Source organism: Mastigoproctus giganteus, chromosome 2 (genome assembly GCF_048544385.1).
Source record: "Mastigoproctus giganteus isolate SK-2022 chromosome 2, ASM4854438v1, whole genome shotgun sequence".
Lineage (NCBI taxonomy): Eukaryota > Metazoa > Arthropoda > Arachnida > Uropygi > Thelyphonidae > Mastigoproctus > Mastigoproctus giganteus.
The window spans coordinates 11,063,120-11,207,298 of NC_143576.1; the positions used below are offsets into that span (position 1 = coordinate 11,063,120).

Here is a 144,179-nt window from a genome sequence, read left to right on the forward strand (position 1 = left end):
GTATTAAGGAAAGGAATACTAGTTTAAGAAGGGAAGGAGGTACCCAGGCAGAGGCTCGGGCGAGTATTCCTGCTAGTGACGAAGTCTTCTTTCGTAAGGTGATCATTTGTTTATCCCAACTCAGCTTGTCATCTAGCCAGATTCCTAGAAACTTGGTATCATTCACCCTTTCGAGTTGTTTCCTTTGTATGTTATTTCGAAATCAATATTTAATGGTTTATTTTTCGTCCTAAATACCATATATTTGGATTTTTCTGGGTTCAGTATTAGCTGATTCTTTTGAAGCCAACTATGCATTTCAGAGAGCAGGGCAGAGATCTTGCATTGAAGCCGGTTAGGATCTTTATCAGTGATTAGAATGGAAATGTCATCTGAATACGCTACTAGGTGGGAAGATGGAAGAAGAGAGAGAAATTCATTAATGTAAAGAACAAACAGGACAGGTCCGAGAAGTGAGCCTTAAGGTACTCCTCTGGAGAAATAAGAAATGTCTGAAAAAGACTGGTTTGTTTTAACAACAAATGGCCTATCAGTTGTTGTTGTTGTTTTGGATTTTAGGAGCATTAGCAACTAAGGCCATATTGCTCCGGGATATGCGGTGGTCATTCCCTGACCTTTCCGCATTTTTGGTGGTGACGGGCTCGAACCCCGGTCTAATCAAGAAGCGTGTGCTACGCACTGCTGCTCCTTCCCACCTGGCTACGGAGGCGCCAAAAGCCTATCAGTAAGGTAGTCTTCAAGGATATGGTTAATTTTTCCTTTCAAGCCAAGACTGTTGAGCTTGTTGAGTAGGATTTTATGACTTATGCAGTCAAAAGCTTTGGATAGGTCTAGAAACAGTGCTATTGCATAGTGACCCTTTTCAAGACAACCCGTAATCCTAGAACAGAAGTCAACAATTGCCAGGTCAGTGGATCTTTTCGAACGATAAGCGTACTGTTGTTGATGGATAAGTTGATTGATTTCCAGGAAGCCCATGAGTCTGCCAAGAAGAATTTTTTCAAATAATTTTGCAAAAACTGAGAGTAGAGCTATTGGACGAAAATTGTTGATAGAGTTGCAGTGTTTCCCCTTAGTAACAGGAACAATGACTGCTTTTTGAATTGAGACGGGAATTTACCAGATTGAAAGGAAAGATCGTAAATATACTTCAGTGGTGTTAGAATTGAGTTAAGGACCTTCTTCAGCAGAGCAGGAGATATTTCATCAAAGCCAGGAGTTCCCTTTACTTTTAATTGACGTCCTGCTCCTAAAATCCCTTGATCTGAGAGCAGAGTGAGAAAAAAAGAGCTCCTCATTGAGTGCTTGACAGATTCTCTCGTTGCATTATCTCTAGAGTCAAATTCGTCTTTAAAAGGGTTATTCACGCTTGAGATAAAGTGATTACAGGAGGTTGCGGCTTTTTCCTGGTCATCTGAAATTTCATCCGTTTTCAACTACATCTGCAATGTATCTCTGTGATTTCGTTTTCCTTCCAGGTAGTAGTGTGTCCAAGATTATCCACTTTTCCTTGCTTGTAATGACGCCTTTAAGTTGGGAACTATAATATTTGCTTTTCTCCAACCGAATACTGTCTGTGACTTTGTTTCTGTACGTTGTATGTGTTTTTATCTGCCTCCTTTCGTGCTGCTCTAGCAATTCTTGCAAGTCTGTCCCTTTTCTTTAGCATGTTACAAATTTTGTTTGAGATAAATGTGCATAATTTCCGTCTTGGCCTAGTGGCCTTTTTATTCCCTGAGCTCCTGATGTATGATGCGTATTTTTCGTAACTGTTTAGGACATGCTCAAAGAAGAAGTTCATCGCAATTTCAGGATCATCTGTAGCAAGCACCCAATCCCACGAAGACTGATGGAGGTCATAACAGAACTGATTGAGGGATCCTGGAGTGACAGATCTGTAGGTGTGCTTAATCTCTTCCGCAATTTCTTCATTTTCAATTACCATTAAGATGGGGGCGATGATCAGAAATAGTTGCATCCAGTACTGCATAGGTTAGTGAGCATTCCCCAATTGCGAAGTGAAGAAGGGAATTGTGGGACTCTCCCATTCTAGTCGGGATAATTCCGACAATCACAAGAGAGAAACTATTGGAAGAAATGACATCTAGGAGGTCTTGCACTTGAGAGGAAGAGCTTTGAAGTAGGTTAATATTGAAGTCTCCCATCAGCAGAAGACTAAGGGATTTGCTTGTGAAGTAGGATAGAATATTGTCAAGAGTTACAAAGAAGCTGTTGACTGAAGCTGAGGGAGGTTGGTATAGGCACCCAATCACCAGACAGGCAATGCGGATAAAAGTGATTTCACAGGCAGATTTGTGATAGGAAAGGCAGAGAATCGCAGATGATTGTGAACGTAAATAGCAGCTCCACCCCCTTTAGAATCACATCTGCAACTGTGAAAGAGAGCATAGTCTTGAAATCGGATTGAAACTTCTGGAGAGAACCAGGTCTCAGTAAAAACCATCAGGTCTGGATCAAGATTCCATGATGTCAGTTAAGCAAGGATTTTATCATTATGTTTTACAAGACTGCGAGCATTTATATAGAATGCAGTAATTGCATCTTTCGATGCTGTAGTAAAGCATAAGTTAATTGTTGGCAAGTGACATGGCAGAAAGGTGTTTTCACAAGAGTTAGAGTCGTTCAAATTCTGGTAGGATGAAGAGATAGATGAATCATTTATAGAGGTTCTTCCCAGTTGGGATTCCAGAATATCTGAAAAATGCACGAATTGTCATTCCCGTTGCCTAGTTTCGATAGCTAAGTCACTGGCTGATGACCTTGTACTGGGAAGAGGGGGGACATCCATAGAATGGCCGAATAATGGCTCCCTCAGGCAACAGTGATAAATAAATAAATATAACCTTGATTGTGTACAAAAGTACTGAATATAGAAAGAGCTGTACGAATCGTGTTTGGAATTCATTTTTATTACTTTTACTTCTATCTGCAGTTGAGTTTTGATCTGCTGCTCTACTTCTGTACCGCAGAGTTGGGGTTCGAGTCGCGAGACGAAAATACCCCTGGTTGAACTTTTAGTTCTGGGGACTGCTCGGATTGATGAGTTGGTAGCTGTTCCCACAACAGCAGGGGGGTGTCGATGTCTTCCTGTCTGATTAGAGCCAGATTGATTCAGTTGTCCTCCAATGTGATCTGTTTGCCTCCTGGAGAAAATGATATCTTCTAGGAGTGGATTGACAGATCGATTGCAATGTTTACATGCTTTCTGGGATTGACTAGTAACCGACACATATAACATGGAGTTTTGAATAAGATCTGTTAAGTCCAAAATTTTCTGTAGTAAAATATAATTTATTTCGCGAAGTTGGGCGCTTTCTGACCTGATTTTTTTAGTTTCGTCAAGAAAAGAGCCCATCATGGATTTTTCAGTGTCCAGGATTTGAAAAATCATTTTCGTGGTCATCTCATTTGGGTTTTCGACTTGTGAGCGCAATGTTGACCGCTATATACTCCTACAGGCCAAGAGGGACCGACACCAGGATCCATTGCAAACCAGCTGCACAGGACACAAAATATCGTGGTTTACTGTGTGACCAGATGACTCCACAAAGGTGGACTGTTTGCCAGATGGCCAGTATGCTGTGTCCCTTTAACACCTGCCCATCGGAGACACCGTTTCAGTGGTGCATCGAACACAAGGACTGGACAACAATAGTAATACCAGTAGGTATGAACGAAATTCGCGGGCACAGGTCCCAACAGTATGAACCGATTTTGCGGGGACAGAGGCGGGCTCTGATTTGGCGGGAAATAAAAAGGTTTGTTTTCCTCTCGATAGATAGCGTTAGTAGTAATTTCAGAATTTAATTTTTTATTTATTATTTGGGTGTCTGCGCGCGTAACACAGTGGTATCGTCACCTCACCACACTGGATGGAAAAGGCCCAGGTTCAAATCCAGTCAGCCGATGACATGAGGAACTTTAATGGGCTTTTTTTCACTCCGTACCTGATTTAGTAGGTCTCGGACGTAGATAGCAAGATTTTTTCACCAGAAACTTGGGGTTTTTTTTCGTCCAGAGAACACATAAATTAAAGACAAAATACATATATGGGCATATATTAGAAATAATGGGTGGCCCTAAAATAATAATTTGATTGACTATTATTTGGGTTTCAGGTGCGAACGGGGTTGTTATGCGTGGTGAACGGTGATCTTATCCCATGACTGTGTGGTTCCCCTGATGAGTGTGAAAACACGCTCATTTATATCAGAACAAACGCAAAGGTCTATTTTAACTATTCACACGTTTTTGCAGTCTACCGAGAAACAGATAGTAATCACATATACATCTTAACTCCACACGCAAATAGAGAAATACGGCTTTTAAAACCCATATAACGCTCGCACATTCCCAGAACTAGTTCTCGAAGCTGTGACTTTGGCACTGATTTTTGTCGAAATTCGGAAATAACTACTATCACGAATCACACTGCAACTATCGCTCTGGAAATTATGAAAATCACTAATTTTTAATGGATAAATTTTCGTTGCTGACGGTTTCGTTTTAGTCTGTGTAATGAATAGACAGTGTCTCATCGTTTGTAACTATGGCGGTTAGGAAAGTTCAGTCCCGAACTGAACTTTGAACATGAACACTGATTGGTCAGTTTTTAAAAACAAATCAAACACTGTGATTGGTTTACATCTTTTTTTTCCATTGGGCTGAAGGGTCAGGAAAAAAAAAAAGGATTTTGGGGGAACATATGAGCATTAACTTTTAAAATTTACATTTCATGTACAGTTTTCTCACACTGTATACTTCCAAACATCAAGTTTATTTAAAACTCGAATAATGCCTCTCGTTTCCAAAAATAGAAAACAGTGTTTTTTCAAACTTTGGAAATTTTTAAGCTTCAGAAATCATACTTATTTCTTGATATACATTTTATTCTTGGGTATGATTTGTGCATGTCAGGCCACCACTACCACCGCCACTATCCTAAATATAAGTGCAGAAGGCACTTATATTTAGGAATCACGCGGACAGACAGAAATTTACAAAAATTCAAACAGGCCAATCACATTGCATTTTTTTTTTTTTTTTTTTTTTTTTTTTTCAGATCAGCTTTACACATCTGATAGTGACATGTTTGTTTCGAAATTAAACTTCCTGTTTTTGGCTGTTAAGTTCAAAGACATAAGAGCTAACCACTGTTGAAATTTTACTTAGACAGACTTTCGTACTTTGCTGTCCTAATTTAAAGGAATTAATTCACTTTTTGTCTGTAGCTTAATTCTAAATGAACAACACTCACACAGTACATTGAAATGGGCCAATCGACACGCTCGTATTTAATTCTATTTAACGTGTATGCAAGTAGTCGATAAAGCTTTTGTAAATTTTGTGTGTTTTTTTTTTTTTTTATTATTTTTATTATTTTTCAGGATAAGAAGCGTTGACAGAATAAAACGTTTAAAAAAAACTGCTAAAGAAGATAAACTTGACTGTTGTTATCCGACCTTTGATGGAGACATCCCATCGTGCCTGCAACGCTTGCAGCAAGTGGGATTCACAAGGTAAACTTAGTTTGATTTGTCAAACTTTGGAAATTTTAAATTTCAGAAAACACTGTGACAATATGAACTTGCATTCTGTCGACTGCTCTTGTGTACAAGCGTTGTATGCTTCCTGCTCGCATATCCGCACCAATGAAATCAGAGAAAAATGACAAAATGTGTTTCTTCTTACTATGAAAGAAATTCTTTGTGACATTATGAAATCACATTACAATCAAAACACATAGGTGGACAGTTCGAGCCTTCTGGTTCTCTCTCTCTGATTTTGTGGTTTTAGTTGTTAACACAAGATGTTAAAGCAAAAATTACCAGTGTTAAGTTACACAATTTGGTTCTCACCACAAGAATAAAAGTTAGAATTGCACATTCACAGGTTAGAGGACGTGTCTTGGACTCTTAATCTCTATAATCGGGAAGGAGTTGGGGATTGCCAATATCTGTGCAAACGTTTTCCTCTTTTTGATTTTGGTTTAATGCTTGTTGTTTAAACTGAAAAAAAACACTCAAAATTGAAACGTAAAATTCGATCTTTGTTAGTTTTCTCTGCTTTTGAAAGCTGCTATGTTTCTTAACAATAGATTGTATGCAATGCAATCTGCTGAACGACATCAGTTTGAAAAAATTCAAACGGCAGCAAACAGTAGTTCAAAGTACAGGATATGTGTCGGAACATCAAAGGTTGACTTCTTACACACTCCGTATTATTTTCAACTTGAACTTGCTACTACCACAGAAAAAAAAGTCTAAAGTCACACACGTTTGGTAATTTTCATCTCACTTTCCTTCTTGTGTTAACATTAGCGAAGAATTGTTACCATTCGGTTTTAAGGATAAGAAGCATTACAGAATAAATTTTAAAATTAACTGCTAAACTTAACTAGTTTGGAGAGGTTCACAAAATAAACTTAGCCTGACTCTAGTTTCAGCTTATAGATATAACAGTTTGCACAGTGAATCTGTGAACGTCATTGCAAACGTATGGTAGCATTCATTTACATGGTTTTCTTTAAATTTACATCTCTTAAAACTACAATGTCCACACCCGTCATGGTAAATTGCAGAAAAATAATGTTACTGCCTTTTTAAAACTAACACTAAAAAGCAACGTAACATTAACGATGTACCCTGACCAAACAGCCACAGTACAAGTCTGAAGTCAGGTATGTAAAGCTGAAAAATAGACTTGAACGTTCAAAAAGAGCCGCAGGTATGGATCACAACAGAATGGGCACAATTTACAAATCTTTGTACTGTTTTATGGCCTATGTATTTTTACTGAAAGAAAACTAAGACAACGGACTTGCTGCAACCATTGAATTTGTGTGAAGTTAATGTAAATTACCCTTAGAAACATGCTAACCCTTTAAAGATGCTTGTACAATTTCAAAAAAAAAAAAAAAAAAAAACAAAAGTTAATATTGTGAATTAAACTAACGCTTGAAAATGTTAATTTCAGAATAATCATCCTAGAACGTGCTTGATGGCTTATTAACAATTCCTTGGAATGTGGACTTTCATTTGAGACTAATACGAAGGCATCAGTCGTCCGTCTGATCCACAGACTGTGCTTAAAGTTACTGCTTTGTTGTTTGGGATGAAAAACTTATCGACATTATGCGGATGAAAAATCTTAACTTAGATAGAATTTTCTTCTTGACCAAGTTCCTTGCTGCTGTTACTAAAAGTGCTAGCTCCTTTCATCCAAAAGTTTGCGAGTTTGACAAAAGCTAAATTGTAATGGCCAGAAAACTGGGTCAGATCATATCCAAAATAATGGCCGTGATTATTACCTACCGAAAATGATCTGAGGGGAACCCATGAACCAGCGGGGAGGTGTTGGACGACCATGGCTCATCGATGCTCGAAGTGAGCAAAGGCTCTCCTGGATGGTACGTGGCATCATCGTGGCAACAGAAGAGCAACTCGCCGGTGATTGGAATTCTGGTGAGGGGAGTAACGTGTTACAACACAGTCATCGAACACTGCTGAAAATGGGGTTGCACAGCCAAAGATGCTCCAAGTGCCTATGTTAACCATGGGTCACCAGTAACAGCACCTGCAATGGATTGTGCCTGGATGCACCGAGGGACAAAATCAAGACAGTGGCAGCGGTCATGCTTCGGGCGATGTTCTGCTGGGATAACCTAGGGCCAGTTATCCATGTGCCATGCACTCTGAAGTCTACCACTTACCTAAACATCATGGCTAATGGGGGGAACTCCTCCGGGCTCTACTCAGGCAACCCAACACACCTAAACATCATTACTGACCAGGTACATCCTTTCATGGCAAGTCTTCCCCTCTGGTGGTGCCATCTTTCAGTAGGATAATGCGCCATGCCACACTGCCCAGATTGCTCGAGACTGGTTCGTGGAACATGAGTAAAACTTCCAAGTATTGTCCTGGCCTCCAAATTCCCCAGACATCAATCCCATTGAGCATGTCGTCGCATCTCAACCGACCTTACAGGAGTTAAAGGATCTGCTGGTTGTTGTGTTGGTACCATATACCACAAGACACATTTAGAAATTTTAGTGTCCATGCCTCGCCGGGTACGAGCTGTTTTGCCCACACGTGGACCAACATCGCATTAGGTAGGTGGTCATAATGTTTTGGCTCATCGGAGTATTCTGCTCTACAAAAATATCTGAACAAACGTCGGTTTCATTGACATCACTGCCGCTCATTTCAGTCTGCACAGATACTATACTGTCACTGTTCTTCCCACACCGGGTGGAAGAGGCCCGAGTTCGAATCCCGTTGATGACGGTAGGAACTTGAATGGGCTTTTTTCACTCCATGGCTCAGTCGCTCTCAGGCATAGATAGCAAGGTTTTTTTTTTTGCAGAAACTGGGATTTTTTTCGTCCAACAAAACAGGTAAATCGATCAGAGAACACACGCAATTTATGGACATAATACATGTTATGAGCATATATAAGAAATCATGGGTGGCCCCAATACTGTATAAGAATTTTGCCGCCCACTTCACGAATCAAACTTTGTCCATGTTCTCTCCGAACGGTCCAATCTTCATCAGCTGATTCTTGAAGCAAAAACTGCACCTTGATGCTGAAGGATAGTCTAAATGTCTACTGTCCTCAATTATGCACTACTAGAGCCATTCTTTGGAATGCTAACCATCGCTCTGCTAAATATTATGATACTGTCCTTGATGAAAACCAAGCTTTCCTCTCTCACCTGAAGTACACCAGAGAAAAAGTTACAGTATATTGCCATGGTCTAAAGAAGCACCAGGCTGGGGGCTTAATCCCTAAAACTCACATACATCGTCATCTTCGTACTCATTGTGGCTTTTAGCAGTTCTATGGTTCCAAATTTTGTAATCTTTTCAAATCTCGCTCAGCCAGATTCGACAAGATCGCACTGATTAATCAGCTGGCACATATTCAGTAACTCGTACTCCTTCAACTAAGTACTACTACTACCGAAGCAATCCAAGTCATCACTGGAAAGCTCCTATTGGAGCTCCATGTGGCCTTCTTCGGTTTTTCAAATTTTATCAGGAAAAACCAGATAGTGGACCATTTAGGAATAAACACTATAACCAACTCTGACATCTCCCAAGATAAGCAAGATATTTGGGATCTCTCCTGGTGAAAGATGGGCCAACAATTTCTGACAAAGGCAAAACCTTTAGATTTTCTCCAAACCTGCCCTGCCAACCTTTCTCCTTACAGACCATTGGTCTTTCAATGAGAAATTTCAGGACCTGAGTATTCAGGAAAATGGCCTCTATAGCAGTGGCAAAATCGAAGATTCGAATCACATCGTGAATGAGCGTTGCCTCATGGGCCACACTCACTTCAACCAGAACACTGCCTTATCCCTATCAAAGATCCCTTCGGTAGAGATACCAGCAAAATTGTCAGCGACCTTTATCATTGACAATGTAAATTCCAGAACAGCACCCAACTGATTACCACATCACTCCAACCAGCTACTCTCTAGGCAAAGGGCAATGCTAGAGGGAAATACAGACGTGGGATATACTCCTCTTTGAGGGTACATTCTTCAAATTCTTTATTTATTCATCTCCAATAGCCTGCCTGGGTTTGTCAGGCAGGTGGGATCTCTTGCTGCAAAAAAAAAAAAAAAAAAAAAACACCTGCCAATGTTACAACTTCTTTCACCTCATGACCCATGCCTACTCCCAGATGCTGACCTGAGTTTTGAGTGCCTCGGGATAAATTGGTGTTTGTGATTTCATTTCTTAAGGAATTGGTCCTTCTTCCAGCTCTTTCCAGTTGCAGCTTAGTGCCTATCCTCAAACGAGTTCTGCTCTATGTGCTTCGTCTTCTCTTGGATGCTTCCATGTAGCAATCCCCTTAATTCTGCAAGAACTGTCCTCTTCTAAAGACTTTGGAATCTTCGCCCAGGTGGGAACTACGGCATAGACAATGGCACAGCCCAATGACAGATGTCCCTTCCTTTTCTAAAGGGGCATTCCTCCTGCTACCTCAACTTGCTGACTCCTGGAGCTAATTAGAAGAGGGATGTCTTCTACCTCCTCTTTTATCCACTCTCTGCTATTGACTTACTTTTCTTTTCACAAAGGTTTCCCTACACTGTCGCCACAAGCGCATACAGCTGTTGTTAAACAGCAGAATCCGAAGGGCTTATCGTTATCAGCCACATTGTATTGCCCATTAAAGCTGCTCACGTTATCAACGGGATTCGAACTCGTACCTTTTCCATCCGGTGTGCAGAGGACGGTGACGATACCACTGTGCTACCGCGCCGACTGTGAAAATGACCCATAAAAATTCGTTTCATTGACGGAATTTAAGTCTCTTCTGATGTGGATAAATGAATATCAACTGTGCTGTTCGCAAGGGTACACGTTTTGTACATACCGATTAAAAAGTTATTGGAGTTAATTTGCTAAACAACTGACAACAGAAAGAGTCAACCATTTTACAGATAACTGAAATAACTTGGATGAAAAATGCGTTTTCTTATCAATTTCCTGTTTTAATGGGATCGACTGCTCTCATTCACATGACATTGTCATTCGTTGAATAATATTCACTCTAGATTCAAATTTACATTGGAAAGGGAAGGTACAGATGTAGTCATCAAATTTTCTAAATTTCACTTACTCCGGACTCGAATGAACTCCAATTTGACATCTATCGTAAACGTACAAACACCGGTACGCTTCTACATTATAACAGCTGTCACCTGTTCACCTACAAGAGATCTATTATCTTTAATCAAGTTCTACAGCCTATATTCAATGACGGAATCTGCTTTGCACTCGAAATAGAAATATTAACCAGCAGATTCTTAAAACAGAGGTTATCCTTTTTACTAGCCTAGCCTTACTGACCACAGTGCAAGGAAGCCTCAGGCTTATAGCCAAAAAAATAAATTTCCGTTTCACCCTCAGAGAGTCAGAATTATAAGAGAATCCCCAAGAAAGAGAATGATATCCAGCTCAGGACCCTGGGTGTGCCAACCCCATGCTCACCAGATAGATGTGAGCTCCTTGCTACAATAAACCGAATTAGGGTACAAGCTAGGGATAGGATGCAAAATACATCAACCAACAATCTTAATGTTAAAAAATATTTTTGTCCCAAATGTTGAACCGTGACACAAACAGCTTAAGCCAGGCCAATACAGAAACTACACTATTGAAAAATCGGTCCTTTCCTCGTTCGCAACAGAAATATTTCTTGCAGGGATTGCAACTCGTCGTACCAAGGTTGTGCGTGTTTCCTCTGAATTTTCGTTTAAATCAACACGCGGCCTCAGTTGGTTCTCGTTCAGAAGCCTTTCATGCCGTTATTTTTTTTTTAACATAGCCAAAAAAAAAACTGTCCGACGTAATCATACCAGACTAATTGCAGTAACTCGAAATTAAATTACATGAGAATTCTGATGTTCGCCGGCAATTTCTAATCTCCGATTTGTGGGCTTTTAGGCGCATGCGCGAATACAATCCCTTTTAAGTTTCATGCTCACCCCTACTCGGTAACTTTCGTTCCTGTGATCACCACATAGTCGAAAGGCGTTGTCAGCTCCCAGAAGAAAAATAAGTTTTGGATTTTGTTCGTTAATTTCTTTTTGGGTATGTGTCCAACAGATTTTTATTTTTCATTGTAATGTAAGATTTTCGATTTTTTTCGTTTTAATTGCTATCATACGGAAGTGTTCTACGTATTATACTGAGGTAATTTCTCTTACTTTACAATTAGATATTAAGGCAATGGAAATGTAGTTCAAATCAATGAGGAATCCTAGCGGTTAGGATTCCTCATTGATTTGAACTACATTTCCATTACCTAATAAAGGTTAAGTAATCATATCACTTAACATCTACCACCATCTCCAGTGCCTCCATCTGGCACTGAAATTTATAACTATTAATATTTGTGTCACTCTTTCACCATCCCCAATACCCAAAATCAAGTTAAGTGATACAAATTCAGAGATTAAGTTGGGCATTTAAACCAGTGGTTTTCAACCGGGTGGCGCAGAATTTTAGGGTGCTGCATTCCAGGGGTGCTACGTAATTTGCGTTAAATTTAAACTTTTTTTTAAAAAATTATGTATGCATTTCATAATGAAATGGTTGTTTCCATTGTACGCTATGGTTTTAATTTGGTGATCTGTAATTGTTTATTTAGTGCCTCTATATAAAGAATAAAATTATAATTATACATAAATTGTATTGTGAATTTTAATTTGTTTATAGTTATAATATAACAATCATATAACATTGTTTAATATTACATCGAGAGAGAATCGGACCGAAGAGGCAGTAAATTGAGTAGGGGTGCCACAAAGATAAATTACTTAACGGTGCCGTAATCAGAAAAAGGTTGAAAACCACTTATTTAAACAGTCATTTGAAAATATTTGGCTATTGCTCTCAGGAAAGAGCAATGGCTGTTTCTAATTAAATTTAATGTGTAATATTTCAAATAAATCAAAAATCATATTTTTTTCAGTCTACACATTTTTTTTTTCCACCTAATTGTGAACATCACTATATGGTAGCTATACCTAGGCATGAGCAAAGCATTTTTTATGGATGTTAAGGTCTGCAGTTGAAAAAAAAAAAAACCAACACTACATGAAAGTCAGAAGATGCATCTAATTATTAGGTTTTTCGTATAACTGCACTCTTCTGTTCTGAGTTAGCTGGAAGGTTCACAGGTATAAAAAAGTAATTTTGAAAATGTGACAGCAAATTTTTATCACTAAAAACTACTCAATTTTCAACGTTAATGCACACCTTAATGGTCATACCACCTTATCCTATCTCATAATCAAATCTCCCATATATAGCAATTCATTATATTCCAGCTATGCTTAGCTAAATGCACAAATTCTGAAACCCACCTCCTAAAAATTTTGTTCTAGAATCAATGTTTCATCTCAGAGCCAGTCTTACTACGCTCCAACATCAAGTTTTGGGGCATGGGACTGTTTTGTAAGATAAGAGACTAAATGATAGGCGAGTGGATTACTCACAGATTGAGTTTGCTTTCAATAAATACATTCATTGTTTAATGAATCTTCTTTACAATTGTCAATTTTTTGTAAGATAAGAGACTAAATGATAGCATTAGCATTAGTAGAGGCATATGATGCAAGAAAGCAAGCTTATTCAGCATCAGCCAAAAAAAAAAAAAAAAAAACAACCACTACTCCCATTTCACCCCTCAATTCGTTCGAAATACCTGTCCAGCTGAGCCTTAAATTTGTTTAGGCTATCAACTTCAACAACAAGATAGGCGAGTGGATTACTCACAGATGAGTTTGCTTTCAATAAATACATTCGTTGTTTAATGAATCATTGTTTAATGACTCTTCTTTACGATTGTCAATTTTACATCAGCACTGCAACTTTCATGTGTATTTGTCCATGTGCCACTTAAAAGAAAATTAAATAGCTCAGAGGATGCAAATATGCCTTTTAAAAAGCACACAGGAAATTATTGCAGAAAAGGTGTGCGCTGTCAAAGATAGTGGAATTTTGGCACTAGATAAATAAAATAAATTTCTGTTTATACGCCAGGATGACTAAACAGTCAAGGAGTTCCCAAGATAGAGAGAATACAAGAAATAGTGCCATATTTAGCAGTCACTGGCTTGTACCCCGGTCACACAAAGCACATGTACATCCACCCACACTCTTGACCACTTGGCTACATATTTTGCTTTTTTTCCTCCAAAATATTGTGCACAATATTCAACATTTTGAACGTTGCAAGTACCGAATATTAATTTTTTTGTACTGTACATCACCTTTGGAAGAAAAACAAGACAAAAAAAAAAAAAAAATCGTACTGTACTATGCATGTATAGTACTGGTTTATTTTACAAAAAAAAATTTGCAATATTTTTTGCAACTTTTTTATGCAAACTGAAATTCAGAAAGACCAAGTCTCCTAACATGGGAGATTTCTACATCACTTAAAAGAAAGACAAAAAAAAAAAAAAAAAAAACTGCTGTATACATGCATAGTACTGGTTTATTTTTACAAAAAAGTTGCAATATAGAAATGCATTTATTTCTTGCAACTTTTTTATGAGTATTATGACAAACTGAAATCCAGAAAATTCCAAGGTCCAGCAAGACAGGTCTCCTGACATGGGAGATTTGTGAAGTTCAACTATACAGAAATAAATGAAGAAACTTTACATTGATAATCCGAAGTCAAAATACTTCACTCATAAGTAGTTGTTAATATTTCTAGATATTTTAACTGGAAAAAAATGTTAGCATTGATAAAAATTTAGACTAATTTTAATTGACCTACAAGTTAGTGTAAATGCATTATTTCATAACACAGCAAACAACACTGCAAAGACAGAATTCATGGGATACCTGGTTCCTGGGCAATGCAATGCTGTCACCCCTCCACTAATGGACGACCCACCATTTGGTAGGGATACAGGTACACTGCATTCACGTAGACGGTAATTCAACATGTGGACAAAGGTCATGAGTTAACAGACTTTGAAAGAGATGACAGTGGGTGCCCGACGCATGGGTCACTATTGCAGGTGGTACAGAAGTTGCACTACCCCCATTCAACAGTATTAATATCTCATCATGGACGCCACTGTGCGTGGAAAGTGGTGGATGAATGTGGCTATCAGTGCCCTGCACTGTTCCAGCCAACCAGAAAGCAACAGTGACATAAATCGCCGCCAACTTCAATAAGAGAGGTGCCAGAAACATCTTCACCAAGACTAGCGCAATCATTAGCCACAATAGGTTATGGGAGCCATGGATCCACCAGAGTCCCACTGCTAACACCACAACGCAGAACCCTAAACCGCAACTCGGCGAAAGAACATTGGCACTGGAAGTCAAATGATTAGTGACAGATCTCCTGGTCCATTGAGTCCCACTTCTAGCGCACAGGACAGTTTGTATATCTGGCGGAAAATTCTAAGCCAAGCACCTGTCATGTCAATGTTCAGGCAAGTGGGCGGTTGCTAACGGTATGGGGCATATTCAACTAGCACGTGACCCCTGGTACATCTAGACTCATCTCTGAACAGTTCAGGTTATGTATCCATTCCTTTCAGACTATCTGCATCCCTTCGTGAACCCACAGGGCAATGAACTCTCCCCACAGTCGTGGTGGCGAGAACATGGTTTGAAGAGCATTCTGCAGATTTTACCACCATGGAATAGCCTCCCCCATTCATCGGACATGAACCCTGTGGAGAATCTTTGGGATGCTGTGGAAATGTCCATTTGAGCTTCGGGCTCTCCACCCGGGAATGTGATGGAATTATGGACAGCAGTGCAGCAAGTACCTACAAAACACTTTCGCATTCTAGTGACCTCAATGCCTCACTGTGTGACTGCCCTTATCCGGGCAAAAGGTGAGCCTACCCTAAGCAGTATGCCATGATCTCTGTCCACTGTGTACAAAGTAATTAAGTTGTCATCATTTAAGGTTTCTAGACTAATTTTAATTAGTTTAGAATAGTTTTTTTAGACTTAATTCAACAGATTATACATGGCACTGACATGTTTTCCATATCATACCCCGAAATTTAGTTATCACCACCAACCACCTTACAGGTCTGTAAAAAGATTACTGCGGTAGAAGCAGCATACACTGTTCATTTGGTGGGGGGTGCAAAGTGAATGACTTACACTTGAGGAATGCTGAAATTAATGCCTATTTAATTTTTGGTGCGTAAGATGACTCCAGAGCGTGACTGCCAGACAATTTAACCTGGTGGTGGTATCATCTCCATCTCTCCCTCAACAGGCTAGGCAGTAAAATATTTAATCGTAGTGACTCACTGGCTGGTGATTAGTAGACTATTTCTAAGCCTTGCTAATAAGTATCTGTTGTCTTGTATTTGATGCCCTTTTTTTTTTTTTTTTTTGTCCATTTACATTGTTTTTCACTTTATGAAAGCTGAATGACCCTGCGAGGCAAGCTATAGTTTGTGCTACTCCATGCCTGGCTAAGTACACTTTAAGAGCTCGAAATTCACTCAAACTAAATGGATAGATTTAGTTTGAGTGAATTCCTGGAAGCATAAATTCTGCTTCACTGCATTCCAAATCCACATTTTTCATAAAACCTGAGTGTACAGTTGAACAAATAACAAAAACACATTACCACGTTCCGTCCATTACCAATTCTTAAATCGAACAATTGTGTTCTAATTAAACTTCAATGGCAACAATGGGCAAATTGTCCATTAAATTACTAAATGGTCAGCACACTGAAGACTAGATCTTACAGCTGTACCCACAGAGATTCTATAAATGAATTGAATAACTTAGCAAATGCTTTTCTGGGACTTCTCAACTGAATTCTGGAGGTGTCTATAAAGTGCAGAGGTTGCTAAGGTCAGGAAGTATTTCTGATTTTTTTTTTTTTTTTTTTTGAGTGCTTTATATAGTTGGTTAGCCTGTTTGCAGGATGAAACACTAGCCAGTTGACACAGCATGGTTCCATAAAGTCCCAACAGCCATGATGGAAACCAAGTACATGCTTAAATGTCTCAAATGTGAGAGGAAATAGTAGTGTCTATAAATTATACATTCTGTGGTTATATGTCCATAAAAGGTTTAACAAGAATGAAACCCAAAGCTTATCTAATGGTGCGGAAGGATAGAATGTAGTTCACGATTGTATTCTATCCTTTATATTCTTATAAGAAAAATCAGTCTTTCATTAAAACATGTTATAAGAAATTCACAAATTTCTTTAATTTTATGCCTTGTCAATATTAACCGTATTTTTTTTTTAAATATTGTAATCTAAGTCGCAAACAATTAGAGTTATATACAAAAAAATTTAAATTTTTATTTGCAATAAATTCACTACGCAAATTGTTTAATGTGCAATGTTGATCAACCTACTTGTGAAATTGAATAGACTGAAAAAAACATAGGTGTTAAATGTTTATTTCAATTCTGAAAAATACAAAAGTTATGATAGCACACCTTAAAACAACACTGTTTTTACTAAACAGCTTTTAAAACTTTACAGTAATGGAAATAAAAATTAACACAGGACCTACTGTCTGAAATCTCAATGAAGAAAATGAGTACAATAGTATTCTTATACCCAGTTCTATAATGCAAAAGTTTTGGCAGACAATTTTACCTGGAGTGGACAGACAAATCACAGTATCAGGAAACAATGCATAAGTGCAGCAAGTATACAGTCTCTTATCAATTACATGATCACAGGCAGAAAACCTGTTAACATGCAACAATACTACCAAATACCATTTGATGGTTGCACAGCAGTATCAAACAAGGTATTTAACTTTCCATCCCCCCACCCCCCTTAATAGCATAGAAGCTTTACAAGTGCAGACACCAGGATGAAGACATGAATTACAGCTCCAACTACAAAGGCAATGAACAAAATGAGCAAGATGATTTTATGCAAGCTTTATAAAGTTCTCTTCTCTGAAACATACAGTGATCTACGTCCATAAAAGGCTGTACACCTTGTTATGTATTACATTACACAATATTCAACAGACTGTACATCTTCCCTGAATAACATACATCACCTTCTCTAATGGCACAACCCCAATTTTTTTTAGAATAATCTACAATGAACTAAGCATAATATCAACATCACTGAAATACCATTAGCCCATGTCTGATTAAATAGATAAAGTGTAACCAAATTAACTAAATCAAGGTCATTAAACCCCCTGGAACAACTTCAAGTGCCACTAGCAAGGAGGTGATGATTTAAAAAGTGACATGTCTAAGTCTTTAAAGACCTAAAACACAAAGAGGCAACAACACTGACACCACTGCATGTTGCAGAAAAGTTGAGACTGTCAAATATCGCACGTGTGACTAACACGTGTATTGCTACAATGCACATGTCTAAGTACAAATAAACAGTATGTGATGAAACCAATGTATGAATGAATGGATGAGTGGATGAATGAATGAACAATGACATGATGCACAGATAACACACCTACTCCAATAACCCCTACATGAAGAACTATAAACAGGGTTCTAAGACAGCAGGTAATTTAGATCGATTCCCTGTGTTTACAAACAGGTGAGCTGATAACATTACTCATCGTCATCTTCCTCCTCCTCTTCCTCCTCATTATCTTCATTTTCTTCAACCTCTTCTTCCTCCTCCTCCTCCCCAGATTCCTCATCCTCTGATTCGTCCTTTTTCTTAGCTCCTCCAGCTTTAGAGGGTGATGGTCCTTTAGCTTTTTTGCCTTTATATGCTTTTACCTCCTAAAAAAAATTAGAACTGAAAATCAGTAACATGATTTGTGTCGTTATCCAAATGTGAACTGTTAATCATAAGATTTCTTATACAGTGATCGGCAAGTAATCTTGAGGATATGTTTTGTAATGTAACATAATGGTAGCTTTTATTCCCTGCTCTATACATGCATTAATATCAGCCACTTAGTGCAAGGAAGCTATTGGCTTTTGCTGAATTGCCCAAAAAAATTAATTAAAAAAAAAAAAAACTAGATTCTTTCCTCCTAAATTAAGTCACTATCCATCTAAACTTACTGCCTTACACTAACAGCCAACTACCCCAAAGGTAACTAACTCTGGGGTAGGAGAAGACTTGGGCCTCCAATGTCACCTAATTCCAACTTTTTTTTTTTTTTTTAAATCTTTGTGGGTATCTCAAAGAGATTAGAATCCACAAACTATTCCCTCACTGAATAAAGCACAAATGAAGGTGGAATTTTTTTCAATGTTGGAATACTGAAATTTTTTTTTTGTGTGCAAATTTAATAAATCCAAATGAATGCAAAAGTAATTATAGCAGCAACCAAGTCTACAAACAATTGTCTAACACATAAAAGCTAATAAATATGAATAAAAAGAATAAATCAGAACTCCAGCTAAAAGTAACACATTTTTAGCCCCTTGATGAAATTAGCTGATTAATCTTATGTCAATAATGACGTGTTATACATTTTTCCCTAAACCTTATTTAAATCCCCATCCCACTCAATTCTGCATAATATTTTGCATTTATTGTTAATCTATTTTGTTGCTTCACTGTATTGTTTACAGCACTGTACTTTTATTCCATATGCTTATTAACATTACACCTATGAAGTTTTACACCTATCCTACCAACAAAAAATAATCTACTTATGTCTGGCATTGTCCACTGCAGTAATTTGCATTCAAAATGCAGTAGTGTTCACTACTGTTGTGTCTGGAGGCCATCTGATAAGATTGGATAAAACAGTTGTCTATTTGTTTGCTGCTTTATATTTCCTATATCGTGTTTCTTTTGTGGTTAGTTTATCTTATCATACTTGTTTTGCACTTTTACACTTTTTTGGCACCAGCAGTCAGGTGGCACAGTCTAAATTTATTTATTGGCTTAACTTTTGCTATATTTTCCTTATATTTAATATTTTCAATTTTTTTTTTTTTAAATTCATGTCCCTTCCGCTCCTTTTCTACTTCTATCCTCATTTTTTTATTTATTCATTTCTTTGCTCTTTTTCTGCAGTTTCCATATTGCCTCAATATTACTTATTGTGTATATATATAGAAATAAAGAAAAATAGATAAAGGTAAATAGTAATAATTGTATCCATATGGCATATGGAGAGAAATATATGACACAAATGACAAATGTCCAAATAACAAAGAGCCACCAGTGCCTTTTAGCTAAAACAACCTGCATGTTTTTTTTTTTTTTTCTTAAACTGTTACTTTTTTTTTTTCTTTTTTTGAAAGGTAATCACCCCTACACCTATTTATATACCACACTGTTCAATTCCATAACATTTCAATCTGAATTTCAAATAATTTTTAATTCTTTTGTTTCATTGTTTTCAGATTTTCAGCTTTCAGCATAAATCTGACAACAATGGCTGAAAAATCTCTTTTGAATTTAAAAATTATTTTCATGCTGACATTTATTGAAAAGGTAGTGGGAGGGGGGAATAGCAGCATGGAGATTAATAGAAAATTGTATACAAACAGACAATATTTGAAAAACTTCAGCAGAGTAATCTCAAGAGTGCCAAAACACTGATTGCATATTCTGTCTGGAGACAATGTGCTGGTGGAATCGAGACATTCGGCAAGTTTGTTATTTGGTTATTAGGAGCATTAGCAACTAAGGCCATATTGCTCCGGGGATATCTGGTGGTCATTCCCTGACCTTTCCGCATCCTCCAATATTTGGTCACTGGTTCAAACCCCGGTCTAATCAAGGAGTGTGTGCTACGCACTGCTGCTCCTGCCCACCTGCCTACAGAGGCACAATTCATTCAGCAAGTCGGAGGTGGACAACAGCCTATGGTATGGTCTGAAGATGGGTTCTGTTTCCAAAACAATGTATAATGATTTAGTTAACTATCTGAATAGTTCGATTATTGTTCAATAATATATCATCTGGATCTAGATTTCTATAATGCCTACTTACTCTTATACCATCTGAATATTAAGAGGTTATAAGAGTAAGTAGTCATCATAGAAATCTAGATCCAAATGATATTTTCGATCCTGGTGAGACAGATATACTTCATAATATACTGCCAAACCAAATACTTACCTTTCAGGTAGAGTGTTGTAATGGAGGAAATTTAAGCAAACAAAGAATTACAATTCTGTTATGTTACAGTGCAGATAGCAGTATAAAACTGCATTTAATTGTAGTTAGTAAATTTTCCAAGCAAAGATGTTTTAAAGGAGTTATTAAAACAACTTCTGTACGATTATGAGGTTCAGCTTACAGTCACTCTTAAGCATTGGTTGAGACTGGCTGGGGGAAGGGGGGGACACAAATTAATTCTAGATTTTATGGCCAAGGCACTAGGTTGAATACATGGCTGTTGTTTTACCTCCCATTACCACAAGTTTCATGCAGCCACTAGATCAAGGCATTATTTACAACCTCGAGAGCATAGAGCCCACCTATAAGGAACTTGATCCACAACAAAGGAGCAAATCAACTGCAGCTGAAATGGAACATCTTGGATGCTATCTGAAATATTGCTGCTCAAGACACTATTAAGTGTAACAACGTAACTGTTTCAAGAAAGTGGCTTTGCAGAGAACAGCATTGAAAAATAGTCCAGAAAATGAACATGACAGACAGTGTTTAAGAATGGGGGGGGGAGACCTGGAATGAGCATACGGATTGTTTTTGACAGTTTGGGGAGTTTTTTTGGTGAATGGTGAAGTTGCTACGACACCAACACACCAACCTAAAAAAACTATTGATAACAACAGGCATTTTTGTTAGCCATGACAAAAGTGTTCGAAAAAAGATGTCCAAAATGCACTAAACATAAGAGAGAATGTGATTTCTTGCATTAACATTAATAAACACCTACTCCATAAAAAACTGTGACAAATAAATTAGATTTAGATTAAAGTAGTAACTGATTTATATGTTTCCTTTAATATTAAGACATTCTTTTTGTTATTAGTTTGTGAACCTAATTAGTATGAACCTACATACTATTAGAATTTTATTCCAATTATATTGTTTCAATTCTCTTATTTTATCTTATAAAAAAAATATCTAAACAAAATATGTATTATTATGGGGAGGGCATTTATTGTTTTTATCTTTCCTATTGTTTTGTTATTATTTATTAATATTGTTAAATATATGTACAAAAAAAAAATGACACTTTCAGCAGACCTCATTACTACAAACCTTGTTATTACAAAAATAAGCCCTTGAACTGCATATTAATGAGATTCTACTGTATATGCATTACTTCACCAAATAGTTTAAATCGATGTGTCTAATGCACGTGGCATACAATGAGAAAAATTAACAAAAAGGTGTGCTGTACTGTATGCACACCTAGATGGAAAATTGTATTCACAATAATCTATTACTTACGTGCCCATTCTCTCAACTTCTGATTGGTACAAATACAATGCTTCTACCAGTCTCAATTAAAAATAGGGCCAACTGTTACAACAAACCAATAGTTAAAGTTACAGGAATATACAAGCACCGGCATATTTCTAGGTCTCATGGAAATGAATTTGTAAACTATTAAAAATCAGCACTTAGCATAAACAGGAAAGTATGTTTATGCTAATTATGGATGCCTTGACACGAGATTTGAAATTTGAGTTCCTCTCGTGATTTTTATGCAATATCAAGGCTGACTGATCTCTAAAGACAAGCAAATTTCGAAATTCAAAATGTTTAATTAGTATTGTGTTGATTATAGCCCAAAATACACATTACTTATTAAGCAGATCAATGAAATAGGGTAACAAAATCAAGGCTTTGTAACTTCCAACACTATAGGATTTCATATTAGCAATCAATCTATTCATGCTGTTGCACAAAACTGTAACATCCTAGATCATGGCAGCTGCTTTTCACAAATGTCATGGTGTTTCTACAGCTCTGAAATGCTAATACAGACCTTAACTGATAAGAAGGCAAGGAGCACTCAGAAGATCCTATCAGTCCTCAATGAATACAATGAACTAGGAGCTTAGGAAGGCCACTGGAAGTGATAATAGTACAAAAACAAATTCTTAATTTATTGCCTGTGATAAATTGAACAAATTACCTGTTCAATTCAACTTCCATCTTTTCACAATTGGAGATGTTATATAATGTATTAGGAAAACTGTACAAGCAATAAACAATACTAATGTACAGGCTAGTAAACAAAGTTGATATCGCAATACATCCAGTATAGCAACATATCTGCATAAAATAAGGAAATGAACCACAAACAGGTCGCAGTAATAACTTTAATTGAAGAATAATTTAACAAGAAATGCATAGGGCAAGATTGCCACAATACAGTAGACTGGATTATCAAGGGCAGATTAGTAAACAGTACTACTGTAAAATCCATAAAATGGAAGAAAAAAAAAGTTGACATGGCAACACATCCAGTACAGAAACTGTGTCTGCATAAAAGAAGGAAAGGAACAACAAACAAGTCACAGTAGCAGCTTAATTGCTTTATGTAGACAGAAATATTTTCATTAACAATACATAACCATCATGTGGAATCAACTACAGTTAATTCATGTACTATTGCACTTTCCCGATGATCACTTGGCTATGCGTAATACTCACTGACCCTTTCAGACTTCATCAATTTTATATTTTATCATGAATCAACACTACAAAATAAAACATATCCGGGGTTGTAATGACCTTCAGGGGTTTTGCATAATATGCATAAAAATCTTTTCACGTCCTAGGGGCATTCATATAGAAAATCTTACAATAAACTTATTACTGATTTTTTAATCTTAATAATTCAAATAACATGAAATAGTTATAAATGCATACCTTTTCATATCGAGCCTTATCTTTAGCAGCCAATGCCTCATACTTTTGCTTTACATCATCAGACACTTCATTCCATCTTCTACCTAATTCTTTTGCAACATCTCCAACAGTAGCATCTTGCATTGTTTCTTTCACCTTCGGTCTCTCATCATTGCAAAACCAAAAGAAAGCAGATCTAGAAGGAAAATTAAAACATAAAAATGACCAGGTACATGTTTGGCTGCATACACCCACAGCAGAAACCAAAAGTGATTAGTCTGTTAATTTCCTAGATCCTTTAGTTTCTTGCTTTTGCACCCCTCTGGGTGGCAGTGTAAAAAACAAAAATATATGCACATGGTATGTTTACTTTCAATCAGGGATTTGGGGGGGGGGGGGGGGGGGTTCAGAAAGAGGTGAGAAATTGTTTTAAAAAATGGGAAGCTTGAAAAATGCATTCTTAAATTCTGATATAACACTGTATTTAGTATACAGTATCAAAATTAATAATAAGATTGAAAATTTTTTGAAATATTATAAAAACCCAATAAAGTATACAGCCTAAATAAATAAGAAATAATAATAATAATAAAAAAAAAGCCCCATGCTAAATTTCCACAGCAATAGTGGTTTTTTATATATATATATATATATATATATATATATATATATATATATGATGCCAAAAAATTTTTACTACTAAAATTTATCCCAATTAAAAAATAATTAATGGTGGAAATCAAGTGACTACCATATTGGAGAAATACTCAAGTTCACACTTAGGTGATTCTAATAGTTATTTAAATTCATAGCTTTTATTTTGTTAGTTTGGTATCAAATATGCCACAGTACCACCAATTGATCAAATGTCACAGTTAATATTAGTCACACGGTACTAGAAAGATTAGGCTTTTGCTGCACACGCAAAAAACCCTCAGTTCAACTTAAATTTACCGAAGCAATTTACTTCAACTGTTCATGCAGGCAATTTGTTCTAATACCTAACACACTGGCAAAAACTCTACAAGTCTACTGAATCTTAATTCTTGGTTCCTAGTTCTGGCAACATTCATTATCATTAATATTTCATTTCATTTATCTTACCATCTCCTCTGAGATTTATAGATCTTAAACAGATACACTAAGACAACTGGTGGCCAGGCTCTGTAGCTCACATTCAGTCCATTACATAAATATCCTTTTATATACCTCAATATGCCCATCTGCGGACCACTTCAAGATGCTCAATTTTTTTTGTTGCTTCAGCAACATGTGTAGGTAATATAAATAAATTAAAAAGGAATGAGACACCTTCCTTTAAAAACATAAGCAAGATTGAACTCATTTATTTCCAGTTCAAAATTATTTGAAAAAAAAATAAGTTTACCTCAATATGACACATGGAACTGACAATGCTTTGACTGTATGTTGTGATCACAGGAATGAAAATAAATTCTGTTTATACTCCGGCACGACAACCAAGTCAGTAGAGTTTACAATAAATCGTCAATACAAATATTTATTGTATTTAGTAGTCACGGGCTTGAACCTCGGTGCGCTCAAGGAACGCGTGCTATGCACTCTCACTCCTGACCACTGGGCTATGTCAGGCCTATAGGGGCGAGCATGAAACTTAAATAGGGATTATGTCTTCGTGCACACATATAAAAGACCACAAATTGCAGATTAGATAGGGCCGACAAACATTAACAAAATCCGCATGTAATTTAATTTCGATGGTTTATGCAGTTAGTCTCATATAATTACATTGAGACAGCAAGTCTCAATGTAATGGCCTCGTTAAATAAAAAAAAGTATGTTTTTCGTTAACGTAATGAAAAGCTAATTCTGCCGCTGATGAGCGAGAAGCAAAAAACTGAGGCAACATGAAAATTAAAAGGAAACTGCATAAAACTTTGATAGCGAGTTGCAATCACCAGAAGAAATGTTGTATACCAAGTCATGTTTTTGTGTTGTGAATAAGGAAAGGACTGAATGGTTGTTTAGTGTAGCGTGCAATTTCCGTATTGGCCTTTCAAAAATTTTAAATTCGGTATCTATGTTTGCCGGCCATTACAAATCTCTGATTCGCAGTCTTTTACACGCATGCACAAAGACAAAATCCATATCTAAGTTTCATGCTCACCCCTATTCGGCAATTTCCATTCCTGTGATCACAACATATGATCGAAAAGCAGTCAGCTTTAGGAAGGAAAATCGTTTTTTTGTTTTTTTTTTGTTAAATCCTTTTAATTAATTTTTTACCTGATTTTTAATTGTGTTAAATTGATTTATTTTTTTTTACTGTAATGTAAGATTTGATTTTTTTCGTTTTAATTTCTGGAGAGTATCATATGAAGGTGTTCTACATGTCATATTGAGGTAAACTTCTATTCTTTTACAAATATTGATACCAACATAGAACGTATTGAGCATTACAGATCCAATTCATACTATCAAGATCAAAATTATATATAGATAGAAATTTAGTAAGGTGACTACCACTTCAGTGACTGCAAGAACAGCAGATAAATGAGGAAAGCAGTTTAATTGCCAGAAGTTATAATAAATTATTAAAAGTTAGAATATGAAGCTAAAATTATTTGGTTAAGGTTAGAATTTAATAAAAATCTGGTACAGATTTTCAGTAAATTCAGGATTAAATTTAACTACAGAAAACATTATATAGGAGCAAAATGGCCAGAGGTTTGACATACATAGATACCCACAATCTGTTACTGTTTTTTCAATAACATATTTTTTTTAATTACAGGTCCAAGTCAACAAAAGCAATTTAAAGTGGAAATAAGAAACAACGGAGGGAGAGCTTGGAATATACCCCACACTGAGGAAGACATTCAATGTCCATCATTCCAAAAGTTGTTGGCAGTTAGCATGATCTGATAAAATGCCAGCATCCTGGGCATCTTACCTGAGAACATGTGTACCACATAAGAGATTCTCACTATTAAAAAGATGACAGTATGGTGGGTTCGATGTTGTTGCCTGCAGATTAAAAATGTACAAGGTTTGTAAAGTCAAGTGAACATTTGCATTGTTTTCAAGCAGATCCAGCAAATTTATTTGCAAGTTTTGTGACCATTGATGGGACGTGAGTTTCACTTTCAGGCAGAGACAAAAGAGCAGTCCAAGCGGTGGAAATACAGCTCCTCTTCCCCCATGGAAAAAAAATTCAACTCCTTTTGCTGGCATGGCATGTTTTTTTTTTTTTTTTTTTTTTGTGATGCTGAATTACCTTCAGAAAGGCCAGACAGTCAGTGGCATATTATGCAGACCTTGTGAGGCAGTACATGAAATCAAAGACAAATACAAAGGAAAACTCAAAGTAGTCTTGTTCACTGCATCATTGCTGCAGTTAATAATTTCCTGGAGGCCCAAGAGGAGGAAAAAAAAAAAAAAAAAAAAAAAAACTTACTTTGTAGCTGTAATCAACACATTGTAGGCAAAAGTATATTGACTACAAAGGGCACCATGATACTATTTTGAAAAGTAACATTTATTATCAAGATTTCTCAAATAAACCCCCTCATGCTCAATGCCATAATCTCTAAATTGTTAGAGGGGATGGACAGGTGAAATGAGAAATGTTTTTTTTTATTTTTAACTGATGTACAGTTTCTTGCATTATTTGCCACTACTAAAACTAATAACAATTAACAATAATAATAAAAATGTGACAAGAGAAGAAAAATTTCATGAACAGTTTGTATAATGTGATTTCTGGTGAAATTGCATAAAAGAAAGCAGAATTTGATCATATATAAATATTTAAATTGTAGTTCATAAAACAACAAATGCATTCATAATCCAGCAAACATACATTCATTTATACAGGGCCACAGGACAAGTATGATTTGTATTCTAAATGATAACAGAATAAGATATCCAAATCAAACAAAACATGAATTTTTAAAACATAAGTTTGTCTTAAACATTACTAACCATAAATTTATTCAGATGTAGACAAAGTTCCTTACTTTAAACATTTGGGCAAATGAAATGTTACATAGTTAAACCCCTACCCTGCCAAGCAGGATATGAATAGCTATATGTACTCATACAAAAAGAAGCTCCAGTTCAAATACTGATAAATGGCACATGAAAGTAAATGATTTTTTTCATGTGCCATTTCCATTTTAGACCAAAATATGAATAAACCAGCCAAAGTTTACATTTTGCTGTTCTTGTTGTTCACTGGTGTATGTGGGGGGTGGGGGGCACACGTGTGTTTTCCCTTCACAAAAACAGTGGCACACAAGGAACTTCCACAGGTGACATACTATTATTAGCTTATATAATATACAGCTTATTTAGTACAAGATGCAAAATGTAGCACAACATTAATTCTGTGCATTTCAAAGAACCCGGATCAATATCAAATGACTAGTAGTAATGATTGTAGCCATTTTAAAGTTGAATACGAATGTGATAAATCCTATAAGCTGATACAATTAAGTGAACAGAGAGCAACCCCAAGCCACAATTTAGTTGTAAACATACATAAAATTCAGCGTGCGCGCGTGTGTGTAGTGTGGCTGGGTGAGTGGAGGGGATTTGAATTTAACCTTTTAACACTCTTACATTTAAAATAATGGTACTATTAAAAACAATCAAACATTTGCAGTACATGTTCAGTCTAATGAAGATGACATGTTCGTTTGCAATGTGAACAAACTTTCTCAGACGAGAAACACTAACCATTATAATACTACCATATTATTTTAAAAATCAATAATAATACACTTACAATGCTCTCTTTGGTGCATTGGGATCCTTGCTGCGCTTTCGCTTCTTCCCCTTTTCACCCTTGGGAGGTTTGTAGTTTGCCATTTCAGATTCATACCTCTTTTTGTCCTTTTCTGCCATTTGATGAAAGCGTTGTTTTTCCTTATCAGACATTGTCTAAAAGAGAAAAAAAGAAATGCAAAAAAAAAGGCGAATTTATCTTCTTTTCTGTTAACAAAGAAATAAACAAAACTAAACCTTCACAGTATCTGGAATAAAAATGGATATCAATACTTAGCACCTTTGCCCGTGGGGGGGGGGGGAGAGAGAGTTCAATGTGTTACATTGGCTGTTTACCATTCAAGTATATCATGCAGTTCCAGTTCCCTATGGATTGGTTTCACATATGGTCAGCATATCCACATAAAAAGCCAAGCAGTCAAAGTTCAACAGGATCAAAATTATGCAAAGAAAAAATTCCATATGGTTTTAATAGGGCACTGTGCCATTAAATCGATGGAAGAATGCAACAAATTTATTTCTTTTCATTATACTAAATTCACATATGAAGTCGGTGCTAGGGCATCCAGACCAGGAGAAGTGGATATGGAGATACTTAGATCTGCCACATTGAAACAAAACAGTCAGCACTAATTGTAAGCACCAAATTTTAAGGTGGTAGATGACTTTCATCAACCGGTGAAATACCACCACTTTTGCTTATTGGAGGCTTGAAGTGGTGAAACCCATGTTTAGTCTCTAGAGCAAAGTTTCCGGCAACCCCCACCCATACTTCTCCTTCAACCCATGCACAGTACTAAGTACTATAGGTTTTGATACCTTTCGTGTTGGGGGTTTTCATAAAGAAAAAAAAAAAAAAAAAAAAACACCAGTCATCAATACACAGCAAATTTGAAAACAGACTGATTCTATAAAAAAAAAAAAAAAAAAAATAATGATACCATGTATGAATAAGCTAACCTTGATTTATTCAAAGTAATTCCTCCCCCACATCCACACACTGCATGCAATGATCACAAACCGACTGGAATGACTGGTGGAAATGACCATACTGTTCAATATTCTCGCCACAGCTCTTTGAATGGCGTCAACATCATCAAAATAACATCCTCTTGGTAGTGTCTTCAATGTTGGGAACAAAGTTTGCATGGGGCTAAGTCTGGTGAATAACATGGGTGTGGTAGTACAGACTTTTATTGTTAGCCAAAAACTGAACAATGAGCTTTGTGGCTTGGTATGGTGTACAAGATGAACAACTGCCCCCTTCTCCATAATTAGGCCGCAACAAACGTTTCAAAAACATCCAGATAGTAGGTAGCAGAGAATCTGTCTCAGTATGGAGAAGATAGCAGTTGGCAAGAACTCTGTGGCACAATTTCCTTGCTATCATAGATAGATGAGCTTGGTTTGATTCTGACCTTTACAAACTTATTTGGCTTTGGGAGAGAGTTTACAGACTTCCACTCTGCACTGTCACTTCGTTACGAGGTTGTACTGAAAACACCATGTCTCTTCACCCATAACAATCTAATTCAAGAATTTTAGTTTACTTTCAATGGCCCCAATGAGTTGTCTGCAGTTTAACTCAAAGCTGTTGGCCATCTGTTAATGAATGAGGAACAAACCATGCACAGACCTTAGTTTTCTTAAAATTCTGGGTTATTTGTCAAATCGTTTCCTTATTAAAGCAGAGATTTTCTGAAATCATTCGGAACATAGCACATTGGTCATTGTTAATAATTTCCTACACCTTTTCAAGCAACTCTGACATTCGAACCAATTTTGCTGAGCCCAGTGCACAAGACAGACAATTCTCTCCATACACTTGCTTCATCATTTGGCACTCCTATCCATTCCATGGCACTTTGCCAAGTCAAACACAAAACTTAATGTTTGCTCTTTGTTCCATTGTCCCTCCATAACACAGAAGGGATGTACATTTCAGCTCAATGTTCTGAAATGTGGGCAATTTCGAATGACCTGGAATGCAGCACTCAAGGAACTTTACGGTAGATGGCAGCACTAGCACTCATCTCATAACAAACATCAGTCTTGTTTTCCATTTGCCATGCTATTTAATCTGATCTGTGTGTGTGTGTGTGTGTGTAAATCTTGCAAGATAATAAATAAAGAGGTAAACTGTACTAAATACCTAACAGATAAGTATGTAAAATAGCGGCCTAATATTGCTAAAATATAAATATAAAGAAAAAGTAGTAATACTAATAACTGTTGTTTAACAATGGAAATAACTTAAAATAGAGCAACAGAAACCACAAAACAATAAAATTGTAAATGTGCAAAAGGAATAAAAGCCAAAAATATTTTAATGCTTGCAGAGATAAATTTAAGAGCCAGTGAAAACATCAATACAATATTCCTTTAACAATAACAAACTATACACTAAGTATGCAAATCCAAAGCAGCAGGAATAGATATGGGGAAAAGCAAGCCATGGAAAGAAGAATAGAGAAAAATATGCATGTGACCAAAATTTGTATTTGCTATGTTCCAATTACCACTGCTTTGGATTCCTTCACTTTTCTGCATATTGTTTCAATGTAAGAATTTGTGATCTCTCTCTCTCTCTCTCAGATCTTCAGCTAGTCTCTTAAAAGTGGATTCTAAATTTATCCTTAAGCTTTAAAATTATTTTTTCCTTTTACATTTAAAATTATTATTTCACAGCTTAAGGGGGGAACAGGCATTCTGTGTGTTATCACACAGTCTAAAACACTGATAGATTCAATATCTTTCTATTTCAGAAGATTTAGAAGTCCGGTTGGCCAGCCTCCCTAAAATCCACACCTTCTCAGTGGTAAGCCCTGTTACATCACTTAGGTGGCAACGAACGTGTAGAGTGGTTCTCTTCAAGACACCTGGTCAGCGTGAAGAGGAAAATACCAAACCCTCCAGCACATGACAGCACAATAAAACAAATGGCCCTCACAGTACCCAGTGGCTTTCACTCCCCCTCTTAGAGCAGCAAGAGGATCAGAGTGGAAGCAGAGGGTGCTAAGAATATCTGAGTACAATCAGGCTGCCATGAACGGAAACTGAACTTGGCCTGTAACAACGTAAGATCGCTCACCGGTGAAGCCAGGATACTAGAGCTGGAAAAGGAATTAGAAAATGTAAGTTGGAATATCATCAGTTTGGCTGAAACAACAAGAAGAAATGACTCACTTCTAAGTTTATCAAGTGGAAATCTACTGTACACCAATGGAAACAGTGAAAGGAGTGAAGATGGAGTTGGCTTTCTGGTCCATAAAGAAAAAAAAACAACATTTTGGAATTCAAAAGGTACATCACCAAGGGTGTCAAGACTACTACTCAGGATTTCTAATTCCATTATAAGCTATAAAGGTTATAATGATTTAGCACCAACATCAAGCCATGAAGAGGTTGAAGAAATGTACACCGAAACTGAGTCTTCTAGATGAACAGAAAACTCACTACACTATCATTATGGGGGACTTCAATATTAAGGTTGGAAAGAGACAAAACAGCACAAAAAGGGGAACTATAGGAAATTTTGGAATTGGTGAAATAAATGGAATTTCGTGAAAGACTTGAGGAATTTGCAGAATCTAGAGGAATGTCAGTAATGAACACTTTTTCAAGAAAAGGGTGAACAGAAATTGGACATGGAAGAGCCAAAATGGATTAACTAATGAAAAAGACTATCCTCACTAACATAAGATATATCCTGAATGATGTTACTGTCCTGAACAAAGTAAATGTTGGTAGTGATCACAGAATGGTAAGATGCACACTTGATATGGGTGTAAGAAAAGAAAGGAAAAAACTGACTTGAATAAATTATACAAAGATCTTTGAGATAACAGAATAGAAAGAGTATGTACTGGAACTTAAGAACAAGTTTGAGCTTCTGCAGAGTGTTTAGGAACAAGCTATCAATGAGGAATATTACAAGTTTCTGAAAGTGATAAACCCCAAGAAACCTATAGGGAAAAAGAAATCCAAAGAAGAAAAAATTCAGTCAAGAATCACCTGTCATGATGAAATGAAGACAACAAATGAAGAGCAAGAAAAACGCTGACAGAGAGAAAATTTAGTATACTGAGTTATGCAAAGCCATATTGGAAGGAGACTGAGAAGACATAAGAAAATTTTAACAAGAAAAGTAGACCAAGCATTAAGGGAAAACAAAAGGATTTAAATCAGCAGTCATGAGCAGTAATACAGAAAGACAAATTATACTGAAACTGAAGAATAGTGATGGTATACTTATGAATAGCATAGAAGGCATGATTCAAATAACAGAAGACTACTATATAAAGAGTTATACAAGGAGCGAGGGAATGATGCCAGCAGTGGAGAAGATGGATTGCAAATTAGTAACACATACAACATACCTGATATCCTTCCTGATGAGATAGAACGTGTTGAAGAAAATGAAGAATCAGAAAGCTCCAGGAGAAGATGTTACTGTAGAGTTGTTAAAACTGGGAGGAAGAAACACGGCACAAAAACCAGCAAGACTTCACAAAATGCATTAGAAAAGGTGTGATGCCTAAGGAGTGGAATAATGCAATCATAGTTTTGGTGCATAAGGCAATGTTTTGGGCACTGTCAAGACAAGGCATAGATACCCCATATATTATGATTTTAAGAATGCTACCTCCTTTATTAGACTAGACAAAGAGAGTAATAAATTTAAAATTGAGAAAGGAGTTCGGCAAAGAGAGACAATATCTTCTAAGTTGTTTACTACTGCCCTGAGGAAGCTTCAAGAAGGTTAAACTGGTTGCAGAGAGGAGTCAATGTGAATGGAGAGTACCTAAACCATTTACGATTTGCAGATTACATTGTGGTCATAAGCCACAATCCCAAAGAATTAGAGGAAAATCTTATATCAGTTATGCAGAGTTAGTAAGGATGAACAAGTATGCCACAGAAAGGGAAATAATGATTGAAGGAGCAGCAATTGAAAAGGTGGAGTCATACTTATCTGGGACAAGTCATTAGCTGTAATAATGGTAAATGGATGGAAGTCAAGAGAAGAATAAATTTTGGATGGATAGCATTCAGGAAATATGGTCACATACTCAGGAGCAATATCCCAATTTGTCTGAAACGTAAAATAATGAACCAATGTATACTTCCCACTATAACTTAGGGAAGTGAAACTTGGCCATTCACCAAAAGAATGGAAGAGAGAAGAGACACAGCAAAGAATGGAATGAATTATATTGTGAATCAGATTGTTAAATAAGAAGAGAAACACATGGATTAGGCAGCAAACTCAAGTAAAGGACATTCTTATCAAAACTAAAGAACTAAAGTGGTCTTGGGCAGGACACAGCTTGAAGACATGATGATGGGCTAAGAAAATAACAGGATAGTACCCAAGAGGAGCTAAGAGAAAACCTGGAAGACAACAAAGGAGATGGACAGATAAAATTCACAGAACGAACTGGAAAGTTGCTGGAGAGGCCTTCATCCAGCAGCAGATTGAAAATGGCTGATGATGATATCTCACAGCTTCTATACTTCCACTATTATATTACTTCCACATTACAGTTATTGATTATAATATTCCTTTATGTTTACACTGGATGCACACAACTAGCAAGGCAGGTGATGTGTTTAAATAAAATTGATCATTAATTTAGAATAACAAACTAATCATACTTTTTAAAAAATGGACAAAAAGCAGTTGATTACAGAACTGAAATGATACAACTAACATGATTATTTACTTAAATTTCAACTCTAATAGCCTAAACACTTATGCAACCATTTACAATTAACAGAAAAATGTTTAAATGTGTTTAAAATGATTGTGTTTTACAATAATGCATAACATTTTAGACCCATCTTTCAAAGATCAGTCTAAAATCAAAATTTTATAACATAGTTAAGAACACGGCATGCACCACAGGATTCAGTACTCCTCAGTAGTTAACTCTGGGGCTAGAGAGCAGGGTTGGTAGACATCAAAACTTCCGGTTCAGGGATACAGAGTTTTAGGCATTGATGTTGAAGTAGTCCTTTTCAGGACCATTGTAATGGGAAGCTTCTTTTGTTTGAACTCGTTGAACATGACTGTGTATGATGTTAAAATATCATCAAGGCTTCCCTTGAACTTCATTGCACAAATGAAGTTGGTATTCGCTGCCATGCATTGCGTGCACAAGGTTTTCCAAATGCAACTTCTCTTGGCATGGTTCTTCCTTTATATCAGCGATTCCGAACCTTTTTAGAATCAATTTCTATGGAGGTGCCCCTCGGACTTACCCTGTTTTCAAGCTAATGGTATTTAAGAGTAGTGTTGGGGGGGGGGATAGATAAGGGAGTGTAAAGTAAAGAGATATTTAAACAATTGTACAATGTTCATGCAATAAAATCATATTTTAAAATCTATGGAGGTACCCCTCGGACTTACCCTGTTTTCAAGCTAATGGTATTTAAGAGTAGTGTTAGGGGGGGGGGGAAGATAATAAGGGAGTGTAAAGTAAAGAGATATTTAAACAATTGTACAATGTCCATGCAATAAAATCATAATTTAAAAACTTTGAAATTTGCCATAATATCTCAATTTATTTTCAACTACCACCAATACACATATTGTCAAAACTTAGGACTATACATAAAAGTTCTCCCAAAGTTCAAAGGGGGGAAAAAAAAAAAAAAAAACCATTTGCGTTACAACAGATTTTACATTATTGGTGAAAGCAATAATAAGGTCCATACAATTTAATTATTACATCCAATTCAATTTAAATACATATTCATTACTTGTTATTCGAAATTTGTCTCTTACTACAATAATTTTGAAGCTAATGGCAGGAAAATGACTGAACGTCGTCTGCTAGAGAATGCACAAAATTCAACTTGGCAAATTTATTCAGAATGTGGTTTCTAGTTTTCTAATTCTTTAATTTCATTCAACTTTCTGCTATTTTATTTTCCTCGGGCAGCTGTGGAGCACAGATTGGGAACCACTGCTTTATATAATAATAATCCACTGATTTACTGAGGTAGGAAATAATTTAGATAGACTATCAGGGCTTCTGTCCTATTCCTATTTTTGTACTGTATACCTTGTAGTCTTATACGGTTCTGAATATTTCGAGCCCATTTGTCAGGATTCTGGCTCAGTTTCCATCCAGTATCTGAACGATTTGTTTCGGTAATTGGATTATGGGCAATATTTTCCTCGTTTAAATCTGACCATGAATCCAGCTAAATACGAAAATGTTTCCTTCAATTGGAGTTTCAGAATATTGGAGGATCACAATCTGATTCATTACTCTGCATGTAACAATATTAATTACTTGGCACCTTTATTTTTCACCCATAAATTGTTTCTTTTATAAAATATACTTTTATAATTAATGATATTTCTTGTTTAACACTTCACAATAACCTTGATTATGGACAACTGTTGACACACCAAACTAGAGTTAATTGAAATGGCTTCTGAAATATATTAACTGTTATTCAGAAATCATGCATGGTTCTGCCATCTTGTGGTGATAAATAGAATTAGAGGTTGCCTGCTTTCTAAAAAGTTAAGCACCAATCATGTGCTCTGGTACTAAAATTGAGAAAATTACAGAAAGCAGAGTTGATCAGTTTGGCTCAGATAATTCAATTTAATTACTTAAAAACATTTTAGGTTTTCCAAAAAATATTAAAAAATTTTAAATTTAAAAATTTATTATTTTAAATTCTTCTATTTGTTTTTGTTGTGCCTGAAGTCCTGATCTCAGCAGATATTTTTAAATGAAAACCCCAAATACACAAAGATTCAGAACCTATAGTATTTAGTATTACACATAGGTTGAACGCTGAGAAGACAGAAGATACCTGTTGAGTTTAGACTAATTTCTGTAAGTTGTAATTTTTAGGAAATACAAAAAACAGAAGCAGAAGGTATTAATGAGGACGAAGAAATGTTCATTCTGCAAGTTTGGAGTTGGATAGTAAATGGCTGTGGCACATGTTCAGAATTAGAGTGTAGAATATAAAAAAAAGAAAAAGTAATGCTGCAAGTAAAATAGAAACCCCCTCCCCTTTTTTAAGCAGAAGAAACAATATTTGTTATGTGCTTATGCCACAGGAGATTAGAACTCGGGGAAATCCCAATTAAAAATGTTATCTCTGGAAACCTGAGTGTCATCAAAGAATCATAGGAGCAGTAGACTTCACTTTGTGAAAAAAGACAGAACTCAGTTTTAGAAGGGTTGAGATTAAGTCATCTTTGTCCCACTGAAGAATGATCCGATCAATGTTTACAAAATTAGCAATGAATATTCAAAGGTTTTCATGCAGAGCAAAATTTCTCAAACTGGTATGCAATGTGCTATCATCAGCAGCACTGTGGGTAGGATTTAGTCAGTGGAAGACCATTAATATACAAGAGGAAAAGATTGGGAGAAAGAACTGAAACTTGGGGAACACCAGCATTAGTGGGGAAGTCTGAAGACAGCCACCTATCACCTACTGCAGAGAGAGAGAGAGAGAGAGAGAGAGAGAGAGAGAGAGAGAGAGAGAGAGAGCACTGAATACCCAACTGCAAACAACAGCCAGCAGTCCAATAAGATGGAAGCTTAGTCAAACAATGATCAAAAGCCTTAGAAATGTTGAACAAATGTGGGTTCCATTAAATTTATCCACAGATGAGTAACATATAAACATTGTAAGATACTGCTAATGGTATATCACCAATGTATTACAATGAGAGAATCCATACTGGCAATCATTCATAAGATGAAAGGTTGAGATAATTTAGGACAGTTAATGGATTTCTCCACTATTTTGAAAACAGTAGAAGTGAGAACAATGAGATGAAGCACAATAGCACATGTAGAGAAATACTATCAGGACCTGGAGCTTTATTAGCATCAAGACTCTTCAAAATTCTTCTGACATCCTTTTGACAAAAGACTATAGAAAGCGGAGTGAAGTGTGCTGGGAATGAAATAGTTTGCCAAGATCTTCAATGCAAGAAAATTATGAATCTAGTAAGTCAGCTTCATCTTTAGCTGAAAAGGCAATAGAATAACGCTCAACCACCAATTTGAACAAGAAATAAGTTTTTTACTCTTAGTCTGTTCAAAGTAAGGTTTTGATTGCTTAATAACTGCTTGCCATCTGTTGCAAGCTTTAGTATAGGAGAAGAGAAAAGAATGAGGGGAGGGGGGGGGGAAATCTGGTGATTTGGGTGCAAGCCAATTGCAAAACACAAAATTGTTATCCTTGAACAGCACATTTATTGGAAAACCAAGGTTTAGATAAAGGATTTTAAGAAGGAATGTGGAATAGAAGATTTCATACCAACAAGAATTTCACCAACACAATCTGAGCAAACATTGCATTCAGAAGATTTAAAACAGTAATCGAACCAAGGAAAAGAACAGAAATCTTCATCATCTCATTTTGTAGTATTGTAATTCCAAACAAGATGAGGCTGAGAATGATCATGAAAGGTTCCACTGGAGAAGATACTACCCACCAAGTTGACATCTGAAGCAGCCAAAGAACCACTTACTTCAACTGTTTACTTTGAAGGGTTGCTTTCTGGAATAAGATCAGGAGTGTTGGATGTGTTTAGGATAGTCTGGAATTCTGGTCTGCAAGTGTCAGAATCTCAAGTTGCAATGCAGAAAGCACAGTTTCAAAGAAAGCATGTCAAAGATTACCAAGTGATTAGTGCAGTGGTGAGAACATGGGCATCCAGTTGAATCTGACAGTACAAGATAGAGATATTAAGTGAAAAGATCAAATAGATTTCAAATTAGCAAGTCTTTGATATGGAATATCAGAGCAGACATACAGAAGTACAACTTTTGAAGATAAAGGATTTGTAAAGCAAATAATTAGAGAAACTGAGACAAGCAGCGGTTGAAGCAACTGATAACTGGGATTCTGTAAGAAAAGTGAGTGGAGCTTTACAAACTGTATGTGGAAATGTACATTAACATCAGAATTGAGATCATGTATATTTGTGAAATGAATGAGGTTTTTTAGTAGGTTTGGATGTGTTTTCACGAATAAGTTCATTCTATTAGTCTGACAATTCATTACACATTTTTTGTAGATAAAGTTGAGTGGGGACATGCATGAAATAACTAATTTTTAGATACGGATTATGCACAGCAAGAACCTAGCTCCTTGGTTTCTAAATCATAAGACCAATGGTTGATTGCTTTGTTTGGAATTTAGTGGTACATCTGCAACACAGGCAGTAATGAACCAAAACTGATTATTTAAGGGATAAAGATATGAGGCTAGAGTGATCTATGACTTAGGTTGCTAGGTAAAAATGTATAAGGATAATAATAGGTAAAAAAAAAATGATATAAAAACTATATATTAAATGAGAGAAATAAGTTCATTGATTCTAAATAACTAAAAATGTCTGATACATGGTAATTGTAAAAAAATATGACAGCATATAGGGCTTATTCAGACTGAACAAAGCATAAACTGTTTACTGATATAACAAGGGCACTGAGACAAGTATGGTGGATGGTTAGAATAATGCCACAATCCTCATACATAGGAAGATTGTCAAACTTTGGCAAAGAGGATTATATGATATGATGTGACTGACCTGATGTTTGCTGATGATAGTGCTATCCTTGCCGGTAACGACGCTGAAGCCACGGACATCCTCTACGACATTGCCCGCATTCCCGGCCATACGGTTTGAAGATCAATGCTGGTAAGACAAAGGCCCTGACAACAGATGGGTTGCAAGCCACCATCTATCTCGAAGGCGTCCAGATCGAGCAAGTGCAGGACTTTAAATACCTTGGGTCGCTGGTCCAGGAGAAGAAAGTTGCATCCACCATGGAAATCCACAGCAGAATTGGACAGGCGGCCACTGCGTTCGCCTCGCTCAAATGGTGTCTGTGGAAGAGGACCAACATTTCCACAAAGACTAAAATCCGACTCTTCCGGACTTTGATCCTGCCCGTTCTTCTTTACGGATCGGAAACATGGATTTGTCTCAAGTTAGATTTGAACAAACTTGAGGTATTCCAAATGCGATGCCTGCGGCAGATCTTGGGCATCTCTCTTCGCGACCGCATCACTAATGATACCATCCACGCCAGATGCCAACAGCAACCAACCATTGCCAACCAAATCCAGAAGCAAAGGCTTAGATGGTTTGGCCACGTATGTAGAATGGGCACAAACAGAATACCATCGACTCCTTTGGAGACAACGACCCACCCAATGGAGCATCCAACGGACCGCGCCTAGGAAAACGTGGGCCAAGCAAGTGGAAAATGACTTGAAGAGCCGACGTCTCGACCTTAACCAGGCCAGGACTGACGCCATGGATCGTAAGGTATGGAAGAACATCACAGAGCAAGTCCGAAACCCTGCAGCACCTACAGCAGCATACTGGTTGCGTGGCCAACCGCCTCCCCCAGCTGCCAGCTAAGGACCAAAGAAGAAGAATATGATATGACTGTCCTATTCAAAGCTGGGCAGGAACAACTACTTCCTCCCTATGGTTGCTGCACAGACCAGACTGAAAAAAACTATTACAAGATTTTATATAGTAGAGCTTGTTTATGATCTACAAATGCCATAATTGTTACTGGGATTCTAAACAAGTATATCAGCTAACTGTAGTCCATATAAGAGACTAGCAGGCTGTGGCTGTTCTTGGGTTGCATTGATCTACTAGCACAGTATGTCAGATCATTACCAGTTTGATCCCAATGTGGCACTGGATCTACCAGAAAGAAACAGATGCTAAATAAAAATCACACCAGAGTGAAAATGGCTATCTTTGTAACTGGGCAGCACTGCTTGCTGTGATATTAAGTTCTCAAAATAGCTCAAACGAATACAAAAGGGCCAGTTGGCAGTGTCAGGTGTTACATTTAAAACCAGATTTCCATGTGGGGAGGTCTGACAGGGCATTACAATTTAAGGGTATACTTCAGTGGCAATTGATTTTGGCATATTTTGAACAAGGGAAATTCAGAGTGCTTCAGTGGCAATGTGGATGGCTTGATGGGGTCTAGCAACTGAAGTACAGTTTCTAGCAGATGAATGTGCCTGAGGGCCCACAGTCCAGTTTTGACTAATTAGTGCATAATAAAAGCAAAGTAAAGAGCAACAATCTGCTCCCCAGTTGCTGAATGAGGTGGCACGTATGAAGTTTAGACCCCTTGTGCACTGTTTGCAGTTGATGAATGTGTAGGAACATTGAACTACTTCTTATCAAATACAAGCCCTGGGAATTTTATTTCAGGTGAAACTGGAATGACACTTTGTTTTTCTGGTTTGGAAAGAAGCTTCCAGTTGCAACAAAAACAAACACTGGTAGTCTTCAGGAGAGATTGTGAAACCATTAGTCATTGCTGCCCGACTGCCCAGAAAGTCAGGCAGTCAAGGGCTTGCTGCATTGCCTTTCAATGACCCTCATGTTACTTGATTGCACAAAAATACAGTGCAGTGTCCTGTTTGTCACTGGCTTGTGTCAATGACAAACAGGACACTGTACACAGTTGAAAGTTCTATGACAGAATTAACTTGAACAGCAAAAAAGCACCACACTTAGAAAAAGGGCAGAAAGAAAACAGACCCCCACACCAACTTCAATTGGTTTGATATGGTTTTCAATAAAAACTGCAAGATCACCCCCCCCCCTAAGACCAAGGTTATAAATTCTTTTAAAATTTCAAATCTCCAAACCATAAATACACTTTTCCATATCAAAGAAGGCTGACATGTGCTAATACAATAGAACGCCAGTTATCCAGAATAATTGGAAAGGCTGATCTTTTCTTTTTATTAATGATGGTATTTGAAACAAATGTTTATTATGCTACCAGAGTATTTCGATCTGTTTTTTTACGTCGTATATCTGATGAAGTGTTGGATTAGGACTAATGGGGTTTTCTCAGAAACCATGAGTGATAAGAGTTTAGTCATTCGCTTCCATGAACCCAATTTTCCATGACATATTTTGTTCTCTTGATTTCATAATGTTTAGTTTAGATCCAGATTCGGTAAGAATAATATTGGGCAGAAACTGATTTTGCGATATATATTTTTCTCGGTAAAATGTCAAAGAAAAGATACAGCACTGAAATGGGCAGAAAACCAGGAACAATGCAATACAGTGGTACCTTGGATTACGAGTAGTAACTTGGTATGCGAGTGTTTTGCAAGACGAGCAAAAATTTTTAATAAATTTTAACTTGATAAACAAGCGAGGTCTTGCAATACGAGTACAGTCAGTCCTCGTATAACACGTGTTTACACTACACAAATTCGATCATACATGATTTATAAATATAGGAACGATATCTTATATAACACAAACCGAATTCTCTTGTGCACGATTCGCCTTTGTGTTTACAAGAAATGGCAGTCGAACACAGAATCACCCCAACCGAATGCAACCCGATATGAAGAGAAGATTTTGAAAATGTACAGTAAACCCCTGCTATTCGCGGGGGTTACGTTCCTGAGAAATGTCGCGAATACCGAAAACGCGAATACTGAGTTATGGCTCCCATAGTAATAAAGGGGTTCCGTTCCAAAGTATGAAATATATAAGAAAAACTAGTCTAAAATTTTGTCTATGTATGCAAGCATATGGCATCGAAATGAAAATAAGAAACAATTTAATATTAAATTGTAATATTTATTAGAAATTTCAAACAAATCTTTCAAACCAGCGCCTTTGCTTGCTAGCAAAAAAAACATCCCGCCAGTGCTATCAGCAGTTTCGCTAAAGTGTTGATAAAGAAGTTTTGCCTTTTCGCGAATGATGAGTGAACTTAACGGAATTTTATTTTGAGTTCGGTCTTCTACCCACAGATTTTAAGCTTTTTCCATTTTTTCTAATTTAACATCACGAGTTACAGAGCAAATTTTTGAAGCAATTAGCGCGTTTTCATGGACACTACGGCGGACTTTTTCTTCCGATTTTTTGATTGATCGTACCGTTGACTCATTGATTTTATAATGTTTTACCACTGAGGAGACACTTTCACCATTAGAAATTTTGTCTAATAACTCAATTTTATTCGCTTAATGTCATCACCTTCTTTGATATTTTCACATTTCCCTTGTTATTCGTAGCCATATTTTTGTAGGGGTTAGAAAGAACTTGTCCACAATAAAGTCACTTTCTTCCATTAACACACTCGAAAAAGTCTGTTTTACACTACAAAACGGTAGATTTGTCACTTTTGTAAGCATATCAATTTATAAATTTATTCAATTTATAAACACATAAATTAAAAGCAAACGACGAAACCTTCCATGACAAGCGCATAACACATAGTGAACAAGGATTAGCGAGAAACATCCACGCTCGCGATTTTGTCACCCCTCTCCCCCCACCCACTGAGCGCTGTTTTGACCGGGAAAGATAATTTTAGCCATGCCCATGTTTTTTTATGGCAGAAAATATTCATGGCGCTTTAAAATTCACATTTTTTTAGGTTTCATTTTATATTAAATCGGCGATCGCGAATACGCGAAACCGCGAATAGCGGGGGTTTACTGTATTTATATCAGTGAGGGGGAAACACATTTCACTATAATAACCAACAATTCCAACTAGTATAATCGCAAATACAATTAGATCGAGTTTACTACCAGTTTATAACAGATTCCACTAGCGGAAACGCAAACTGGAAATTGTTTTTAATTGTTTTATGGTAGTAACCCCTAGAAATGTGCTTTAATAAAATGTGAGGTGTTAATAGTGTATCTCTGCCTTTACGGTGTTGTTTATTCAGTTGCTACACGCGTGCAGCTTTGTTTATGTGTATCAAATGTGCCTCCTCGTTTTGTAATAGTGCGAGCGATGAATCTGATTTCCGTGAAATCCTAAAAGGGAGGCGAAATCAAGGAATCTTTCCAATGACACTTTCCAAGTGTCACTGGAAAGGTATGTATTTATTTTGTATTAATCATTTTTACAGTATATGAATATTTTTGAGTTTTGGAACAAATCATCTGGGTATCCATTATTTCTTATGGGGAAATTTGCTTTGATATATGTGTGCTTTGGATTACGAGCACATTTCCGGAACGAATTATGCTCGCAAACCAAGGTACCACTGTATAATCAAATTGATATTAAGGAATTTAAGAGATTTAACAGCAAAAAACAAGGGTTACAACAAAAAAAAAAAAAAAAAATCAAACATTTTAAAAAATTACTAAAAATTTTCATATAAAATTTGCAGTAAAACACCTATCCAAATATAAATACATATGTAAATTTGGCGCTTTTTAAGCTATCATTTTTTAAAATTAAATAGATTTGATTTTTTTTCTCACGCCATTTAAAGTCTACATAATAGAATTTGTTTAATTTTACCTTACGTTCAATTATTCAGAAAATTGCTATCCAGAAGGTCTGACAATTATTCCGAATAACTGACGCTATACAGTACTTCAGGAAAAACATATTAGATTGAAACTGCTCCTAAAGAACCCCTCCCCCCACATATATATATATATATATATATATATATATATATATAAATAATGGGAAAGATTATAATAAGATAATTATATTAGGATTTAACTAGATAGATCTACAGAAAACAAATAAGATAACATAAAAATTTCATTATACTGCTGGCATTCACGGCAAGAAGACGTGCCTATTACAGCACTTCATAGCAACAATAAAGCAGCACAAATAAAAGGAGATTAAAGCAGGATTAGTGAAATAGAGCAAGATTTCAAAGATTTTAGTATATTGTAAAGTTTATTTTAATACTTTTCCCCTGTGATAGTTTGATTTTTTTATGTTATAAATATAATTTTTTGAAAGTTTGTTTTATTAGTAAATTTCATAATAGTTATTACAAGATCCGCCTTGAACACTTCATTAGAGTGTCCATGACTTATACAGAAATAGCCAGTGGTGATTTTCAGACCCTTATGTAATGGATGTGGGATAGTATTAGATACCCCAGCTGAAGTTGCAGATGAACTCAACAGTTACTTTGCATCGATATTTATAGAAGAAAAACCCTTCATGCCAATAAGAAATTCTGGGAGTGAAGTTGAAAAAACTAATTAATGATGTTGAAATTTCACACGTTTTTAATGAAAAAACTTGAGCCTGCAGGCCAGTAAGGCTCTTGGGATTGATAGCATTTATCCTATAATCTTAAGGAAGGCAGCAAGTGAGTGCACTGAACCATTGAGGCTAATTATGGGAGCATCACTGGACTCAGTGATTCCGTTGGATTGGAAAAGTGCCAGTGTATCTCCAATACATAAGGGCGGTTCTAAGAGTGAAGTGGGAAATTACCAGACAGTCTTAACTTCAGTAGTAGGGAAAATCATGGAGACTGATCAAGGGTGCAATTCAGGATCACTTAGATAGAAATGGAATTCTGAAGGATACTCAGCATGGTTTCGTAAAGGGAAAACCATGTTTAACTAATCTCGTTAGCTATTTTGACAGGGTCACTAAAGAGCTGGACTTAGGGAATAATTTAGACGTTTATTAGGATTTCAGCAAAGCATTTAACTCAATCCCACATGAGCAGTTACTTTATAAACTGGAACCAGTTGGAATCACAGGGAAGATACTTAGATGGATAGCAGAGTGGCTTCAGGCAGAGGGTTGTGATAAATGGTTATTCCTCAGATTGGGTTGATGTAAGAAGTGGGGTTCCCCAAGGATCAGTATTAGGACCATTGTTGTTTTTGATTTTCATAAATGACATTGATGAAGGGATAGAAGACGTGATTGATGTCTAAATTTGCAGATGTAAAGATTAGATTGGTAGACTAGTTAATGATTGCCACCAAGCAGAGCTACTTCAGAATGACCTAATGACTTCAGAGATGGTCAGAAAAATGGCAGCTATGCTTTAATCCAGCAAAGTATAAGGTATTGCACTTGGGAAACAATAACCCCAAAATAACTTATACACTTGGCAGAGTTGAACTAAAGCCAATAATGGAGGAAAGGGACTTGGGTATTACAATACTGTCATATATGAAGTTCTCTGAGCATTGTAGACTGGTTGCATGGAGGGCCCATAGTCATATTGATGATTTATAAAACAATCACTAGTAGAGATAAGGGTGTCATAATCCCATTATATAAGGCTATTGTTAGACCACACTTGGAATACTGTGTTCAAGTACGGAGAATGCACCTAAAGAAAGAATGTTCTTCTTGAAAGGGTCCAGATACGGTTAACTCGCCTGGTGATATCGGCAAAAGGGCATCCATATGAGGAAAGATTTTGAATATGTGGGTTGCAGAGCTTGGAAACTAGACACCTTAGAGGGAACTTGATTGAGGTGTTAAGGCTCTGAGAGGCATAAGCCAAATGAATAAGGACAAAATATTGTTTGGTTGGTTTTTAGGAGCATTAGCAACTAAGGCCATATTGCTCCGGGATATGCGGTGGTCATTCCTTGACCTTTCCGCATCCTCTGTATTTGGTGGTGATGGGCTCGAACCCCGGTCTAATCAAGAAGCGTGTGCTGCGCACTGCTGCTCCTTCCCACCTGGCTACGGAGGCGCCGTCAGGACAAAATATTCACGGTTATAAATTATTCTAGAACTAGAGGCCATAATTTCAAGTTATGGGGCAGTTGTCTAGACTGGATTGCAGGAAGTTTTATTTTTGCCAGAAAGTTATAAATTACTGGAATAAGTTACCTACATGGCTGGTAGAGGTGACAGTCTGGGGAAATTCAAAGTTCAGCTAGACACTCAGGAAGGTGGAGATTGAAAAAGACCTGGGGTAATTGTGCAGTCAGATATGAAGTTCTCTGAGCAGATGGGCTGCCAGAGCAGGTCATGGAGTTTTGTCAATGATATATAGGAATTTTGTTAACAGAGACAAGGAGGTGATTATACCTTTGCATAAGGCAATGCTCAGGCCACACCTTGAGTGCTATATACAGGTCTGGAGGCTTCATTTTAGGAAGGATGTAGAGTTGCTAGAATGAGTACAGAGAAGGGAAACAAAGTTGGTGAGAGAAACAAATTGGTGTGCTTATGAAGAAAGGGTTAAGTTCTGCAAGTTGCAGCATCTGGAGACTAGGCACCCGGAAGGTGATCTGACCGAGGTGTTTTAGGCCTTGAATGGTTTGAGCAGTCTCAATGCTGACAGAATACTTTCACTTGCTCAGACTAAGAACCTGAGGGAGCATAGATTCAAACTGAGGAAAGACAGTTGTAGGATAGATGTGCGAAAGTTTGCATTTAGCCAACGGCTAGTTGATTGCTGGAACAGACTTCCATCAGCTGTTGTGGAAGTTGAAACTTGAATAAATTTAAGGCTGAACTAGACAAACATTTGGAGTGACCGGATGGGTGAAATGGGAAGGGTTTGTGTTTTTTTTTTTTTTTTTTTTGGGCTGATGCTGTATAAGCTTGCTTTCTTGCATCATATGCCTCAACTAATGCTAATGCTACCTAAGGGAGGGGGGTGCATAGGTTGTCCATTAACTTTTCTCTTATTAATTATTATTTTTTGTAAATTTTCTTATTATTCTTTGGTTTTATTCTTATTTTATTATATTTTTTTTGGCTGGTGCAGCATAAGCCATAGGCTTCCTTGCACCCTGTGGGGTGCACACTAATACTAATTATGTACAAAAGGATAATATACACTAAGTGCCAGTTATAATGATCATGTTTGCAAATTCAAATTTGATTCTAATAAGTGAAAATCAACGAATATTATCCACAGACTATAAAAATAAAGATAAAAAGCACAACATTACATTTTATTACCAAAAGGTTATTACCAATTAAATAAGTGAAAATCAGATGATTATATATAGGTTAGCAAAATAAAATAAATTTATACTTACATAGCTTAATTAAATACACATTAAACAATGCTTTGTAATAAAATTATTATTTAAAACAGTAGTCACTTATTTTAGAATGCTTTAAATTATCACTACAAAGTCAAAAAAGTCTATAGATTTTTCAATATTGTATAACCATCTATATTCACGATCACTTGCACCAGTTTCTTCCAATGCTTTCCTCAGGATGGCTATAGCATCATGATTTTGCAGTTTTATAACTGGAATTCTTTTGCATTCATCCTCATTTTCTGTTTCTTGGTGAAATTATCAGTAACAGACTAGGCAATTTCTTCGTCTGTTAAAGCTGTAGAGTAGCTCACTATCTATGTCCACCCAATCATTAAACTCCTGTTCACCCATGTCTTCAGCCTTTTAAACGTAATCAATATCGTGACTTAGTTGATCATCATGAATAGAATTAATCCACATTTTTTTGAAAAATTGCTAATGCAGGTTTCAGAAACTTCATTCCAGACACGCAAATTCACTCTTTCTATTCACTGACATTTTTATTTTTAAAACAGTAAAAAAAAAGCGTCAATCAATAAAAAAGCACATGGCATGCACAAATTGAGACTAACACATGGCTTTTTACGGAGAAAAGTTTTTTTTTTATGAAGTTTAGATATTGGAATGAAGAGCAGATTCTGAAAATTGTTTCTTATATGATCAAAGATTTCACATTGTGATAAATGCGTAAAAACACAGGATTCCAGTATTGGTATTATCGTAAATTCAATATTATCAAGTTTACTACCCATTTAAAACAGATGGTACAAACAAAAAAAGTCCAATAAACCGAAAACTTGTTTTATGGTTGTGACCACAAGAAATGTGCTTTAGAAAAATAAGAGACGTGCATTTTATTGATTTGAATTGGTTCTTTGAAATTTGATTCTATAAAGTGGGCAATTCCAATAACCAGTGATCACTGTAACTGGCACTTACTGTATATACAAAAGAATGATATACAAAACTTATTGTTGCTTACCCACAATCTACGTGACTTCATCTGGGGTCAACCACCCAAATTGAGAGTAAAACAGCATGGGTAAAATTTTAGGGTGAAAACAGAACAATAAATCTAGAAGTAAAAACTCAACATTTCTGACACTAGTCAAGTGTTTTTACAAAGTTCCATTTATCAGCAATGAAAATCAAACCCACACCTTTCTAGATAGAATGCAAAGAAGGGTGAAGCCACTTGCACCAGCAAACCTAACTGATATGCCCACTTTACCAATTTTCAATTTTCACTTGCATGCAACTAATTCAGATTTCCTTCTAAACATAGCAGATAATAAAAATCTGCTTAGACAGAAAAAATTGCATTATATAACAAACCAAATCACAGCCAGGGGAAAATTACAAGTGGCAATAAAAGTTACAGGAGCAAACTTGCAAAAAATATCTCAACATAAAATGAGAATATCTATTACTTAGTTAGGATGAACTTTAAAGTATGTAGTAGGTGCACACTAAGTTTTGACTGAATGTGTAGAAAAGTTTATTTTTCCGTTGTTGAGAGTAAGTAATTTCATACTGCTGGTTTTCAAGATGTCACTTTCTGAAATATTTAGCATATAAACTTTTACATTTTGTTGGAGAAATCAGATGGTAGATGTAGCTACGGAAGAACGAAGTGAACAGCTTTATCACAAGGTAGGTTATCTGAATGGAAAAACTATGTTAAAGGCACACAAGGCATCAATTGATAAACAAACAAACATGAACTTGTTTCTTGCATTAGACATTATTTCGGCCAACTGTCAAATTACTAAAGGTTGCATGAAGAATAGGAGCATTATCATGAATCACAGAATAATTTCTAGTTTTTCATATGGTAATTACCAAGCAGTCCTGTCTAAAATTTTAAATATGAAAACATTATGCAATGTGTTTTCACAACTTGCAAATCAGAAGGAATCAAAACCTGAACTTCCAAAAGAAGTGGTTGAAACTGAATTCTACTGACAGAAGATTAAACATGTTGCTATTTCTATATTCTGAAAGTCTCCCATTTCTCTCAGAGAAAAAAAAATTAAAATTAAACTGACAGGCCTAAAGATATGCTATATTATTTCTTGACTATGAAATCATAATTCTTCATGAATTTAAACTAGAAAGTCACACTGCTGATAAGATCATGTAGTCAGAAATTAACTGATCAAGATATTAAAATTACAAGGGACCTGATCTGTGGCTAAAGAAAAACTGGGCATCATTCTATAATTCATGATAATGCTGCTATTCCTCGTGCAACATTTTTGTAGTGAAGCAGAATTTATGGTAGCTATAACTGTTTGTTATAAGAAAAGTTCTAATAAAGGTACATACCCTTCAAACAAGTTTTCTTACAATTACATAGCTGGTGGGAAAACAGCAAACAAACATTAATTCAAAAACTTTAATGTGTAATTATCTGTAAATATTTGCTTCAAATAAAACAAGTCCGAACTTTATGGTTCAACTTTGTATGATCATGGGAGCCTGAAATTATAAAACAGACTTTTACTTGTGGAAGTCGCCATCCAAATGGCTACAAAATTCACTAAACTATGAATATCCCCAAAACAGTCCACAACATTGCGTAAAATTTCTTAAACATGCTTAAGAAACTCAAAGTGCTTCAAATATTTAGGAAGACTATGCTGTGGGGTTAGATTTATTCAAAATTTTTAAATTTCACTGGAGTTTTCTGGAAGTTGACCTTTACTGACTAACTTTCAACATTAAAGCAAGGTTAACAGAACCAACTGTCACAAATATTGAAAAATGAATGATGTTCTCAGCCAATGGAATTTATTCTCAAGTATGAACTGTTATACTTAAATCTTGGTAATCACCTCTTTTCAAGCAAAACTGCATAAGTTATTGGATGATGCTTTCCAGACAAATGAATCCACTACTGGCAACATACTTGACTTGATCCCAATGAACTACTTTTAATTAGACTGTTAAAACAGTTACCCATCAAAACCATATTCTTTGGATGATACTAAGCATGAGAATGAAAACATGCACCTTGCACTATCACAGAACTACAGAATTCATGAAAAGACTGATGAATCATGAAATCTCATTACACTAATGTCTAGAAATATGCACTATAATTGCATATAAACTACGCTTTCATATATTGTTTGCATATTAGTTCTACCCAATCGTTTTGTAACTGCATGAAAAAAAAGGATTAATTACAGCAGCTGTTACATTACTTAGATAATTGTAAAGTTCTAGTAACCAGCAAGCATATTCATATCATAGAACATGGGTCATGGAACAAGTTTTCTTTGCAGTCCATATTAGAAAAAAATGCATTTTACCACAGTGCAATATTAAAACATCAAATTTTATAATTTTTTTTTTAAAATATGAATTTTTAAAATGTCACCCATCAGATTAAGGAAATTTAAATGCAAAACTAAAATAATTATTTATCACTTAGTAGCAACATAATACATAAAAAGTTGGCCACTGTGATTTGGTCCTTCCAACTGGCCTGATTTTGTTGCATTTTTATCTCCAGAAGTTTAATCCAGACACATACTGGGTGGTCATTATTAATAGCCATATGGTGCAAGGAAGCCTGAGGCTTATGCTGCACTAGCCAAAAAAAATCCTGCATTACACACACAGAGAGAGAGAGAGAGAGAGAGAGGTATGTCGTTTAGGTTATGGGGAAGTGATTTGTAGAAGTAAAAAAATTAGTTCACATTTCTGCCACCAGAGGAAAAACGGTGCTGCACATATGTAAAAGTTGTCATTTACTTCAAGACACTTATGCAAATGACATCCTGTTAGATAAAATCAGAAAGGCCACTGTCAATAACCATTATGGCTTTAACAAAAAAGGGACAAACGTGCTCTTTTAGTAAAACTGTTCTATCAGAATAACAGTAATGCTAATGCAGCACTGTGAATATCGGAAACTTAAAGGTTTGTGTAAAGAACCTTTGACGTCAGTGGGGGCTTCGAAAACTAATAAACAAAACTGGAAGAAATCAATTGGGGAGTAGTTAGGTGTAATTCCAGGCAGACAACCACGGAACAGAGGTAGTGGATGAAGCAATGGTGCGGAACACTTACCAGTCGGTAGTTCCAGAAGTGTGTCAAGAGACTTGAACCTTCCTTGGTCTACTGTACATGAAGTGCTTCGAATAATTTTACCCTGGTTCCCATACAAGATTCACGTAGCGCAAGAACTAAAGCCTTGTGATCAGCAACCACAAATAGACTTTGCTCTTCATGATACATGGGCTCAAATGATCTTGTGGTCCAATGAGGCACAGTTCACTCTTCATGGGGCTGTAAATGCACAAAACTGCCAAATATGGGGAACTTCTCATCCATTTGATGTGCACAAAAGACCACTACAAAGTCCATACATTACAGTATGGCGTAGATTCACAACAGAGTTTATAATCGGACCATTCTTCTTTGAAAAGTCTACGGTAACTAGTGCACATTATTCCCGCTAGGCAGGAAAGGCAATGCTTGGAGACCTCAGTGTTCATGCAAGATGGTGTCCCTCCCCACGTTCGCCGACAAGTTAAGGATCTCTGTTCAACATTTGAAAATGACTGCATCATTTCTGGAGACTTTCTGCAGTTCTGGCCAGCCCGATCAGCAGATCTCAATCTCTGTGATTTTCGGCTATGGGAATACCTGAAAGATAGAGTTTACCATGGTGGAATACAGATGCTTGTCGATTTGAAAACAAGTATTAAACAGCATGTAGCTGACATGCCCAATGAGATATGAGATGCTACACAAAACTAAAATGTGTTGCACGCAGTCCTCCATTTTCAGAATGTCATCTCAAGTGAAGGAAAGCAAATAGAACAATATCTGTAATTTCTTAAGTTCTGTGACATTAAAATCTAATCCTGAGTTAAGTATTCCATCTCATGTTTACAGTGCCAATTTCTCCCCTGGTGGCAGAAATTAACTAATTTTTTTTTCTTCTACAAACCACTTCCTTATACCCTAAAATGACATACCCACCAATTTTCACAGCACAATCTAACCATTTTGATACTAAGGTCTCCTTAAAAGGGAAACTTATTTAATAACCACCTGGTACTTCTTGTTACTTAAAATTGTTTGTACTGGTATATATTGGAAATTTTAGTTTTACCACTGTTCGTTGGTTTCAGGATGGTGCACTTAGAAAACAGAAATGCCGTAATCCTGTGCATGCTATATATATTTTATAGTAGTAAATTTAACTGAATTATAAATTAAACAATTATTTCCATCCATGAAATAAGCATTCCAAAATTTTTCCCTACCTTCCACCTTTCTGCACACTTCTTTGAAAATTCAGCAAATACCACATTTTGATTAGGATGCTTGTTCTTGTGTTCTTCACGACACGTCTGAACAAAAAATGCGTAAGCAGACATCCGTCCACGAGGTTTATTATCTCCTTTACCCATAATTCTGTACTCCTTTAATTCTTTATATTGAATATTTCCTCTAAAAGAAAAAACTTCTTATACTTTGTTTTTTGAAAATATTTAAAAACAGAATCATCCTTATATTAATCCTACTATTAATTTCTTAGCACTGTTTAATAGAGGCCACACAAACCATATCAGTGGCATTAAGATTTAAATGATTGTAAAACTAATTTATTTCTATTTATAATATATGGAAACAAGATGTTTATAATAAACAAAAAAACATTATACAGAGAATAGTAACAAAATAAAAAATTCTCCTAATATAATCAAAAGAAAAATTTACTACTATCAAAAAGGTAACATTAAAATAACGAGTGCCCAAAAAGGAACTGTACTTAAAAAAATATGTTATCCACTGCAGAAACTTATTTTCAAATGTAATCATAAAATCATTGTAACTTAAGCAACATCTTTAAATTTTCAGTCTATCAGACAAGGGGGGGCCCCCACATTGAACATGGTCAATATAATCAATACAGTGAAACTTCCTTTTAACGGACAGCCACGGGGAACGAAAATGTGTCCGTTAGAGAGAAGTGTCCGCTAACAAGAAGTCTGAGGGAGGAAAAAAAAAAGAAAGAAAAATCATTAAACGTTTAATGTAAAATTAAAATTAAATTATATACAGATTTTGCACAATATTTTTGTAAATAATATACATACAATTGTGCTATGCATATTATGACTTTATCTTAAGAAAAATGCATACAGTAATCACTTATTTTATTCTGCACCTTCTTCCAGCTGATAATTTTGTTTTCAACATTTGTTTGGATTGAAGAAACCATCGAAAGTCCTTCAGTATCTTCTTCAGCGGCGAAAAACATTTTTAAACGATTGATTTGTATGAGCGCTTCTATTTTCATCGGTGGTTCGTCGTTAATATATTCTTCGACAGAATGACCTCCTTCCATTTCTTCATCCTCATGAGGAACTTCTTGAAAAATATCGATGATAATGTCGTTGATATCTAGAGAACCATCTTCTGTAGTGAGGTTTGAGTCTATATCTTTGTAGCCAGGGTCACTTGTAGCGGAAGTATCGTACATTATCAATAGATGTTGAAGTTCTTGTTCTTCTTGGTGCTCCACATTGCTGTTCACAACTTCAATTTTTGCGTTTGAGAAGCCAGACTTTACAAAACAGTTCACGACAGTTTGTTTTGTAATTGCGTTTACTGAAGAGGAAATCCATTGAATCGCATCTAGGATGCCGATTTTCTTTGCAAGGTCACTCACACATGTTACATCGTTCATGTTTGCAATGAGATGTCTTAAAACACGTTTTCTGTAGTGAAGTTTAAATTTTTTTATTATCCCTTGATCCAAGGGCTGACACTCTGCAGATGTGTTTGGTGGGAGAAAAATGATTTGAATGTTGGACAATTCAATGTGCGGGTGAAATGCAGCATTATCCATGAAAAGAATATTTTTTCTGTTTTGACGAATCATGTTTTGGTTAAAGTGACTTATCCATTCGTTCATGATATCTCATGTCATCCACGCTTTTTTATTAGACTTCCAATCAACATCCAAAAGATTCAACTTTATGCCCTTGAAACAACGAGGATTTTGTGGGTTTCCTATAACAAGAGGTTGTTCAAAGTCTTCCAGCATATTTGTACACAATAGTACAGTCAAGCGTTCCTTAGAAATTTTTCAGCTCTGGCACTTTTCGTTTTTTAGACTCGTGTTTTCAGGAAGAGCTTTAAAAAAACAACCCTGTTTCGTCACAGTTGTAAATATCCTTAGCTTCAAAATCACGACATGAATCTTCCAATTTGACGGTCCACTCTGTTACAACCCTAGTATTAACAGATCCACCTTCACCACTTACGGTTTTCCAAGAAATTTTATGCCGCATTTTGAACTTGTCTAGCCATCCCACAGAAGCTTTGAACTCATTTACTCCCATAGATTTCGCAACCCCCAAAGCCTTTTCCCTAATAATAGGCCCATTAATGGGAATTTTTTTAGCATGTGAGCGACAAATTTGAAGTCCAACAATTTTCGGGAATGATTTTTGAACCTGATCATTTCCGTGTTGCCAAAATTGTTTGAGCAGTTCATTTTTTTTTCTTTAGGTTGTCGCTTACCTGCATCTTCCCGATTTTGAATTTTGTAGCGAGATTGTGAACACTATTTTTTTGCCGATCATACGCATTAATGAGTTCGACTTTATCTTTTAAAGTTAAATGTTTAAGAGAAGACATTGTGCACATCACACGACACTGAACAAAACTGAAAAGCCGACCATATTCTACCCCCTACACCCACCGAATTCATCGGAAGTTTTACACATGCCTTAAAATTCTTGAAAAAGGGTTTAGAACTGCGACGTAAACCTTGATAAAATTCAGAGAATCAGAAATAGAAAATAAACACACAATTGAGGCAATACGTGGAAGAAACATTCCTAGAAAAAGGGCCGTGAGCTCACCCACTGTCTGTTATGGGGAGATCAAATTAAGAGCTAATCTAAATGAAACAGTGCAGATTGCCTGTCCGCGTCCGTTACAGAGAATGTCCGCTAGACAGAAGCTGCAAACACATTAAAACCAATGGAGGTGAGTTGGGGAATTTGAAAATGTCCGTTGTAGAGAGATGTCCGTTAGAAGTTTCACTGTATTTAAAATTCAGTATAGGTTGTAATAAAATTGATTAGGAAAATTCTTCAAAAAAAATTAACATCAGTCAGATTTCAAGTAAATAGAATAAAATACACTGGCAACACACGTCATTTTATGTACAGTCAAACTTCATTGTAGTATCAAAGGGGAATGCAGTATTCCTGAATACAAATGTGACAGTATTAACTCCATCAATGTTTCAATCAACAAAAGTTTATTTCTAGTCTGGAAACACTGCTTCCAAATTATCATGTAATATAATGGTAATAAAATGGTGAAAATGGCATCCTATTAGTGAAGAAAAACATGCTGGATATAAACTATAATCAACTGTAGAAAACTGTAACAAATGTTTCCAAAAAATTTGTAGAACTATCCCAAGAAACAAGTTCACGAAATCGTCAAATTAATGACTAAATTCACTAGCATCTGAAAGTGCTTCTGTATACACAGTGAGGGAAGAACAAGAGCAAAGGAGCACTTATCACCATCAAAGGAAGCTGCCAAAACAAACTAGCATTAACAATCAACTATCAAGGTAATGAATGATTTTGCAAAATCAGCATTATGTGGAAAGATGACTATTTCTTTGTAATGAATGTGCAACCAGGAACTGCTGTAATAAGTAACTTATGGTATTACAAGCGACAATCAATCATTCAACGTGTGATCTCTGCTGAGTACAATATACTAATACCTTTCAGTTTTTCTAGAGACCCCATTCAACTTGAGAAACCGTTACAATTGCACCAGTGTACCTACGTATTTCAGATAAGTTTGTCAGGTGACGAATAAAACTGAGACTGGAATTAATTGCCACTGCTAGAAGCTTATTCTCTAACTAAGGGGAGACGAATATTGTTGATCTCAACCAATGGAGGACAAGATATGTCTAACTTTGAGCCAAGAATCATCTTTTGGTTTTTACAAGCTAATTTTAAGCTTATTGATCCTGGAGAACAAAATCTGTCAGGTGAAAAAGTTGATGATGTAGAGCAGATATCACCTTTTAAGGGCACAAAAGGTGATATTGTTGTACACATTGGCACAATTGACAAAAGGGTAAGAGAGCTTCAGATTTACTAATCAAGTACAGGTTAATGTTGGAAAAAAGCTGTGCATATTTAATTTGAAAGTGTCTGCAATACTGCCCAGACATGATTGGGAGTATATGATGAGAGCTTTGTCAATCAATTCGGCCCTGGAGAGATTGTGAAGGGCTCATGGGGTAGATATTTTCTCAGCATGGTCTGTGCTTGTTACCAGGAGAGACTGCTTCTACACGGATGGGATACACTTAAATAGAAGGGACGCAAGAATATTTGCTGATGCTATCAAGATAATGTTAGGTGGGTCAGAAAAAAATATTAGCTTCAGGGAATTCACAGATTAATAGTAGCCACAGGCAGAGGTGGAAATGATTCTTGCACTGCTTCTATTGGAATCAGCAGTAGGTAGGAAATCAAGTTGCTGGGGGTTTTGTGAATTGATGGGGACTGTGAAACAAGTAAATACATGTTAGAGTAACATGTAGAGTAAGAACAGGTGCACATACATGTACATCAATGCTAGGAGTATAGTAAATAAATTTGATGAATTTAAGTGCTGGTTAAGACATCCAGGGCAGATATTGTTCAGATATCAGAGACATGGTGCCAGTCAGATATAAAGGATGCAGAACTGGAATATGGGGAGTACAATGCATACAAAAAGGGACGAGCTGTTATGCTGTTAGTTAACAAATAGCAAAATCTAGGGAAGTGGATCCAGTTGAGATAGAATAACAGTTCAATATTGAGTCGGTTTGATGTGACATAAGCACTGGGAAAGCAAAAATTAGGGTAGGAGTTCGTTATAGTCCTAATGATTCCAATGAGTACAAATAAATCAGAGTGTCTTATAATGGGGATTTTAACTTCTCAGATATAGACTGGAACTTGGATTGGTCACTCACACATGGCAAGGCTTTTGTGAATTTACTGGATGATTGCTTTCTACAGCAGCATGTTAGAGGCAACAAGAGGGAGTAACGCTCTTGATTTGATATCAGCAGTGATTATTCACAGATAAAAGAACCACTAAGTGGCAGTGATCACAGTATACTGATGTTGGATCTACTTAAACATGTAACTACCATCAGGGGTAAAGAGAAAGGTTTTTGCTTTCTTAAAAGGCAACTGCAGCGGTCTCAGATTTTTCAGGTTCTATACAGCGGGACCACGTGATGTTACCAACAGCAAATTCTAAATTAGAAGCATTAAAGGAAGCTACTAGGCTTTTTGTTACAACTAAGAAATATTGCTGTAGGTTTAGGCCCAAATGGAGGTCAGATGAACTAATGAGATTCGTGGGACAGAAGAAAAATGCATGGGATGCACAAATTGTCAGGCAACACAGAAGCCTATAGGTAGATGCAAGCTAGTTTGTAATCAAGTCACAAAGGAGGTTAAGCAATTGAAGGCAGATTATGAAAACTTTTGACAAAGGATGCAAAGAAAAACAGCAGACTTCTTTACTTATATAAACTCTAAAAGGATCAGGATGAATCAGATTGGGCCACTTGATATCAATGGTTTGACTACAGGTAATCATTCTCAGATAGCTGCCAAACTAAATGAGTTTGCATCTACATTCACACATGAGTTATTCAAGGAGCAAAGGGCCAGATGTTTATCAAATTCTGACATGGAGTGAAATGATTTTGTAATAATTGAGAGAAAAGTGGAGAAGTTATACATAAGAGGCACCTGGGATAGATGGGATCTATCCAGTTATATTAAAGGAGGTGGGAAAGGAAGTAAAGAAACCCCTTAGCCATAATTATGAGAGCATCATTGGACTCGTGGGAAATCCCCATGGACTGGAGATGTGCAAATGCATCTCCAATTCACAAAGGGGGATTCAAAGGGCAACACGAGTAATTACAGACCTACTTTGAATTCTGTTCCAGGGAATATAATGAAGTCACTGGTTAAAGAAGCATTGCAGGATATCTATACAAGAAAACGGTAAGAATTCAGACACAGAATGGGTTTGCCAAGTGGAAGTCTTGTCTGACCAATTTGATTGGATGATGTGATCACAAAAGAACTGGATGCGAAAAATAATTTTGATATCACATACTTGGATTTAAGAAAAGCTTTTGATACTGTTACACATGGAAGACTAATGTACAAATTGAAGCAGAATTGTAGCAAGTTGCTACAGTGGATAAAAGGATGGTTGAATGGGGGGGGGAGGTAATCAATAGGTACTGTTCTACATGGATTAATGTTATTAGTGATGACCCTCAGGGTTCAGTGTTGGGCCCATTGTTGTTTTATCTATTTATCAATGTTATTGATGAAGGTATATGAAACTTAATGTCAAACTTTGCAGATGATACAAAGGTTGATAATAACAGTAATGGCAGTATGCTGTTGCAAGAGGATCTGGAAAGTTTGGTAGCTGGGCTGACAAGTGGCAACTGAAGTTTAACATTGACAAATGCAAAGTACTGCATATGGGTAGCAGTAACCCCAAAGAAATGTACCAACTGTGTGGTGTTACACTCAGTGCAGTGGAGAATGAAAGAGACCTGGGAAAAATTGTGCAGTCAGATATGAAGTTTTCTGAATAGTGCAGACAGGCTGCCAGAGTAGGTCTTGTCAATGATATACAGAAATTTTGCAAGCAAGAATAAGAGCTGATTGTCCCCTTGTACAAAGCAATGGTCAGGCCACATCTGGAAGCCTCGTTTTAAGAAGTATGTAGAGTTGCTATAACAAGTAGAGTAAGGCAACAAGACTGTTGAAGGGACCAAAGAGGTGCTCTTATGAAAAAAACACTTCTAAGTTCTGCAAATTGCAGCTTCAGGAGCCTAGACACTTGCAAGGCTATCTGATTGGTGTATAAGGCCTTGAATAGATTGAGCAGACTCAATGCTGATGGGATTCTTCCTCTTGCCAAGAATAATTGGCTGAGGGAACAAATTTAAATTGACGAAAGACAGCTGTAGAATAGATGTGCAGAAATTTGCCTTTAGTCAGAGGGTGGTTGATAGTTGGAACAAACTTCATCTGTCGTAGAAGTGAACAGCTTAAATAAATTCAAGGCAGAACTAGACAAACATTTGGATGAATGGATAAGTGAAATGGGAAGGGTTTTTTTTTTTGGTGATGCTGTATAAGCTTACTTTCTTGCATCATGTGCCTCAACTAATGCTAATCTACCAGTTTCAAGATTGGCCCTAGAGTTACCAAGATGATGAGGTTGTCCGCATATGCCAGGGGTCAGCAACCTTTTTTGAGTGAAGAACCATTTTTGATTTAATTTTTAAAGGGGGGGGGGGAATGCAAAGAGCCGCACCTCAGCTCAAGCAGGGATGAGTGGGAGTTTTTTTAAGAAATGGAATGGGGGGTATTAAAAAATTGAAATATTCATTAATACTGAAAAATGTAACCATCAATTAGGTACAAATTAATGTGACTTTTGCTGCTGAACTTCTTGAGCAAGTCTCTCAACATTCAACGAATATGCCATAATTTTCATCTTTAAACATGCATAAGACTTGCATTGTCAGACAGGTTCTTGATTTATTTTTAATATAGTTCATGTTCCAAAATATTTGCTCACGTAAATATGTAGCTGATTGTACATGCGAGCTAAAAGTTAGAGCTGCAGTTGCATGTTCGAAGAGCCGCAGGTTGCTGACCCCTGGCTAACGATATTATTTTGACGTTATCAAAAGATTTACTGCTGCAGTACATGTTCCATATAAAAGGACCCAAAATCAGAGGTTCCCAAACTTTTTCAGTTCACAGCACCCTTACTGTCCCGGTAATTTTTTCACAGCACCCCTAGGCCAAAGGAAATACCTAACACAATGGTTTACCTTTGAATATACCTATATAATAATTTTATTCTTTATACAGAGGGATTAAAATAAAGATCAATTATAGATCACCACAAAATTAAAAAGATACGGTACAATATACATTGCACCGTTTTTATAATGAAATAAATATAAATTTTAAAAAAAATAATAACTTTAAGTAACTTAAACCCAAATTACATGGCACCCCAGTTGAAAACCACTTCTCTAGATATTTGGCTATGTTTTTCCTTGACTATTATGGCTCTATTGGCAAAGTAATTACAAATTAAAAGGTAAAGGTGGTTGTAACCCCTAGCCGATCTCCCACCAAAGGTACCCTCGAATTCAAGAAAAACAGCCTGGGTATATTTATATACTAAGTTTTGAACTGGAGAGAAAGTCTGCAAGAGTATTCTCACAGGAATGCCTGGGACAGATTTCATATTGACTCCTTGAAATCAGATCCTGTGCTATCAGCAGGTTATTCAATCTAATAGCCATTAGTCACTTCAGCAAATTTACCAAAATTAGCCAGCCTGTGTGATCTAGCAGCTCCAGAAGGCTTATCCAGCTTTCTGATGAACTTAATGAGAGCAACCTTTCAAATTTCCAGAAAAGTTTCCTTCTGTAGTCCTCTATTGAATACATTCAGAAGAATGTCAGGTTTTAATTTGAATACTAATAATAAGTGTTTTCTACAAGATCTAGTTCTGGGCCCTTCTTAACATTAACTTTTTGAGAGAGACTGCAGTTGCTGAATCATGCCTGTTCAGTATTTACATGGAGTCAGCCACAATTGAGCCAAAGATGTTAGAATCTAAGGTTTTTCCTCTAACAATCTTATATAGAATACCGAAGGATTATCATTTCCAAGTGTGCACAGGCAACGGCCTTTGCGTAGCATTTTTCTCAATGAAGAATAGAGCTGGTAAAAACAATTAATGTCGGCTTAGGGCCAATCTCTATGCCTTTGGTAATACCTACGGGCTCCATGAACTGTCCTTCTGAGAAGAGTAATGAAGACTTCCAATTTTTATATGACTTATTGTGACATTTTGAATACAGTTCCCTAGATGAGAAATAGATGAGGTTGCAAAAGAAGCAAGTTTCTGTTCTTCAGGGTTCAGAAGAATGGAAGAGTCTAAAGCATTCCAGTCAATATTTCTGATCGAAAATCTGATTAAATCAGACTTGTAAAAAAGTGTATGAAGATGGAAGGGCAGAATCGGGGAAAAGAACATAATACATGTGCTCTAGTCACTGGCACATCAGTCCCTATACATAATCCAGTGAGTAAGCCACAAATAAAAGTGAGTTTGTAATTATTTTATCTATATTAGATTCTCCTGCATAACTTGAGAAAGTATGAGGGTGATTAGGCTTGTTGTGAATTGAAAAAAAAAAAAAAAAAAAACACCGATTAATTATGAATTCCTTCAAGAGCAGGCCACATGCATCTGTAGAAGATGCTGTGCCAAGTTTTATTTTACACTGACGTCTGATGAGATCAAAATATTACTATTCGGATCCAAAGTATGTATCACAGCCTCAAGTTAAGCAAGAGAGTCCTCCGATGGAGGGCAATAGAGGGAAAAGGAGTGTGACAAGAATCCAGGTAGAGAACAGAGTACAAAATTCATCAAGAACTGTGACATCTAAAGATGTCATTAAAAATTAATATACAAGATTTATGATTCTGGTCAACAGGTTGTATTATTTTCGTTTTTAATGAGTAATCCAGGACTGGATGCGTGCAGAATAAGGCTCCTGTATAGCAGCAATGTCAATAATATTTATCTCGGCAGAAAACCTAATCTTGTTAGTTACTGCCCGTTTATCTGCATAATCCTCAGAAGACCTCTCACACAAAACTGGCGTAGAACCGTTAAGGGAGAGAGTGATGTTTATATTATGTACAGTAATGAGCCAAACTGCTCATAAGCAGTCCTTACAGAATGACTGTATTCCCATTTACGTTGCTTGCAGTTTATGCAGCAAGCCACCTCTTCCTTATAAGGGTACTCAGAGAAAACTCAGAGATCACATTTGTGAATTGAATTTTAATTCTATAAAACAGCATTTTCAATTAGCAAAAATAGGAGGAATATTATCCACAGGCTATAAAAGTAAAGATATATTAAGCACAAATATAACCTTTATTAACTTATTAAAAAGTGACCACACGAAGGGGATTCGTGGGAACAAAAAACTGTGTAGTGTGCCCATTTGTTACAATTATAAACCGATGAAATTTGTGAGAACTCCAAGATAAGGTCCTTTCTTGCAATAAAAGGATCCTGTACATTCTTGTCAAGAATGCTTATTAGTCAATGCACAAATGATGACAATTTTGCACAAGTAGTAAATCTAAAAACTATTTCCTGTTTACATTCCTCTAAGGAAAATCCATTGGCATCAAAGACGGGTTTCCAATGTGGCTGGCATCTCCGAAAGAGATGCCAACCGAAGCAAAAGACTTCAATGCAGATAAATTTTCTAATTAAATCTGTCTTGGTGCCAGTTTATATACTAACTCAGAGGTACCCAAACTTTCTCGGTTCCTAGGCTAAAAGAAATACCTAACAGTGGTTTGCGACCCCTTTAATGTATACCTATATAATAATTTGTTTATATAGAGGTACTGAATAAAGATCAATTATAGATCACCCCAAAATTAAAATGATATGGTACAAGGGATGCCGTACACCTTTTTATAATGAAATACAATCGATTCCAGTTATTTGGGACACATTAGGACTAGTGCATTTTGTCCTGATTAAGCGGCTGCCCCAATTATCCGAAGTTTTGCAAAAATAGTTAAGAATACAATGGAACCCCGCTTTTTTTTTTTTTTTTATGAAAACCCCAAACGACAGGTATCAAAAACCTATAGCACTTAGTAACAGGCATAGATTGAAGTATGGGGGGGGGGGGGTGCCGGAAACTTTGCTCTAGAGACTAAACATGGGTTTCACCACTTCAAGCCCCCAATAAGCAAAGTGGTGGATTTCACCAGTTGATGAAAGTCATCTACCACCTTTACAATTAGTTCACTGTACAATCAAATCACGTTACGATGGACTCCCCATAGTAAAGTACCGTTCACTATACGATGTGTAGTAAGCACCAGTCATTGTGATCACGTTTGTGAAATGAATTTTAATTCTATAAAACAGCATTTTCAATTAGCAAAAATAGGAGGAATATTATCCACAGGCTATAAAAGTAAAGATATATTAAGCACAAATATAACCTTTATTAACTTATTAAAAAATTAAATGATGTGTGATAATCGGAATAATTAATGCGTACTGTAATACGTACCTACTAACTAGTTGACATTTCTGTTCATTGACATTTGTGGGTGGGGGTTAAAATTTAAAACAGTAAAAAGAGAAGCAATCAATAACAAAGAGCACGGCGCGCGCACACAAATTGCAAGTAACATGATACGGGCAAGTGAGAACTGGGTAACAAGTTACGAAGCTTTAAAAATAGAAATGAAGATTCTGAAAATTAATTTTTTTATATGGAGATTCCATGGAAGTGTAAACACATTTCACCATAATAACCCATAGAATTACAGCTGTCAGTATTATCACAAATTCAATAAGATCGAGTTTACAAACCATTTATGATAGATTGCACTAAAAGAAAAGCCCAATAAACAGGTGACTGCTAATTGTTTTTGTTTTATGGTTGTGACCTCCAGAAATCCAAGCGAACCACATGGTACGGTTAGAGACAATCGTAAGGCAATCTCCAGTGTCCCGATTAAACGACATGTTGTCCCAATTAAGCAAAGTAAACCCTGGCTATTTTCTCGATTGGGTTCTGTTTAAGATTTGCCCCAAATAAATGGGAGCCCTGATTAACCGGTGGCCCAAATAACCAGAATCCACTGTATATACAAATTAAAATTAATAATAACTTTAAGTAACTTAAACCCAAATTACACTGCACCCCGGTTGAAAACCACTGTACTAACTTGTTTATTTCATATCATATGTAAAGACTTAATTTTAACAGTGTTAAGATCAGACTTGAGGGATCTTAGTAACAAGATTTTTAACATCACCAATGGTAATGCACCCATCTGAAGCCCGAAGAATGAGAATATTATCAGTTTTCACTTCGGGTGTTCAGTTTTTGTACCAAAGTTCAAACAGTGTCTGCATATCATCTAGGAAAAGGAGAAACATTGCCCCAGAATAATTAGGTTCCGAACATGACAAATCTGAGTCCCTTATCGGCTGAGAAGCAATAACATCTGGTCGCATTAGATCCTTTGATTTCTCTTCAAAGGATCATCTGAATTCAAAGGCTGGGCAGGTATTTATAATTCTATCAAGCAGGTCTCTTCTATTTTGTATCTCCTAACGAAGTGCCTTTAGTTTTTCATTTTCAATGAGAAGTGACATGGCCAGTTTCCAAATTGAGCACCTTTCTCTTTAGATATTACCAGACATTTCCCTCAGAGAGAGGAAACCCAGAAAAATCTTTACAGTTTAGATATGGTTCTCAAAATAGGTGTTTCCAATTCATTTTGCTTTGCTTATAAGTTCAATTCACCTTCAGACTATCAAACTTGCTATTTGTTGGCAAACCCCCCCCCCACCCAGATATCACCATCCACCACTGATTGTCTATTTTTAGCAGCTTTTTTTTGCATTTTGGAGTCCTGCAATGAATGAGCAATCCAATTCCATCTGTTCAGTGTAAAGAGATTTTGACTGAAAAGTTCTATCTGGCAAAAGCTCAGAATCATCTGATTCTGAGGGCAACTTGTAAATTTAATATTAATACCCCAGAACTTTCAACCAAAAAATACTAACAGAGGAAACTGAGTATTGTTTGTCCTCCTCAGTGTTGCAGATGTTGTTTGTCATCCATGTGTAGACTTAGGCAGTTTAAAGAAAACATGCACTATATACAGTTTTTGTCCTCTTGAGATGTCCTCCAGCTAGAAAGTTTATCCAGTTTTAAAGCTCATCAAAAGACTAGAGATTCCTAAAATATCTCACAGCAATGTAACTTCCTGCCTGTGAGCATAATAGAAGAAAAGTACAGTTGGAATTGGGAATGTAAAATCCCTAACCTTGTCGCCACATGACTTCGTCCTTGTCGAGGCCAGTATTGTCTTAAGCAAAAGACTGCTGCGTTAACTATATACTGACTGTTCATTTTAACAATAAACCAAAGTATACATACCTAAAAATTAAGATTAAACATATTACGTGTTCAGAATTCCTTTAGCAGACTCTATATATCTAGATTCCAGGCATCAAACTCTTATGTCAATATGTAATTCATGTATGATCCGATCCTTTCAGGTTAACTTAGATATTTGAATATTTTAGTAGAGCACAAAATTCAGTAACTCACTGATCACTGCCACCTTGGACAGATTATTCTATTCTAAAAAAAAAAAAAAAAAAAAATGCAATCCCAACCACACCTACACAGCAAATTACAATTCAGAATACAACACCAATAGACAATGATCCCAAAATATACTGCAAGTCATACTGCCATTCAGTTCAGTGGAAAGTCGGAAATTATAGCAGAAGTATAATAGACTTACTTAATTCACATTTTAACTGATGGTTATTTCCAAGTTATGTTCAATTGTATTTGCCATTTAAAATCAGGAAGTAACCAATCCAGATAGTAAAAATGTGACTATCAATGCTAGCAAAAATGCGATACGATACTCTAGAATGCCTAACGGCCATTTTAGTAGTCAGTATTGAAATGAAGACAGGCTAAAACTGCTGCTGGATATTTCCCTGCAACAAGCATTTATACCATCAGAAGAGTCATCACATGATTTATATACTAACAGCAGAAGCTCCATTGTGTCCACATCCAGGTAGATACATTCCAAATTGGCATCAGTTCCTTCAACATAATAGTACTTTATAATTATCAAATTGAATGAAAGGCAAGATTGTAAAGTTTTGTTGCATAAATGTTGCAATGGCAACTTGTGACTGGGTGAAAAATCCACTAGGTGGTCGGTAAACAAAGGTAAGCTATATTTATGAAAAATTGTATATGCCACATACTTTGAAATTAAATTAAAATTCATGTAGAAGTCCCTAGAAATGCATAACATTTTCCACTCCCATGGTGTGGAGACTCTGGATCATATTAATGGCTGCTACTTTTGTTCTGAAAATGTAACAAGTTATAAAATGAAGAACAAGCAAAGCATTATGTACCCCAACAGCATTACTTTGGCTGTAATGCCAGTGCCCCACTGAACCAAACTACTGGCACCAACCACACTAATGCTAACATATGCCATTAATTCCCAACTCTGACATTTGTGATCTAGAGCAGCAGCAGCAGCTCGCAAACTACTAGGGTCTACAGACCACTTCAAAAATAAAAATAAAGTTTGCAGAGCCTACATATATAAACACATTAGCTGATACCTCTTCTGAACATTTTGCAGACCCTATGGAACTGGTCTACAGGACCCCAGTTTGGAAAACAATGATCTAGAGGATGATATATAAACTATTGTGATGAATAAATGTCAACTCTGTGGTCCGGAGTGGTTAAGAGAGTTTTTATAAAATGTCACAGCTTTTTACAAAAAGTGAACTCAACAAAAAATAAAAATAACCAATAGCTTTCATATGAAAACCAAGACCATTTCATTTCTCACATCTCCCATATTACTCATTCATTCTTCCAATCAGCACAAGGGAAAAAAAACAATATCCAGTGCTCAGGCTAGAAACATGCAAATACATCTCATTCCTGAGGGAAAATTTCTATTGTTCTGATTTTAATGAAATATCAGATGGTTCACCAAATCTTTCTAAGATAGCAAAATATAAAATTTCGTGAAAATCTATCCACTGGTCATTATTACATGCAGAAAAACAAATAAATAATAATTCCCAGATTTCTCTATTGGCCTGATTTTAATGAAATACAGGGTAGCTTCATAAATCTTTTAAAAAAGGTCAAATTTAACATATGAAGTAAATCCATCCACTAGGAGCAGTTATCACATGTTGACAAAGGAAGATGAAGACAATTAAGGCATTGGATGGATTGAGCAAGCTCAATTCTTCCTCTTGCTCAGATTAGGAACCTGATGGGGCATAAATTCAAATTGAAGAAAGACAGTTCTAGAACAGATGAGTGGAAATTTGCCTTCAGCAAGTGAGTAGTTGATTGCCGGAACAAATTTCCAGCAGTCGTTGAGGAAGCTAATAGTTAAATAAATTCAAGGTGGAACTGGACAAACATTTAGAGGGAATGGATGTGTGAAAGTTTTTTTTTTTTTTTGGCTGATGCTACATAAACTTGCTTTCTTGCATCATATGACTACTACTACATGAGAACCTTGTTAACAAATTCAGCCCTAGAAAGGCTATGCAAGATTCATGGTGTAAAATTTTTCCCAGCATGGTCTATGCTTGAAAAGACTTTCTACACGGTTGTTCTACACTTAAGCTGAAAGGGTGCAAGAATATTTGCTGATGTTGTCAAGGCAGTGTTAAATAGGTTGGAAAGCTGCTAGCTTGTGCGTGTGATGGGCAGGGGGGGGGATAGACAGACAAATACATTAAAATGGCTGCAGGAAGAGGTGAAAGTGATTCTTGCACTGCTTCTATTGGAACAGGCAACAATCCAGAAATCAAGGTACCAGGGATTTCAAAGCATGACGAGTCATTATGGAACAAGGAAATGCACAGGCTGTGTAGTATTAGTATTAGTAACGGCCGTATGGTGCAAGAAAGCCTATGGCTTATGCTGCACCAGCCAAAAAAAAAAAAATAAAACCGAACAAAACAATGATAAAAACAAAAATTAAATAAATAATAATTAATAAATAAATAAAAATAATAAAATGAAATTAAAAATTAAATAAAAAGGAAATTAATCCGATCATCCTATGCGCTTCCCTTACCCGAAAGTACTATCCAGATGACCTTTGAATTTCCCCAAACTGTCGGCCTCTACCACCCATGAAGGCAACTTATTCCAGTAATTTATAACTCGCTGGCTAAAATAAAACTTCCTGCAGTCCAATCTAAACATTTCCCCGCGTAAATTGAATTTATGTCCCCTAGTTCTAGCATCATTTATAATCTTGAAAATTTTGTCCTCATTCATTTTACTGATGCCTCTCAGAGCCTTAAACACCTCAATCAAATCTCCTCTAAGGTGTCTAGTTTCCAAACTCTGCAACCCACATATTCGAAATCTTTCTTCATAAGGACGCCCTTTTGCCGATCTCACCAGGCGAGTTACCCTTCTTTGCACCCTTTCAAGAAGCTCGATGTCTTTCTTTAGGTGCGGTCTCCATACTTGAACACAGTATTCCAAGTGTGGTCTAACATAGGCCTTATATAATGGGATTATCACGTCCCTATCTCTACTTGCAAAAGTTCGATAGATCATCGATAGGACACCATGGGCCTTCCTTGCAACCTGTTTACAATGCTCAGAGAATTTCATGTCTGACTGTATCGTAACACCCAAGTCCCTTTCCTCCAGTACTGGGTTTAGTTGAACTCCACCAAGTGAATAAGTTATTTTGGGATTACTGTTTCCCAGGTGTAATACCTTACACTTTGTTGGATTAAAGCACAGCTGCCATTTTTCTGACCATTCTTGAAGTCTATCTAGGTCTCTCTGAAGAAGCTCAGCTTGACAGTGATCATTAACTACTCTACCAATTTTAACATCATCTGCAAATTTAGACATCACGCCCTCTATCCCTTCATCAATGTCGTTTATGAAAATTAAAAACAACAGTGGTCCTAATACTGATCCTTGGGGAACCCCACTTCTTACATCAACCCAATCTGAGGAATAGCCATTTATCACAACCCTCTGCCTCCTGCCCTGAAGCCATCCTTCTATCCATCTAAGGATTTTCCCAGTGATTCCAACCTGTTCCATCTTATAAAGCAACCGCTCATGTGGGACTGAGTCAAAAGCTTTGCTGAAATCTAAATAAACAATGTCGAAATTATTCCCTAAATCCAGCTCGTGAGTGACCCTTTCGAAATAGCGAACCAGATTTGTTAAACATGATTTTCCCTTTACAAAACCATGCTGAGTATCCTTGAGAATTTCAATTCGATCCAAATGATCCTGAATTCCACCCTTGATCAATGCCTCCATGATTTTCCCTACTACTGAAGTCAGACTGACAGGTCGATAATTTCCCACTTCACTTTTAGAGCCACCCTTATGTATGGGAGATACATTTGCACTTTTCCAATCCAAGGGAATCTCCCCAGAGTCTAGTGATGCTCGCATAACCAGCCTCAGTGGTTCAATGCACTCGCTTGCCGCCTCTCTCAAGATTATAGGGTATATTCCATCAACTCCAGGAGCCTTACTAGTCTGTAGGCTTGAAAGTTTTTTCATTAAATAATCTTGCGAAATTTCAATATCATTAATTACATATTTTTTAACTTCGCTCCCACAATTTCCCATTGCCACAAAAGGCTTTTCATTTGTAAATATCGATGCAAAATAACTGTTGAGTTCATCTGCAACGGCAGCTGGTGTATTTATTACTATCCCCTTTCCCTTACGTAAAGGTCCGATCTGGTTTGTCCTGCTCTTCTTGGCATTTATATATGTAAAGAATTCTTTATCCCCCCTCTTTGCTCTGTTTGCTAGTGATTTCTCATAAACTGCCTTTGCCTGTCGAACCTTTTCTGTGGCTCTATTACACATCACCTTGTAGCTGTTATAGGCTTCAGTACTTTTTATTGCTCTGTAGCGTTTCCATGCCACCTTTTTCTGCTCAGAGTAGAGTACCTAAGAACAGATGCATGTATACTTGCATGTACACCATTGCTACGAGCATAGAAAATAAATTTTATGAAACTAAAGTGCTGTTCAAATCATCAAATTCAGACATTGAGGATATCAGACACCTTGAGTAGGAGAGTTTTGTATGCTATTTGATCTGACGAGTACAACGATAAACTGCAAAAACTTATGGATTGGTAACTTGCACAGTGGCAAGAATTTTCTCGATTTATAACTTTTCTACTTTTTTAGAAAGCAATATTCTCTATCTGATTATCAGTAGTGATTATTCATACATTAAATATGTGCAGACAATAGAATCAGTTGGTGAAAATCATAGCATACTGATGTGGAATTATTTAAAATTTTCATACAAATGTCTGAGGCCACTGTAGTGGCCTCAGACATTTTTAAATTCTATACTGACAACTGATAATGTTACCAACAGCAAATCCTAAATGGGTAGCATTGGAAGACACTAGGCTTTTCATACCAACTAAAAAATACTGTTCAAGGTTTGGGTCTAAATGGAAGGTAGATGAACTAATGAAGACTTGTGGCAGAGAACAAAAATTAATGGGATGCATATAAATTATCAGGCAACACAGAAGTCTATGGTAAATATAAGCTAGTCTGTAATCCACAAATGAGGTTGGGCAAGCAAAGGCAGATTATGAGAAATCTATGGAAAAGAAAACAGCAAAGACTTCTTTACTTATGTAAAGACTTTCTACACGGTTGTCCTACACTTAAGCTGAAAGAGTGCAAGAATATTTGCTGATGTCGTCAAGGCAGCATTAAATGCGTTCTTTGCATTTGTCAATGTGACTGAAATGTCAAGAGCCATCAATGTCAACTTGACATTGATGGCTCGATTGTTGGTAATCCTGCTCAAGGAGCTCACAAACTCAATAAGTATTTTGCATCAACATTCACATGAGGAATTCTGTAGGAAAGTGGAGGCCAAAAGTTTATCAAACTAAATGATTTTGTAATGACAGAGTAAAGTGGAAGGAGAAAAAACATAAGGCACATGGGGTGAATGGGATGTATCCAGTTATATTAAAGCAGCAAACAAAGCAAACCCTTAGCCATAATTATGAGCATCCTTGAATACAGTGGAGGTCCCCACGGAATAGAGATGTGAAAATGCATCCCCAATTCACAAAGGTGAATCAAAGGGTGACATGACAGAAGTTAAAACTACAGACCTGTTAGTTTTAACTTCTGTCCCAGGCAAAGGTCTGGTTCAAGAAGCATTGCAGTATTATAATTCACACACAACAGTTTTGTTAAGGGAAAATCTTGCCTGATCAAATTGATTGGATACTATGATGTGGTCAAAGGTACTGGAAGCAAAAAATTATTTTGATATCCTATACTTGGATTTCAGAAAAGCTTTCGACACTGTTGCACATGGATGATTACTGTACAAATTGGAGTAGTATGGTATTAAGGTTAAGTTATAACAATGGATAAAAGAGTGGTTGAGTGGGAGAAGATAGAGTAGTAATCAATGGACATTGCTCTTCATGGAAAATGTTACTAATAGAAGAGTCCCACAGGGTTCAGTATTGGGACCATTGTTTTCTGCAATTAAGTCATATTGATGAAGGTGTAACTGACTTAATGTCCAAGTTTGCAGTTGATATAAAAGTTGGCATGGTTGTTAATGACAGTATACAGCTGCAACCGGATGTAGAAAAGTTGGACAGATGGGCTTAAAGGCAGGAAATGAAGTTTGACATTGACAAATGCAAAGAACTGCATATGGGCATCAGTTAAGTACTCTTGGATGTCATTCTCTACTACCCGCTAGAGAATGAAAAAGACATGGTAATTGTGCAGTCAGATATAAAGCACTGAGCAGTACATACAGCAATTTTGCTAGCAGGGATAAGGAGATGATTGTCCTTTTGAATAATGCAATTGGTCAGGCCACAACTTAAGTACTGCATACAGATCTGGAGGCCTCATTTTAGGAAGGAGGAGCTGCTGGACAAGCAGAGGATTTGGCCGATTGGTCTGTGACCAACAGGACTTCGCCGAAATTGGTCCACTTGACTTGAGTGTCACCCAAATATCAGTTCCATCAGCATTTTAGACTCCCAGGTGCAATAAGTACAGCTTGTCTGGCATATCTGAGAGGATGCCTGCGACAACCTCAAGGATTCTGCTAATGCTAACAGTGAAAAGTGCTGAGCTCCAATACAGAAGTTCAACAATTGTTTTCAGCAAAAAAACTAAGTATATGAAGGAAAAATGCTCAATTTGTGAACCTGATTCGTAACAGGTCTGCTGTTGTTCCACAAACATTTCAAATCTCTTGGAAAACAAGAACTGCATGCTGCAACCCAGTTTTGCCACATTATTCTGACCTCATTCCTTCAGAACTTTTTCCTTCCATGTATTCTAACTATAGGCTACCTTCTTTTTTAGCATGCTACTCCCCCAAGCAACAAGATTACTATCGCTGGAGTTACTACCCTTTCAAAATGTACTTTAGACATCTCTGTTCTGGACTTAAAGATGTTTGGGGAAATGGATGGTTCTAAGTGTCCACAAGGTGGTCTTTTTTTTTTTAATGCTGAATATGGATTGAAGGCTGGTAAGACATTAGTTACTTTCTCAGATGAGATGAATTTCTTTCTAACAGTTGCAATTTGAACAGACCAGGACCTTCAGAACTTTCAACCCACAGTGCAGATGTGGGATTAATATTCAACAATGGAGTTGATTTGACATTTGTGGTCACTTTTGAAGAAATACAATGCTGAAAACATGAAAGAAAGCCTTTTTTTTTTATTGTAATAAATATATGCAATCATGTTCAAAAATCCATGCTATTAAAGATGAGAACAAGAGCAACTTTTTTTTTTCAAGAAAAAGACAGAATGGGGTTTGAGGTATCGAAATTAACTAAGTTTTCTTTCACATTTAAAGAACACAGAGATTATTTCAGTTAAAGCTGTCTGTACTGACCAAAGTTTTTCAAACTGGTTGGCAGAATATAGTGTGCTATAATCAACAGAAGTATGGAGAAGATTCCTAGTGAGAGGAAGGTCGTTAATATACAGTAATACCCCGACTTATGCGAACTCAGAGTTACGCGGTTCCTGATTTTTTTTCGTTTGGTGTATATCTAAACTTAGCTTACCAGTGATTTGGAAGTCAAATCATAAAACTTGGGTGACAGCTTCCGTTTTTGAGGACTGGTTTGGTCACCACTTCATATCCGAAGTCGAACGTTATTGCAAGTCTAAACAGATTCCATTTAAAGTGATACTTCTTATTGACAATGCACCCAGTCAACCTAATTAATTTTGACCCATGTATGAAAGTTGTGTTTTTGCCTCCAAACGCAACCAGCTTGCTTCAACCGATGGACCAGGGAGTCATCAAAACATTCAAGGCTTACTACACGAGGCGTTCGTTTGCACGTCTGAATGAAGCTATGAGACAAAATAGTGAGATATCTGTTAAAGAGTTTTGGAAACGTTTTAGATGCCGTAAGAATCATTGAAGAATCTTGGGATGAAATTCATAAAAAAAAACATTGAATGGTGTCTGGAAATAACTTTGTCCATTTTTTTCAAAACCAAGACGAAAACAATGCCAGAAACTGATCATGTCGCTCATGTGATAGAAGAAGTTGTTAATCTTGCCAGGCAATTAGATTTGGAAGTCAGTGGTGATGATGTCAACGAGCTGTTGGATTAACATAGTCAGGAGCTGACACTGAATGAGCTCACAGATGCGTGAGCAAAACGTCACTGAAGTATCCGACACTTCAGATCCAGTTCCACCAGAAAAGTAAAAAAAAAAAGTAGAAGTGCAGCCATTATCAACCCACTGCAGGATGGAAGCCTCCTCAACAATTCATGCTGAGGGAAATGGACCTTAGTCTGCCACGCTGGTCCAGTGTGGGTTGGCAGATCGACCGTATTCAGCAGTCAGGGGCTTGAACCCCGGTCTACTCAAAGAGCGTGCGCTACTGCACAACCGCTCCTGACCACTCGGCTACAATTGCAAGCTTGATAGGTCTCAGCTCAATTGAAAAGGGATTAAAAATTTTAGAAAACAGACTCCAACGAAGAACGTTATAGCTACAAAGCAAGGAATATAAAAAAATTATCTTGCTACGAAGAAATTCTGCGTGAAAAAAAGAAGGCGCAGTGTTGTCAGACGAATGTTAGATTTTATGAAGCCATCGACATTGAAATAATTTTTACGTAACTCATTTATTTTTTAAATACATATTTTGTATTAATGTGTATAAATATCTGCAATTTTATTAAATATTTTTCTTCTAAACTAGTGATTTTGTTAGTCCCTGGTCCCAATTAAACAACTTATGCGAATTCGACTTGAGCGATTTTCGTCGGACCCACCTATCGCGTAACTTCGGGGTATTACTGTACATATATATACACACAAGAAAAAGTGGGAAGAACAAGTGAACCTTGGGGAACACCACCATTAGTTGAGGTGTTAGAAGACAACACCATCTACCCACAGAGATGAGTGGAGAGAACCCAGATACAAAAGGGAAGAAAGTAAATCAAAATCACTAGTTGATCAACACTAACTGAATCCATAATGGCAATCATTAATCAGATGGAAGGATGTGATAGTTTAAGAGTTGGCAGTAAATGGATTTCTCCATTACTTTGGAAACAGTAGATGGAATTGCAATGGCTCTATAACTGAAATGGAGGGATTTGTCATCCTTTTTAAGAACTGTCAGCATATGAGAAAATTTCTGAGCAGAAGGTAACAAATATACGTGGAACAAGAATGTAAAAGTGAGAATGCAGGCACAAGCCTGCAGCAGAGCACAGGTTTAAAGTGCCATTACGACCTGTAAACTTCTTGGCATTGAGATTCTCAGAATTATTCTGATATAGTGTCGGAAGTTCAGGTATTCAGTGGATTACTCCTGGTATGGTATGGGATTATTCAGTAGCAACTTCTATACAAGAGTTGAAGAAAAAATACAATGCTAATAAGTCAGCATCATCTTCAGCTTAGAATAACGTAACCATTGAGTTATTAGACAGGTGAAAATGGACAGCTTACAGTTGCTGCCAATAAGCTTTAGCGAGATACCAGAAGGCTCAACTATCACTTATCTAGTTCAAAACAGTTTTCAACGATTAATAACTTTTCATAATTGTTGAGATATGCTGTTTTATTCTGAATGGCAGACATTGATCATAAAACCAAGGTTTAAATAAAGGACAAGGTAATAGGGTGGAATGAAAGATTTTCCTTACAAGAAGTTTTCATTGGCATGATCTGCAGAGTCAGAAGATTTAAAACAATAACCCAAGGAAAAGACAAATAGAAATCATCCCATTTTGCACTCTTTAATGCCATATGGTACAAAATAAGAATAGCCATGGGAAAGCAGCTCCAAGAAAAGACCATCCCCAAATTGCAATCTCAGATACCCAAAGAACCACTAACATCAGAAATGTACTTTGAAGGGTCAATGGTGAGGAAAAGACCATGCATCAGATGTTGTGGTTAAGATTGCCCAATAGTCTTGTAGATGCATGAACAAGATGTCTAAGGTCATTGGTAATCACAGAAGTTTCAGCATCTGTACCAATTAGGTTCAGAATATTGAAGTAGGATGGAGTTGAGCATAAAAATTACTAAGGAAAATACTCATTGTTAGGTAAGGCAGATTGGAGAAAGTAATTAAGTCAAAAAAGATTCCAGAATAGGTAGTCTCTTACAAAGAGCATCAGAGCAGAGCATCAAGAGCATGTGCAACCCCCCTCTGTCCCCCACTGAAATGAAAGAAATAATTATGGCAATCAAGGCAACCAATAATTAAAAGTGTGCTCAGCAGAGTACGGATGGAAATACACAGTATTTCAGTACTTTTCATACCTTTCAAAAAAAGAACGTCACTGAGACCACGTACTAAGATCAATAAGTATTCACCCTCATCAAGAAATAATTGAGTTAAGGAATGAAAACTTCGCTAGAAATTATCCTTCTCTAACTCTTTCAAGACTTGAATAGAACTCAGATTGACAGAAAAAATTCCACTTCATTAATTAACCTCTTCATTAGTCTGAATCTATAATGGCTACTTTGCTTTTGGGAAGAGGCAGAAAGCCACACCTGGCCACAAAGTCCGCTGTGAGAGCAGTCGCATTGTCAGCTAAAATGCAGACATCTTTGGAGAACTTCTCCCATCTCTTTAAACTGACAGCCTCACTTAACTTTCTCAGGAGATTCCTGTAGTACCCCCCTCCCCCAGGTGTTAATGCCTTCTGGGAGGTAATCATGTCATGGATGATAAAAGCATATCGTCAGAATCCCAGAAGACTGAAAACATGACCAAGCTGGCATACAACTGAAACTTGGCTATTGGTGTTTGCTCATCTATTTTGTTTCTGGGTCATAACTAGAATTCATCTAATGTCACAACTCAGTCAAAAAAAAAAAATAATAATAATAATAAATGCTGTACATATAGCTTCAGCTATAATACATGGATAGCCAATATGATATGTATGAAAAAACAATTCCCAGATTTATTGGTCAGTTTAGAAAGGATGGTCAAATCATTCTGAGTGAATTGTAAAATTTCGTGAAGATCTATTGAATGGGAGTCAAGTTACTATGCGTAGAAACAGAAAGAAATAATTGCTTGATATCAATTTTTTCCGATTGTAATGAAATTTGGAATGGCTCTACAAATCTTAATGGGCCCAAATATAAAATTTGGTGAAAATCTGCATATTATGCAAGCATAGCAACTGGACTCCCACAACTTGGGAGTCAAGTTGCTATGTGTTGATGGATGTGGCAAAGACAGTAGGTGCATTTTAGCATATATATATATATATATATATATATATATATATATGCTAAAATGCCTAAAACAACCAGGGTAAGATAGTTGTATACTGAAGTGGTGGGAAAAGAAAACAAGTAACTTGAAAACTTTAAATAAGCACAATGTGGGCACTTGTCCACTTCCATGCCATTCAAACAAAATGAAAATAGTTGATAACGGTGGAAAACCTCACAGGTTCTCGCACCAAATTTCTATATGAACATCATAAGGAAACAACTTCAGAAACTAATGCAGTGAAAGTTTGACTATATTTAGGTAGATAGAAAATAATTTTGTAAGTTTTTTTTTAAATCACTGAAACTCCAGGTTTTTTAAAAGATCAAATTTCTTCTTTTCCCTTATGATCCAGGGATGGTTGAAATATCTAACAACTTTATTAGCATAGACATATGATACAAAAAAAGCTAACTTATGCAGCATCAGCCAAAAAAAAAAAAAAAAACCACTTCCATTTATTTCACCTCTCCATTCGTTGGAAATACCTGTCCAGCTGAGCCTTAAATTTATTTAGGCTATCAACTTCCACAACAGGGGATGGAAGTCTGTTCCACTAACCAACCACCTGCTGGCCAAAGGCAAATTTCCACACATCTTTCCTCAATCTGAATTTATGCCCTCTCAGGTGATTATTCTGAGCAAGAATTCACATCAGCATTGAGCATGCTCAAACCATTCAAAACTTAATACACCTCTATCAGATCACCTCACCAGACACTAATTTGCAAAACTTAAGCCCTTCTTCATAAGAGCAGCCCTTTGTTCCATTCACTAATCTTGTTGCCCTTCTCTGTACTCGTTCCAGCAGCTCTATATCCTTCTTGAAATGAGGCCTCCAGACCTGTATACACTACTCACAGTGTGGCCTGACCATTGCCTTATACGAGGGAATAATCATCTCCTTATCCCTGCTAGAAAAATTCCTATATATCACTGCCAAGACACCGTGAGCTACCCTTGCAGCCCATCTGCACTGTTCAGAGAACTTCATATCTGCCTGCACAATTACCCCCAGGTCCTTGTGGTAATTGTGCAGGCAGCTCAACTCTGGTACTACCACTGTCAGTGTAGTACCAGATTTGATTTGATTTTATTGGCGCATTAGCGTGTAGTACCAGAGTTGATACATTGCTCTGGGGTTGGTATTTCCCATACGTAATACTTGACATCTGTCAATGTTAAACTTCATTTGCCACCTCTCAGCCCATCTGCTCAACCTTTCCAGATCCTGTTGCAGCAGCATAGCTTCAGTAGTGTCCCCAACAACCCTGCCAACCTTTGTATTGTCTGCAAACTTGGACATTAAGCTTGATATACCACCATCAATATTATTTATAAATACAGAAAACAGTAATGGACCCAACACTGAACCCTGAGGGACTCCACTAATAACATTAGTCCACGATGAGCAGTGTCCATTGATTACCACTGTCTTCTCCCCCTTAACCACCCATTAATCCATAGCAGCAATTTGCCTCCAATGCCACACTGCTCCAATTTGTGCAGCAGTCTTCCATGTGCAACAGTATCAAAAGCCTTTCTAAGATCCAAGTATATAATATCAAAGTTATTCCCTGCATACAGTTCTTTTGTGACTGCATCATAGTATCCAATCAAATTGGTCAGGCAAGACTTTCCCTTAAAAAAACCATGCTGTCTGAACTATAACTGAAATCTTCTCTAGATGATTCTGCAGTGCTTCTTTAATCAGTGCCTCCAATAATTTTCCTGGAACAGAAGTTAAACTCACAGGTCTATAATTACTTGTGTCAGCCTTTTGATCCTCCTTTCTGAATTGGGGTCACATTTGCACATCTCCAGTCTATGGGTACCTCACCCGAATCCAAGGAAGCTCTCATAATTATGGCTAAGGGTTTGCATACTTCCTTTGGCGCACTATGATCTCCGTTGTCAATGTGCCAATAAACAAAAGAACCAACCAGCATGCTTCCTTTGCTGCCTCCTTTAATATAACTGGATAGATCCCATCCACCCCAGATGCCTTTCTTGTGTTTATCTTCAACAATTTCTCCTCCACTTTACTCTCAGTTATTACAAGATTATCTAGCTTACTGCCAGAGTTGAATACACCTTTGGCATTCCCCTCACTGAATAACTTCATGTGTGAATGTCGATGCAAAATATTCATTTACATTGTTAGCTACCTGAGCAAGATCATCAATAGTTGAACCATCGATATCAAGGACCAATCTGATTCTAGAGTTTACATAAGTAAAGAACTCTTTGCTGTTTTTCTTTGCATCATTTGCCAAAGATGTCTTGTAATCTGCCTTCGCCTGCCTAACCTCCTTTGTAACTTGGTTACAGATTATCTTGGTTACTTATATCTATCATAGGCTTCTGTGTCACATGTTAATTTATATGTATCCCATGCATTTTTCTTCTCTGCCATATGTCTCATTAGTTCATCTGACATCCATTTAAGCCTAAACCTTGAACAATATTTCTTAGTTGGTATGTAAAGCCCAGTAGCTTCCAAGATAAGTTCTTTGAATGCTTCCCATTTTGAATCTGCTGTTGGTAACATCATCAGTTGGTCCCACTGTATCGAATTTAAAGTCTCAGACCATCATAGTCGCCTTTACGAAAGCAAAAACCCTTCCCTTTACCCCTGATGGTAGTTACCTCTTTGAGTAAATACCACTTCAGCACACTGATCACTGCCACCTAGTGGTTCCTTTATCTGCAGATTCTTAATGCATGAAGAATCACTACTGATAATCAGATCAAGAGTATTACTCCCTCTAGTTGCCTCCCGAACATGCTAGTGTGTGAGTAACCAACCCACAAATTCCATATCTGCGAAATTAAAATCCCCATTATAAGACACTGATTTACTGGCCCACTCTATTTCCCTGTACAGTTTATTATTATTCTCATCAGAGTCGTTAGGCCTATAGCACACTTCTACTCTCAATTTTGATCTCCCAATGCTTATGACACACCAAACTGACTCGACACTGCACTGTCCAGCGAAGTCGACTGGCTTCACTTCCTTGAATTTTATGTGTTTCTTAACTAATTGCATAACCCCTCCTCCCTTCCTATCCTTTTTGTACATATTGTACTCCCCAAATTCCAGTTCTGCATTCCTTATATCTGTGTGACACCACATCTCTGATATCCCAACAATATCTGCCTTTGATGTTTTGAGCAATACCTCAAATTATCTCTTCGATTTGCACTGTTTCAAGTTAAGTTACAGAATTAGGTTACCAAGCAAAATGAGTCTTGAACAAAAAATCAGAAAGAACTACCTCGGCAGTGGGAATGGTTGTAGTATTTGCAATATCTACTGCAATAACATAAAACAACACTGAATGAACTACATTTTCCACCTTATCAAAATTGGCTCTGTTGAAGAAAGAAAAGTTACATGTCAGTAAAGAGATATGCATGTAGAGGTAATGAAGATTTGTTTTGTTTTGGTTTTTTGCAAAAGTAAAAAAACTTAATTTGAAACTCCTTGCAAATTGTTTCTGAAAGAATATGCAATCCATGGGCTGAGCAAGTCAGGTAGTTATGTCTGGATAAAAGACCTGTAATGCTGACTTCTATACCTTGAGTTAAACCTTGGTCTGCCATAACTACAAGTAATCATGCACAAATCTTGCCATTATGGACAAATTGAGTTTCAAGAACCTCACAAGCAAGAAAATATGGACAGGATCTCCACAAGCATCTATCTATCAAATATCTCGATACTCACACATATCAAACAGCACTAAGATCATTCTTTCTCAAAGCAGGTTGATCTGAAATGCTTTGAATTTTACAATTTTTTTTCATAAATAGTTTGAAAACTGGATTCCTAAATTCATTGAAAAAGATAATTACTGAGGTGAGGCTGATCCTTTGAAAAATCACTTTTCTCTTGAGATGAATGGCTTGGTTTAAAGCAATTAATCTGTCAATTTTTACTTACTATATATTATATATATATATATATATATATATATATATATATTTTTTTTTTTTTTTTTCTCTTGGCCACAATGTACAATGCTGGTTGATCTGCAATTTCTTTATGGAATATTATTTTCAAAAACACAAGACAATATTGCCTAATGTATGGAAATCTTCAATTGGCAATTCCATCACTGTTAACAGCATTTTTGATTTATGGCATTTTAAACAAAAGAGGTAGTGGTACAGATGTTTAAGATGGCTCCTATATTACAATTCTATAATAATCTGGTCTCATTTGGCTTCAGAGGCAATCATAAATGCATATTTTCTTAAGGAAGGTAAACAATTCATCTAGATTTGCAGTATTTCCAATAAGTAGGTAAGCAACAAAGGTTCTTGCAATTATGACAGAGCAGAAAACTTTCTGCTCTATCAGGGGATAGTAAGTGCAATCTAAGAGCATATGTTTGAAGTGGTGATGAACAATACATACATAGAAGACAAGGAAAAGTGTTTCCCCACCACAATAAAAAAAAAAACATGGATTGGGTGTTTCTTTCATTCAACTTTGAAAATATTCCACTTTTCCTGGCTTCCTTAATATCTTTAACAAAGCAGACTTCCAGCCTGAGCCATTTTTCATTGGTAAGCCAATTTGCATGCTCAAAATTTCTAGTTTTAAAGTTAACCAATCTCATACATATTTTGTCCACAGAGAGCCAGCAAACCTGTGTGCAAAAGTTGTCGGAATTCATATCTCCATAATCAGTGACCAATAACTATTCATGGCTCTTAACTTGTCTAATAGTTTTTGAGATCCTGCTGCAGCAGCTTGCCCTGGTTAGCCATCCTGCCAACCTTTGTATTTCTGCAAACTAAAATATTAAGTCTGGAGTACTCCACTAATAACATTAGCTCGTGAAGAACTGTGTCCATTAATAACCACTCTTGTCTTCTCCCACTCATACCTTTGTCCTTAGCAATTACTTGCCCTTAATGCCACACTACTCCAATTTATACAGTACTCTTTTATGTGTTTTTCCATGTATACTGTCTGTAAATTGCTTGTTCTGAAGTCAATTTTCTGTTTGCTGGATGAAAAACCAGTTTCCAGGAGAAAAATTATGCTACCCTTGCCTGACTGCTACACTGAAAAACCCCCATAAAAATTCCTCATATCATCAACTGGATTGGAACTCAGGTCTTTTCCACCCAGTTGTGCAGAGTGTTTCCCAGTGCTTATGTTAAACCAAACTGACTCAACATTACACTGCCCATCACGTAAACTCAATAAACTCTTAAATTTAATATGCTTCTTAACTAGAAGAATAACCACTCATCCACTTCCTGCCTTTTGTGTGTACACAAAGGACAAGAAGGGGGATATTCAAATTTTGCATTGCTTATGTCACTGACCCCTTGTCTCCAATACTCCTATAACATCTGCATTTGATGACTTAGTTCTACAGATCCATAAAATTTATATACTATGCTCCTAGCATTTAGTGTCTTAGCATATGATCATGTGCACATATTCATGTATCTGCTCTTACTCTTGGTTACTGTAACACATATGTATTCATTTGTTCAATAATAATCTACAGCAGAACTTGAAATCCCCAACACTTTCCTTAATATCTTTAATGACAACATAAGCATCACCTTTTGCACCCTTAAAAGATATCTCTACAATACAATTACTTTTTCTCCTAGCAAACATACCCTGGTACTATTCCATCTATCCTTTTTACAATATATTTCCAGTTTCCCTGGCAATAGACACACCAACAATAACTATCTACTGTGGGGGCAGCACATTCAGAATTAGGAGATACTGGTGTTGTCTGATGCACAAGTGAGGACTCTGGCACTGAGTTGGGCAGCTGAGTGCTTGATGAGCCACCTCGTTTTAAAATTAGATTAAGTTTTGCCAAAAAAAATGCCAAACGACATGATTGGAATCTACAAACTACTTATTTAACACAACTAAAACTCCAATTCCACTATCACATTACTAGTTATATGATAAGATATTCATGCCAAATCACCCATACAAAAGTTCTAAAAATATTTCTAAAAAATAGTTCTAAAAAGTCATAACATACAAAATCTCCAGTTAACTTTAAAAATAAAGTATTAAACTAATTACTTAATTTAAGTAAAAAATAATAATAAATATACAGTTGATTCCAGTTATTTGGCACACATTGGGACTAGTGCATTTTGGCCCGATTCAGCGGCTGCCCCAATTATCTGAAGTTTCACATAAAAAAAAGTTAAAAATGCAATGGACCCCTGCTTTACAATTGGTTCACTGTACAATCAAATCACATTACGACGGAGTCACCATAGTAAAGCACCATTTCACTATATGATGTGTATTAAGCACCGGTCATTGTGATCACATTTGTGAATTGAATTTTAATACAGTACTATTAAACAGTAATTCTAATTAGCAAAAATGGTAGGAATATTATCCACAGACTATAAAAGTAAAGATATATTAAGCACAAATTTACCCTTCATTACCTTACCAATTAAAAAATTAAATGATACCTGAAAATCAGAATATACGTGATAATCATAATTAATACGTACTGTAATATGTACATACTAACTAGTTGACATTTCTGTTCACTGAAATTTGTGGGTGGAGGTTAAAATTTAAAACAGTAAAAAGATAAGCAATCAATAACAAAGAACACTGCAATACACAAATTGCAAGTAACATGATATACACAAGTGAGAATGGAGTAACAAGTTAAAGCGTTAAAAATAGGAATGAAGAGATGATTCTGAAAATTAATTTTTTTTTATATGATTGAAGATTCCATGAAAGTGTAAACACATTTCACCATAACAACCCACAGAATTCTAGCTGTCGGTATTATTGCAAATTCAATAAGATCGAGTTTACTATCCGTTTATGATAGATTGCACTAACAGAAAAGCCCAATAAACAGGTGACTGCTAATTGTTTTTGTTTTGTGGTTGTGACCTACAGAAATCCAAGCAAACCACGTACAGTCAGAGACACTCGTAAAGTAATCTCCAGTGCTGCTGTCCCTTGCCCCGATTAAACGGCATGTTGCCCCAATTAAGCGAAGTAAACCCTGGCTATTTTCTCGATTGGGTTCTGTTTTTTAAGATTTGACCCAAATAAACAGCTTCCCCGATTAACCGGAATCCACTGTGTGTGTGTGTGTGTGTGTGTCCATTTCCAGGAGCCCAAAATTCTTCATCTGCAGAGTTCATACCCTCAAACAAAATGATACTGATGCTTGCAGCACATGTTAGGACTGGTTTAAAAGAACAGTTCCCATGAAAGTATCTACAGGAAAGGAATGCAGCAGAAACACAAAATGAAAGAGTGGAGAGACTAAGTGAAGGGTCATTACTTAACCGGTCTTTTAAATAATCTAGAAGCCTCAGAGAGGTTGTGGGAGGCACTACCCAAGATGTGGGAACAATATTCCATGATGGATTTGAGATTTGTACAGTGACTAGCTGTTCAAAAAAGAAGTAATGCTGAGAGCAAAAGAGAAGCCCAGTTTTTTTAGATGCAGGGGTAGCAATATTTGTAATGTGCTAATACCAAAAGAGATAAATTAGAGTACAGTAAACCCCCGCTATTCGCGGGAGTTACGTTCCTGAGAAATGTCGCGAATACCGAGTTATGGCTCCCAGGGTAATAAAGGGGTTCCGTTCCAAAGTATGAAATATATAAGAAAAACTAGTCTAAAATTTTGTCTATGTATGTATTATATGTACCTGCATAATGACTATGTACATAGTGAAATGTAAGCATATGGCATCGAAATGAAAATAAGAAACAATTTAATATTAAATGTAATATTTATTAGAAATTTCAAACCAGCGCCTTTGCTAGCAAAAAAATTTATCCCGCCAGTGCTATCACCAGTTTCGCTAAAGTGTTGATAAAGGAGTTTTGCCTTTTCACGAATGATGAGTGAACTTAACGGAATTTTATTTTGAGTTCGGTCTTCTATCCAGAGATTTAAAGCTTTTTCCAATTTAACATCACAAATTACAGAGCAAATTTTTGAAGCAGGTGGCGCATTTTCACGGACACTGCGGAAGATTTTTTCTTCCGATTTCTTTGATTGGTTGTACCGTTGACTCATTTATTTTATGTTTTGCCACTGAGGAGACACTCACCATTAGAAATTTTATCTATTAACTCAATTTTATTCGCTAATATCATCACCTTTGATTTTTTCACATTTCCCTTGTTATTCGTAGCCATATTTTTGTACGGGTTAGGAAGAACTTGTCCACAATAGTCACTTTCTTTTATTAACACACTCAGAAAAGTCTATTTTACACTGCAAAATGGTAGATTTATCACTTTTGTAAGCATATAAATTGATAAATTTATTCAATTTATTAGCATATAAATTAAAAGCAAACGACAAAACCTTCCATGAAAAGGGCATAACACATACTGAACAAGGATTAGTGAGAAACATCCACGCTCGCAATTTTGTCACCTCTCCCTCCACCCACTGAGCGCTGTTTTGACCGGGAAAGATAATTTTAGCGACACCCATGTTTATTTTTATGGCGAAAGATGTTCATGGCGCTTTAAAATTCTTTTTTTTTAGTTTCATTTTATATTAAATCAGTGATAAATAGCGGGGGTTTACTTTAGTCCCTAATCCACTTCTTTTTTGGCTGGTGCAGCATAAACCTTAGACGTCCTTGCACCATATGGCCATTACTAATACACATTAGTGACCTTGTCTTAGAAATCTGGGCTTCATTGAAGTTCAGCATTGGAGCAGTAGGATCCTTTTTGTTAGATATAAGATACGAGTTTCAGTAGAATTGAAATTGCCTCATGGAGAATTAGCTGGAGTTAGTATTTAAGGGATTGGTGAATTTAGAGGGGAACAGGCATTGTGTGTTATCAGACTAAAAGACTGATGGATCCGATATCTTTCTATTTCAGAAGATTTAGAGGAAGTCTGGTTGGCCTGCCTCCCTAAAATCCACTCGTGCACACCTACTCGATGGTAAGCACTTATGTGACTTAGGTGGCAATGGACGTATAGAGGAAATAAATAGCCCAAAGTCCCCAGCAGCTGGCTTTCACTCACCCTCTGGTGGTAGCAAGAAGATCAGAGTAGAAGCAGAGGGGCTAAGAATCTACATGGCAGTCATGTAGAGAAACTGAACTTGGCCTGAACATAAGATTGTTCACTGATGAAGGTAGAATATTAGAACTATAAAAGGAATTACAAAATGAGAATTGGAATATCATCAGTTTGGCTGAATCAACAAGAAATGAATCACTTAAGTTTATCAAGTGGAAATCTGCTGTACACCAATGGAAATGGTGAAAAGAGCAAAGATGGCATTGGCTTTCTGGTCCATAAAGATACAAAAAACAACATTTTGGAATTCAAAAATATATCACCAAGGGTGTCAAAGTCAAGACTACTACTCCGGATTTTTAAGAGGTACAAGCTAAAGGTTATAATGATTCATTCACCAACATCAAGCAACGATGATAAAGAGGTTGAAGAAATATACACCAAAATCTAGGCGTCTAGATGAGAAAACCCACTACACCAGAGGTGGGAAACCTTTTTAAGAGTGCATGCCAAAATTTGCTAAGTATTTTTAAAGAAACTACCCTTCCGTGTTAATTTGTGTGTGAATTTTGCAAAGTACAATACAATGTCGATTATCCAAATCACCGTCACCTCCACCACAAAATTACAGTATCTACTTTTAAGTGCACTGGTTGTTATCCTGAAATATTACTCCTGCCGCTTACTGCATTTGAAGGTCCACTGACACAGAGGCCTTCTCTGTGCTATAAACTGCAATGGCATGGTGCAAGTAAGTCTGAATGCAGTTCTACGGAGATGTTGTTTATTAAAAAGACTGAGAAATCTTGCTGCAAAAAAGACCATCTCACATGATTCAAAGAAAAATTCAAAATTACATTTTAAAAATTAAAACCTGCCCAAGATTCATTAAACTCTTATTTGTGTGCAATTACTTCTGTTTGTTTATTACTATTGATGTTAAAAAAAAAAAAGAAAAAAAGTTTTATAGTTGAAACCATGTAAGACAATTAGGTAACTTCAAAATGTTTTGGTTATTATTTACAAACTATTTCCTAAACCAATTATTTTTTATAATACTTCATATTTCAAAATATGAGTTACTAATAACCTTGCGTACATTAATTTAATTGTAGGGCTAATTACACTGTTTCGCATAAACTGGGTACTGCATTCTCATGTATGTTTAATTATCCGAACCAACCCTGGTCCCAATTAGTTCAGATAATCGACATTCTACTGTATAGGATCTCCCCGACTTACGCAAGGGTTGCGTTCCGTGGAACATCACGCAAGTTGGAATTTCCCCCATGCTTGTGTACCACTCGCTGAATTGAATGAATCAAAAAAGAAATGTTCGACGAACATGTAAATAGAATTATTTATTGTATTTATTCAATTTTTTATCTCATATGCATGAATAATTATAAGAGTGCAATTTAAAAAAATTTCAAAATTATAAAATTACAAAAAAAAAGGACACGTGCATAACGTCAGTAGTTTTACCTCTCGAGCATCGTTTCCAGAATCTACTTCAGTTGATAAGTACGCCACTGTGGAGGTTAAGGGCTGAAGAGATTTAGAAGCGGTTGGCCATTCAACCTTACAAAAGAACATTAATGGATGACTGGACAGTGGCTTTTTTCTTTTCATCATAGGTTTCTTTCTAGCAAGCAAGCATATCATTCACCCCTGTTAACTTTTAAGAATCGTTCGCTGTCAGAATCCATCTTCTCAAACCTCGCCACTGCTGATGCAATTTGACAAAATGCCACTGCCATCTCTATGGTGATGAGTCTCGGCTCGTCATTTGGTTCATCTTGAGCTTCGTCAGCATTTTCTTCTTTCACTATCGCTGCCTGCCTACGTTCTTGGTTATATAATTCCTTCTCTTCTAACTCCTCCACGTCTTTGGCATCAACCTCCAACTGAAGTAGCTCTACACCTTTACAATCTTATCTGTTACCTCTTCATATGATTCGTCTTTTTAAAATCCTTCAACACCTATTACGTGCCGTGGGCATATTATATTTTCTTCCATGAACCATTTAAACAACTTTTAGTAATTTCCGCCCACACCTTATTAATGTTTAAGATGGCATGGTAAACATAAGATTTCCAAAAGTCTCTTAACATAATTTTTCTTATCGTCTACTGCAGACAATGCCCGAGCAAATATGCATAAATAGCATGCTTGTAAATTCAAAATAACACCCTGATCCATAGGTTGGATGAGTGAAGTCATGTTTGGTGGTAGAAATATAACTCTCATGTTCAAACTGAAATCTAGATGCGTGGGATGTCAAGGAGCATTATCTAATAGAAGCAAAAGCTTAAAAGGACCGTCATTGTCTTTAGAATATTTTTCAACCACAGGAATGAAGCAGCATTTAAACAAATCCTCAGAGAGAGATATTGTTATCCATGCACTCTAGTTCGATCAGAAATGCACGGGTAGGGTGGCTTTTCTTGATCCCCTTAAATGCAAGAGGATTTCTAGAATGGTACACAAGCACTGGTTTTAATCCGTAATATCCCGCTGCATTAGCACCAAGCAAAAGCGTTGCCCTAATTTTTGACACCTTGATACCTGGCATTGTATGTTTTTTTCCGGCATTTTTTTTCCAATACAGAGCAGTCTCGTCAATGTTAAAAATTTGATACATTCAATAGCCACCTTAATCAATAATTTTTTTCCATCACATCACTCTGCAGCTGCAGAATTGGCACTGGCGAGTTCATCACATACTTTAACATTGTGGAAACCAGCACGATGCTTGAACCTATTAAACCGCCCATTGCTTTCCACGAACTTGGGTTGGGGTTCGCTGTACTTATCCTTAATATCTTTATAAATACTTGTTGCTTTTGCTTGGCCATTGGACTCAGGTGCACTCGCTTCTGAATCTGATTTTCCATCCATGTTATTAACAGCTGTTCCACCTTCGATATAGCACCTGAATGCTGTTTTGTGATCACTAATGATCTTAAGTACATTGATCCTTTGACATGTTATATGTGCACTGTCCTTTAAAATAATATTCACTGTTGAAGCAGCGAGGCCTAATTCCTTTGCAATAGATGACAAACTTTGTCGTACTTCTTAATCAATTTTGTTTCGTTTCCTGGCACTACCAACACTTGCACTTTTCGTAGGTCGCTTTCCCGTCATCATTGTAATACAAAATAGGAATGAAGAGAAGTTTCTGAAAATGTTTTTTAGAATGAAGATTTCCCCATAATAGCGTAAAAACCCACACGATTGCAGTTATCAGTATTATTGCAAATGCAATAAGACTGAGTTTACTACCTGTTTATAATTAGATGCACTAACAGAAAGGCCCAATGAACAGCAAAGTGCAAATTGTTTTATGGTCATGACCTCTACAAACATGCTTTAGAAAAATATCAAAGGCATTTAAAATTGATTCTTATAACGGAACATATAACAATGAAAGGATAATGCAATTTCCATTATAAATATGACCTTTTAGAGAGTTAAATGGCCTAGAAATATAGCGAAATTTAACTTCCAAGGTCTTGGAACGAATTTTAAAAATAAAAATTTTTAAAAGCGTTATTGGGTTCACATTACAATATTTTTCCGATACCTCCATTTATTCCTATGCGAGGCAAAATACATTTCCATTACTTTTTTTAAGTTTGCACAGGCCGGCAAAACCTTACATAAAGTCGAATTTCCATAAGTATTACTTAAGTCAGGGAGTTCCTGTATTGTTATTTTTCTAATTCACATTTTTACTTGACAAGAGTGAAACCAAAAAAGTAATAATGAAATAAAAGACATTTCAAAGATGCTTTAATAAAAGTATTAAAATAAAATCCTTCATAACAAAAAAATCTGACTTTTAGCTTGCAGAACAAATTTAATATAAAATGATAAATCTCTCACATTATAAATAAAAAACATCAGTGCTGAACCTTTGACAACAGATACTTTAACTTTTAGAGCTATGAATACAGCACTAGTTTCATCCATGAGACTACTATGACTAGACTTAAAGTTCATCACTGAGAACGACTCTCAAAAATTATGTTGATGAGAAAATTGTTAGTAATGCTACTGCCAGATTTTTTAAACATACAGAAATTTTAGGAATGGAATTCCAAACTTTTAATACCTCATTTTCTGCAGTTTCAATATTTTCTAAATCAGCTCTGAAGTGGATAAATTTTTGCCTCCAAATTGAGCTGCTCTAAAAACCAATCAATTGCATCTAAAATCAGAGGTTAATCCACTGAAACATTTTCAGATTAAGTTCGGCTAGTTTTACACTGTCTGCAAACTTTGCAGTTTTGCAGTTTCTTCCAATTCTATGAACCTGACAAATCTTGAAGAAAACTGTTCAATAGCTGACTCGCTTTTTTTGGAACACACTGAATTCCACATGCCCAAAAAATTTGTTTGCTTGCCATAGGTTCGCCACCCCTGCACTACACTATCATTAGGGGGAACTTCAATGCTAAGGTTGGAAAGAGACAAAACAGCACAGAAAGGGGAACTATTGGAAATTTTGGAATTGGTGAAAGCAGTGGAATTTGCAGAATCTCTAAGAATGTCAGTAATGAACACTTTTTTTTTTTCAAGAAAAGGGCAAGCAGAAAGTGGACATGGAAGAGCCCAAATGGATTAACGACTAATGAAATTGATTTCATCCTCACCAACAGAAGATATCATGAATGATGTAATGGTCCTGAACAAGGTAAATGTTGAAGTGGTAAGATGTACTGAATTTAAGAACAAGCAGATTGTTCAGGACCAAGGTATCGATCGATGAGGAATACTACAACTTTCTGAAAGGGAGAAGCTGAGAACTACACAGCAAAGAATGGAACAAATTATATTAGGAATCAGACTGTTAGATAAGAAGAAAAATACATGGATTAGAAAGCAAACTCAAGTAAAGGACAGAACTAAAATGGTCTTGGGCAGGATGCACACATAATGATAGATGGAATAAGAAAATATCAGTATGTTACCCAAGAGGAGCTAGAAGAAAACCTGGAAGACAATGACAGAGATGGACAGATAAAATTCACGAGTTTGTGAGTAAAAAATGGATGGCCAATGCATAAAACAGAAGGAACTGGAAAGTTGCTGTAGAGGTCGTCAATCCTGCAGTGGGTTGAAAATGACTGATGATCAGATGTTGAAGCTGTTTGTATAAAGCAAAGTTTCTCAAACTGAAAAAGTGGAATGCAATGTGCTATCATCACCAACACAACGGATTGGATTTCCAGTCAATGGAAGTTCATTAATATAGAAGACAAAGAGTTGGAGGAAAAATTGAATCTTGGGGAACACACAAGCATTACTCCAGAAGTTAGATTTGTCTATCATCACATGCAATGTGCAACACAGGGCATACTGGATACCCAATTACAAAGAAAGAGGTGAAAGCAATCCATAAGATGGAAGACCCAATTTAAAAGACATATATGCCAAACACAATCAAGTTTCAGAAATATCAAGCCCAACTGCTTGAGTTTCAAACTTTTCCATACATGAACATAAGCCAGTATTATCACCAATGGAGAGATACTGACAAAATCCATACTGGTGATTACTGATCTGATGGACGGTGTAGAGATTTTAGGAGTTAGCAATTACTTTGAAAAGAGTTGTTTGTTTGTTATTTGGTTTTTAGGAGAATTAGCAACTAATGCCATATTGCTATGGTCATTCCCTAACCTTTCCGAAACTCCGTATTTGGTGGTCATGGGCTCGAACCCTGGTCTAATCAAGAACCATGTGCTACGCACTGCTGCTCCTGCCCACTTGGCTGCAGAGGCACCCTGAAAATAGTAAATGTAAGTGAAATGGGAGAATAACTGAATGGGAGGAATGTCACTGTTTTTAGGAAGTGGTTGTATATAAGCAAATTTCCAAATTAAAAAAACATCAGTGAAATAAGAAAAGTTTAAAAAGAACACAGAACAGGAGTAAGCTCAGGAGCACAAGCAGAGAAACACCATTGGGACGTGGCGCTTTTTTTGGCTTCAATACTGTTTAAAATTGTTCAACTGTTCCGTGGGGTTTAGTGGAAATGGAAGGAAGTGGTTTAGATTGCCAATAGAAGAAATGTGGGATGTTAGCAGGTCAGCTTAATCTTTAACTGAGGTTGACCACCATTGGGATAAAAATTAAGTCTTCTACTTTTAGCCTGTTCAAAATTTAGTTTGAACTAATTAATAACTGCTTTACCATTGTTGCAGCTTTCAAGTAGGCACAAAATGAACTGGAGATTTAGATGCAAGCCAATTACAATATGCAAAAATGTGTGAAGATCCATCCAAATAGCCAACAAGCCTCAATTTTGAAAATATTAGTCAACCCCCCACAATTTTTGTTCACAATCTGTATTATTTTTTTTTTATGAAAACCCCAAACACGAAATAAGATATTTGTTGACATTAGACTTGAACTTCTGTAGATTATAATTTTCAGGAAAGATATGTAAAGGACAGTTGTTCCAGAAAATGGCAGTTGAATGAATAAACGAGGAAGATGAAAATTTGGTTCTGCGTGTTTGAAGTTGGGCAGTAAATGGACGTTGGCTGGTGGCAGCACGTGTTCAGACTGTTTTGAAAGAGAGAGCGGGAATTATAGAAGCCAATTCAGAAGAACAGTGCCCATTGAAGTATCTGTAGTAAAGACATACAGTAGAAACAGTATGTCTAGAGAGGAGTCATTAATTGACCTAACTGCCCTCTTCTGAATGGAATCTAGAAGCCTGAGAGAGGTTTTGGGGGCACCGCCTCAGATGTGGGAACAATATTCCATGGTAGGGCAGATTTGCGATTTGTACAGAGTGAACAGCTGTTTGGAAGAAAAGTTATGCCAAGAGCAAAAGAAAAAAAGTTTTTTTAGATGCAGAGGAAGCAATATTTGTAATGTGCTTGTGCCAAGAGATTAGAAGTCAGGGTAATCCCCAAAACAGATATATCATTATGCCTAGAAATCGGAGTGTCACCAAAGATAAGCATAGGAGCAGAAGAATCCTTTTTGCGAGATATAAGACAAGACTGAGTTTTAGGATCGAAATGAACTAAGTTGCCTTTGCCCCACTGGAGAATTACCTGGAGATCAGCAAATAAGGAATTGGTAGAGGATATTCGAGAAGTTGGAAGCTGATTGAGCAGGGCAAAATTTTTCGAAATGGAAAGTGGAATGCAATGTGCTATCATCGGCAAAACTATGGATAGGATTTCCAGTCAATGGAAGGTCATTAATATGCAAGAGGAAAAGAATGGGGGAAAGAACTGAACCTTGAGGGACACCAGAATTAGTTTAGAAGTTAGAAGACACAGCCATCTACCATCACCCTCAGTGAGCAAACTAGAAAACCAATTACAAAAAAACAGTTGGCAAACCATAAGATGGAAGCTTGTTTAGAAGACCTTTATGCCAAACATGATCGAAAGCCTTTGAGATGTCAAGAGCAACTGCTTGTGTTTCACCAAACTTTTCCATTGAATTTATCCATAAATGGGTAACATAAGGCAGAATATCACCAATGGATCGACACTGAAGGAATCCGTACTGACAATTGTTGAGACGGAAGGTTTTTAGATAGTTTAAGAGTTGGCGATTGATTTCTCCATTACTTTAGAAAAAGCAGAAGTAATTCAATGGGATGATAATTGGATGGGAGGGATTTATCACCCTTTTTAGGAACTGGCTGGATATGAGAAAATTTCCAAACAAAAGGAAAAAACACCTTTGGAATAAAAAAGTGAAAAAAGGTGGCAAAGAATAGGAGTAAGTTCAGGAGCAGAGGTTTTAAGAACAAGGAGAAATACCACCGGGACCTGGAGCTTTCTTAGCATCAAGATTCGTCAAAATCGTTCTGATATCCTTTTGACGGAAGACCACAGGAGGCATTGAATGGAGCATGTTGGGAATGGTGGGAGGTATTTTACCAAGATCATTAATACAAGAGTTGGAAGAAAAATGGGATGCTAGCAGGTCCGCTTTATCCTTGGATGAAGTGACAACAGAAGCATGTGGTTTTGACAGAGGTGGGCAAAAGTTGCGGCCAATAGCTTTGGCAAGAGACCAGAATGCTTGGCTACCATTAGGGCAAGAAGCAAGTTTTCTACTATTAGTCTGTTCAAAATCTAGTTTGGAAAACCAAGGTTTAGATAAAGGACGAGATTTTAAAGTGGAGTGTGGAATAAAGATTCCATTCCTACAAGAATAATTTCACTGACACGATCTGAGCAAACGTTGACTTCAGAAGTTTTGAAGCAGTAATCTGACCAAGTAAAACAAGAAAAGAAATCTTGCAGGTCATCCCATTTTGCATTCTTGTAAAGCCAAACAATACGAGGTTGGAAATAGCCATGATATAAAGGCTCCATTGGAGAAGAGACAATCACCAAGTCATGATCTGAGGTACCTAAAGAACCACTCACTTCGCATGTGTACTACTTAGAAGGGTTGTTTGTGAGAAAAAGATAAGTGTTTCTCATACTACCACTAGGTTAAATTTCAATCACGAGGAGGACAAAATCAAATGGCACCAAAAACTTAATATTAGTAGTAACAATTGAAGCAAGCCTACTCAGCATCAGCAAAAAGAAAAAAGTTCCATTTCACCTATTGATCCCCTTCAATAGTCTAGTTCTTTCTTGATTTATTCAAATTGTCCACTTTTACGATGGATGGAAGCTTGTTCCAGGAATCAACCACCCACTGGCCAAAGGAAAACTTCTACACTAGACTATCCTGCAACTATCAATTTTGAATTTATGCTGCTCCATGCACACAGCCTGAGCAAGAGGAAGAATTCCATTAGCAATGATTCCACAAGCCATTCACAGCTTTAAACACTGATCAGATCACCTTGCAGGTACCTGGTCTCCAGATGCTGCAATTTGCAAAACTGATGCTTTTCATGGTAAGACCACCCACCCTTTTGTTCTTCCTCACCAATCTTGTTGCCCTTCTCTACAGCCATTCCAGCACCTCTACATCTTTCCTAAAATAAGATATCTTACACAATTGAATAATCATCTCCTTATCACTGCTAGAAAAATAGTAGTAGTAGTGGCTGATGATGCAAGAAAGCAAGCGTATGAGCTAATGCAGCATCAGCCAAAAAAAAAAAAAAAAAAAACACCATTCCCTCCAAATGCCTGTCCAGTTCCTCCTTAAATTTATTTAACCTATCAACTTCCACAATGACAGATGGAAGTTTGTTCCAGCAATTAACCACCCACTGGCTAAAGGAAAATTTCCACACATCTATTCTACATGTCTTTTCTTAATTTGAATTTATGCCCCCTTAGGTTTGTAATCTGAACAAGTGGAAGGATCCCATCAGAATTCAGCATGCTCAACCCATTCAATGCCTTATATCATTGACAAAACCATGAAATGTCCTAGAAGCCTAACTGCCAAGTATAGCATGCTACGGCAGCCTGTATTCCAGGTATTGTGCAGTCAGATATGCAGTTCTATGAGCAGTGCAACAGGCAAACAGGAAAGTTCATGGGGTTTTGTCAATGATATATAAGAACTCTGATGGCAGGGATAAGGTAATTACTCATTGTATACAGCCATGGTCAGGCAACACCTTGAGTACTATATCCTCTGGAGGCCTCATTTTAGGAAGGAAGTGGAGCTGTTGGAACAAGTACAGAGAAGGTCAATGAGCAGAACAAAGAGGCTCTTACCAAGAAAGGCTTCAGTACTGCAAATTGCAATATTTAGAGCAGTGGTTCCCTATCTTTTGTCACTCAAGTCACACCTGAAGTCCAAATATGAATATTTACAGCATGCATAAACAGCAATTGCCACTGAACTCTGGTGTTTTCCCTAATTTCACAGGTTGGGAACTACTGATCTAGAGACTAGACACTGATTGAGGTGTTTAAAGCTCTGAAGGGATTGAGCAAGCTCAATGCTGATGGGATTCTTCCTCTTGCTCAGACCACACACAAGATGGTACAAATTCAAATTGAGGAAGAACGGTTTCACAATAGATGTGTGGAAGTTTGCCTTTAGCCAATGGGTGATTGATTGCTAGAACAAGCTTTCTATGTGTTGTGGAAGTTGATAGTTTAAATAAATTCATGGAACAATTAGACAAAACTATTGGAGGGAAAATGGGAGGTGTGATGATTTTTTTTTGCTGATGCTTTATAAACTTGCCTTCTTACATCATTTGCCACTGCTAATGCTGGCCTCAAAACCTTACCCACCAACTTCAAACAGTAGCTGAATCAAACGCCATTTCTTTTATACTGTATGGCTATTTTAGTTTGCTACTATTCATTTCATATCATTCATTAAAATAAATACATAATATACAAGTGTATTATTTCCTTCAGCATTATTTGTGTATGCACTACCTCAAATGGATCAATACCTACAGGAGAGTGAAACTTGTTTTTTTCTTAAGGTGTGACAAAGCCTATGGCTGTACTTAAATTTAAAGATAAGAAATAAACTTGAGAATTATAATAGATATTATTTTAAGTTTTATGAAACGAACCTCATTTCCTAATAAAAAATTGATAAAATAAATAAATATAATTAATAAATTCATAAATGAAATTCATTCAAAAATAAAAAATTAATATAAAATACAACTTTTAATAAAAATACCATTTTTGTTCAGTGTACAGCTATCAGAAGTAATATTTAGAAATACATAAGGGTGACTCGGTTTCTGCAATCATGTAATTTTATTAAAGTTACATACAGTAATACCGCGAAGTTACACGATAGGTGGGTCCGACAAAAATCGGGGTACAACTTTGCACATATAAATTTTGTTTAATTGGGACCAAGGACTAACAAAAACACTAGTTTAAAAGAAAAAATTTAATAAAATTGCAGTTATTTATACATATTAATACAAATTATGTATTAAAAAAATAAATGAGCTACAAAAAAGTTATTTCGACGTCGATGGCTTCATAAAATCTAACAAATTCATCTGACGACACAGCGCCTTTTTTTCATACAGAATTTCTTCGTAGCAAGCTAATAACTTTTTATTCCTTGTTTTGTAGCTATAACGCGTTCTTCGTTGGAGTCTATGTTTTCTAAAATTTTTCAATTGAGCTGAGACCTTCTGTCAAGCTTGCAATTGTCACGTGCTTTTCTGGTGGAACTGGGTCTGAAGTATCAGATAATTCAGTGACGTTTTGCTCACGCATCTCTACGAGCTCATTCATTGTCAGCTCCTCACTACATGAATCCAACAGCTCGTGGACATCATCACCATTGACTTCCAAATCTAATTGCCTGGCAAGATTAACAACTTCTATCATATGAGCGACATGATCAGTTTCTGGCATTGTTTGACTCGTTTTTGAAAAAAAAAAAAAAAAAAAAAAAAATGGACAAAGTTTCTTCCAGACACCATTCAATGTTTTTTTTGTGAATTTCATCCCAAGATTCTTACGGCATCTAAAACATTGAATTGTTTCCAAAAGGCTTTAACAGATATCTCACTATTTTGTCTCATAGCTTCATTCAGACGTGCAAACGAATGCCTCATGTAGTAGGCCTTGAATGTTTTGATGACTCCCTGGTCCATCGGTTGAAGCAAGCTGGTTGTGTTTGGAGGCAAAAACACAACTTTCACATGTCGGTTGAAATTAAATAGGGTGACTGGGTGCATTGTTAATAAGAAGGATCAATTTAAATGGAATCTGTTTAGACTTACAATAACGTTCGACTTCGGGTATGAAGTGGTGACCAAACCAGTCCTCAAAAAGGGAAGCTGTCACCCAAGCTTTATGATTTGACTTCCAAATCACTGGTAAGCTAATTTTAGATATATATTTTAAAACTCTTGGGTTTTCAGAGCGATAAATTAAGAGAGGTTTTAACATGCAGTCACCAGCTGCATTCCTGCCGACCATCATTGTCAATCAGTCTTTGGAAACCTTAAAGCCTGGAAAGTTTTTTTATTCGTGAAAACGATGTAATTTCCGACAAAAGTTAAGAACGAATTCGAACACACATAAATATGACAGTTGGAATGCAAATTCTTGTATGTGTGCAGCTCGTGTGGCAGCAAAGTTGAATTTTGTTCATCTTTCGCTCTCACTCTCCGCCGTCGCGCTGTATATCGATAGCATATGAAAAACGACCTTGAAGATAGTGGGCGGCAGTGTTGCCAAACGAAAAAAATCAATAACCGCGTAACACCGAGTTCGCGTAAGTCGGGGTATTTTTACAGTTTCTCAAAGTATTCACCTTTAGCATCTATACAAGTTTTCATCCTTCTAAATCAACTATCAAAACAGTCTGACCAGTCCAGTCTTCTTTGGAGATCATATTTATTCCATAGATGAAAGCCTGAAAAGCTTCATCCCTCTCAAATGTTTTCCCTTTGAATAGTTTTGACTTTTGCAAATAAAAGGAAATCACAATTTGTTAAGTCTGGATAACAAGGTGGATGGATGACTAACTGAACACCAGAAGTGACTTAAAATTCTATGTCGGAGCATGCATAAGTGTGAGCCCTCATGTTGAAGCAAGATTCCTTTAAGTGGTTTTTGGGACTGTTTTGAATGATTTTTTTCCAACACGTCAGGAAAAAATCATTCAAAACAGACCCAAAAAACAACTTAAAAGGGATCCACTTCTAAAAATTCCACTTTTTCTGAAGAAAAAAGCAACCATTTATTTTCCAACACTTCTGGCTGGGAGAACTTTCTTGGACAGAGGGGTTGTTGTTTGAGCACCCCAAATGATTAATTGCTTTGTTTCTGGATCAAAATTGTATATCCAAGTTCCATGGCCTGTAACAGTATCATAAACAGCCTTTGAGTTGCCTTTATCAAACTTTAAGCATGAAACTGCACCATTCGACAAAAGCAACTTTTTGATAATCATTCAAGCTCTGAGGCACCCGCCTACTAACAAGCTTCCTGTATACTTTAAATGATCGTTAATGGCGGTATTAATTGCTGCTGATGGAATGCCCACATCTTTAACTGCTGATACAACTTCTTTGATCTTCCCTCAGTAAAAATCGTACCAGCTCAATTTTTTCAGGCATTACATCACGGTTGCTGTTGGCCTCCGAGCGAGGTTCCTCTTCAAAACTGGTTTTTCCAAATTTAAATTCATTGAACCAATTAAAACTGTTATACCTGATGGTGCTTGATCCCATAAAGCATATACTAACCTTTAATGAAATTATTCAAGACGCTGGATTCGATTTAAAATCAAGGTATTAAAACTATGACAATCTCCATTTTGGCTTACACAATCTTATTAATTAAAAAAAAAAGCATCTTGTTAATAAAATTGCACTCTCCAGTGGAAACTTGACATTTAGGTTAAATAAAGAATGTATATTTTAACAGCACTGTTTATTTTTATGATTTATCATCAACTGTAAAAAGTTTGAGTGACCCTTGTACAATTTAAAGATTACCTGCTGACAACAAAATTTAATATTAGTACTCAACGTTTTTGAATAGTTGTTTCTTCCAAATGACACTTTCCACATGTCAAATTACTGTCATGTCCAGGTTATTTCATCAATGCACACAATGTGTATCATTTCATTTCCCATAAATACTTCATTCTCTCAGAAAGAAGTCACTTCATTCCATTTAAAAACTTTCTTCTGACATTTCTACTAACAAAATCACATCTTGAAGCTTTTTCTTAGTTTCTCTTTGCCAATTAATTTTTACTTTATTAATGCTCTGATTAATTTAGGTATAGTTGATACTTTTTTTTCTCATATATATAAAAATCCTGGATTGCTTGCCTTATATTAGTTATCAAGTTGGTCTAGAAAATAACTTAGGTTTTGGGTTCCCCCCCCCCCCCAGCCAATAAGAATCTTGGAAAACATTACCTTTTGCTCAACTTTAAATCTTTTAAATCAGAGGATCCCAAAATTTTTATGTTCAGCCTCTCAATTTTTCATAAATTTTATATATACCCCCAAGTTCCAGAACAATAGTGTAAATAAATGGATTTGACATAAAATTTAGCTATGAATATATACACTTTTATAAATTAATATAATATCCGGTTTATGAAAATCAGAAACAGTAGTCCAAGAAACAATCCTTGGGAGAACCCCACTTCCATGATCTCTTCTCCAATTCAGCTTTCCTTAATAGTCATTCTCAGCCTTGTGTTATCGGCATTACAAGAATGCAAAATGGGATGATCTATGAGATTTCTATTCTTTTCCTTGGTTGGATTGCTGTTTTAGTTCTACTGATATCAGTTTGCTCATATTAGGTCAGTGAATTATTCTTGTAGGGATGAAATCCTTTACTCCACACTCCATCTTAAAATTTCTACCTTTCTAAACCCTGGTGTCCAATAAATGTGCTAAAGCTATCCAAGATAAGAATGTTACATATTGCAAATTGGCTCACATGCTAATCACTGGTTCATTTTCTGCCTACATAAAGCTTACAATTGTAAAGCCATTATAATCAGTCCAAACTACATTTTGAATGAGCTAAAAGTAGAAAAACTGGTTCCTTGTTCAAACAATGGTTGGGCATTCTAGTTTCTTGCCAAAGCTACTATGTGCAACTTTTGCCCATCTACACTCCCAACTGTTAAAACCTGATAGTTCTATTGCCTCTTCAGATAAAGACAAAGCCAACTTACTAGCATCCTACTTTTCTTCTAACTCTTGTACTGGGAATAGTAAAAGATACAGCCTTCTACCAATACACTCCACTCAATGCTTCCTGTGATCTTCCATCAAAGGGCATCAAAAAAATTTTTGGTCATCTTGAACGACAAAAACTCCAGGTCCTGATCATATTTCTCCACTTGTTCTCAATCTATGCTCCTGAGGTTATCCCTGTTCTACACTGCCTTTTTCAACATACCTTCAATGTCCTTCTGCTTGGACATTTGTGTATATTCAGCCAGTTCCTAAAAGAGTGACAAATCCCTCTTATCCAATTACTCATATTGCACTTAACTTTACTCTATCCAAATTAATGGAGAAATCCATTAACCTCCAACTCCTAAACTCCCCTCTATTATATACTATCATCCTTTTCCATTGCTTAAGTTTACCTTCCATCTGAACAACAATCACCAATATCAATTCAGTCAGTGTCAATCCACTGACAATATTTTGGCTCATGTTACCCAAATATGGGCAATTCAAATGGAAAACTTTGGTGAAACTGGAGCACTTGCTCTTAACATTTCTAATGATTTTGATTGTGTTTCACATAAAGATCTTAACAAGCTTCCATCTACAGACTACCAACTTTTTTCCCTTTTGCAATTGGATAACCAGTTTTCTCTCTGGCCACTGTGGGTGATGGTATTTTATCTTCTAACTTCTCCTTAGTGGAGAAGTTAGAAGATAAAAAACATCTAACTTCTCCTTAGTAGAGAAGTTAGATGTTTCTGTTCTTTTTCCCACTCTTACTCTTCTATATTAATGACCTTCATTTGACTGGAAATCCTATCAATAGTTTTGCTGATGATAGCACATTGCATTCCACCTTCAAATTTGAAACTCCTGCCCTGCACGAAGTTTCAACTTCTCAAACGTCCTTAAATGCTATCTCCAGGTAATTCTCTATTGGGTCAAAGATAACTTAATTTCAATCCTTCTTAACCCCAGTTATATCTCACAAAATAGACCTTCTGCTCCTATACTTAGCTTCAATGACATCCCTCCAATCTTCCTTTTAATTTATTCAAACCATTAACTTCAACCAAACCAGATGCAAGTTTCTTACAATCAATCAATTCCTCCCAGGCTGAAAGTGAATTTCTATAACCTATCATAAAACCATCCTTTTCCGATCAAAATTTATGTCCCATTGTACGAAATGTCCAAAGGATGCCATCGGCAATAAAAGCCTTACCTACTTCAATAAAGTCTCCTCACAGATGCCTAGTTTCCATATGGTGCAATTTACAGAACTAACTTGGGCAAGACCACACCCTTTTGTACCCATGACTAATGACATCTCTACATCCATTCCAAAAGATATACAACCTTCCTAAAATTAGGCTTTAAAATTTGCAGCCAAATCATTGCATTATACAAAAATGGGATGATCACCTTTGTTCCTGCTGACAATTCCTGTATAACACTAGAACAGGAGCTGTTCTAGCAGCTTGTCTTCAAATGCTCAGGTAACTATCCCTTGGTCTTTTTCATTCTCCATTACCTTCAGTGTGGTACTACCAAATTATGTAATTCTGAAATTGCTGCTATCCAAATGCAGCACCAATGCATTTATCAATGTTAAACCACAACAGCCAGTTTTCAGCACATCTGCTTAGTTTATCCAGGTCTAACTGGATTGGAATACCTTGCTTCCTGCCATGAATCACCCTACAAATTTTTTACACATCAGCAAACTTAAACATTAAATTTAGCATGCCTTCATTCAATGTTAATAAATATTGAAAACAATTACCAATACTGATAATCCTAGTTTTCTAAGCATTTGCTATTCATTTTTTAGTGATAATCCTAGTTTACAAATGGTATTACTAATGTTATCAGCACTAAACCAGTTTCTTTACATTATCTTTTTACTTCCATGTTAGAAACATGAAATGGTTTTTTCTAAGATGATATATGATTAAATAACATATGGGCAACTTTTTTTTTCAATAAAATAAAAACTTCATTTTAAAATTTTATCCATTTTTTTTGTGTATCACTGAAGAAATCTGGTTCTAAAGCCACTTCTTCAAACATTCATGTGATACATTTTGCTAATTTCTAGAACAAGAAAAGATGGTGCCGCTTGTTAAAATCTGCCAGACAATTAGTTTAATTCAGAAACCAATCCCAAAGTTCTGCATTTTTTATTACAATGTGTATGTTGCTATTGGTCACTGAAGATCCATGTTTTCTTTGCTTAAAACAACTCAATCATTATATCTTCTTACTACACTACTCAACCACTTACTATATTAACCTTAGCTGTTTTCAGATGCCATTAACTATATCATAACAGATGAAACTTCTTTAAGCTTCATTAATTAAAAAACTACTCATATTTATACATCTCATTTAATAATCTGTCTAATTAACCCTTATATTCATTCACAGTACATAACACAAGATGGAAGTTTGTCCCATCAATCACTACTGAAAACAAATTTATCTATTCTGCAACCAACCTTTTTCAATTTAAAATTCATGTCCCCTTATAGGCATCCAAGAAAAAGTAAGGATGCCATCAGCAAATGCTCCAATCAGATCTCACAGGTGTCTAGTTTCCAGAGTGACAATCTACTGAACTCTTCATTCTTTGAAAGTGCTCTTTTTGTCCCTGGCTTAATGTTTCTCTTTTCTCATTTTCTCATTTAATGTTTCTTGTTTCTCATTTCTCAAAGAAATGCATTTCTTTGCATTTATTCAAACAAACCCACATCCTTCCTAAAATGAATTTCCAGACTTACATGCAGTACTCATGGTGTGGCCTAATCACTGCCTTATACAATGAAATAATTACCTTGTCTCTGCTAGCAAAATTCCTGTATAGTACCATGTATGCACTAAACAGAGAACTTAGTGTCAGATTATACAATTACCCATAGATATTTTTCAATCTCTATTACCTTCAGTGGTACACTCAATTGGTACTTTATTCTGGGGATTACTGCTACTCAAATGCAGTACCTTGCATTTATCAATGTTAATTGCCACTTTTCAGCCCATCTGCCTAATTTCTCCAGACCTTGTCTCAACAGCATACCATGATATCTGTCAAACTTTTTATCATCAGCCAACTTAAAAATTAAACTAAATATGACTTCATCAATATTGTTGATGAAGATAGTAAAGAGCCAAGCACTGAACTGGGGGTGAGACTCCTCTAATAACATTAGTCCATAAATAATAGCACCATACTCTTTCTGCTGCATGCCTTTTCTACAGATACTTCCATGGGCACTGTTCTTCTGAATTGGCTTCTATAATTCCCGCTCTCGTTCAAAAAGTCCGAACACATGCTGCCACCAGCCAACATCCATTTACTGTCAAACTTCAAACTCACAGAACCAACTTTTCATCTTCCTCGTTTATTCATTCAACTGCCATTTTCTGGAACAACCTTCCTTCATACATATTTTCTGAAAATTACAAGTCTACAGAAGTTCTAGTCTAATGTCAACAAATATTTTCTTTCATCTTCTCAACCTCCAACCCAAGCATGGTACTAAGTAATATAGGTTGTAATACCTCGTGTCTGGGGTTTTCATAAAAAAATAAAAAATAACGTCTCCAGTCAAAGGACTCAACCAGACCTTTTTCCACAGAAGTAACCTCTAATACTACTACAATTTGTACAGCACTCTTTCATACGGAAAGGAATCAAAATCTTTACTAAAATCCAAGAATGTCTGAATTACTTTTCTGCATCCAGATACTTCCCCATAACAAACCCATGCTGCAACTGCATTCCTGACAAAGTAATTGCATTACTTGTTTAGCCAATAACTCCATTATTTTTCCGCTAAGAGAAGTCACTTTGCCTTCTGATCCTCCAAAACATCTCATCTGACCATCACAACCTCTGGATCTAAGGATGCATTCATCATGGTTAAGGTTTCTTCACACTTCCCTCAGTTATCAACAAAATTATTTAGCTCAGTTGGAATTAGTTATATCTCCATCCCAGCAAACTTAATGAAAATGTAAATGCAAAACATTAGTTTGGCAGTAATCTAAGCAAAATCATCAATACTTACACCATCTGTATCTAGTGGATGAGAACCATCTCTTAGCCAAATAATTCTTGTAATCTGACTTAAGACATACCAAGTCAGATTACAAGATTTTTTTTTTTACAAGAAATTGTCTCGTGCATTATTATGCTCAGCCATTTAGTCTCATCTGTCATCCATTAAGGTCTATGGATCTCTTAACAATCTCTTAACCAATTTAAAAAGCTCAGCAGCTTCTATTACTTCTCACAACACTTCCCATTTAGAATTTAGTGTTTGTGACATCAGTTGTCCCCACTTAATAGATTTTTAGAAACTGCCTGAGACCATTACAGTCACCTCTACAAAAGCAAATAACCCTTCCCTTTGCTCTTGACTAACTACATCTTTAAGTTACTCTTCCATCAATACACTATGTTGCTGCCACCTAATGGTTCCTGCTGATTATCAGATCAAAAGTGCTGCCCTTGTTGTCACCATTAACATGCTGATGTGGAAAACAGTTATCCAACTGTTGCAGAAATGTTCTACTACTGTGCAGTGACCAAAATGTGCCAGCCAATATCTCATATTATCACATTTTCTCATGATTATATCAAGCCAAACTGATTCAACATTACACTGGCAGTCCATAAAACTGAGTGCACTGCCTTATATCCTGTGCTTCTTAACCTATTTTACTCAGTAAAATAGTCCATGTATTTGCTTGTAGCATGTGGACCCCAGCAGTTTTTGTAATCCCCACAACTTCACTTTCCAGACCACTATGTCCCAAAAGAAATGCTGCAAGAATAATTATCCCTATTTACAGCTGAAAGAATAATTTTACTTCTACTTACAGCTTCTGTTTAAACTGCATACGTCCTCCCCCTCCCAAAATAAGTTTTCAGATCCACTTAACACTGCCTCAGTAAATATTCTTGCACCCTTCAATTTAATGCATCCTATCCCACTAAAAAATGGTCTCTCTCACCTGTTAACAAGTAAAAGATCATGCCCAGAGAAATTCTATCCCAAGCTCTCATCACATTTGCCCTACTAACATGTCCATGCAAAATTCCAGACACTTTCAAATTTAATCTTAACACTTAACTGCAACATTGAGAAAGCCACTACTTATACCACTTAAGTAAATCCTCAGATCACCTTTTTTTGTGCCCTTAAAAGAAATACTATTCTAAATTAACTTTTTCACCTGGCAGATATACTGGTCCTATTCCCACTATCCTTTTGCCCAATATATTTCTCATTTTGCTGACAAGTCACTGAACAGAAAGAATAAAATTTCATTTTTTTCCTTGTAAGTTTTATTCCTTTTGATAATTGACTTCATGAAATAACCTTCTAATCAGCTGCTTAAAAGTTTCTTTTACATACAAACTGCTTACACTTAGGCAACAATACTAAAATGGATTTAACACTATCCCAAAAAGGATTTTTTTTTTGTTTAATGCCATCAGCTGATGTGAGAAAAAATTTAAGACACCACAACATGAAATCTTGGCAAATGGAATGAAATAAATTTGCATCTGTCCCAATACAAGGGTTAACTTAATCCAAATTCCTTCCCTGGATGGGTGCATGTAAAAATTACTCTTCTGTGATAGCTTCACAAATTTGCATGGCTATCAAAAAAGGTTTCATAAATTATTTTTTAATAATTCAAATTATTAAAAATTAGTTTTAATAAATATAGTTTTTAATAATTAAAGTTTCATATATTTAAAGTTCATAAAATATCCACTATTTCACCTGCTCTCAGTAACAAAGTAAAAATGATTTCATAAATTTTTAATAATAATTCAAATTATTAAAAATTAATTTTAATAAATTATTTTAATTAAAAAGTACTAATTTTTAATAATTAGTCTCATATATTTAAGTTCATAAAATATCCACTATTTCACAAAGTAACAAAGTAAAAAAGATTTTGTAAAATGTTAATAATAATTCAAATTATTAAAAATTAATTTTAATAAATAATTATTTTAATTAAAAAGTACTAGTTTTTAATAATTAAAGTTTCATATATTTAAGTTCATAAAATATCTGCTATTTCACCTGCTCTCAGTAACAAAGCAAGCCAGAGGATATCATCAGCTGACATTTTTCAGACAATTCAATGAAAATTTTTTTTCATTAAAAATATTTAAATAATGGCTGGATGGAAAACTTCTGAAACATAATTTGCTAGTGCTGAAGTAACATGTTTGTTTTGAGATTTTTTTGATTAATTAAATGATTTTACACTTTTTTTTTTCATTAAACTATTTTATTAACTTAATAAATTAAATTACAAAATACACATTCTTATCATTTTGTCTTATCAACTTTACCAGCAAAGTTTAGACATGTTTTTTAGTGAGAATTAAGATTTGCACCTACATCTTTAAATGGGCATGAATTTTGTAATTTTTAGAAAAATTATTAAACTTCGGAATGTGTTTTGAAAATACTCAAAAAATAACATATAGGCTTTTTTTATCATTATAATCTGCTACATTTTCCACTGCAACCATTTCTGGCACTAATCTCTTATTAATGCAAAAAATCAAAATAATCACTTTCCAATCCAATCTTTTTTTTTAAAGAAATTAAATAAAATTTCAGGGAACTTTTATATATTTACCAAATGGCATGATAAAGAAGGACCTGGGGGGGGGGGGGGAACAAAAATAAATTCAGGGGGGAAATCACATTTTACCACTCCTGCAGTTAACTTTACAAAACTACAACAAGAACATATGTACACACAAAAAAGTAATAATAATAATACCAAAGACACCATTTCAAAAACGGAGTATCCACATGCACACTTTCATGCACCTTCGAACATTTCTCAACATATAACAAAAACGCAAGCAAACCTCATGCCATTTAACACCATACATTCAAACTTCTACAATGCCTTTAAGTTTTACCAGCAGCTTTAGAAAAGCTTGAAATGCTCCTATACAAGATATTGATCAAATAATGCCACGAATTGCAAAATAACTTTATAAAACCAATATGAAGGAATATCACTCAATAATCTCCTTCAGAATAAATCGCATTACTTGAGTTAAATTAGAGCTGTCCATAAGTTGCCGGAAAGCTACATTTTCACAGAAATGAGAAAATTTCTATAGCATTCATCAAGACTTTCTTGTAATTTTCCATTTAATTTTTTTTTCTTTCAACGAAATTATTTCCATTTCCCTCCATAATCGGGCAGCAAGACACTGCATGAGCGTAACAAAATTTTAAACCCATGTTTTTTCACGTGAACGAAATTCAATAGCTCAAAGATGAGAAACCTGTTAGAGAAGGTGGAGGCAGATGCACCACTCAAGGTATAATTCAATATCAGCAGAAAATTATTTTTTTAAATCTTGTAGTATAACAACCAATAATGTCAATAGAACTCAACTCCTCACCACAAGAACAGATCTCGCGAGCAATCAGCAATGCTCTTTTAGAAATTTGAACTGTTCCAAAAGAAGCAAAACGGCTTTGAACCATTAGTTACTTAACGTTTGGGCGCAGTTCTCTCACATTAAAAATAAATTAAATAATACTGTACAACCGATATTCCCAAATACTATAAAATCGGAAGTTTCAGATAAAGTTAAAATCAGGAAGGGTCGAAGCCCTTTAATTCCACGTATAACTTCGTGGTTCAATAAACGCAAACTTGTTACCGTACCTAGATATTTAATAATAAATTTATTTAAAACTGCGAAGTAAAAAAAAAAAAAAAAAAAACATTTATTTTAAATTAACCAACCAATTCATCTTCAGCATTGGGTTAAAAAAAACCTAAATTTCCAATTATATGCATTTCACCTTTTTATAATTGCAATTAAAATAAATTGTTAATAGCATTTCTAACATCAATAATTTCCCGATATTATACTATTATATTACAACCAATGCAAATAATTATATATATAAAAGAACCTATGTGCTAAAAATCAGCATGGTCAACTTAATAATAAACACCATAGACAGCCTACCTCAACCGCCAACTCACAAAGTCCTAACCAACCTGAACAAAGAACAAAAAAACCTCTCAAGCTAGGAGGCAGACCTCGTTTTCATGAATGAAACCCCCGTCGAATTTTGTCCTTGAGCACAATCATGGCTTCCATTTAGTTTTGAGAACGAAGGAAAGTTGGAAACGAACAACGAAATTTAGAGACCTCCGACATGCTTTTCCTATGTACAAACTGCTATAGGGACCTATGCCATAGACTAGCATAGCTAACGTTATAGCTATGGTAGTGTATGTCAGCTTTCACATAGCCCAGTGCGAGAAGCTTGTCTGTATATGGCCGTGCAAACGGCCTCCCATTACTTCACCTTCTCTCAGTAACAAAGCCATAGAGAAGGCTGCCATCAGCCGACATCGTCTTTTTCGGAACACTTTTAAAAATAACCTGCAGAAAAACAAAGCATATTGAAAAGAAAAAACTGAAGTATGAACCTTTCTCTATCACCTCGTTCAATCTCAAAACTTTAAACAATCGGCAACACTTAAAAACTTATTTTTAAAATCCACCTTGTACATCTCTATCCATTACAACACTATGGCGCCCATAGCCTTCTTTGTGCAACATAGAGAACGCTAACGGAACGTCCATTGCCAGCCACATAGACTACTAAGGCAAGCGTATGGAGAAAGGTTTTATGAGAACATTACTACAAGAAAACAGCACAATGACAGCAAAATTTGCAGCGGAAAACAAATAGACTTCTTTAATATATATCTTATAACCCAAAGATTAAAATTTAAATATATTTACTTTCAGAAAAATTCAAGACAAAACATCATTAACTTACCACAGCAATACAGATACCACAGTCTACTAGCTATACAGCGTTGGCAGACGAGACCTCACGCCGCTAAGCATAGTGCGGTTCAAAGGGACAGCAATGGCTAAATTCCTATTGGCTAGATTTGCAGAAACCGCACTAATTTATCCAATCACAACGCAGGTAGCGATCATATGAGCACTTCAGTGTTTTCAAGCAAGCCAATGACAAATAAGTATTCATACGAACTAACACAAGCGGGAAGTACAGTTTAGAAAAACTTTGGCAGTACCACTGTATTGAACTTCTGAATGCTCTATCTGGTGGCTATGATAATAATGTGGATGCCATATAATTACGATATAATGATGGCTACACTTTTTCGCTTTGAAAAATACATTTGTTGGGTATGTGCTTCGGTTTTCTTTGGTAAAAATAGTTAAATGTTAGCAGAGAACGTCCATAACTTTAACTTCTATTTAAAATGCAATTTAATTACAGCGGTTGCAATCACTTTAATTATGAAATAATCAATGTCGAAGTCTTTTCCTCAGAAATTTTTAGCATTCTGTCTAAAAACTGAGCAATTTGGTGCAGCCTGTTTTTTAAAGGAGAACGATTACTTAAATTGGTCTACATTCAAAAATAGGGATTGGGTTCAGGAAAATTAAATGAAAACCGATTTCGTGATGATGCCAAAGTATCAAGGACTATAAATTGCTGGCGTATTACAGTTAAATCAAGATTAAATGAATTAAAATATTACTGTTTTTAAATTATTACGATGTACTAATTTATCATCGGTAAGAAACTCGAGGCAAATCTATGGCGTACGGGCACGGTTTTCCAAATACATTTTATATGAAAAATTAATGCACTTGCACAAAAAATCTGACTGCATTTCTTAAATTAAAAATACTTTTAAATTATTCTGACTTTTTTGTGTCCTATTTTGTTTTCATTTATCTTACTATTATTATTTTTAGGGACCTCAAATGCTGGTAGTAGCCGACCCCCTATGACGTTATAGTGTTACAGAACAACTTAATTATCTGTTACAGTATAATTTAAAATGATTACGTAAGACCAATGCAAAGCCACCGAGTTATAAGAATATTAATATTATTTTTCATATTATGGTTATACAGATTTGCTTGTTTTTTTTTTTTTTTGCCCTCGTAGGTAAAAAATCGGTGATTCTACCTTTTGGTAGAATCACCATCCTCCCCACACGGGATCGAAGAGACCTGAGTTCAAGTCCCATCGATAACATAAGTAATTTTTGTGGGCCTTTTTCTCAACGTGACTGAGTTAGTCGGTCTCAGGAAAGGATTGCATGGTTTTTTCTCCCGTAAGCTCGGGTTTTTTTTGTCCAGCAAAAAGAAAATAGAACACAAGCAATTTGTGGACAATATACACGAAGTAATGTGGCCATAGTCGCGAAAGCTGATATACTGTATTTCAGATTAAGCAGTGTGGAAGAAAACAAAACCCCTCTGTAGCAAAATTTCATTCGAATGTCACTTTAAATCACTCTTAGAGCAGTGTTTTTCAGCCGCGGCAATGTCAAATCCAGATTTTTTTTTTTTCTAGAGACACAATATGACAGATGGAATTATCAAAAATGCAGTGGCGGTCCGAGATAGGGGCTACGCCCACCCCCATGATCAAAATAATGTGAATTTTTTTTAATTGCTGCTACGTGATAATTAAAGCTTAATGATTTTCTGAACGCTGCTTGAGTTCCTTCCCTTCAGAAAATCTTGGGCTGGCATAGTGTTTCGGTGGGGGCATCCCCAGTGGTTCCCCACATCTGCGCCATTTACTCTGTATGGTGATACGGTACTCTGTAAAAGCCAGAGGTGTAAAGTGTAGTGTTCGGTGTGTTGTATATCTGGCTTTTCGCCGCGGGGTACTCCCGTTGCCCGCCACTAACCCCTGGGAGACACCCAGGCAGTCCCAAAATCTCTGGCAGATCCTGCTGCCTAATTGGCTGGGCTTTCAGCGGCAAGGATATAAAAAAAAGGAAAAGTTAGGGTAGCAAATATGTACAAGAGAGAGGGACAGATAGAAGTATGGGGAAGGCACAATGAACTAAACTCCAGGCGAAAAGAGAGCTGGGGTAATGAAAGTGCTCGGATGGCCACTGAGTAACTGCAAATTCAACACCGCATAACATAATGGTATGGTAGATTCGTCAACACGGAAGCCTCAAAAAGAGTCCCGCGGCTTGTTGGCGAATCCAAGGCCCCTTACTGGATCCTCCACTTGGTTGTGGAAGCCTTTTTGCAAATCCAAATTGTTTTCGGAACCTCAAAATTTTAAAAGCAGTAATACACTTGTAAAAATTAAATAACAAATCGATAATTGATTTGTTATTTAACTTTTGACGAAAACCAAAGACACAATATCAAATTAAAAGCCACTGGCGTAAAGGTAGGGGATTATACCGCTAGGTCTGGGATCATTGGGGTTGAAGTAGGAATAAGGATACCTACGGATGGTGTGCTACGGTTTTTAAAGAACAGGGGAAGGGCAGTTCCAAAATCTTGCGGGGGTGCGTAGAATTTGTAGTTACACCTATGTGAAGAGGAACCATTTTTATTATAACAACAGATGACACTGAACCGACCAAAGTTGGCGTTAACCTGAATGTCCTCTTGCAGAATTTGTACTTTCCTCTCAGTTTTCCGTGTGATTTCCAAATGTGTGGGCATGTGTATATGTAAGGGCGGCACCTAAAACGTTTGTTCAACTCCGCCTCGTATCTCTGTGAAGAACAGTGTCACTACCAATGAGCCAGATGTGTGTGTTCTGTTCTGGCCGCTTGGCTACCCAGAAGCATCAGTCATCGGGACAGATGATTCTGGGTACTCGACCACACCACGGGAAGGTGGGCCAGTCCCAGTAAAACACGTACCGTCTCGAAAGAGACTCTAACCTTCCTGGTGTTGTCATCAGGAGTGCCAGGAACCTGTAGGGGACCATTCCAGAGGGAAGAGAGGAGAGAAAGAAAAAAAAAACTACCCGTGGTGCAGGTTGTAAAATAAAAAAAATAATAAATAAATAAAAATAGAATATAAAAAAGCTAGTGGTGCGTGCAGGTAATATATTTATATATGAAAAATAAATAAAATAATTGATAGTATGGCAAATTTAGCAAAAAAAGAAACCGAACTGAAATAAAAAAAAATAATAATAATAAAATTTAAAAAAATTGAATTTAGCCTTCCCCTTCACAAGTGTGAAATCTAAGCTGTAGAATTGTTTGTCTGGTTTTGGTTGGCATTGGCATACAAGGTCTTTCGCCGGTTAAAAATGCCAGATGCAAAGGCCTGCAGGGAACAAAGATTGTCTGGATTAGTTGATCCACATGGTTTGGGGAGAAGTTCAGAATCTCCGAAGTTGATCTCTGAGATCCTCGTACAAGTCACAGTCAAAAAGAAGGTGGTACCAGTTTTCCTTGCCTCCACAAAAGCATAGGTTGGTAGCAAGAAGCCCCAATTGGTACAGCTTTTCATTCAGGGAACGTGGCCGGTCACCAAGAAGGACGTTTCAAGGCTGATAGAGAACCAGGATCTTGCAGTTTTGGTCATCGCAAACTTTACCTCGGGGAGGAATCTTTTGGTTACTGTGCCTTGTGGTGACGTATTCCACCTGGTTTGCCAGACGTTGACCAGTTCATTGTAAAATGTTTTTTTCACACTTATCATCTGCAGTGAGTTAAGCTCAATATCCAGAATACAGGTTGGTATTTCTTTCTGATTCTGAAGCAGAGCCCACGGAAGATTGTAAACAAATCAAGCGCGAGAGTTCCCGCAATTACCTGAATAGCTGCCGTGGAGACAGTCCTGCATGTACGGTGGGTGGCCACGATCATTCCTCTTTGAATGGAGTTCAGTTTGTTTCTCATTTTTATAATAACTGCACTGTGGAACCACACACCGGCGGCATAAGTAACCTGTGATTTCCAAATGCATCCCTCCATGCATGAACTTAAAATCTATCATGTCAACCATTGATACCCGCGGTGTGGGTCTTTGTGGTATAGTTTCGCCACTACCGCCCAGTGAGAATTTTTCTTTGGTGGTGGTGTCGATAGCGAGAAGCTTCCCTAAATGGTGCACAAATACAGTACACTGATGTCCCACGTTGGATATACTCCTGTATAGCGCTTACTGCGTGGGTGCAGTTGTTCCATGATCTGTGAAAGGGGGGAAGGGTAAAGTATTGTTTCGGCACCACCTGCTAGTTCTAATTATTTTCGCAAAAGGAGACATCAATAATATAAAGTACAGAGGCCACTAGATCGCAGATAACCACACTGAAATGTTAATTTACGAGGGAGCATTGCGATGATGATATGAGTATTTGTACGAAGGGGAATAGATAATATGAGATATTATCTATTCCCCTCTCACTAGTTTCAATCAACAGAACTGGAATTTCCTACTTTTAAAATAAGGGAGTGTGATAAAACATTTCGTGTTCCCTAAAACTTGTTGGTTTCAATCCACGGACATAAACGATTCGAAGTTTTCTCTATTTTTAAACAATGGCGTGGGGGGGGGGGAGTAAATATTCATTCTCCTGAAACCAATGTGCTCTAATCCAGAAAATGGATAATCTGGATTTTCCGATTTCTAAAGCAAGTTTTAAAATATATTCAGTACTTCTTCATCGATTTTTTTTTTTTTTTATGAAATGATTGACTACTAACATAAACAATAAATAACTGAACCCTCCGATAAGTTCCGACATCAACATATTAATTACTATTTCTTAAGATTATTTTTATACTGGATCGGAACAATCCTTAGTAATATTAGCCTATTTTTCAGACTGTACTTTCTCTTGTTTGTTTGGTTTTTAGGAACATTAGCAACTGAGGCCATATTGCTCCGGGATATGCGGTGGTCATTCCATGACCTTTCCACATCTTCCGTATTTGGTGGTGACGGGCTCGAATCCCGGTCTAATCAAGAAGCGTGTGCTACGTACTGCTGCTCCTTCCCACCTGGCTACGGAGGCGCCTTGGTCTCTTCTTCGCCCTTCTACTAAAACTCAAACGTCGGCTCTTAAGCGTACTGTAATCTTCAGAAGGATTGGAGGACTGCACACAATGCAAATATATCTTTAGAACAATGTTTTTTTAACTCATGTTCCACTCAGATGTTACTATTAATGTCTGAATAAAACATGAGTTAAAAATGAGCTCATCAACTCTGTAATGAGTCGAAACAACATACAAAAAATACACGATAAAACATGAACTTGATGTATCATAATAAAAAAAATACAGTAGATGTTCCAAAAAAAATAATTATAATAATAATCAACAACAAAATAATTTTCATATTAGGGTTACCCGAGAACAACCAAATTCACCCATCTGTATTATATACATAAATTGCGTGTCATCATGGATAATAATTACTATTATCCATGAGACATAAGGCAATGCTTTTAAAATAATTTAGATTATACGAACAGTCATCTTAAAATAAACGAAAATTCAGTTATTCAAGTGTTTGGCTCCATTCGGTGACTGCTTTCGGGGCTACACTTTCAGAAAATTTTCAAACTCTTCTACTCTACATAAGTGTAGAGGTACACAGTGTTAACACATTTAACGTTTTTCGTATATATATAGATATATGGGTATTCAAAGTAACCCCTAAAAGGTAATGTTTAAAAAGAGGTATACAGTTAATGAAATGGTTTAGTGAATGCAGGACTAATAAATCAGGTATGACAAATGCACCTAAAAGCGCAAAGCAGCATAAAAGGATGCAAGAGAATATATAAGTTATATTAATATATTGAATTAAGTATGCATAAATGGATGTGAAAGTTACACAAAGTGCCAGTAACTAGAAGGGTGAGGAAAGTAGAAAAAGAAGTGTAGTAGATTTATGAAAGGTGAAAAATGTTAATATCCGAGAGGCTATGATGAATTAAGAAAATCATGGGCTGAATTGCCAAGCAAGCCAATATAAAGTGGGGGGAACTGTAAAGTAAAATTAATACATCAAAATACTAATAAAATGTTGTAGCTGTCATTAGATATGGGGGGGAAACATTTTTAGTAAATGGTCTAATATAGGTAATGCACATAATTCATCATAACCTCTAGGATATTAACATTCTTTCATAAATCTACTACACTTCTTTTTCTACTTTCCTCACCCTTCTAGTTACTGGCACTTTGTGTAACTTTCACATCTATTTATACTCAATTCAATGTATTAATATAACTTATATATATATATACAGGTGTGCTACGATTTATATATCGTAGCACAGAACTTTTTGCCAATATTCTATATATGTATCTGTAAGATTTAGTGACAATGATTTAGCAGACAGGACTTAAACTGTCTCCCCCCCCCCCCAATATAATCTGCTAAAGCAGATTTTACTGTGCTACCAGCTGCACCTCATTTGAAATTAGTGATAGGCGTAATCGAGAGTTTCTAATAAAATATGGCAAATTAATCGAAAAATTAGTAGTTACTAATCATTCCAATGATGTAATTTTATACTGAAATGTTATAGAAAGATTTGTCAAGCCATCCTAAATTTCAAATAAACAACAGAATTCGACAATTCCTCCCAACCCCGTAAAATCAAGTTATTTCTATACCAAAATGGAAGTAACATTTCAGATGTTTGATCGTTACTTAATAAGAAAATGGCAAACTGACACAAAACTTTCAGCATATGTTCTGTTGGCCTCTGCGAAGGATTTATGATCTATTCCAATTCGACAGCCCCTCCCCCCAATCCTCTATTAGTTTCGGAAGTTCGCGCATTGCAAGAGGGAAAAAAATCGAATCGACACCAAATTTGCAGTTTGTTTCTTCGGTACATGGGGAGCTTTTAAAACCAATTAGAATGCTATAGCCTCTTCCCAGTCCCTCCTCCCTCCAAATTAAATTGTTGTTGTTGTTATGGAGGCTTAGCACATAAGCTGCTAAGGCTCTAATATGCCTAAAATTAAATTGTATAAATGCAAACTGTTTCTGGAATTAGTTTAGAAGGAAAAGTCAGAGAGACTGAATTTTCACCCTATGTATTTGTTCGTGTGGCGGTTTTAGGCACAATTCCGATTTCATAGCCCCTGCCACAGAAACGTTACGATAAATTTGGAACAACAGTTTTGATCCTTCTCAGAATTTTAGCACCTGTTTAGAATATTATTCTGGGCCTTTGTCAATAGGTTAACCCATGTCCCCTGTGCACTCGTTCCCTTAAAAAACATCTGGAACACAAATCTCACCTCATAATTACGTGAACAATACGTGGTTTGTTCCAGCATTCCTAATTTAATTAAAATCGCATCCATAGAAATTCGGTAATTTTATTTTCACAACATTTCGAGCTTTCTATGAGTATAAATGAAGTACTGTACACTGAGATGTTCAGACACTTCTCTACAAGGAAAAGTCAAATTGATACTAAGTTTTCAAAATATGCTCTTTTACTTCTTCGGAAGGTTTTAGGAACTATTCTGATTCTATATCTGCCACCAGCGTTTTCTTCTCCACCCCCTATAGCAATCGGAATTAGTTTTCGGACGTGGATCTTACTCTATAGAAAGTCCGATCTACACCAAACTCTCAGCATATGTTTCTTTTGCACTTGGAACCTTTCAGAACTAATTTCAATTTCATCATATTCCCAATTTTCTTCCACCCCCAGAGAAACATCGCGTAATTTGGAACAACTGCTATTCAAAATATTCTTCTGAACCTTATCATATCCAAAGGTTAACCCATAATTCCTGCAGTTGCTCCTTAAAAAAAAAGGAAGGAAAAAAAAAAAACATTCCGACTCCACAGATACTAATCATGTGAACATCACACGATGTTGTTCACATGGTAGACGTGAAGTCGGATATAGGAGTTTTTAACTCTTCTTATTTGATAATCGAACGCACGTGAATTGTAAATTAGAAGGTAGAAGTTAATTAATGCATAGATTACTTAACTTCTACCTCCCACAGTCGTAAACATTCTTGGGCCATTCAGTCTCTTTATTTCCCTGTGGTTCCGTCTATGATGCTGATTTCAAATATGAGAGAAAGTTTAACAACGACTCTGCGAAATTTCTAGCTTAATTTTTCATAAAAGTGCATAATTACAAAATTATATATTACCCTTAAAAGAAAAAAAGAATATCTTGTGTAAACTTTTGGATCATAGTGATTTCTTCCTTCACTTATTAATTTCACAAGTTTTTAAAGAGAAGGAACCGCTGCTACTGTAACAGGAAGATGTGATTTTTTTGTACATATTTTTAATTATTTTGTTGTACAGATTTTACCGACTGGTTATTTTAAGAAATATTTTTTTATGTATCTTCGATTCTATTCACTTGTAGCTTATGTAACTTTTAAAGTGAACTTTTTATTACGATACTGAGGGGTGTGTTTTTTTTTTTTTTTTTTTGTTGTTTTTTTTCCGAAAAACAGCAGAATTTTCACCATAATTTGAATTTCGGATGAACTTAATAGTCTAACGAATTAATGATGAACTTAATTTTTAACGATTTAATATTTCGATTGTCGAAATCTCTCAATTACTAATCATTAGATTAATAATTGACGATCACGAAAACCATTCAATAATGTCCATCACTACTTGAAATATCTTTATGGAACACATTATCCTCACAAAATTAGCTTCTAAGGTTACCGAGAATCGGGCAAATTATCTTGAGAGCCACACGAAACCCGGGAGCCATCGACTGCTTATTTCTATTTTAAGGGACTATTCACAAATTACATAATGTAAAGAAGAGGGAAGGGGCAGTCAAAATGTCATGATGCGTTACGGAGAAAAGTGAGGGAATTCGCAAGAATGTAACATAACAGGTTTCCCCCATAGACAATAAATAAGTAATGTGATTTGAACTGGAGTATTTGGATTCAAGCAAAAAAATGAAAGCTCATCTTTCTCATCAGTTCTACTAGGTCTATCGTCGAAGAAACTCAGTCCTTTTTCAGCTATGTGCAATTTAATGTTTAGGCATAAGGGAGGAAACAGTTAAAAACTTTGCCCATGACATTTGTTTTTTAAATATTATAATTGATAAGTACGAAAATATGGTTACAATTCAAGTGCGTCACTTTGGCCACCTCTAGGTAGAAAACCATGATTTTTTCACAGATATAATTTGGAATAGACAGTACCTAGGTAATATTATTTAAAAATTGTACAAGTATATATTAGTTTTTTTTTTAATATATATATTTTTGAGTTCACGAAAAATAAAGCATATCCAAAATGGTTTCACGGCCGAAAACTGGTTGAAAATGTTTGGTGTAGACCAGTATGTCCCAATCTACGAAACACCTGAAACCGGCTAATTCAGCCACGTTGTGAAAAAGACCAATAAAAATTCCTCGTGTCATTGACGAGATTCGAACTGAAGTTTTTTCCACCCGGTGCGAAGGCTTAATTTTCAGATCTCAATTCGTAAAGGTATTGTGACTTATCACTTCTTTTTGTTCAGTTGCTAAAACAAAACAAAAAAAAAAAAAAAACATGGTGTACCTAGGAAAAGCACACTTTCACAAACATAAAATGTATAAATAAACTAAAAAAAAAAAATTCATTATTTCATAACAAAATTTTAACTCAGATTTCAAGTGAGCCCTCGATGCAGTGTTATATTTCTGTTAACAAAAAATGCTGTTTTAGTTCCTAAGAACCTATATTTGTGTTATTATAATTATGTTATCGGAGTATAAAAAGATTTTATTATTATTATTATATATATAATTTTTTTTAAAGCATGACCTTGTTATAAGTGTAACTAGATTTGAGGAACCAGTTCAAGGATATTTGCCCGCTTAGCTGTGTTTATTAGTAACGTGGTATAGAGTTTTATGACTACTGGAAAAGCTTTCTTTTTTTTAAACCATTTTAACATCAATTCCTTCCAATTTACAAATAATTACTTTTTAGTAATTTAAATTCGGTGATCGTTATACTGTATGTCATGTGTGAAGAGAAAAACACCAAAAATGCTTTCAAAAATACTGTAAAAGGAAAACGATATAATCTTATAATAATAGGAATTAAAGCTATACCAATATTTGGGAATAACTACCCAAATAAATAATAAATGAAAATTGTAATTATAATAAATAAAAAAGTGGTTGAATTTCTTTGTTTATGGTAATTCGCGATGTTTGCGCTACAGTATTTTACACTTTTTTTTTTTTTTTTTTTTGTCATGGTTATAAAATAATGCACATAGTTAATTAATGCGTGAAATAGTTGTGTTCAAAGAAGAGTGATATCAATTTAACATGAATATTTATCAGCAGTGTTTTGGAAGTTAAACATGGAGGGAGCAAATAATTTTCTTTTTTTTTTTTTATTAAGTTATGTTTTTCCAAGTTTATCAATACATGGAAAGTGTATTTACAAATTATGTAATAATGATTATAGTATATCCACTTTTTCTTCTAGAAGTGGCACCTGCATCTTATCCAGATATGATCGTAAGGGGGGGGGGGTGCATGACAATCAAGTTTTTGAATGTCTTTTTTTTTTTTTTTTTTTTTTAGATAGACCTAAGAGCACTTATACGCCTGGTTAACGGCACCGCATTAAAAAAAATAAATAAATATATCTTATTTATACTATGGTCGGAGGAGTTTACAGTTAATGATACAGTATTATTATTATTATTATATATGTATATTAATATTATTATGTACCAGGTGTGGCAATAAAGTCCCCGGATTTGGTGAAATGAAAAGAACACAAAGTAAAGGACTTCAAAAATGGTTGGATTTTTATTCAAAGTAATCAATCAGCGCTTGAATGAATGCACGTAATACAACTTTCTTTTCAGAAACTCTTAGTAGGGTGTATTAAGAGTTTCTGAAAAGAGTCAGCGAAGGCGTTCAAAGCGATGATGTTCAGTTCGGCGGTTACGTTTTTCTTTAGGTCCTCAACATCCTGAAATCTTTCCTTTGGGTATTCAAAGGAAAGAGATTTCAGGATATTTTTCAAAATTTTTATATTTTCTTTTACTGGTAAACATTTTTCTGATAAACGTGAGTACACTTCGGCTACAAATTTCCTACGTTTTCCGCTAAGAAACGAACTGAATTTGTATTTAATTATCAGGAGATTGTAGTAGAGTGGTCAGGAGCGGGAGTGTAGTAGCACACGCTCTTTGAGTAGACCGGGGTTTAAGCCCTTGACTGCTAAATACGACCAATCTGCCAACCCGCACTGGACCAGCGTGGCAGATTATGGTCCATTTCCCTCAACATGAATTGTTGAGGTGGCTTCCATCCTGCAGTGGGTTGACGATGGCTGCAGTTTACCTTTTATGTAGAACTAGAGTTTCGCTAAATTTTCACAGGAATAAAAAAAATTACATAGCAGTAAGAATTACTCGGGATCTCATTGGTGGAAAACTGTACTCAGAACATTTTCACATAACAACATTACCCCAAGGGCTCACATCTGGGTGTGAATGAGCTTGACACACCCAGGGTCCTGAGCTGGATATCATCATTCTTCTTTTTCTTGGTGATTCCCTTCTACTTCTCTCTCTCTCTCTCTCTAATTAATTAACCAAGAAAATGTCAAATGACTTTTTTTTGGTTAATTACTAAAACGTTTACTACAAAATGATTTTGTAGTTAACGTTGTTTGACACTAAACCCTCGATTTGAGAAATCTTTATTTGCTGGTTTGTTATTATACGAAGAAATAAATTTAACCCATCACAGCCGTTGGCCAGGATTTAGTATATAAATTCTAAGTAGAGGTTTTAAATAGAAAAACATTCGTATTTAGTAAATAAAATAATAAGAGAAAGGCCAATTGTAATCCTTGTTGTGACAGTGAACAAGGAATACATATGAACAAGGAATTGGTGAAGGATTATATACATGAAGCTCATTTATCCACGGTTATATTGAAAACGAAATTTTGTTTTCATTAATATGTGAAATTGTCTTTAAGAAAATTTGAAGAATGTTGATTTTCAGCGAAATTAATTAGATTAAATTACAAACGCAGTTGGTATTTTATAAATTATAGTTCTAATATAGTTTTTAAACTGCATTGTATAAGTAAAGTCAATGTGAAACAGGAATTTCACTCAATTCTAGGGTATTATTCGGTGCTGCTTACATTCTGTGTGGCAGGCTAGCAACATTACACCTGGAAGAGCTTTGTACACACATGCAGTAGACGTTAACCCCACTTCAGATAGCCCCATAGAAAAAATCAAGGGGTGGCATCGGGGAGTCTACTCAGCTGCAATGCTATTGTTACATGCATATACGAAGAGCCTTTAACAGATGCATCTATACTACTAGAGCAATAAATATTGAAACCTGTAGAGGTAAGAACCATTATTTTTGTTCCACATAAATTAAAGTTGTTTATAAATCGTTTATTATTACATTCTTGTTTAAATTAGTTTAATCGGTTAGTAATGCATGTGAACCTGCCTGGCTTGTTAGGATAAGTTACAAAGGGCTGGGAGTTAAGCCTTTGTTATGTAACATTGGAGATAGGATATAAAAGCTGTTTTTACGAAGCGTTACAGTAACAGGGGATGGGTGCAAAAAAGTTGTAATTTGCGAATAGCCCTCTAAATATACAACAGAAAAAAAAAAAAGTACAGCTTAAATTATAGATTGATGCATACGATATTGACAGTTATATAGGAAAGTGTATGTTCCTCCATATATTTTCCAAGTTATTGGTATTAAAATAATTATAGAAGCATGAGAGTATAGTTACTTTCAAGTAGTTATCAGTTTATATCTTACCACAGATATAGAACACTGCCAAATGTGAATGAAGCGAAGAATGGACCTATCAAAATACTGTATTTGTTTTATGAATTGAAGTATGAAATTAGGGGACACAGATATCATACTGTGCCCAATAAAAAAAAAAAATCACAGAAAGTGATTTTATTTTTTACATTTCTAACCCTTTTTTTGCCAACACGAATTATGGCTTCCTCAAGTTCACGAAGAATGGACGAAGGGTCTTTGGTTTCTTTCTGGCAATTGCAGATTCCACACGATGCCAACAGTTCTATATAGGATTCAGGTCCAGGCTGTTTCCTGGCCAGCTAACAGTTGTAATGGACCACCGTTCTTCCAACCATTTTTTTCGCCTGTAACAAATTACCGTCGAACCTCTAATGCAGAAATGAAGCTAAAGTAACTACAGATGTGCCTACTTATACTTTTCGCTCCCCGATGACAAGGAGCAGAGTCGTCCTGAAAGATGCAGTTACTTGGCAAGTTGAAATGGTCTCTAATGGTTGGCAGAAATTTGCCTTCCAATACAGCCAGGTATCCATTGGCATTTACGGAACCTTTTATAAACTGCAGTTGACCTACTCCGCGATACGAAATGCGTCCCCCCATATCATTTGGCTATAAGGGAATTTCACTGCAGACACCATACAGTCTGGATGGTATTCTTCACCACATCTATGGCGAATCGTTTGTCTCCCATCAGAGCCATGCAGGTTGAATTTCTTCTCATCCGAGAAAATAACTGACTTCCACTGCTCGGGGGGGGGGGGTCCATTTGATATGCTCCTTACACCAAATTAATCGGGCCTTTTTCATTTTTTGTGTGAGGAGGGGCTTCTTCTTAGGACAACGGGTTACAAGTCCATTTTTGAAGAGGCGTCTTCTGACTATTACTGCACTTGCTACCACTCCTTTTTAGCTCAGACGAAGAAGGTTTACTGTTTTTAAGACATAAGCGCTTCAAAACGCGGTCCTGTTTTAGCGTAGAGACTCGTTTGAGTCCAGTTCCTTTCTTCCTATCAGCCAGCAGAACTAGTATTCTTGAGTTTGAAGAGAAATATACTCACTGTCGACTGATTACAAGACACTCTATAAGCAATATGACAGGAAGAACATCCTTCCTCACGTAAAGCTACAATAGCACTCTTTCTTCGTGGCGTCAATTGCACGTAACTTGAATATTGACACAAGCAAGGAATGACTAACTCTTGCAGAGCGTGCTTATACAGCTGAAAGTAACAGCTGATGCAATATTACGTCATCGCCTACGCGTGTCAATCTTATATGATGCAATATTACGTCATCGCCTACGCGTGTCAATCTTGTATGATGCAATCTGTAAGAAATATACTACGTTATTCGGACGACAATTACAAGTTTAAGGAGTGATGCGCTTTCTTTGAACAATAGCCCAGTGGTCAGGAGCGAGAGTGCATAGCACGCGTTCCTTGAGTGAACCGGGGTTCAAGCCCGTGACTACTAAATACGATAAATATTTGTATTGACGATTTATTGTAAACTCTACTGACTTGGTTGTCGTGCCGGAGTATCAACAGAAAATTTATTTATTTACCCTGGGTGTGCCAAGCCTATACTCACCTTTGTGAAATCCTATTTTAGGTCTGACGTAGCCCAGTGGTCAGGAGCGAGAGTGCATAGCACGCGTTTCTTGAGTGGACCGGGGTTCAAACCCGTGACTACTAAATACGATAAATATTTGTACAGTGTATTGATGATTTATTGTAAACTCTACTGACTTGGTTGTTGTGCTGGAGTATAAACAGAAAAAAAATTTAACAGTGTACATATAGTGGACAGTGTGTGTGTGTGTGTCAGCGGTACCAATGGTCCCCCACAAAACCGCATACCCTATTAATTATAGATTAAAAAGATCAAAGGACGCCGTAGCCGAGTGGTCAACTCGAGGGTGCCTAAATACACGTGGCCGGAGTTCCAGCCTGTAACTGCTAAATACTTTACTGTTTCTTACATTCTTTCTGTCTTGTGAACGCCTCTAACCGTGTGGTCATCCCCGAGTATAAACAGAAAGTTTATTTTATTTTATTATCGATAATTATATATATATATATATAAATGAATATTATATGTAACCCCTTAAACGTAATGTTTAAAAAGTTACATAGGATAAAAAGATATTTAGTTGATGAAATGGTTTCAGTAAATCAAAAATTAATGAGTCAGGTATGACAGATGTTCTTAAAAGCGCCAAGTAGCATTAAAGGATGCAAGAGTATATATAAGTTTGTATTAATATATTGAATAAAGTGTGCATAAATGGATGTGAAAGTTACACAAAGTGCCAGTAACTAGAATAGTGAGGAAAGTAGAAAAAGAAGTGTAGTAGATATGTGAAAGAATGTTAATATCCTAAAATTTATGATGAATTAAGAAAATTATGGGCTAAATTACTAAGCCAATAGAAGGTTGGAGAACTGTAAAGAAAAATTAGTACAGCAAAGTACCAATAAAATAAATATAGAAAGTGGTACAGCTGTCGTCAGATATGGGGGAACATATTTAGATAATGGTCGCATATAGGTAAGGCCAAACTGCCTGATCTGATGTCAACAAATATTGATACATGATCAGGTATGTCAACAGGAGACTACACCTGACTATGTATACATTTCTATACTTGTCCATAATAGTAGAATAAAGGTGAATGGCCAAAAAGCAACGAAAATGAAATTAGCACTTTCTAATACTGTATGGACAAGGTAGTCCCAACGCAGTGTAATTTATTTAAGTAAAAATAGGGATCAAGTTAGAATAAATATGGTTAATATAAATATGTAGAATTTAGTGTAGGATTTAAAGGATGTAATCTTGTGTAGATTGGAATTCAATAGTTCAATAAATAAATTTGGAACAAGCACATGGTAAAGGGTGAGGTATTAAATTTAGAATGGGGAAGGGAAAAAGGAGTATTTATGCACCCTTTATTCAATATATATTCAAAAGGATGATTCAATGGGCCAAGTTCCCATTATATTCAGAAAAAAAATGTGTCTAATTTCTTACATATACTTTATTCAGTCTCACTTTTCAGACCTGTAGATACTCAGTACATTTCAAGCGGATAATTATTATCCACATATCCATAATGCCAATGAGAAAGACTATTTGCTTCTCAATTCTCTTGGCCAAATATTTGGTGCCATAGCTCTGTATAGCTGATTACCATTCACAGATATACAATTACTATTTACAAATGCTTAGGACAATATCAATATTAATCACAATATGCAAATCCTAATGTTTGCTGATGAGCCAATTTTTCTTCTATTATTAGAACTTTAAATGATTCAATTGAGGAAGTAATTGATCTGTCAACAATGGCCTGAATGTGGAACCCCCAGCAAAATATAGCTTGATAACATTCGATCAACCAAGGATAAACATAAATCATAATTACAAAATCAGAGAAAACCTTATTAAAAAGTTCTCCCGAACTAAGGAGCTTGGAGTTAAATTCACAAAAAATCGCAGCTTAATCCCCTAATTAGTTTTGATAAGCTAATGTAGGAGTGGTATGTTTGTAATTTTAATAAAACGCTCTTCATCAACAAAGTTTTTTTTTTTTTTTTTAACATAACTGTCATCAGCCCTAGCTCTTTGGTAGCTTATTAAGTTAATAACTCATCAAAATCATAAATTTAAAAAAAGAAAGAAAAAGAAATGTCATATTAAAGGATTAAAGCATTTTATCTTAAGAAAATTGACCAAGCACTTTTCTTTCTTTTTTTTTTTTTTTTTTGTGAGAACGATCTGCTTCATGATCGTGCAACAAATGTTAAGCGCGAAGTTATAACTAAATGTAACATATTAAATGTAAAATATTGTGTAACATATTATAATAAAAAATGTCTAATAAAATAATTTTCTCATTTTTCAGTTCCTTCATCCATTTTTTACTATATAAAAGTACATAATAAACATTACTATATAATATTGGTGTAGATACACCATATCTACTCATCCTTCGCAACGAGTTGCCAATATTTTGCACTATCTCGAATAAGTATTGCATCACTTGCAATACCAGGGTATCTGCCCACCCACCGATGAAAAGCCAACTGGCTTTGAAACGGTGGCGCCCACCGAGAATACGTAACAATGGTCTTCTCTATTAGTGAAGCATTACTTATTCGAGGTAGCGCAATACATGGGAAACTCGTTGTGAAGGATAAGCACAATATGAGACAGATGAAATGATGCTTTTCACACTACTGTCATAGTTTTTCTTTAAGAGTTGTCCATGGTGTATCTACACCGATATTATATCGATACAGACTCTTAAACTCTTAAAATATTATGCCAAGTTGCATTTAGTTTTATTTAAACAATAAACATTACGAAAATTGGTTCCCTGTTTTAAGTGGAATTTTCTGGAACCAATTAGCCTCTGATAACGAGGATCCCCTGTATGTCCAAAAATTATGTTCTCTGAGCGATTTGTCTGTTTTGCTAGACGGAGAACCGGAGTTTGTGGGGGAAAAGAACCTTACTATCTTCGCCTGAGACTGACTAACTCAGCCTCAGAGTGAAAAAGCACATAAGAGGAGGGAGAAAGTCACTGTGCCACACGCATGAACACTTATATCAGGAAATTTTATCCTATTTTGCTCAGGATCTGTGTCCTCCTCTCCAAACACATTGTAGCCTTAGGCAATTACATAGTTTGCTTAGTGGGCAGCGCCGGCCACACTTATATTTGTGTCCCTCCTCTTCCCAAATGTGACAAGTTTGTGCTCTCAATTCGTATCTCCCTTTCCCACTAATGGGAACAGTTCTGTCGGCTATGAATTTTCCGTTTATACTCCAGAACGGTCATGGGCGTTCACAACATAAAAAGTATAAAAATATTACGGTATTTTTGCTATTGTCTTCATGTCCGTTCGTCTCTACGCATGTAATAACTCAACTCCTATTGGATGGATTTTCGTAAGATTTGATATTTGGTGATTTTAAAAAGATTTGTCAAGCCATTTCAAATTTTATTAATCATCCATATACCGTATATTGCAGCTGACGCACTGGACATTATGTTGCCATGAGCGGATTAAAGGAATGAATGAGCAGTATAGCGGATGCGCAGAAACAAAATTTTCTCATTCGCGCATAAAAGTCATTGCTTTTAGCTCTTTCCTTTTCCTGTTTTTTTTTTTTTTTTTTGTTATAAATCATGAATTATTACTATTTGCTAACATGCTTGAAGAGTAAAGCACTGCTTATATTAACCAGATTGCTTTTAATATAGTCAATCTTCTTAACATTTACTGGTATTTGATTTTCGTCGCTTCTTGGTGACTATTCCATCAAATCTATGGCGTGACAGGGAAAGAATTCAAAAACTTGTTTTCTTACTAATGGAGGAAAAGACTTCTAAAGAAGGTAGGGGTAAACATTAATTGCAAGACTACAACTAAGGCTGCAGAAATTAGTGAATAAATTGCACACACAGAATCTTTTGAAGTTAAAGATACTTATTATTCAAGTGAATTGATTTAAGTACTTAAATGCTTAATTAAATGTAAAAAATTATGTATTCTTTATTTCATGAAAGCTTCCAGAATTGCAAGTTTCTTACTTCTTCAAGATAAACCACCCTCTTAGAAATGACACTCCTCAAGGAGATGTGTGCATTAAATGTGAAGAGTTAGAAACAATTTTAAAAAGCAATTTCTTAAGCGATACTGTTAAGAGAGCGGCAGCTTCGGAAATTGAAAAATTTTACAAGAAAATTAATGATATTGAAAAGAAGTGTGGAAGAAATGAAGTAATATAAGAATTTTCACTATACTTCATGCAGACGTTTCCTTTACCCCACATTCTATCGGGACTGTTCGATACAGAATGATCATACTTATTTTTTTTCCACAACATATCCTTATTAATCATCCATATGGTGCAAGGAATCCTGAGGCTTATGCTGCACCAGACAAAAAAATAAAAAATTCTGAATTACCCTGAGAGAGAGAGAGAGAACAAGGATCCGAAGTAGAAAGGAATCACCAAGAAAGAGAAGAATGATAATATCCAGCTCAGAACCCTGGGTGTGCCAAGCCCATACTCACCAGATGTGAGCCTGGGGTTATTTTGATGGTCCTTTTCATAGTCCCCCATTTGAAGAAATGCACTTACTCCAATGTTTCTGCCATTCTTCAAAAACATGGTGGAAGCTAATTTTTGACATGCGTTTGAGAATTGCGTATGTTGTCTTTACAACTTCTGATGACTGGCAACTTTTCCCTCGCAGCTCCTTTTTTAAGGTTGGAAATTTAAAAAAAAAATCGCAGAGTGCAAGGTTAGGGCTATAGGGTGGATGAGGAACACATTTGACATAATGCTGGCTAAGTAAGTAAAGTAAATTGCAGCCATTATCAACCCACTGCAGGATGGAAGCCTCCTCAACAATTCATGCTGAGGGAAATGGACCATAATCTGCCACGCTGGTCCAGTGCGGGTTGGCAGGTCGACCGTATTTAGCAGTCAGGGGCTTGAACCCCGGTCTACTCAAAGAGCGTGTGCCACTGCACTCCCGCTCCTGACCATTCGGCTACGGAGGCCTTGCTGGCTAAGTACTCGATGACAATACGAACAATATGAAGTTCGCATTGTCGTGGTGCAGCAATCACCCACCTGCGTACAGTTGCAACGAATGCGATCCTGCAGAGTGTGCAGCACAGTTCTCTGGAACAGTCCCGGAAGTTGTATGGCGTGGCACATGTTGGTAAACCTTTCCTTGAATGTCAAAAAAAAAAAAAAAAAAAAAAAGCATAACTTTTGCTTTTTTTTGGTATTGGCGATTACATAGACTTCCAAACAGTTTTTTGCTTACTCTCTGGGTCGAAATAATGAAGCCATATTTCATCCACCGTTATTTAAATAATAATGCATTATTACTTTGTGCGCGAAAACAGTCAGCACGATACATCCCTACTTGCACTCGTTTAGGCAGGGCTGGGTTAGATTCCAAGTCGAAGTTGAAGGAATTTCTCGATCTGAGAAATTCTAGCGGGTACTAGCCAAGAAATTTTACCGTGGGTACTAGTCCAGTATGCTTGCGTATCTAATTTAGTACGCCACATCTACCTATTGAGTTGTACGCTTCTCGAGAAGTCAGTTATGTATTTGTTGCAGGTTTGTTTTTATTATTTGGTATTGTAATTAAGTAAAATTATTTGTTATTGTAATTACAGTACGTAATATAATTAAGTAAATTAATGAAATATGGGAGGGAAAAGAAAGGGGATCGTTGTTTCAATGAAAACTAAGTTGGATGCTCTGGAAAGACTCAATACATGTGAATCTCTAAAAAAAAAAAAAAGTGGTTGAATTAGGCGTGGGCGAGACAGCTGCAAAAGATTGAAAATAAAAATCATAAAAAAACTAGAATTTTGAATTCAGCTTGTTTCACTTGGGTTGTTAAGTTCTCGCTCCACTTTAAAGAAACCACCATCTGTTCACGAGTTGAAAAAAAGTGCCACTGTAGCCAAGTAGTTTAGGTGCCAGATTTAAGCATGATTTCACATTCTACACATAGCAAACAATAGAAGTTCTACTAACAAACAAGCAGAAAACAAGAAAAAATTTCCATGTTGGAGAAGGGGGTATTCGATCTGAAAAACATACACCCACAGTATATTCTGTAATGGCTTCTTTGGGCGGTTTGTCTATTTTGCTAGACGAAAAACCGGAATTTTCGGAGAGTAAGAAACCCATGCGCTCATAGTCGGGAGGGGGCAAGAGAGAGACTAACCACAATGCGAAAGTTCACATAAAAATTCCTCCGTCTTTAAATGGATTCGAACGCAGGGCTTTTCCATATGATGGGATTGTGGAACTACTCTTATATGTTACCTAGGGGATTTGCCTACATGCACCTTACACTCCATTACCAACTCTCAACGTAATATCATCACTGGTAAGGTTTCAGTAACAGCCATCTCAAATGTTCTATTTTTGTACTGTATAAGCTCAACTATGTTTTTATGCATATATTCGTACATCAAAATGAGTGCTTTTGTAATACATAAAAACGTTAATATCAAACATGCGCTTCTAAAAATAAATACATACAAAAATGACTATACACACTCTTAAAAAGAAACTATGCAACTATACACTTTAGTTTTTAGAGTGTACTATATACACTCTAAAAACCAAATATAAATCTGTTTTAATCTTCTATTGAATCCCTCATTTACAAAGTCAGCAAATCTTGTAAAATTTTCATTATCATTCGAATGAAATAATCAAATACTCTCATTCGATTATATCATTTGAATATAATACGATTCGGTTATATTATTCAAATGATATACACGTAATCGAATGAATAATATCAGTATAACCGAAATAATCAAATGATTTGCCATAATCAAAATAATTGATTTTGACCTGTCGATTATGTTCATCTTACATACCCCACATGTGTAATTTGTGTGAAAATTGTACATGTTTTCTGGTTGGTTTGTCTGTTTTGCTGGGAAAAAATCCGAGTTTCTGGGAATTAAAAAATCTTGTTACTACAGTCGCCCGAGATCGACTGACTCAGTCTCGGAAAGCAGTTTCTTTCAAAGTAATGTAAATGTTGGATAATGTTTTGGATCAGAGCATTGAACTTGTTTGTTTTGCACAGATGTAATTCTTTATTATTATTATTATTATTATTAGTCATATGGTGCAAGGAAGCCTGAGGCTTATGCTGCACCAGCCAAAAAAATTTGAGTACCCTGAGAGAGAAGTAGAAGAGAATCACAAAAAAGAGAAGAATGATGATATCCAGCTCAGGACCCTAGGTGTGCCAAGCCCACAATCACCAGACGTAAGCCTTTGGGGTTAAAATTAAAGTTTATAAATATTTTTAATTAGAATAAAAATACGATTATCATTACATACAAAATCATTTAATGCGTAATTTTACTTACGTATAGTAATAACTCGTCGTGCAAAAATAATAGTTATATTTTCAATAAGAATGGTAAAAGGCTGTTTGAGCATTAAAACTCATTAATATGAAAGAATCAAATTCAAGGTATTTAAGAAGAAATGAAACAATGAATAAAATCCCAGAGCGAGGGCACTCCACAATGGCAAACCTAGGTTGATTCCTAATATCGAAGGTTGCCAGCCACCCTGGACGTAGCAATTGTCACGTGTCCCGTGGACATGCTGAAGTGAATAACCTGAAAATATTTATGACCATGGCTTGGTTCCACTCCTTAGTTCTCACGTCTCTCTTTCTCTCTCTCTGCACTCCCACCTCTCAGATGATAATACATTGAGAATCGAGCTTATCCATGAAAATCACCTTAAGCCAATCACACTTTCACAACAAAGCTGATTCATTCGTTAGTATATTTTTAAGTGTTACACATAGCGCTGAATTTGCTTTAGGTTTCTTTTCTACTAATCGAGATAATTACCACTAATTATTTAAAAAGCATGTTTTGCTTCTGTGTTATGGAAAGTGTTTAAGGGATTTATTCTGGGAGATAGCAAACAATTCGTTTCAGTCGAGAAGTACCGCAAAAAAAAAAAAAAATAATAAAAAAATACCAAAATGGGTGACCAGAGAATTGAAAGACTTAATTGAGTAGAATAAACATGCAATAGTTACACGCTATTGCGCGACATCGCTTCATATGATAACTATAAGCAGATGTATAATAAAACCACTGACAGGACAAAACTTGCAAAAGCTGAATATGAAAAATCACTGGGGAAGGGAGCTAAGAATGGGAAAAAAGGAGTTCTATTCATGAATGGATTCAAAGAAGCAAAGCAAATTCAGTAGGTCTCTGGCAATATCAAAATGATGGTAGAATCGGTCCAGCCGAAATGTGGTGCCGAGATGAACAAGTATTTTTCAACTATCTTTACTATTAACGCCTTCGCGGATAGCACAGTGGGTATAATCACCGTTCTCTGCACAACAGGTGGAAAGGGTCTGGGTTTGAATCCCATCAATGGCACGTAAAATTTTTTGGAATAATTTCACAATATGAATGAGTAAGTTCGTCTCAGGCCAGGGTTGCATGGTTTTTATCTCAGAAGCTTGCGTTTTTCGCCCAGCAAATCGACCCATAGAATATACGTAATTACAAACACAATATATTGCGACGTTAGTTGCTTTGGCACTTAAACACACAATAAAAACCACATCAGTAACAAGGGATGGTAATGAATCCTAGTTGAACCGTTGCACAACAAGTGACAACTGAAAACCGCTAAGGCCGAAAGGGTGGAAAGCTCCAGGAGCAGGCAATGTACAACCAATTATACTTAAAAAGGAGGCGGTGAGTAAATCAGTAGTATCGGAAAACGGTATGAATAGTAGTTTCGCCAGATGTGTGGGTGGGAGGGAGGCTAAAAAATGTTTATATTTTGTTGCCGGGCGCCATTTTATTATTATTTTTTATTTATTTATTTTCTCTCGATGGATGGCGTTAGTGGTATTTCTTGGTGTGTTTCCTCTTGGCTGCACGGTCCCCCATTGGTTTTAGATTAGATGTGGCCTTTTAATATAGTGAGTGACGTCAAAAGCAGGACTTTGAATTTTTGTGAATATTTTGAAAGTTAATTATGTGGCAGTGCGTTCTGGGATGAAAGTTTCACGGACATTATGTTACTGCCCGCACACCACAGCGAGCAGTCAGCACCCCACAACGTCCATGATCTGATTATCAGCAGATAATAAAATCAAGAATTTGCAGATAAAGGAACCACCAGGTGGCAGTGACCATAGTGTGCAGATGTGGGATTTACTCAAAGATGTAACAACCATCACGGGTAAAGGGAAGGGTTTTTGCTTTCGTAAAGGTGACTACAGAGATTTCAGACAGTTTTTTAAATTCTATACAGTGGGACCAACTGATTATATTACCAACAGCAAATTCTAAATGGGAAGCATTCAAGGAATTAATCTTGGAAGCTACTTGTCTTTTCATACCAACTAAGAAATACTGTTCAAGCTTTAGGCCTAAATGGATGTCAGATGAACTAATCAGACTAGTGGCAGAGAAGAAAAATGCATGGGATGAATATAAATTATCAGGTGACACAGAAGCCTATGGTAGATATAAGCTAGTCGGTAACAAAGTCACAAAGGATTCAGGCTAGTAAAGGCAGATTATTAGAAATCTTTGGCAAAGGATGCAAAGAAAAAACAGCAAAGACTTCTTTACTTATGTAAACTCTAGAAGGAAGGGGGTGAATCAGATTATAACGATGGCTTGACTGTTGGTGATCTTGCTTATGTAGCTGAAAAACTGAATGAGTATTTTGCATCGTCTACATTCACACATGAGGAATTCTGTGGGGCAGTGGAGGCCAGAAGTTTATCAAATTCTAAGAGGAAACTAAATGATTTTGTAATAACTGAGAGCAAAGTGGAGGAGAAACTGTTGAAGTTAAACACAAAAAAGGCACCTAGGGTGGATGAAATATATCCAGTTATATTGAAGGAGGCAGCAAAGTAAGTAAGCAAAGCCATAAATATGAGAGCATCCTTGGATTCAGGGGAGCTCCCCACTGACTAGAGATGTGCAAATGTATCCCCAATTCACAAAGAGAGATCAGAGGGCACATAGAAGGCTGCCATACAAATTGGAACAATGTGCCTTTAAGAGCACTTTGCAGCTATAGATAAAGGTATGCTTGAGTAGAAAAAGACAGAGAGAGTGGTAATCAATGGACTAATGGTCTAATGTTATTATTGGAGTCTCCCAAGGTTCGGTCTTGGGCCCATTTTTGTTTTCTTTGCCAAGTGGTCAGACGTGAGGGTGCATAAGTACACATGCTTTGAGTGACCGGGGTTCAAGCTTGTGACTACTCAATATGGTACTGTTTCTCATATTCTCTGTATTTTCTGAACTCCTCTGACCATGTGGTAGGCCCGGAGTATAAACAGAAATTTTATTTATTTATATTGATGAAGGTATAATCAGGCTTAATGTCCAAGTATGCAGATGAATCAAGGGTTGGCAGGGTTGTTAATGACAATAATAACAGTACATTACTGCAGCAGGATATAGCAAAGTTGGGAAATGGGCTTACGGGTGGCAACTGAAGTTTAACACTGATAATGAATAACCCCCGAGTAACGTACCAGCTGTGTGGCACTACACTCAGGGTAGTGGAGAATCAGTGGCGTAACTGGAAAAAGTTGGCCCCAATGCAAAGTTTAAGTGTGCCCCCTCCTGAAAATATTTGTTTTATTAAAAATATAACCATACAACACTGTAAACCTGTATTTAAAATCTTTATCAATATAATATAAAACCAAAAATAATATTAAATTCTGTAAATATAAAAATTAAAAATAAATTCTGAAAATTAAATGAAGTAATACATTGGACTTACGTAATTTAGAATGGTTTTCGTCTAGATTTAGAATTAATTTAGAAACGTCCATTTTTGCAGCTTCTATACTAAGCAGTGTTAGCGCTGATAGACGTTGTTGTCCCACGATGTAATAATTCTTAAATAAGTCTCAAATAATTCTTAATTAATTTTATTTTCTAGACAGAGCGCTCCACGGTTGGCAGTAACCGGAATTGTCAAAAATAATATCAAGAGGGAGCACACTTCAGAAAAACTAGCACTCATATCGTAGTATTTCACTATGACTAGTTCTGAAAATTCACGAATAGTTTGCAATTTCACTCGTTAGTGACTTTACGCAAAGTAGGGTTGTTCAATAACAAATAGTAATTGCATTGAAAATGATTCCAAAGTCACCTGAAAATTTCTTTTGCACCTTCTCTTTATTTTTTTGTAATGGAATTTTCATCCATTTGGATTAATTGAATTGGAGTAAGAAATGCAAACAAGTCAGAAAACGTATTAATTCCTTGAAACCTTTTGTGCAGTTGGGTACTCACTAAGTCAATTGCACGGTAAAAAAGATGTTAACTTTAAAGAGCGGTTCTGGTTCTGCAATTTCAAATCGGTAGTCCTTTTCCAGTTCATCAAAATGTTTCTTAACAAATCGCCTCCGTTCATTTGCAAATTGACAAGGTATACCCCATTTATGCGCAATAGATGATGCTCCCTTGACTTTATGAATATTTTCAAATTCATTTCTTCTTATTATTTTTTTTTTTTTACTTGATTATACTATGTTTCTGTGCTCAATGCAGCTTGACCAATATCGATATTCGTTCTTTACAAAATCGTTGATGTTGAATTAATACTTGACAAGATTTTTTCTATCACTACAGTGGTTAACACAAAATCAAAAATTTCAATATTATTTGTAATCCGGGCGGCTTCCGACTTTGTTTTTTTACGATTGTATGATAATTTTATTTAATGCCATTGGCAAATTGTGGGCCTGCATTTGACTTTGGCCCCACAGTCACAAATTCATAAAAATTGCTCTGGAAGCAGCAGCTATGGTAATACCATTTCACATCTATTCGCCGCAGTTTTGCTTGTGCTGTGCAGCTAGCTAAAAACCAACATACTTCCTGTTAAAAAAATTATTGTTCGAAGACATAGTAAATTTTATCGTGACATAACTAAAAAAAACCTTCCACAATGCACCGCATTGGCATAGTTACGCCACTGTGGAGAACGAAAATGACCAGAGGTAATTGTGAAGTCAGATATGAAGTTCTCTGAGCAGAGCAGACAGGCTGCCAGCACAGCTCATGAGGGTTTGTCAATGATATACAGGAATTTTGCTAGCAGGGATAAGGAGGTGATTAACCCATTGTACAAGGCAATGGTCAGGCCACACCTTGAGTAATGTATACAGGTCTGGAGGCCTCATTTTAGGAAGGATGTAGAGCTGCTGGAAAGAGTACGGCGAAGGGCAACGAGATTGGTGGGGGAACCAAAGGGGAGCTCTTACCAAGAAAGTTTCAATTCTGCGAATTTCAGCATCTGGAGACTAGGCACCTACGAGGTGATCTGATTGAAGTATATTAGCTGCATAAGCTTGCTTTCCTGCATATGATGCAGGAAAGCAAGCTTATGCAGCATCAGCTAAAAAAAAAAAAAAAAAACGCTCCCATTTCACCCTTCCTTTCGTTCCAAATCCGTCCAGCTCAGCCTTAAATTTATTCAGACCAGGAGTGGCCAACTTAATTTGTGGTGCGATCCACTTTTTTCCTTCAGATCTACCATCTCGAAAATTTCATTGCACAAAGTGCACAAATCGAGGGTTGACTGTATATTTAAAATTCGTCGTGATCGACCGAAATTAAATCCGCGATCGACTCGTTGGCCACCCCTGATTTAGACTAACAACTTCCACAACAAGAGATGGAAGTCTGTTCCACCAACCAACTACCCACTGGCTAAAGGCAAACTTCCGCACATCTATCCTACATCTGTCTTTCCTCAATTTGAATATATGCCCTCTCAGATGATTATTTTGAGCAAGAGGAAGAAACCCATCAGCACTGAGCATGCTCAAACCATTCAAGGCTTTATACACCTCAATCAGATCACCTCGCAGGTGCCTAGTCTCCAGACACTGTAATTTGCAAAACTTAAGCCTTTCTTCGTAATAGCAGAAAGGCTTTGAATTGTTTCAAAAAGCTCAATGCTGATGGGATTCTTTCTCTTGCTCAGATTATGCACTTGAGGGGGCATATATTAAAATTGAGGAAAGAATTACAGAATAGACATGCGGAAATTGGCCTTTAGCCAGCGGGTGGTTAAATGCTGGAACAAACTTCCATCTGTCGTTATGGAAGTTGATAACTTAAATGAATTCATTTTGGAGCGAATGGATAGGTGAGATGGGAAAGATTTTCTTTTTCTTTTTCTTTTTTTTTTTTTGGCTAATGCTGTATGAGCTTGCTTTCTTGCATCATATGCCTCTACTAATTCTAATGCCAAAAGCCCCATAGAACGTGTTGCACATCGCACACAATTTATTTAAAATGCGAAACTGCAGGCATTTTAAATAAATGGCAACGGCTGCTTGTAAGGAATTCTTTGTATGAGTCCACTTTTTAAATATGATTTGTAGTAATGAATTTTAAATAAATTTTCGGTTTAGATTTAGTTTTACTAGGGGTAAAAATTTCCTTTAAAAATTACAATATAGGGGTTAGTTTGAAATCACGTAACGTGATAAAAAAAAAAAACCGGTAAGTTACTAAAAATAATTTAACTATCAACTTTCCAACTCGTTATTCTCTCAAATCTGGTTAAAATTAAAAAAGCACAGAAAAATTCTGTGCGTTTTTTAAGGCTGTTACTTCCAACGAAACAATGTTTGTTAACTTTGACTGTAAAAAAAAAATAAATGAAAACATTAAAACTATGTACAGTCTCTTTCTATTTTAATATTTATAAAACCGCAATAAGGACAACCGTCAGTTCACACATATAATTACCACTCTAAGTCAGTTGATACGATGTAAATAACCATACTACTTTTCACCAAACTGTAAACAAACGATTTCAACATAATCCCACCTCATCTAGCAACACATTTCTACAAATATGTAAATAAAGAAGAAATCTTTATTGTACAGTAAAGACACAATAATGTGCCCGCCACAGCCAGGAGCTTGACAAGGTTATAGGGAATATAAAAACATGTACAGTATTACAAATAGATAACATAACATGAAATTAAATTTAAAAAGTGGCATTAAACCATGCTATGGATATATCCAGATATATATCTATGAGTATATACATAGTTCTGGGGCAGACAGTACACCAAGGTATATGTACAAAGCACATACAGTATATGCTTATAAGTCAGAATATTTCAGAGGCGTGAACGTTGTTCGATAAATTTTCTAATCTTGAAAAAGCAATTAACTGCTCAGTTATAAATCATTGCAGCATTGGCAGATACTGAAGATCAAGAAAGTACAGTACCATGCTTTTTTTCTTTCTATGTTCAAAACCGTTTTTACTGTTTTTAACGTCAGTTATTCCAAATTTTTGTAACGATAAACCGTCATGCGAAAAGCGTTACGAAAATTTGTTTCAGTTTAATTTATCTTCTACTAGTCCAAATTTAATGAAGATTTGCACGGAGCTTCATCTTATCTCTATACTAGAGGAAAAACTTTCAAACCTCTGAAAATTGCAGTAGTTTTTCCAGGATATTGGAAAATATGAACATGTGATCAGGGAAATTTTCTCACGTAATAAACGAGATAATGTGGACGTATAGCATATCGTTGGAAATCTAAGGAATTTAGAAACAGAAATATTAAGGTTTTAAGATACAAAAAAAACTTTCGGAAATGGGAAATGCGTTACTTCGAAAACGCATCTCTTTTCAAGTCACCTGCTGTTTTCAGATTGAATGTAATTTTTTTCTTTACACTTAAACTTTGAGGCTGGAAAAGAGTTCTGTACATTTATGAAAACATTCTTCTTGGACATGTCATCAGATATTTCGTTAAATACTGTAGGTAATGGAACAATTATAGATGGTGTATTTAGTCGGGAACTCTTCAATGTAAAAATTATATATCCTACTTTAGTCATCACAGATCAATACTTTCAGTAACCGATATGTAATTATTATTAATAATATAAAAACATTGTTATATTATTATCCATGAATTTTATTAATATATGAAAATTTAAATGTTCTTAACGCCTGCCGATGACCCTTAAATGTAAAACACGTTAAATATGCCAGCGGCAGGACACATTACGTACCAGGTACAGAATTTTATTTATTATTTTAACATACTGATATTTGACTGACAACAGTAATCAGGGGCGTATTCAAGGGTGAGCAGAGGGGGAATATGCTCCCATATGCTTCCAAAAATTTGAAATAAAGAAACAGAACGCAGGTGTTCTAAAAAAAAAAAAAAAAAAAAACACACAAAAGTCTGGTCGCCATACCCCCATCTCCACCCCCTACGATGATACATGGATACGCCACTGACAGAAATCAAAATCTATTTGAAAAAATGAGCAATTAGAGGTAAGGAACTGTTATTGCAGCCCACAACTATCAGTATTTAATTATTTTTTTGCCCCTTAACTAATAAAATTTAATGTCCTTACCCAAAACCAATGGAAAGGTTGGATTGATAGTAATCCTGGTAGTTAAAAGAAACTAATGCTAAAGGCTTCGATCCGAGGTTAAGAGGTTAAATAGAGAAGGTAAACAATCAAGCAAAAGAAAGCAGGATTGGTCAAAACAGTGGATGTTTTAGGGAAGCTAATACGACTAGCCGAGTTAAAAGTTGGTGGAGGGGAATACAAAACAGGACGCTGTATAATATTGGCCATTCTTTGCTAAAATTAACTTAATAAATTTAATTTTTAGCAAGGAGAAATACTACAATAAAGGATAAATATACACGAATTATGTACGCAAAAAAAAAAAAAAAAAAAAACAATAAATATATATATATATATTTATTTACAAGAAAATAAATGAGGAAAAGGAAAATTAAAAATAGTAATGCAAACATTGGCAGCTACAAAATATTACCTATTACATGTTGCTGAAACATAAAATAAATAAAATTTTCTCCTACTCCGAGACGACCACGTTATATTTGTACCAGTCGTATAGCAAGCCCTGCACACAACAAAAAAAAAAAAAAAAAAAAACAGAGGGGAAGGGGGGGGGGGTAAATTCAGTAAAGCAATGGCAGAAGGAATGGTTTCCAAATAAAGAAAAAACATATCAATATCACAAAAAAAAGAAATTTGGAGGTGCATCCCCTGACCACACCAGGACCAAACTATGGAAATATCACTATAACGAAAAGAAAACTGACCAAACAATAAAAATAAATAATAGACCAAACCAAATTGTGTTCCATGCCTTCTGAAGGCTAATGATAACATAGAATCACTGCATTCCAAACATTAAACAAATCCATGAACTAAAGAACTGACTGATACATTATTATTATTAGGTTGCCTGTAATTGAAACATTAACTCGTATTTGTGCCTGTAAATTGCGTGTGTTCATGGTCGATTTGCCTGTTTTGCGAGACGAAAAAACCCCAGTTTCTGGGGAGAAAAACCTTGCTATCTACGCCTGAGACCGACTAACTCAGCCACGGAGTGAAAAAACCCATTAATGTTCCTCGCGTCATCGACGGGATTCGAACCCGGGCCTTTTCCACCCGGTGGGGAGGACGGTGAATACCACTGTGCTACCCACGCTGACAACTGACTGATACATTAATCAACCGCCAAATCAACAATGGTGAATAATGGTGACCCTTATACGGCGAAAGCATAATATAGTAGTTAAAACGACGAACAAACCAACACTAAACCATTAACAAAAAATACAGGTTAAATAAGAATACAAGAAAAGAAATTGAATTATAGATGGAAGTATCAACGGTGTAGTATTATCTCAACTTGCTACCAACGATGTAGCAAACAAGAAATTAAATTAAATTATATAAATAATAAAGAAAATCAAAATAGTAAAGCAAACAACTGTGCTGCAAAGCATTACCTATCACATGATGCAGCAACATAACTAATACAGTACACATAAAGTATTATGGGTACTGTATTGTAATTTATGTATACATAAAGTAAGAATATGTAGGTTGTGTAGTTCAGCAACAACGGAAGAAGGGTGATATCACTTCAGAAATAATTTCGATAAACATACCAACATCATTATAAATTTATAAAAATGCTAATTAATAGAAATTTAGGGAGCCTCCTTGATGGCACCTGGAAAAATTGTGTGAAATGTCATTACACATATAAAGCGGATACATTGAGCTAACCATTTCGGAACTGAGTTTTACAGATGTCCTCCTGCTGTATATCCCACTAAGCCTGTTCACCTGGTCCGCAGAACATCTGCGGTCTGTGCTATCTGTGGGTGCTCTGAAAATGGTGTCCAGCCATGGCCGGACACCATTTTCTGTCTTTGCCAGCCAAGTGGCTAGCAAAGACAGATCATCCACACCACAAAAACTAGAGGAAACACCTGAGGTATGTGTTTGGGCACTGTCCTACAAAAAGATGGTGTCAGGCCAGTGGCATAGCCAGGGTCAGCAGTTATATTGTACCCCCTGACACCGAAATCTGGTATTGTACTGCTTTTATAGAAAGCAAATGTCGTCTTTTTTGTGAATGCTGACAAAAAAAAAAAAAAAAAAATCGTGGCTACCCCACTGCGTCGGGCACCCCAATAAAAAAGGAGAGAACAAATGGTTCCACAATCTTGACAACATAGGGTCGAGCAGTCAGATTGATCTAGACGAACACCAATGACGCTGAATATAAAATTAATCGCGCCCCATACCATGACACCAGCAGGGCGTGTAGTATTTGTGTTCAACAATGGCTCAAGATCACTGCATTCATAATTTATAAATATTATACAAGGCTCAATATGTCCAAAGTTTTTGGTGCACTTAATACCCTACAACAAAAAAGAACAACACGTAGTTCACCAGATCGTTGCCAAACGTGTATGCAGTGATCATCGGCCACCAAACAGAAGAAGGATTCATTACTGAAGACCACTTGATTCTATCTACTAGGTGTCCCGTGTGCTGCACTATTAGACGTTAGGAACAGTATACATCCTGTATACTATTCCTAACAAATAGTATACATCTGCATAGGGTACACCTAGTATATACTATCCTGTATACCAGGTGTCCCATGTGCAGCACTGTTCCAATATGCTGTTGACAATAGGCAGCAGTCAAAGTGTAAAGTGCAATCCTGTCGGGGGAAACCCCTGGTGCCATTAGAGTTTAATGGCACCAGGGGTTTCCCCCATCTCCACGTTATGTACTCTATTTTTGTGTCACAGAACTCTGTTAAGCCAGAGATTTTTCAGAAAGTATAGGGGTATTGTTCTGTTGTGAAATGTCGTGGTATGTTGTTTCTCTGAGCTTTTAGCTATTGGGCCCCCTCCATTGCCCACACTTTGCCACGAAGAGGCAGGTCAGGTACCCAGTAGACCTTTATACTAATAGTACTCTGGAAGGCCCTGTCACCTACTTTCGTTGGCTAGGGCTTATAAAAAAAATAAAAGTTGATGTTCAAACCAAAGTGAAGTTGAGTTTGAACACTAATGGAATTTAGCTGGTTAAATTAAGGGCGTGGCTGTCAGAATAGTTAGAGTGGGGTGAGACTGAAGGCTGGGGAAAAGATAGAAATATGGGGACAATAGGGAAGGCCATCCCAGAGAGGACAAAGGAGGATTACCAAACCAGGAGAAAGAGGAGAGGAGGAGGAGGAGGAGACAGAAGACCGTCCGGGATAATCGATGCATTGGCTAATGATAACATTGTTCCCCTTCTGCCAATCTGCATGCAATGATTTGACGGGTGATGGGGAGACAGCCAGCTGATGCCACAGCTTGCTGGATGTTAGCCAGCGTGGTTGTAAGCGGTGTAAACCTGTCGACGGATAATATGGTCCTCCAGTTCTGTAGTCCTCTGTCATGCTCCACTACACTTTCGACAACAGTCGTACCTTTCCATGGCAACCATTGCCAACATCTGAGCACTGTAGTAAAAGTGTAAAGTGTGTTTAGGGTCAAACGGCGCCAGGGGTTTCCCCCATCTCTGCGTTGTTTTCATTGTGGGTGTACCAGTTCACTGGAAATGCCAGAGATTTAAAAGTGTGCGTATATTGTATTTGTGTAGCGTCATGTACCGTTGTTGTTCTGGTCGTTTAGCCGCTGGACCCCTGCTGAGGCCCAACGTTGCTCCACTTTCGTCCCCTGGAGGCAGACCAGGAAACACCAGTCGACTAAAATTTACTCTGGCAGGTCCTGCCGCTTGTAGTATTGTCATGTCCCACATGTTTCGCTAAGTGACATTGCGACCGTCAAGTCTCTCGAAGGCCGATAATCCGATCTGTGGATATCAGCAGTTTAGCGACTTCGCTAAACTGCTGATATCCTTTTCGAAAGTGACGTCTCGGCATTCTCTACAATCTCCTTGCTCGCTGAACTCGGTTCCTGATAGACAGTAGCCTGTTAACTGTGTGACATAGGTAGCAGTAGTAGTAGTAGTGGCATGTGATGCAAGAAAGCAAATGTTTGAGCTTATGCAGCATCAGCCAAAAAAAAAAAAAAAAAAAAAAAAATCACACCATTCCCTCCAAATGCCTGTCCAGTTCCTCCTTAAATTTATTCAACCTATCAACTTCCACAATGACAGATGGAAGTTTTTTCCAGCAATTAACCACCCGCTGGGTAAAGGCAAATTTCCGCACATCTATTCTACATCTGTCTTTTCTTAATTTGAATTTATGCCCCCTTAGGTTCGTAATCTGAACAAGTGGAAGGATCCCATCAGAATTCAGCGTGCTGAACCCATTCAAGGCCTTATACACCTCAATGAGATCACCGCGCAGGTGCCTAGTCTCCAGCCACTGCAATTTGCAGAACTTTATCCTCTCTTGGTAAGAGGATCCCTTCATTCCTCTCACCAATCTTGTTGCCCTTCTCTGTACACGCTCAAGGAAATCTAAATCCTTCCTAAAATGAGGCCTCCAGACCTGTACGCAGTACTCAAGGTGTGGCCTGACCATTGCCTTATACAGAGGGACAATCACCTCCTTTTCCCTGCTAGCAAAATTCCTATATATCACTGACAAATCCCCATGACCTGCCCTGGCAGCCTGTCTGCATTGCTCAGAAAACTTCATATCTGCCTGCACAATTACTCCCAGGTCTTTTTCACTTTCTACCACCGTAAGTGTAGTACCACACAGTTGGTACTTTTCTCTCGGGTTACTTCTACCCATATGCAGTACTTTGCTGCATTTATCAAGGTTAAACTTCAGTTGCCACTTCTAAGCCCATCTGCCCAAGTTATCTAGATCTAGGTAGTTAATAGACGTTCGTTTTTACATCAGCCGAATATCTTCCGTCCGATTGGTATCATTTTATTCATTCCTATATCTCGGCGCAACTCATTTGCATGCATTTCCCATTTGAATGCTGTAATTTCAATGTCAAAGTATATATACTTTTATATATATAGTGGTATCGTCTGCGCGGTTACAGTGGTATCGTCACCGTCCTCCCCACACTGGTGGGAAAGGCCCGGGTTCGAATCCTGTCGATGACACAAGAAAAAACTTTTATGGGCTATTTTCACTCCGTGGCTGAGTTAGTCGGTTTCAGGCGTAGATAGCAAGGTTTACCCCCCCCCTCCCAAGAAACTTGGGTTTTTCGTCCAGCAAAACAAGAAAATCGACCACACAACATAGGCAGAAAGTGAAAATGAAAAAGGGAGGAAGTTTTATGGACAAGAGTCACTGACAAACAGAAAGTACCCAACGACCACGATGAATATGAGTGATATGAGTAACAGAGTAAAGA

At 36.3% G+C, this 144,179-nt stretch overlaps 1 protein-coding gene across 2 annotated transcripts; it reads right to left on the reverse strand.

Annotated features, from left to right (window-relative positions):
• Positions 1-16,944: 16,944 nt before the first annotated feature.
• On the reverse strand, positions 16,945-109,171 carry LOC150089159 (high mobility group protein DSP1-like). Of its 2 annotated transcripts, none has more exons than XM_090388170.1 (5): positions 109,074-109,171; positions 52,203-52,389; positions 28,082-28,236; positions 23,335-23,509; positions 16,945-18,290 (listed from the first exon to the last, which is right to left on the reverse strand). In XM_090388170.1, the coding sequence occupies exons 2-5, from the start codon at positions 52,347-52,349 to the stop codon at positions 18,114-18,116; spliced, it is 654 nt and encodes a 217-aa protein (XP_090244296.1). In that variant the 5' UTR covers positions 52,350-52,389; positions 109,074-109,171; the 3' UTR covers positions 16,945-18,113. The 2 variants fall into 2 exon arrangements, with proteins under 2 accessions (XP_090244296.1, XP_090244305.1); XM_090388179.1 differs by lacking the exon at positions 109,074-109,171 and adding an exon at positions 108,248-108,264.
• Positions 109,172-144,179: the final 35,008 nt, after the last annotated feature.

What these genes read in the sequence shown, in the direction of transcription:
- LOC150089159 (XM_090388170.1), bottom strand. Translation starts at nt 52,349, where the DNA reads ATGGGTAAAGGAGATAATAAACCTCGTGGACGGATGTCTGCTTACGCA. An exon ending in AGTGTGCAGAAAGGTGGAAG is followed by an intron (nt 28,237 to 52,202) that starts GTAGGGAAAAAT and finishes TTTCTCTTTTAG; the next exon opens with ACAATGTCTGATAAGGAAAA. An exon ending in AATGCACCAAAGAGAGCATT is followed by an intron (nt 23,510 to 28,081) that starts GTAAGTGTATTA and finishes TTTTCCTTCTAG; the next exon opens with ATCTGCTTTCTTTTGGTTTT.